Genomic DNA, 144,179 nt, shown 5'->3' with positions numbered 1-144,179 from the left:
GGATATGTGGAAGGTATTAACCGACAGTGTCAACTCCTTACATAAAAGGTTTGATGACATAACAGCTGTGGGACAGCCGGCTTCTCAGCCTGTGCCTGCCCAAGCGTCTCAAAGGCCATCAGGGGCTCAAAAACGCCCGCTACCTCAGATGGCAGACACAGATGTCGACACGGAGTCTGACTCCAGTGTCGACGACGACGAGACAAATGTACATTCCACTAAGGCTATCCGTTGCATGATTACGGCAATGAAAAATGTGTTGCACATTTCTGACATTAACCCAGGTACCACTAAAAAGGGTATTATGTTTGGGGAGAAAAAGTAACCAGTGGTTTTTCCCCCTTCAGATGAGTTAAATGAAGTGTGTGAAGAAGCGTGGGCATCCCCTGATAAAAAATTTGTGATTTCTAAAAAGTTACTAATGTCGTACCCTTTCCCGCCAGAGGACAGGGTACGTTGGGAGACATGCCTGAGGGTGGATAAAGCGCTCACACGCTTGTCAAAAAAGGTGGCACTACCGTCTCAGGATACGGCCGCCTTAAAGGAGCCTGCGGATAGAAAGCAGGAGGCTATCCTGAAGTCTGTATATACACACTCAGGTACTATACTGAGACCTGCTATTGCTTCAGCATGGATGTGCAATGCTGCAGCAGCGTGGTCTGATTCCCTGTCTGATAATATTAATTCCCTTGACAGGGACACTATATTGCTAACCATAGAGCATATTAAAGACGTAGTCTTATACATGAGAGATGCACAGAGGGATATTTGCCGGCTGGCATCTAGAATAAATGCAATGTCCATTTCTGCCAGGAGAGTATTATGGACTCGGCAGTGAACAGGTGATGCAGATTCTAAAAGGCATATGGAGGTTTTGCCTTACAAGGGTGAGGAATTGTTTGGGGATGGTCTCTCGGACCTCGTTTCCACAGCGACAGCTGGGAAGTCGACATTTTTACCCCAGGTTCCCTCACAGCCAAAGAAAGCACCGTATTATCAGGTACAGTCCTTTCGGCCCCAGAAAGGCAAGCGGGTTAAAGGCGCGTGCTTTCTGCCCAGAGGCAGGGGTAGAGGGAAAAAGCTGCACCATACAGCCAGTTCCCAAGAAAAGAAATCCTCCCCTGCTTCCACTAAATCCACCGCATGACGCTGGGGCTCCACTGGTGGAGCCAGGTGCGGTGGGGGCCCGTCTCCGGAACTTCAGCGACCGGTGGGTTCGCTCACAGGTGGATCCCTGGGTTCTACAAGTGGTATCTCAGGGATACAAGCTGGAATTCGAGACGTCTCCCCCTCGCCGTTACCTCAAATCAGCCTTGCCAGCTACTCCCCCGGACAGGGAGGTAGTGCTGGCGGCAATTCACAAGCTGTTCCTCCAGCAGGTGATAATAAAAGTTCCCCTCCTTCAACAGGGACGGGGTTACTATTCCACAATGTTTGTGGTACCGAAACCAGACGGTTCGGTGAGACCCATTCTAAATTTAAAATCCTTGAACACTTATATAAGAAGGTTCAAGTTCAAAATGGAATTGCTCAGGGCGGTTATTGTAAGCCTGGAAGAAGGGGATTACATGGTATCACTGGACATCAAGGATGCGTACCTGCATGTCCCCATTTACCCTCCTCACCAGGTGTACCTCCGTTTTGTGGTACAAGATTGCCATTACCAATTCCAGACGTTGCCGTTTGGTCTGTCCACGGCACCGAGGGTATTTACCAAGGTAATGGCCGACATGATATACTCCTTCGAAAGAAGGGAGTTATAATTATCCCATACTTGGACGATCTCCTTATAAAGGCGAGGTCCAGGGAGCAGTTGTTGGTCGGAGTAGCACTATCTCAGGAAGTGCTTCAACAGCACGGCTGGATTCTGAATATTCCAATGTCGCAGCTGGTTCCTACGACGCGTCTGCTGTTCCTGGGTATGGTTCTGGACACAGAACAGAAGAAGGTGTTTCTCCCGGAGGAGAAGGCCAAGGAGTTGTCATCTCTGGTCAGAGACCTCCTGAAACCAAAACAGGTGTCGGTGCATCACTGCACGCGAGTTCTGGGAAAGATGGTAGCTTCTTACGAGGCAATTCCATTCGGCAGGTTCCATGCAAGGATCTTTCAGTGGGATCTGTTAGACAAGTGGTCCGGATCGCATCTTCAGATGCATCGGCTGATCACCCTGTGCCCGAGGGCCAGGGTGTCTCTGCTGTGGTGGCTGCAGAGTGCTCATCTTCTAGAGGGCCGCAGATTCGGCATACAGGACTGGGTCCTGGTGACCACGGATGCAAGCCTCCGAGGTTGGGGGGCAGTCACTCAGGGAAGAAACTTCCAAGGACAATGGTCGAGTCAGGAGGCTTCCCTACACATAAATATTCTGGAACTAAGGGCCATTTACAATGCCCTAAGTCAGGCAAGACCCCTGCTTCAAAACCAGCCGTTGCTGATTCAGTCAGACAACATCACGGCGGTCGCCCATGTAAACCGACAGGGCGGCACAAGAAGCAGGATGGCGATGGCAGAAGCCACAAGGATTCTCCGATGGGCGGAAAATCACGTGATAGCACTGTCAGCAGTGTTCATTCCGGGAGTGGACAACTGGGAAGCAGACTTCCTCAGCAGGCACGACCTCCACCCGGGAGAGTGGGGACTTCATCCAGAAGTCTTTCAACTGATTGTAAACCGTTGGGAAAGGCCACAGGTGAACATGATGGCGTCCCGCCTAAACACAAAGCTAAAAAGATATTGCGCCAGGTCAAGGGACCCTCAGGCGATAGCTGTGGATGCTCTAGTGACACCGTGGGTGTACCAGTCGGTTTATGTGTTCCCTCCTCTTCCTCTCATACCAAAGGTGCTGAGGATAATAAGAAAGAGAGGGGTAAGAACTATACTCATCGTTCCGGATTGGCCAAGAAGGACTTGGTACCCGGAACTGCAAGAAATGATCTCAGAGGACCCTTGGCCTCTGCCTCTCAGACAGGACCTGCTACAGCAGGGGCCCTGTCTGTTCCAATACTTACCGCGGCTGCGTTTGACGGCATGGCGGTTGAACGCCGGCTCCTGATGGAAAAGGGCATTCCGGTTGAAGTCATTCCTACGCTGATAAAAGCTAGGAAAGATGTGACAGCAAAGCATTATCACCGCATATGGCGAAAATATGTTGCTTGGTGTGAGGCTATGAAGGCCCCCACAGAAGAATTTCAGCTGGGTCGTTTTCTGCACTTCCTACAGTCAGGAGTGACTATGGGCCTAAAATTAGGTTCCATTAAAGTCCAGATTTCGGCCCTGTCTATTTTCTTCAAAAAGAACTGGCTTCACTGCCTGAAGTTCAGACGTTTGTTAAGGGAGTGCTGCATATTCAGCCCCCTTTTGTGCCCCCAGTGGCACCTTGGGATCTCAACGTTGTGTTAGATTTCCTAAAATCACATTGGTTTGAGCCACTTCAGACCGGGGAGTTAAAATATCTCACGTGGAAAGTGGTCATACTTTTGGCCTTGGCTTCGGCTAGGCGGGTGTCAGAATTGGCGGCTTTGTCCTGTAAAAGCCCCTATCTGATCTTCCATATGGACAGAGCAGAATTGAGGACGCGTCCCCAATTCCTCCCTAAGGTGGTATCAGCGTTTCATTTGAACCAACCTATTGTGGTGCCTGCAGCTACTCGGGACTTGGAGGCCTCCAAGTTGCTGGACGTAGTCCGGGCCCTGAAAATCTATGTTTCCAGGACGGCTAGAGTCAGAAAAACTGACTCGCTGTTTATCCTGCATGCACCCAACAAGCTGGGTGCTCCTGCTTCTAAGCAGACTATTGCTCGCTGGATCTGCTCCATGATTCAACTTGCACATTCTGCGGCTGGACTGCCGCATCCTAAATCAGTAAAGGCCCATTCCACGAGGAAGGTGGGCTCTTCTTGGGCGGCTGCCCGAGGGGTCTCGGCTTCACAACTTTGCCGAGCTGCTACCTGGTCAGGATCAAACACGTTTGCAAAATTCTACAAGTTTGATACCCTGGCTGAGGAGGACCTTGAGTTTGTACATTCGGTGCTGCAGAGTCATCCGCACTCTCCCGCCCGTTTGGGAGCTTTGGTATAATCCCCATGGTCCTTACGGAGTTCCCAGCATCCACTAGGACGTCAGAGAAAATAAGAATTTACTCACCGGTAATTCTATTTCTCGTAGTCCGTAGTGGATGCTGGGCGCCCATCCCAAGTGCGGATTGTCTGCAATACTTGTATATAGTTATTGCCTAACTAAAGGGTTATTGTTATGAGCCATCTGTTCGTGAGGCTCAGTTGTTATTCATACTGTTAACTGGGTATAGTATCACAAGTTGTACGGTGTGATTGGTGTGGCTGGTATGAGTCTTACCCGGGATTCCAAATCCTTTCCTTATTGTGTCAGCTCTTCCGGGCACAGTTTCCCTAACTGAGGTCTGGAGGAGGGGCATAGAGGGAGGAGCCAGTGCACACCAGATAGTACCTAATCTTTCTTTTAGAGTGCCCAGTCTCCTGCGGAGCCCGTCTATTCCCCATGGTCCTTACGGAGTTCCCAGCATCCACTACGGACTACGAGAAATAGAATTACCGGTGAGTAAATTCTTATTTTTACACAGTACGCAGGCAGGTGCCCCCATTTTACACAGTGCGGCAGGCAGGTATCCCCATTTTACACAGCGCGGCAGGCACGTGCCCCCATTTTACACAGTGCGGCAGGCAGGTATCCCCATTTTACACAGTGCGGCAGGCAGATATCCCCATTTTACACAGTACGCAGGCAGGTGCCCCCATTTTACACAGTGCGGCAGGCAGGTATCCCCATTTTACACAGTACGGCAGGCAGATATCCCCATTTTACACAGTACGCAGGTAGGTGCCCCCATTTTACACAGTGCGGCAGGCAGGTGCCCCCATTTTACACAGTGCGGCAGACAGGTATCCCCATTTTACACAGTACGCAGGCAGGTGCCCCCATTTTACACAGTGCGGCAGGCAGATATCCCCATTTTACACAGTGCGGCAGGCAGGTGTCAAGTGGGGGGGGGGGAAGGAAGGGGGAGAGAGAGAGAGAGAGATAGATATAATACTTACATCTTCCCGCTCTTCGGGTCCCGCCGACTCACGTCCCTCGCGCTGGCCGCCTCCTCCTTCCAGGCTTATCTCCTCTCCTCCCTCTCCCCGAGCGCTCCTGCTCGGGGGGCGGGGCTTCGCGGAATGACGCGAAACTCCGCCCCCCGCTCGGGAGAGGGAGGAGAGGAGATAAGGAGTCGCAAAGTGCCGCGGCGGGCGCCCCGTGCGGTTGCACGGCTCGCCCGCCGCTAGAAACGGCACTGTTAACTAATAGCAGGTGTATTACAGGGATGTAGTTAATATACTGACTGTCGGGATCCCGGCGTTTTGGAATCCTGACACCTGGTAAAATGCCGGCGGTTGGAGTACCGACGCTCCCTGGTATTCTCACTCGGGTGAGCATGTTGAATTCCCCTGAATATTGATTGTATTTAACCAACAGCAGTAGTATTTATGTATCTTTCTCCTTCGTCCTAGAGGATGCTGGGGACTCCAAAAGGACCATGGGGTATAGACGAGATGCGCAGGAGACATGGGCACTTTAAGACTTTAAATGGGTGTGAACTGGCTCCTCCCTCTATGCCCCTCCTCCAGACCTCAGTTAGATTCTGTGCCCAGAGGAGACTGGTTGCACACTAGGGGACCTCTACTGAGTTTCTCTAAAAAAGTTAGGTTTATTATTTTCAGGGAGCACTGCTGGCAACAGGCTCCCTGCTTCGTGGGACTGAGGGGAGAGAAGCAGACCTACTTCTGTGAGTTCAAAGGCTCTGCTTCTTAGGCTACTGGACACCATTAGCTCCAGAGGGTCTGATCACTTGGTGCGCCTAGCTGCTCGTTCCCGGAGCCGCGCCGCCGTCCCCCTCACAGAGCCTGAAGAGAGAAGCCGGGTGAGTAGTAGAAGCAAGAAGACGTCAAAGGCGGCAGAAGACTTCAGATCTTCCTGAGGTACCGCGCCCTGGGCAGCAATAAAACCTCACTTTTGAGACTGGCATGACAGTATACATTGCATAGGCAATGTATACAGACCCCCGCCAGTATAAATAAAAGCGGGACCGAAGCACGCCATGTAGGGAGCAGGGCTTCCTCCTTCAGCTCTAACCAGCGCCATTTTCTCCACAGCTTGCTGCAGAGACGCTGCTCCTGGCCCTTCACTGCTGTACACAAGTAACAGGGTGCACGAAACGAGGGCACGGAAATTTGGTGTTGATTACTTGGTATAAAAGTGCTTACAGGTCTGGGGCATTATTTAATTCCTTCAGACCGGTGAAGCGCTGGGTGTGAGCTGGCAAACTCCCTTTCTGTCTCTCTGAAGGACCTTACTGTGGGTCTGTTCCCTATAGCCCAGTGTGTTTGGGGGTGTCGGTACGCGTGTGTCGAAATGTCTGAGGTTGAAGGCTCTTCCCAGGAGGAGGCTGGTATGGGAGCTGAACAGAATGTGGGAGTGACTCCGTCGGCACCGCCGACTGCTGATTGGGTAGATATGTGGAGTGTTTTAAATGCAAGTGTGGCTTTATTGCATAAGAGGTTAGACAAATCTGAGTCTCAGAACCAAGCATGGAGACAATCCATGGGAGATGTTTTGTCACAATCTCAGGCTCCCTCAGGGTCACAGAAACGTTAATTTACCCAGATAGCAGACACAGATACCGACACGGATTCCGACTCCAGTGTCGACTATGATGATGCCAAGTTACATCCTAAGGTGGCCAAGAGTATTCAGTACATGATTGTGGCAATTAAAGATGTGTTACATATCACAGAAGACCCCACTGTCCCTGACACAAGGGTCTGTATGTTTAAGGGAAAGAAACCTGAGGTAATGTTTCCTCCCTCTCATGAACTGAACGCTCTTTTTGAAAAAGCTTGGGAGTCTCCTGACAAGAGACTGCAGATTCCTAGGAGAATTGCTATGGCGTATCCTTTTCCCTTGCAGGATAGGTTACGGTGGGAATCCTCACCCACGGTGGACAAAGCTCTGGTGCGTTTGTCCAAGAAGGTGGCGCTACCGTCCCCTGACACGGCGGCCCTAAAGGTTCCTGCAGATCGTAAGAAGAAAACTACCTTAAAATCTATTTATGTTACTACGGGTACGCTGCTCAGGCCGGCCGTGACATCGACATGGGTGAGTAGCGCTATTGAAAGGTGGGCAGATAACTTGTCAACGGACATAGACACCCTGGATAGGGATAGCGTGCTTTTGACGCAGGGTCACATCAGGGACGCAGCGATATATCTAAGGGAGGCGGCGAGAGATATTGGCCTCTTGGGATCAAGGGCCAATGCCATGGCAATCTCGGCTAGGAGGGCGTTGTGGACTCATCAATGGAATGGTGATGCTGACTCTAAAAAGGCTATGGAGGCTCTGCCCTTCAAAAGTGAAGTTTTGTTTGGTGAGGGCCTCGCGGACCTGGTTTCTACAGCTACCGCGGGTAAGTCTTCTTTTTTGCCTTTTGTCCCTCCACAGCAAAAGAAAACGCCTCAATACCAGATGCAGTCCTTTTGGTCTCATAAATTCAGGAAAGGACGTGGATCTTCCTTCCTCGCGGCCAGAGGTAAGGGAAGAGGAAAAAGATCGCCGGCTGTGGCAAGCTCCCTGGAGCAGAAGTCCTCCCGGCTTCTGCCAAATCCACCGCATGTCGCTGGGGCTCCTCTGCGGGAGTCCGCACCAGTGGGGGCACGTCTTCAGCTCTTCGGTCAAGTCTGGGTTCGCTCGGGCCTGGATCCTTGGGTGCTGGAAATTGTGACCCAAGGATACAAACTGGAGTTCCAAGACGTGCCTCCACACTGATTTTTCAAATCGGCCTTACCAGTTTCTCACCCAGAGAGAGAGGTAGTGTGTGCTGCAATACAAAAGCTGTGTCAACAGCAAGTCATTGTCACGGTTCCCCCGTTACAACAGGGGAAAGGGTTTTACTCAACCCTGTTCGTGGTCCCGAAGCCGGATGGCTCGGTCAGACCGATTCTGAACTTAAAATCCCTCAACCTGTATTTGAAAAGATTCAAATTCAAAATGGAATCTCTCCGAGCTGTGATCTCCAGTCTGGAGGGGGGGATTTTATGGTGTCAGTCGACATAAAGGATGCATACCTACATGTCCCCATATATCCTCCTCATCAGGCGTTCCTGAGGTTCGCTGTTCAGGATTGTCACTACCAATTTCAGACGGCAAGGGGTCACAATTATCCCATACTTGGACGATCTCCTGATAAAGGCAAGATCAATGGAGCAGATACTAAAAAGCGTTGCGCTCTCCCTGAAGGTGCTGCAACAACATGGCTGGCTCCTAAATTTACAAAAGTCGCAGTTGATTCCAACAACTCGGCTGTCGGTTTTGGGCATGATTCTGGACACGGAACGGCAGAGGATCTTTCTCCCATTGGAAAAGGCTCAGGAACTCCAGAACATGGTCAAGGAACTTCTGAAACCGCCAAGAGTGTCGATTCATCACTGCACTCGAGTGCTGGGGAAAATGGTGGCGGCCTACGAGGCCATTCCGTTTGGCAGATTCCATGCAAGAACTATTCAGTGGGACCTGCTGGACAAGTGGTCCGGGTCCCATCTGCACATGCACCGGAAGATAAGCCTGTCCCCCAGGGCCAGGGTTTCTCTCCTGTGGTGGCTCCAAAGTTCTCACCTTCTAGAGGGTCGCAGGTTCGGGATCCAGGATTGGGTTCTGGTGACCACGGACGCGAGTCTCCGAGGTTGGGGAGCAGTCACACAGGGACAAAATTTCCAGGGAAGATGGTCAAGCCAGGAAGCTTGTCTGCACATAAACGTGCTGGAGTTAAGAGCCTTCTACAATGGTCTTCGGTAAGCAGAACATCTTCTTCGCGACCTGCCCGTCCTGATTCAGTCGGACAACATTACAGCCGTGGCACACGTAAACCGCCAGGGCGGAACAAATAGCAGAGCGTCGATGGCGGAGGCCACCAAGATTCTTCGCTGGACGGAAAAACATGCAAGCGCTCTGTCAGCGGTCTTCATTCCAGGAGTGGACAACTGGGAAGCAGACTTCCTCAGCAGACGCGATCTCCATCCAGGAGAGTGGGGTCTTCATCAAGAGATCTTTGCAGAAGTGACAAGTCGTTGGGGACTTCCTCAAATAGACATGATGGCGTCTCGCCTCAACAAGAAGCTTCAGACATATTGTTCCAGGTCGAGGGACCCTCAAGCAATTAGCAGTGGACGCACTGGTGACACCGTGGGTGTTTCAGTCGGTCTATGTGTTCCCTCCACTTCCACTCATCCCAAAGGTGATAAGGATCATAAGAAGAACAAGGGTTCAGGCGATACTCGTTGTTCCAGATTGGCCACGGAGGGCCTGGTATCCGGATCTTCAGGAATTACTCACAGGAGATCCCTGGCCTCTTCCTCTAAGAGAGGACCTGTTACAGCAGGGGCCGTCCGTGTTCCAGGACTTACCGCGGTTGCGTTTGACGGCATGGTGGTTGAACGCCAAATCCTAGCTAGAAAGGGTATTCCCGGGGAAGTCATTCCCACTCTACTAAAAGCTAGAAAGGAGATAACGGCGTAGCATTATCACCGTATTTGGAGAAAATATGTGTCTTGGGGGGTGATTCCGAGTTGTTCGCTCGTTATTTTTTTTCGCTACGGAGCGATTAGTCGCAAACTGCGCATGCGCAATGTACGCAGTGCGCCTGCGCCAAGTAAATTAGCACAAAAGTTTGGTAATTTACTCACAGCGTAACTACGTTTTTTCATCGCTCTGCTGATCGTAGTGTGATTGACAGGAAGTGGGTGTTTCTGGGCGGAAACTGGCCATTTTATGGGAGTGTGCGGAAAAACGTAGGCGTTCGAGTTGCAAAACGCAGGAGTGGCTGGAGAAACGGGGGAGTGTTTGGGCAAACGCTGGGTCTGTTTGTGACGTCAAACCAGGAACGAAAAGGACTGATCTGGTCGCAATGGCTGAGTAAGTCTGGAGCTACTCAGAAACTGCGGGGTAATCGTTACGAGAAAATTAGCGAACCCTTCGTTAGCAAATCTGCTAATCTAAGATACACTCCCAGTAGGCGTAGGCTTAGGTGTTCAATGCTGCTAAAAGCAGCTAACGAGTGAACAACTCGGAATCACCCCCTTGGTGTGAATCCAGGAAGGCTCCTACGGAAGAATTTCAGCTGGGTCGTTTTCTCCACTTTTTGCAAGCAGGTGTGTATGCGGGCCTGAAGTTAGGCTCCATTAAAGTGCAGGTTTCGGCCTTATCAATTTTCTTTCAGAGGGAATTGGCCTCCCTTCCAGAAGTACAGACTTTTGTGAAGGGTGTGCTTCACATCCAACCTCCCTTTGTGCCCCCAGTGGCACCGTGGGAGCTTAACGTGGTGTTACAGTTCCTTACGTCACATTGGTTTGAACCTTTACAAAAGATTGAGTTGAAATTTCTCACTTGGAAAGTGGTCATGCTATTGGCCTTGGTGTCCGCAAGGCGGGTGTCTGAATTGGCGGCTTTGTCTCACAAAAGCCCCTATCTGATTTTCCATGTGGATAGAGCGGACTTGAGAACTCGTCAACAATTTCTGCCTATGGTGGTTTTGTTGTTTCACATGAACCAACCTATTGTGGTGCCTGTGGCTACTGAAGCCTTGGCTGATTCCAAGTCTCTTGATGTGGTCAGAGCTTTGAAAATTTATGTAGCCAGAACGGCTCGTGTTAGGAAAACAGAGGCGCTGTTTGTCCTGTATGCGGCCAACAAGGTTGGCGCTCCTGCTTCTAAGCAGACTATTGCACGCTCAGGCTCATTCTACGGCTGGATTGCCGTTACCGAAATCTGTGAAAGCCCATTCCACTAGGAAGGTGGGCTCATCTTGGGCGGCTGCCCGAGGCGTCTCGGCATTACAGCTTTGCCGAGCAGCTACTTGGTCGGGTTCAAACACTTTTGCAAAATTCTACAAGTTTGATACCCTGGCTGATGAGGACCTCATGTTTGCTCAATCGGTGCTGCATAGTCATCCGCACTCTCCCGCCCGGTCTGGAGCTTTGGTATAAACCCCATGGTCCTTTTGGAGTCCCCAGCATCCTCTAGGACGAAGGAGAAAATAGGATTTTAATACCTACCGGTAAATCCTTTTCGCTTAGTCCGTAGAGGATGCTGGGCGCCCGTCCCAGTGCGTACTCTATCTGCAGTAATTGTAAATAGTTATTGCTTATGTTACACAAAGGATGTGTTTTGGTAAAGGTCAGCCTGTTGCTGATCTCTTTGGTTCACGCTGTTAACTGGTTTTAGTTAAATGCCATGTTGTACGGTGTGTTGTGGTGTGGGCTGGTATGTATCTCACCCTTAGTTTAACAAAATCCTTTTCCTTGAAATGTCCATCTCCTCTGGGCACAGTTCCTATAACCGAGGTCTGGAGGAGGGGCATAGAGGGAGGAGCCAGTTCACACCCATTTAAAGTCTTAAAGTGCCCATGTCTCCTGTGGATCCCGTCTATACCCCATGGTCCTTTTGGAGTCCCCAGCATCCTCTACGGACTAAGAGAAAAGGATTTACCGGTAGGTATTAAAATCCTATTTTCTACAGTACTGATTGTACAGTATGTCACCAATACCAGGAGTATAATATCTATATCGGCAGCATGGATGGTGTAATGGTTAGTACTACTTCCTTACAGCACTGAGGTCATGAGTTCAGTTCCCACATTGGCATACCTGCCAACTGTACCGATTTTCACGGGACAGTCCCTTTTTTTTAGGACTGTCCCACCCCCAGGCCACAGTGTCCCATGGTGGGGGGTTAGTTGGGAGGCTTCTGTCACTGCTGCTCTACCTAGCAACGCAGCAGTGAATAGACGCTATGCGCATGCGCACTGCGTCTATTCACAGGAGACAGAGGATCTGGGGGCTGAGCATGCCCTCTCAGTGATGGAAAACAGGGTCCTGTATCACGGCAACTCCCACAAAGCCACTTCCCCTTTCGGCCGCATCTAGGAGTCCCGCTTCCCCATCTCCCGATGTTGGGAGGGGGTGGTCTTCAGTATGCCGGCTGTCGGGATCCCGGTGCACAGTATACCGGCGCTGGAATCCCGACAGCCGGCATACCGACACTTATTCTCCCTCGTGGGGGTCCACAACCCCCCTGGAGGGAGAATAAAATAGCGTGGCGTGTGTAGCGCGCCACCGTGCCCGCAGCGTGGCGAGCGCAGCGAGCCCGCAAGTGGCTCATTTGCGCTTGCCACACTGTCGGTAAGCCGGCGGTCGGGCTCCCGGCGCCGGTATGCTGGTCGGCGGGAGCCTGACCGCCGGCATACCATACCACACCCGTTGGGAGGTGTTTATTGTACCTAACTGTGGAGTTTATATATTCTCCCCATGCCTGTGTGGGTTTCTTTCATCGATGATTCAAAATTAACTATGGCTGACGTAGAATAGTTTACCCATTGATGGGGGAGAACCAGAAGGTTCCCGGCCATCAATGATGCACAGCCACCGAATATTTAAAAAAAATGTTTTTCAAGGAGTCGGAACACAGAGCTTAGCTCCATCTCACACTCCTGTGAAGCTCCTCCCCAGGCTCTCATTGGCTCACGGCTTATTGAACAGTAAAGCATGGGTGACCATCGGTGGATAGATTGTTATGCCGGCCATACAGTAGGTCGATATCGTGTACGAATACACGATTTTGACGCCTCATAAGCTGCATCGTGTGCACATTGTGCATGTTTTGGGTACAATTACGATGCGATGCGCGTTCCCGCGGGTCGAACGTCGCATCCTCAGATCATACGTGCAGCCCATACAATGCATCATTCGACCAGAGTAATTTGAGTGTATGCTTTTTGTGAGGCATACGACGGATCGAGAGACAATCGTATGGGCGCGCACGATATGTTGTAAGATCCCATGTACATCGTATACACATTGGGGGTAATTCCAAGTTGATCGCAGCAGGATTTTTGATAGCAATTGGGCAAAACCATGTGCACTGCAGGGGGGACAGATATAACATGTGCAGAAAGAGTTAGATTTGGGTGGGTTATTTTATTTCTGTGCAGGGTAAATACTGGCTGCTTTATTTTTACACTGCAAATTAGATTGCAGATTGAACACACCACACCCAAATCTAACTCTCTCTGCACATGTTATATCTGCCTCCCCTGCAGTGCACATGGTTTTGCCCAATTGCTAACAAAAATCCTGCTGCGATCATCTCGGAATTACCCCCATTGTGTGTCCAAAAAAATCGTGTGTCCAGGAGCTCCCGGGGAGATCAAGGGAAATCATGAAACGACTCGCATCGGCTGAAGGTCGTCCTAATGTATGGCCAACATAACTTCCACTGGGGCAGGGTCTGATCTGTATGGCAAAATATTCTCTGTAAAGCGCTGCAGGATGTGTGCTGTATAAATAACTGGTAATAATCTACAGTAAGTACTGATTGTAGACAGTGCAGGAAATGTCTCAGCACAGGACAGTGCTTAATATGTGTTGTTCTTTATGTCCTTAGAAACCATATAAATTATAGTTATGCTGATTTAAAAAAAAAAAAAAAACATACATTTGTGCAGGTAACTTTGGAAAGCTATACGTACGCACACAATCTCACGTTTCATTATATTTCAGTCAAGTTTTAACTGTGCCGTATGCCAGGAAAATATATACTTGCATTAAGATAAACCAGTCTATCTATTCTGAGGACCCATGTTGAGATTCATAATGTCAACAGAGAACATGTCAACTCTATACCTAACCCTAATGATAATGGCCCTCATTCATCCAAGTTGATCGCTAGCTGCTTTCGGTCGCAGTGTGGCGATTAGGTGAAAAAGCTGCATTTCTGCGCATGCGTATGGGCCACAGTACGCACGCGCGAAATACTTTCACACAAAACTATGCAGTATTACACAAGGGCGAGCGACGCTTTTCTGTCGCTCTGTTGATCGGTGAGTGATTGACAGGAAGTGGGTGTTTCTGGGTGGTAACTGGCCGTTTTCCGGGAGTGTGCTAAAAATGCAGGCGTGTCAGGTAAAAACGCAGGCGTGCCTGGGGAAACGGGGGAGTGGCTGGCCAAACACAGGGCGTGTTTGTGACGTCAAAGCAGGAACTAAACTGACTGAAGTGATCGCAAGGAAGGAGTAGGTTTAGAGCTGCTCAGAAACTGCATGAAAGTTTTTACGAGCAGTTCTGCCAACCTTTCGTTCGCACTTCTGCTAAGCTAAGATACACTCCCAGAGGGCGGCCTAGCGTGTGCACTGCTGCTAAAAGCAGCTAGCGAGCGATCAACTCGGAATGAGGGCCTATGTTAAATTCTGTCCATGTCAACATGTTAGATTTAACATTCCAGCGTCAACATGATAAATGTCGATTTAGGGACTGAATACAGTGAGGTTATTATAATGCAGACCCCCAAAATAGTGACCTCTTAATTGTCGCTTTCAAATAACTGCAGAACATATTCTGATGACGAAAAATACATACGTAATCCTGGCGGGGCGGGATGCCGGCTGTCAGTATCCCAACAGCGGCATCCCGCCCGCCAGAATACTGGCAGCGGGGCGAGTAATACGAGTCCCCTTGCAATCTTGCTTAGCTCGCCACAGGATCTATTCCCACTCTATGGGTGTCGTGGACACCCACGGGTGGGAACAGCCCCTGTGACCCGGTATTCTGGCTGTCAGCATTGTCGGCTGTCAGGATTCCGGTGTCGGTATCCTGACCGCCGGCAAATTGATTGCCTCCCCTGATGACCCCAGTCCAGTGAAAATATTATTCTAATTAGGGATGGACATCAAAAGCGCAGGCTTCTGTCAGCAAATCATATGATGCGATGTCTATTTGCAATTGCATCCAAACCATTTAATGGTATAAAAATCGATAGTTAAACTACAAATGTGCAGTAGAAGCCAGAGCATCAGACATGCGCTAGGGCTGTGCTATGGGCACCACTTTCAGGTGCCCGCAGCTGAATACAAGCCAGCAGCCATCAGATGGACACTGGAAAGACATCAGAAAGACACTGGCTGGCAGGCATAGTTTCCTGGTATTCAGTGGAAAAGCATTTCTAATTGGGTAACTGAAGATACCCCCTGATTTTGTCTATGTAGTATAAAGCAGAGCTGCTTCAGTGTTCCCCCCATCCAGTACCCTGGTGACTCCACACTTCTCAGTATTAAGCATGCCATATTCCAGTGCTTGCTCTGGCTGGCCGCTGACCACCACTTCGCAGTACATACAATATAACGGGTGGTCTTCTGTATGCCGGCGGTCGGGCTCCCGGCGCTCAGTATACCGGCGCCGGGAGCCCGACAGCCGGCATACCGACACTTATTTTCCCTTGTGGGGGTCCACGACCCCCATAGAGGGAGAATAAAATAGTGTGGCGCGCGTAGCGCGCCACCGTGCCCGTAGCGTGGCGAGCGCAGCGAGCCCGCAAGGGGCTCATTTGCGCTCGCCACGCTGTCGGTAAGCCGGCGGTTGGGCTCCCGGCGCCGGGATGCTGGTCGCTGGGAGCCCCGACCGCCGGCCAGCCGTAGTGAACCCAATATAACACATGAGAAGACTTTTGTGCATGTTTTCCCCCTTTCACGTCTCCAATGCTGGATCCCACCCAGTAATTGGAAACGGGTCCTTCCCGGGTGGGATCCGGCATTGGAGCCTCAGTGCTGGCTTCCCGACCCGGCAATATGCCGGGCCGGTTGCCATAGCAGCAGGGGCGGAGCCAGCAGTGGGGTCGGGGATGGCGCTGGGAGATGAGCTCATCTCCACGCCGCCTCTCCCTATGTAGTAAACGGGTCCCGGGTCGCATCGACCCGGGAACCCGTTTACACTGCCACTGACCCAGTATTCAACCCGGGAATAACCCTTCTTATTACCTGGGTTGAATTACTGGGTCAGGCGACCCGGGAATTCTCCAAGGCCCCTTTCACACCGCACACTGACCCGCGTCGACCCGGCAATATGCCGGGTCGATACCGGATTATTTTTGCGATGTGAAAGGGGTATTACAGTGTGGAGTGGGTGTAGTATGGTATGCCGGCGGCCGGGATCCCGGCGACCAGCATACCGGCGCCGGAAGCCCGACCGCCGTCATACCCACAGCGTGGCGAGCGCAAATGAGCCCCTTGCGGGTTCACTGCGCTCGCCACGCTATTTATTCTCCCTCCAGGGGGGTCGTAGACCCCCATGAGGGAGAAAAAGTGTTGGTATGCCGGCTATCGGGATTCCGGCGCCGGTATACTGTGCGACGGGATCCCGACAGCCGGCAACCTCAAGACCACCCTGTGGAATGGTACGGTGAATCAAAATAAATAGGGAGTTTAACAATAACTACAAAGATAGAAAAGTACTGTAATGAATGTATCCCAGTTTATCAATTTTAGCCTCCTTATTTATTATGGCCGTGTTGTGCACTTGTAGGTTACAAATTACCAGGTCTGTATGGCTTCCTACTTCACTGGAACCCAATGAAGAGGCGACCAGTACAGGAAGACACCTCTCTATAGTGTCACTTTTGCTTACTTTGAGCTTGAGACAGTTATTATTAGTCTTACCAGTGACTTGCAAGTGTGATAGGTTACAGATACAATTTGAGCTGCTCTATTGACGGTGATTCTCCAAAAAGTGAACTAATTCAGACCTGATCGGTGCTGTGCGTTTTCGCACAGCAGCCGATCAGGACTGAACTGCGCATGCGCCGCAGTGTTCCGGCGCATGCCAGACAGCCGACGGCTGGCTCAGCCCTGCGATCGCCTCTGCTGCCGTTTAGGGGGCGCGGTCCGGGCAACGCAGGCGTGTCCAGACCGTTGGGGGTGGGCCGCGGCGGCTGCGTGATGTCACACGCAGCTGCTGCAACCCTCACAGCGATGAGTAGCTCCTGCCAGTACAAAAGTATCGCCACTGTGCGATGCTTTTGTACTTGTGCGGGGGGATCGGGTCTGACATGCGGGGCGGAGTAGCCCTGTGCTGGGCGTCCCCACCGCATGTCTGTGTGACTGATCGTAGATGTGCTAAATTTAGCACATCTACGATTAGGTCTGAATTAGGCCCAAAGTCCTGTGCATTACACCCATTTAATTTTCCTTTTAAACTGGTCTGTTAGGAAATTATTGTTATAAGAAAACGTAATTGCTTAGTAGTAATGCCTTACCCTATAATTTAAGACCCACTAAAATCTTGGTATTTTGGAGAAGTATGTAGTTTGAATTTGTGTAGCTGTCCCGTGCATCACGGAGAATCGCCCTTTAACACTTTGTACCGCTTTGCTGCAGTAATCCTATTTCAAACCCTACCACAGACTCTCCAGAAGAATAAACTAACAATTGTCGTCCAATCTGCAAAAACTGTAATTCCCATTAAATAACGTAAAAATACATTGTGGACTGGTAAAACAATGCAAAAATGTTAACACTATGGGGCCCATTCATCATTAATCGCATATTCAATGCAATCTGGGCATGACATTAGCAGCCAGGACCACACTGCCATAATGCGATTACTTCGGGTGAATGTATTAACATACACCTGCCCGTCTCTGCCATGTGCTGTAAGGGGTGCCAGGGGCTTCTGCGCATGCGCAATACCACTGACTGCACATGGACAGCGGCCATTTCTGGCAGAGTGTTCCATGGGAACCCTCCAGAACTATAGCTGCAGTGTGTAGTCCATAGGCTACAACGGGCTACCGCAGTGTTGGACTGGGGCATGATGGGCCCACCTGGGGGAATGCAGTGGTAGGGACCCATATTTAGGGGTGTGGCCAGACAACATAGGAGGTGTGTCCAGCCATCACATTGGTTTGCCTAGCCATTATATATTCAAGTGCACAGTCTGGAACCTGATCCCTATAGGAGGAGATGGGGCCCCGGACAGTGGGGCCCACTGGGGTTTTCCCTGTGCCCCTGTCCAATCCTAGGCTACTTCCATCTTCAGACGGCGGTAGCTGTGGGGGCCAATCTCGAGAATGCTTTGCATTCCGGAAATTAGTAAATCTGGCAGCATCGGATCCCCATAGAAACCTATGGGGCATTCGGCTGCCGTTGGGAATGGAGGGATCACAAGAGATATGGGAGATTTATTTTGAGGTCCCAAAGTGATACATTCAGGGGATACTTAAAATTTGTGGTTAACCCCCAAAAACGTGTGTTTTCTGGGATTAAGCTGCTAATATACAATGAAAAATGGGCCCCTACAACTTTGCACCTCTGAGAAGTTATGGTAAAATTTTTGTCTTACAAAACTGAACTTGAATTCTAGTCAGAATACAAGTGAAAAGCTACGTGAGCTTGTTCATTTTACCCTTTTCACACCAAAATTCCGGGTCCAACCCCAACACAACTACTTTTCATTTTAAAACCTTTAGTAAATCTACCCTTTGGATGTACCCTTGACCAGCTGTATACTGCAGTGGCAACTTGAATTAAAAAGCCGTTACATTAAAATGCTGATTTAAAAGCATACAAGGTCTTATTTGTAAAAACATGGCCACTGCTATAAGTACTTTATGTTTTTCCATATTGTGCATGTCCAGTAAATATTTATTCACAACATATCCTTCTTTTTGTAGTATACTATACAAAGCATTTTGATTTAAGGGCTGATGTAAAGTTGGGCGTGTTTTGTTTTCAATGCAAATTATGCTTTTTGTTCCACACATCGTACTATATTATGTGCAAATTGGGGACTGTGACATTTACTATTAACACTGTCAAGCCACATAGCCTGAAACCAGGTGCATATACTGCTGTTTTCTCCTGGTGTCAATTTGGAAACAATCAGGCACATATGCTAAATGCGCAGAACTGGATGCATCTTGAGATGCGAATAGATGGTACCTGGATTCTGGTGTTCAGAAGACCAACAGCGGCATCCCGATGGTCAGGATCTCAAAACCACTTAGGTACGTATGCCAATCCCCCCTTCCCTAGCAGCAGCCCAACCCTAACACTCCCTCCTCCTGGCAGTCTAATCCTACCCCTCCTACCCCCCCCCCCCCCCCCCGCAGTCTGATCCTAACCCTCCCTCCTAAATGGCAATCCCTCCCCCACCCCTCCATCGCATCTTAACCCTAACCTCCTCCCCACAGCTTAACCCTAAATCTAGTGCCTCAACCCCTCCCCCACCCCCCTCCCCGCAGCCTATCCCTAGCACTCCCCACCATACTTACGCCGGAATAGTTAGCGATGTCAGGATCCCGGTGTCTGCATTCTGTCAGCCATAATCCCGACCGGCCAGTATGCGAACCATCTTCCCATGAGACATATCCATCTCTGAAAACTGCACAAAATGCATAATTTACTGGAGTTCATACTGCGTCTGCTTTTTTTTTTTATATACAAATGTGTCCAACACTGCATCTAACTAAAGGGCCCAATCTTTTTCAAGATAATTTACTAAAAAGAAAAAAAAATTAAGTTTTTACATTGACTTAACAAAAGGAAAATATTACTTTATTTTAGCAATAAAGGGGGTCATTCCGAGTTGATCGCTCGCTAGCAGTTTTTAGCAGCCGTGCAAATGCTAAGCCGCCGCCCAATGGGAGTGTATTTTAGCTTAGCAGAAGTGTGAACGAAAGGATCGCAGAGCGGCTACAAAAAAAATGTGTGCAGTTTCAGAGTAGCTCCAGACCTACTCAGCGCTTGCGATCAGTTCAGGCCATTCAGTTCCGGATTTGACGTCACAAACACACCCTGCGTTTGGCCAGCCACGCCTGCGTTTTTCCTGGCAGGCCTGCGTTTTTTCCACCACTCCCTGAAAACGGTCAGTTGACACCCAGAAACGCCCCCTTCATGTCAATCACTCTGCGGCTGCCATTGCGACTAAAAAGCTTCACTAGACCTTGTGTAAAAATACATCAGCTGTTGTAAAAGTACGTTGAGCGTGTGCACTGCGCAGCATACGCATGCGCAGAACTGCCGCTTTTTCACTTAATCGCAGCGCAGCGAACATTTTCAGCTAGCGATCAACTCGGAATGACCCCCAAAGTGTTTTTTTTCCAGTACTGTCCCCACTGACTTGTTACCGCCATTATGAGATGGCGTTAGTGATTAGAGGACAGTGGCAATACTTGTAACACTGCTGTCCTTGATAAATAAGTGGCTGCTCGCTTCACAGTGCAAAACATGGAGCAGCTAGCTGTAGTAGAAGATGTCTACCACAAGTGATACTCGGTAATACTTTCTGCTGGTGGTACTGCTTGATAAATACAAAAAAAATCTTGTCTCTGGTTGTTTCTCTGACGTCCTAGTGGATGCTGGGGACTCCGAAAGGACCATGGGGAATAGCGGCTCCGCAGGAGACTGGGCACAAAAGTAAAAGCTTTAGGACTACCTGGTGTGCACTGGCTCCTCCCCCTATGACCCTCCTCCAAGCCTCAGTTAGATTTTTGTGCCCGAACGAGAAGGGTGCATACTAAGGGGCTCTCCTGAGCTGCTTAGAGTAAAAGTTTAAAGTAGGTTTTTTATTTTCAGTGAGACCTGCTGGCAACAGGCTCACTGCACCGAGGGACTAAGGGGAGAAGAAGCGAACTCACCTGCGTGCAGAGTGGATTGGGCTTCTTAGGCTACTGGACATTAGCTCCAGAGGGACGATCACAGGCCCAGCCATGGATGGGTCCCAGAGCCGCGCCGCCGGCCCCCTTACAGAGCCAGAAGACTGAAGAGGTCCGGAAAATCGGCGGCAGAAGACGTCCTGTCTTCAATAAGGTAGCGCACAGCACCGCAGCTGTGCGCCATTGCTCTCAGCACACTTCACACTCCGGTCACTGAGGGTGCAGGGCGCTGGGGGGGGGCGCCCTGAGACGCAATAAAAACACCTTTTTTGGCAAAAAATACATCACATATAGCTCCTGGGCTATATGGATGCATTTAACCCCTGCCAATTTTTCCTTAAAAAAGCGGGAGAAAGGCCGCCGAGAAGGGGGCGGAGCCTATCTCCTCAGCACACTGGCGCCATTTTTTCCTCACAGCTCCGTTGGAGGAAGGCTCCCTGACTCTCCCCTGCAATCCTGCACTACAGAAACAGGGTAAAACAAGAGAGGGGGGGCAATAATTTGGCAGATAAATATATACAGCAGCTATATCAGGGAAAAACACTTATATAAGGTTATCCCTATATATATATAGCGCTCTGGTGTGTGCTGGCAAACTCTCCCTCTGTCTCCCCAAAGGGCTAGTGGGGTCCTGTCCTCTATCAGAGCATTCCCTGTGTGTGTGCTGTGTGTCGGTACGTTGTGTCGACATGTATGAGGAGGAAAATGGTGTGGAGGCGGAGCAATTGCCTGTGTTAGTGATGTCACCCCCTAGGGAGTCGACACCTGACTGGATGGTCTTATGAAAGAATTACGTGATAGTGTCAGCACTTTACAAAAGACTGTTGACGACATGAGACAGCCGGCAAATCAGTTAATACCTGTACAGGCGTCTCAAACACCGTCAGGGGCTCTAAAGCGCCCGTTACCTCAGGTGGTCGACACAGACACGGACACTGACTCCAGTGTCGACGGTGAGGAAACAAACGTATTTTCCAGTAGGGCCACACGTTACATGATCACGGCAATGAAGGAGGTTTTGAACATTTCTGATACTACAAGTACCACAAAAAAGGGTATTATGTGGGGTGTGAAAAAACTACCCGTAGTTTTTCCTGAATCAGATGAATTAAATGAGGTGTGTGATGAAGCGTGGGTTTCCCCCGATAAAAAACTGCTAATTTCTAAAAAATTATTGGCATTATACCCTTTCCCGCCAGAGGTTAGGGCGCGTTGGGAAACACCCCCTAGGGTAGATAAGGCGCTCACACGCTTATCAAAACAAGTGGCGTTACCGTCTCCTGATACGGCCGCCCTCAAGGAACCAGCTGATAGGAAGCTGGAAAATATCCTAAAAAGTATATACACACATACTGGTATTATACTGCGACCAGCAATCGCCTCAGCCTGGATGTGCAGTGCTGGGGTGGCTTGGTCGGATTCCCTGACTGAAAATATTGATACCCTGTACAGGGACAATATATTATTGACTATAGAGCATTTAAAGGATGCATTTCTATATATGCGAGATGCACAGAGGGATATTTGCACTCTGGCATCAAGAGTAAGTGCGATGTCCATTTCTGCCAGAAGAGGGTTATGGACGCGACAGTGGTCAGGTGATGCGGATTCCAAACGGCATATGGAAGTATTGCCGTATAAAGGGGAGGAGTTATTTGGGGTCGGTCTATCGGACCTGGTGGCCACGGCAACGGCTGGGAAATCCACCTTTTTACCCCAGGTCACCTCTCAGCAGAAAAAGATACCGTCTTTTCAGGCTCAGTCCTTTCGTCCCCATAAGGGCAAGCGGGCAAAAGGCCACTCATATCTGCCCCGGGGCAGAGGAAGGGGAAAAAGACTGCAGCAGACAGCCTCTTCCCACGAACAGAAGCCCTCCCCCGCTTCTGCCAAGTCCTCAGCATGACGCTGGGGCCTTACAAGCGGACTCAGGCACGGTGGGGGCCCGTCTCAAGAATTTCAGCGCGCAGTGGGCTCACTCGCAAGTGGACCCCTGGATCCTGCAGGTAGTATCTCAGGGGTACAGATTGGAATTCGAGACGTCTCCCCCTCGCCGGTTCCTGAAGTCTGCTTTACCAACGTCTCCCCCCGACAGGGAGGCGGTATTGGAAGCCATTCACAAGCTGTATTCCCAGCAGGTGATAATCAAGGTACCCCTCCTACAACAGGGAAAGGGGTATTATTCCACGCTGTTTGTGGTACCGAAGCCGGACGGCTCGGTGAGACCTATTTTAAATCTGAAATCCTTGAACACTTACATAAAAAGGTTCAAGTTCAAGATGGAGTCACTCAGAGCAGTGATAGCGAACCTGGAAGAAGGGGACTATATGGTGTCTCTGGACATCAAGGATGCTTACCTCCATGTCCCAATTTGCCCTTCTCACCAAGGGTACCTCAGGTTTGTGGTACAGAACTGTCACTATCAGTTTCAGACGCTGCCGTTTGGATTGTCCACGGCACCCCGGGTCTTTACCAAGGTAATGGCCGAAATGATGATTCTTCTTCGAAGAAAAGGCGTCTTAATTATCCCTTACTTGGACGATCTCCTGATAAGGGCAAGGTCCAGAGAACAGTTAGAGGTCGGAGTAGCACTATCTCAAGTAGTACTACGACAGCACGGTTGGATTCTAAATATTCCAAAATCGCAGCTGATTCCGACGACACGTCTGCTGTTCCTAGGGATGATTCTGGACACAGTACAGAAAAAGGTGTTTCTCCCGGAGGAGAAAGCCAGGGAGTTATCCAACCTAGTCAGGAACCTCCTAAGACCAGGCCAAGTGTCAGTGCATCAATGCACAAGGGTCCTGGGAAAGATGGTGGCTTCTTACGAAGCGATTCCATTCGGCAGATTCCACGCAAGAACTTTTCAGTGGGATCTGCTGGACAAATGGTCCGGATCGCATCTTCAAATGCATCAGCGGATAACCCTGTCTCCAAGGACAAGGGTGTCTCTCCTGTGGTGGTTACAGAGTGCTCATCTCCTAGAGGGACGCAGATTCGGCATTCAGGATTGGGTCCTGGTGACCACGGATGCCAGCCTGAGAGGCTGGGGAGCAGTCACACAGGGAAAAAATTTCCAGGGCTTGTGGTCAAGCATGGAAACGTCACTTCACATAAATATCCTGGAACTAAGGGCCATTTACAATGCCCTAAGTCAGGCAAGGCCTCTGCTTCAGGGTCAGCCGGTGTTGATCCAGTCGGACAACATCACGGCAGTCGCCCACGTAAACAGACAGGGCGGCACAAGAAGCAGGAGGGCAATGACGGAAGTTGCAAGGATTCTTCGCTGGGCGGAAAATCATGTGATGGCACTGTCAGCAGTGTTCATTCCGGGAGTGGACAACTGGGAAGCAGACTTCCTCAGCAGACACGATCTCCACCCGGGGGAGTGGGGACTTCACCCAGAAGTCTTCCACATGATTGTGAACCGTTGGGAAAAACCAAAGGTAGACATGATGGCGTCCCGCCTCAACAAAAAACTGGACAGATATTGCGCCAGGTCAAGGGATCCTCAGGCAATAGCTGTGGACGCTCTGGTAACACCGTGGGTGTACCAGTCAGTGTATGTGTTCCCTCCTCTGCCTCTCATACCCAAGGTACTGAGAATCATAAGAAGGAGAGGAGTAAAGACTATACTCGTGGCTCCGGATTGGCCAAGAAGGACTTGGTACCCGGAACTTTAAGAGATGCTCACGGAAGACCCGTGGCCTCTACCTCTAAGAAAGGACCTGCTCCAGCAGGGACCATGTCTGTTCCAAGACTTACCGCGGCTGCGTTTGACGGCATGGCGGTTGAATGCCGGATCCTGAAGGAAAAAGGCATTCCGGATGAAGTCATCCCTACCCTGATCAAAGCCAATATGTTGCGTGGTGTGAGGCCAGGAAGGCCCCTACAGAGGAATTTCAACTGGGTCGTTTCCTGCATTTCCTGCAAACAGGACTGTCTATGGGCCTAAAATTAGGGTCCATTAAGGTTCAAATTTCGGCCCTGTCAATATTCTTCCAAAAAGAACTAGCTTCAGTTCCTGAAGTTCAGACGTTTGTCAAGGGGGTACTGCATATACAGCCTCCTTTTGTGCCTCCAGTGGCACCTTGGGATCTCAATGTAGTTTTGGGATTCCTAAAATCACATTGGTTTGAACCACTCACCACTGTGGACTTAAAATATCTCACATGGAAAGTGGTAATGCTGTTAGCCCTGGCTTCAGCCAGGCGTGTATCAGAATTGGCGGCTTTATCCTATAAAAGCCCTTACCTAATTTTTCATACGGATAGGGCAGAATTGAGGACTCGTCCTCAAATTCTCCCTAAGGTGGTTTCAGCATTTCACTTAAACCAGCCTATTGTGGTGCCTGCGGCTACTAGGGACTTGGAGGATTCCAAGTTGCTGGACGTAGTCAGGGCCCTGAAAATATATGTTTCCAGGACGGCTGGAGTCAGAAAATCTGACTCGCTGTTTATTCTGTATGCACCCAACAAGCTGGGTGCTCCTGCTTCTAAGCAGACGATTGCTCGTTGGATTTGTAGTACAATTCAGCTTGCACATTCTGTGGCAGGCCTGCCACAGCCAAAATCTGTAAAAGCCCATTCCACACGGAAAGTGGGCTCATCTTGGGCGGCTGCCCGAGGGGTCTCGGCTTTACAACTTTGCCGAGCAGCTACTTGGTCAGGGGCAAACACGTTTGCTAAATTCTACAAATTTGATACCCTGGCTGAGGAGGACCTGGAGTTCTCTCATTCGGTGCTGCAGAGTCATCCGCACTCTCCCGCCCGTTTGGGAGCTTTGGTATAATCCCCATGGTCCTTTCGGAGTCCCCAACATCCACTAGGACGTCAGAGAAAATAAGAATTTACTTACCGATAATTCTATTTCTCATAGTCCGTAGTGGATGCTGGGCGCCCATCCCAAGTGCGGATTGTCTGCAATACTTGTACATAGTTATTGTTACAAAAATCGGGTTATTATTGTTGTGAGCCATCTTTTCAGAGGCTCCTCTGTTATCATGCTGTTAAATGGGTTCAAATCACAAGTTGTACGGTGTGATTGGTGTGGCTGGTATGAGTCTTACCCGGGATTCAAAATCCTTCCTTATTGTGTACGCTCGTCCGGGCACAGTATCCTAACTGAGGCTTGGAGGAGGGTCATAGGGGGAGGAGCCAGTGCACACCAGGTAGTCCTAAAGCTTTTACTTTTGTGCCCAGTCTCCTGCGGAGCCGCTATTCCCCATGGTCCTTTCGGAGTCCCCAGCATACACTACGGACTATGAGAAATAGAATTATCGGTAAGTAAATTCTTATTTTTTCCTAAAGATCTCTGTAGAGCTTGGTAAATATGTCCCTTAATCTGATTTTTAAAATTTTGCAGCAAACAGTGACCCTTACTTGAATATAAAGTGAAGCCTATTTTCTTGTTGGCAGGTCAGCCTCTGAGATAAATATACACAAGGTGGTAAGTTATCAGGGACGTGCAGTCAGGGGAGGCAGTGCCTCCCCTGTCAGTTATGATTAAAATAATATAAAAGATACTTAAGTATCTGCTTTTGATTTTATATTATTTAAGTCATTTGTAGCATGAAAAAAAAAGAATTCACTATGCCTGGAGGCACTGCTCTTGGTGCCTCCGGCTGCCTATACGGGATGGCCGGAAATGGGGGGTGGGGCCAAACATCGGGCAGGAAAAGCCCATTGAAAAAAGGACCATATGCGGCACCTAATAGCAGTGCCTCTGTGACAGGGGCCTGCATTAAGCCCATACGAAAGCACGCCCCTGTCACTATGGCTGGTGTGATTGGGCAGTGGGTAGGGCAACAAAGCACCTATCTCCCGGGGCTGGCTGAAGCGAGCATTAGCTGGCCGGGCGGCGCCGCCCCCCCCCCCCTCCGCGAGCTTATACCAGCCGACAATGCATACCCTCTGCTGGAGTCTACAGCCGCAGACACGGTGGGCACATCATACGGCGGGAGGAAAGTCATGTAGCAGAGGTCCCCCCTCTGCTACCCTGTGCTGCTGGATCCACCAATGTTACTGCCGCTGCACTTGTCAAACTGACAGGCAGCGGCGCGGGCAATGTGAACAGCGGCGGGTTTCAGCACCGGGGTATGTCATGTGGTGTTTAGCAAGCTGCAGCTGCAGGGTTTCCAGAGGCAGATCCCCGAGCAGCATTAAAGAAGACTGGGATGGGTGAGGAGACTTGCAGTCCGCCGGCTGCGGAGACTCTGTTGCGGGATGTTGTAACTGCCATGGCCTGGAGGGACTCTGCTGGAGCTTATGCTGCATGTGACAGAGGATGAACTAAAGTACCCGGGCTTCAGGCTGAAGGTGGACTCCAGATAGCAGCAGCCAGAAGGTAATGTAGTGTAACTCTAATCCTACCCCCCACCTAGCCTAACCCCAACTCCCCCGAAGGCCTAACCCAACCAGCCCCGCAGCCTAACCCTCCCATTCTGCAGCCAGACCCTAACCCTCCCCTCCCGCGGCCAGACCCTAACCCTCCCCTACTGCAGCCAGACCCTAACCTTCCCCTCCCGCAGACTGACCCTAACCTCCCCCTCCCGCAGCCTGACCCTAACCTTCCCCTCCCGCAGACTGACCCTAACCTCCCCCTCCCGCAGCCTGACCCTTACCCTCCCCTCCCGCAGCCTGACCCTAAAGGTCCATACACACTTAATGATAAAATGAGCGACGTCGCTCATTTTCCCCCTCCTTGAGCGACGTCGCTCATTTTATCGTCAAGTGTGTATGCCGCCAGCGACGACCGATGCGCGGCCCCGCGGGTCGGCAACGATCGTCGCTGTCGGTAGGGCATGCATGAAGAATGTGGACTGTCGTCCATGACCTTCATGCAGGGCTGGCGGGGGCGTTACATCACTGAGCGTTATGAGCGGTCATATCGCTCAGTGCGTACAGGCGGCCGCCGACCGGCCGGACCGGGAGGGGGAAACGTTATACGATGTCGCTCACAGAGCGACATCGTCTAATGTGTATGGGCCTTAACCCTCCCCTTCCGCAGCCTGACCCTAACCTCCCCTCCCACAACCTGACCCTAACCTCCCCCTACCCTCGCGCAGCCTGACCCTAAGCTCCCCTCCTGCAGCCTGACCCTACCCACACCCTCCCGCAGCCTGACCCTACCCTCGCCCACCCGCAGCCTGACCCTACCCTCGCCCTCCCGCAGCCTAACACTAACCTCCCCCTCCCGCAGCCTAACCCTAACCTCCCCCTCCCACAGCCTAACCCTTCCCCTCTCCCCCTTCCCCCCAACAGCCTAACCCTCCTCAGCATACTTACGTTCAGGATTCCGGCGCCGGCATTCTGACAGGTGTCAGGATTCCGGCGTTGGTCTCCTGATGGCTAGCATTCATACGTTGGGATGCCAACTACATCCCATTGATATGATGTTTGTCCTTACTACTACCCCGAACCAGTACCTACCGCTACTATGATTATATATAGATTATTTCTGTTGAAGTGTTGGTAGGGGCAGCGGCAGTAACGGGGATTAAGTAGGCGGTAGTAGGAGTCATTGTCGGTACTCAAATGACATTTTGACTGCAATGCCTCACCAGCCACTGAACTCACCGCACGCCACTGATAATGATGGAGCTCTTTCACTAAGCAGAGAACTATTACATACAGTCGGTGCCACATTTGCCTTTACAACAACAGTTGGAAATAAAGGGCTTGATTCTAAGTCAGAAGCCCAGCGCCTGTGTGTGCGTCATTTACCTGGCGCACGTCTGTTGCGACTTTATGCTCATACAGCTGTAAGGGGTGTGGTATGGAGGGTCAACAAGAGTTAGGTCGACAGTAAGTAGGTCGACAGTAAGTAGTACAGACAGTATTGGTCGACAGTAAGTAGGTCGACATGGGTTCTAGGTCGACAGGGACTCTAGGTCAACATGACATAAGGTCGACATGAGTTTTTTCACTTTTTTTAGTGTTTTGTTATTCGTAAAGTGACCAGGAACACCAATTAGTGCACCCTGTCCCCTCGCTCGCCATGCTTCTGGCAAGATTACCGTTCCCAATTGTTGTTCACGTGGATCATAAAGTATGAAAAAGTTCCATAATTGCATTTTGGGGGGGGAACTCATGTGGACCTTTTGTCATGTCGACCTAGAACATGTTAACCTAAAGTCCCTGTCGACCTCCTTACTGTCAACCAATAGTGGTCGACCTAGACACTGTCGAACTAGAGACCGTATACCAGCTACAAGTCCTTCCCTGGTGTACACCCGTGAGTATAAATGTCCTACGGAGGCCTCTCTTTCACCCACACAGTCAGACCTGATGACCGACAGGGTGGAGGCGTGGGCATCCTTCTCTTCCCTAACTGCATCTTTCGTGTCATCCCACCTGAGTGCTCCCTCACCTTCTCCACCTTTGAGGTCCACACTATCCGCCTCTTCTACCCCATTCACCTCCTTGTGGCAGTGATATACCGCTCCCCTGGCCACTAATCACCTTTCCTTGACAACTTTGCTGCCTGGCTTCCCCACTTTCACTCCTCCGATCTCCCCTCTGTCATCCTCGGTGACTTTAACATCCCTATTGACATCACTAATGCTGCTTCCACTAATATTCTCACCCTTTCCAGCTCCTTTGGACTTTCTCAATGGACCTCCACTCCTACTCACAATCTCGGCCACTCCCTCGACCTTGTCTTCACCCACCGATGTGATTTCTCTGATTTCTCAAACTCTCCCTTCCCTCTCTCTGACCACCATTTGCTTTCTTTCACCCTCTCATCCTCCTTTCTCCTCTCTACGCCCAGACCCACCATCACCAGATGCAATCTCGGGTCTCTCAACCCCACATTCATGTCCTCCCTTGAGACTTTCTTCTCTCCTCTTTCCACCATGACCTGTCCCAACCAGGCAGCTTCCTTCTATAACTCTTCCCTAACCACTGCTCTTGACTCCGTGGCCCCCCTATCCTCTGTCCCCCTCCGCCGCTCCAGACCCCAACCCTGGCACACCAAACTAACACGCTTCTTAGAAAAATGCTCACGCTCCGCTGAACGCTCCTGGAGGAAGTCTCACTCTCTTCCGGACTTCCTCTATTTCAAGTTTATTCTCTCCTCCTACAGCTCTGCTCTTTCCCTCGCCAAGCAATCCTTTCACCAAGTACTCATCTCTTCTCAGTTATCCTGTCCACACCGTCTCTTTGAAATTTTCAACACTCTCCTTCGCCCCCCTCCTCCTCCCCTCCCATCTTCCCTCACTGCCATTGACTTTCCCTCCTTCATCTCCAAAATTGAGGATATCCAACACGACATCTCCCCCCGTCACCCCTCTGCTGCCCTCCTGCCCCCATCATCCTGTCCTCCTTCCATCCCACAAAAGTCCACTCCCTCATCTTATCCCCCCCCACCATCCACCTGCCCCCTGGACCCCCTTCCCTCCCTTCTTCTCCGCTCCATCTCCCCTACTGCCTTCTCCCACCTTGCTCACCTCTTTAACCTATTGCTCTCTACTGGCATCTTCCCCCCACCTTTCAAACATGCTCTGGTCTCACCTATTCTTTAAAAAAAAACAACCTCGCCCCTTCATCACCCACTAACTACCGCCCCATCTCTCTTCTCCCTTTCGCCTCCAAACTACTTGAACGACTGGTCTACCACCGTCTCACAAGCTACCTCTCTGACATTTCCATCCTCGATCCACTGCAATTTGGCTTTCACCCACTCCACTCCACTGAGACTGCCCTGGTGAAAGTCACCAATTACCTGCTTTCGACCAAATCCAGGGGCCACTACTCTCTGCTCATCCTTCTGGACCTCTCTGCTGCCTTTGACACTGTGGATCATCCTCTCCTCTCCTCCTCCTAAATGCTGGCCTCTCTAGCACTATCCTTGACTGGTTTTCTACTTACCTCACTAACCGCTCCTTCTCTGTGTCTGTCTCTGGCACCACCTCACACCCTTCCTTCCTGTTGGTGTCCCTCAGGGTTTTGTCCTTGGCCCCCTTCTGTTCTCCTTGTATACCTCTTCCCTGGGTACGCTCATTAACTCCTTTGGCCTTCAATACCACCTCTATGCTGATGACACACAACTCTACCTCTCCTCTCCTGATCTGTCCCCCTCTGTCCTCTCTCAGGTTTCCAGCTGCCTCTCTGCTATCTCCTCCTGGATGTCTGAGTGCTCTCTGAAGCTCATGTTAAAGAAAGAAGAGAATGGGGTTGTACTGGTAAGGTGCACAAAGAAGAATTATAATTAAAATATAACTTTTATTATATCATTAAGAGCCGTGAATCGGTCAGCAAGGCGAAATATATGGTTAAAATGACAGATAGAATTTAGAAAGATCAAGTGCTCTAAGATAGAAAAGTGATAAGATTTAAAATGTGTCCACTCCGGTGAATACAGAAACTACCAATGAAATTTAATTAAAATACCATTGACAAATGAATCTGTTGTATGTACCTATAAATAGATAGTAGAGCCCCAGTTATTGGCTAACTGCTAACTTTCAGCTCCCAGTGTCCTCTATAATATAGATGTTATTATGAGATTCTTATTCTGAGTCAAATACTCAACCATATGCTAACTTTCAGCTCCCAGTGTCCTCTATGCTCAGTGGCGCACACAGGGGGGGTTTCCGAGTACCTGGAAACCCCCCCTGATAACCCCAAAAAATGTTTTGAGACGGAGACACAGCTGTCTCCGTCTCAACAAAAGCAAAAGCCGCGATCGCGGACGGAGCTGCAGCAAGAGCAGAGAGCTATGCAGCTCTCTGCTTAGAGAATGTCCCGGGTGCCGGGGGAGCTGCTGGCTGCGCATGCTCAGCCACAGCAGCTCCCTCCCCCTCACTCTGCCTCACGCTGCCGTGGCCGCCCCTCTGTAAGTAGTTTGAAATCATTGTTTAAGTGTGTTTTTGTATGATATGAATGCATGTATGTATGTATGTGGGTTTGTGTGTGTGCTTGTATGTACAGTATGTATGTATGTGTGTTTACATGTGTGAGACGAGTGTATGTATGTGTGTTTACATGTGTGAGTTTGTGAATATATATATATATATATATATATATATAAATGTGAGATATATATATATATATATATATATATATATATATATAAAACCGGTAATCCTCATTAGGTCCTGTGATAAGACCTCTATTGAAGAAAAATAGGCGGCACTCCAGGGACTTAAATAAAATCAAACTGTATTCAAAAAATAAATTTCATGGTGCAAAAAACAACGTTTCAAGGCTCTTTGGCCTTTTCATCTGGTTATGCATTATAGGTGAGATCAATAAACAAAATACCTCTGTTTTTTTTCACCTCACCTATAATGCATAACCTGATGGAAAGGCTGTAGAGCCTTGAAACGTTGTTTTTTGATCCATGAAATTATTTTTTCTTAATACAGTTTGACTTTATTTAAGTCCTTGGAGTGCCACCTATTTTTCTTCCAATAGAGGTCCTATCACAGGACCCAAGGAGGATTACCAGATATATTAATTTCAGGAGGCCACCCTGGCATCTTTGCTTTTTATCATCCAGAGTGCCAGACGACCACACAAATATATATATATATATATATATATATATATATATATATATATATATATATGCAAATGATGAATGGCACGTCAGAATCAGATAAAATGTACGGAAGCAGGATGGCACTCATAGAGACTAGTAAACCATAGAAAATCAGCACAGAACGCTGTAGCTGTACGTCAACGTTTCAGAGTTAAACTCTTTTAAAGGAGTCTAACTGTGAAACGTTGACAAACAGCTTCAGCATCCTGTGCTGATTTTCTATGGTTTACCAGTCTCAATGAGTGCCGTCCTGCCTCCGTACATATATATATATGTATGTATGTATGTTTGTGTGTGTGTGTGTGTGTATATATCTATATATATATTTATTACACATACCTGCGCATATACATACACACCCACCCACCCACCCACGGAAACCCCCCTCGCTAAATCCTGCGTTTGCCACTGATGCTGTAGATGTTGTTATAGAATTCTTATTCTGAGTCAAATACTCTAACGTACACATCTTACATGTGTCCAAAAGAACATTTAGAGTACAAATTTAAGTGTCCTGAATCAACTATCTAATTTACCTGGGTATTCACTCCCAGTGTCTAACCAGCTATGTCAACAGCCACATAGAATCACCTAAAACATTTTAATCAATTAGTAATATTTTATTAATTTATTTTTATTTTATTTATTTATTGTAACAGTCTCCTAAATTATAGGAACCAAATTTGCAGGGGATATCTTTAATGCATATTTGTCACTTGTTTCAAAAATACTGTGTATACAGCTATTGCTGCCGCTACCCCACCTTATCAGAAATGGATTGTATCTGGATGGGGTTGATTAAGCCTATCTACTGATATTACAATATGCAAGCAAGAATGGGCACCTTCATTTGTGTCAAAAAATGGGATAATCTTTATTCCCTGACACAGATTATCGGTGATTCTGGAATAATGTCTAGTGTGCCTCACTTTGAAAATATAATACATTCACATATCACACTTGCTATTTGTAACAATAGTGTATCCACTGGAATTCATTGATAGACTCTGGTCAAATAGTATCCTATGTTCTTGGGATTGAATATAACTGTCGATGGAGGGAGTGTTTGGTGTAGGTAGGCTTATTGTGCAGTTCTATTGAACATCATATTTTTGCTATCTAATACAGTACCCTCAATGTAACAGCCTCCCATGAACACCAATCAATGGATGGATGGAAACAGAGGACCCCTCAAGCTCTTATAGCAGCATGTGTTGATGTGATCTTGATCTAATTTTCAAGTATATTATCACTTGATGGTATAATCTCATTTGCTGTTATGGGTACATAAATAGTTAAGTGATTCTAAAGGCATTAATGGCTTCTGAAATATAAAGTTAATGGCACACATTCAATTTGCATTTATGTGTTTGTTGAAAAATGTGGGGCTGTGAGACACAAAGGTAAGTGTGCTATGCCGGCATATATCAGCATCAATTCGGGTATTCCCGTGTTTACCGTATAGCAAGATATCAACCTTCTGTGTATGTACTGGCAAGAAAATAATTCGGACACCAGAGACTATGAGAGTGAATATACTGCAGCGGCACCTAGTGAATCAGCATTTGTCCGATTAACGGGCATTCCCGTTTGCCGTGCAGTATTCCAACCCCCATACTCACTGAGAGGAAACGGGCTATGAAACACAGAGGTACATATGCTGCCACGGTATATGTTCAATTTGCATACATCAAGTCAGGCATTCCCGTATTGCCGTGTAGTAAGGTATCAACCTTCTGTGCATATGCTAAGAGAGAGAATAGTTCAGACACTGGAGACTATGAAGGTGAACATGCTGCAGCGGCACCTAGTGAATCGGCATTTGTCCGATTAACGGGCATTCCCATTTGCCGTGCAGCAGTCCAACCCCCGTGCCAATATCAAATAGGTAGTTAATGTAAGAGCATCAGAGCGGAGAAGAAAGCCGATGCGCGCATTTCGCGTATAGCTTTGTCGAGGCTTAACCCGACTGTGACTTCTGACAGGATATTTATTCATTCATTCCTATACAGTAAACCAATCACATGTGGTTCTAAGATCACATGGCCGTCTTGTCCAATGCTAGTCCGTAATTCCCAGGTGATATCCCAGATCGCGTTAACTATCCTTAATTACATAATACTACACGATCGTGTGAGGCATTGATGACCACAAGGCATGTGTTCTGTGATTACTTCAATATGCTGTCATTTATCCTATTAGCACAATGCTTTGCCTGCACATGAAATCTGCTATTTCTCTGATATATTCCCGATGTTTGTAAGATAGCTCCAGATCTAATTGTTAATTTTTAATTTATGATTAATGTTTAAATTAAATTAAAAATTCCTAATTTTATCATTAATATCCAGCTCCAGTTATAAGGATAAAATATAAACCAAATGTCCCCGTCGATTAATTTTCTGAACAGTGTAAACTCCTATACCTCAGCGGACCCGCAAATATATAAAGATCAATTTAATAGTGACCACCAATCCGCTGAGCATTATTGTAGTGACCGGGGATATGTGAAAGGGATCTGAGGTATAGTAAGTCTAGATTATAGTTATACATAATCAATTCTGATTACCTCAACCCTAATAAGGTCCGCTGAGGTATAGGAGTTTACACTGTTCAGAAAATTAATTGACGGGGACATTTGGTTTATATTTTATCCTTATAACTGGAGCTGGATATTAATGATAAAATTAGGAATTTTTAATTAAATTTAAACATTAATCATAAATTAAAAATTAACAATTAGATCTGGAGCTATCTTACAAACATCGGGAATATATCAGAGAAATAGCAGATTTCATGTGCAGGCAAAGCATTGTGCTAATAGGATAAATGACAGCATATTGAAGTAATCACAGAACACATGCCTTGTGGTCATCAATGCCTCACACAAATCGTGTAGTATTATGTAATTAAGGATAGTTAACACGATCTGGGATATCACCTGGGAATTACGGACTAGCATTGGACAAGACGGCCATGTGATCTTAGAACCACATGTGATTGGTTTACTCTATAGGAATGAATGAATAAATATCCTGTCAGAAGTCACAGTCGGGTTAAGCCTCGACAAAGCTATACGCGAAATGCGCGCATCGGCTTTCTTCTCCGCTCTGATGCTCTTACATTAACTACCTATTTGATATTGGCACGGGGGTTGGACTGCTGCACGGCAAATGGGAATGCCCGTTAATCGGACAAATGCCGATTCACTAGGTGCCGCTGCAGCATGTTCACCTTCATAGTCTCCAGTGTCTGAACTATTCTCTCTCTTAGCATATGCACAGAAGGTTGATACCTTACTACACGGCAATACGGGAATGCCTGACTTGATGTATGCAAATTGAACATATACCGTGGCAGCATATGTACCTCTGTGTTTCATAGCCCGTTTCCTCTCAGTGAGTATGGGGGTTGGAATACTGCACGGCAAACGGGAATGCCCGTTAATCGGACAAATGCTGATTCACTAGGTGCCGCTGCAGTATATTCACTCTCATAGTCTCTGGTGTCCGAATTATTTTCTTGCCAGTACATACACAGAAGGTTGATATCTTGCTATACGGCAAACACGGGAATACCCGAATTGATGCTAATATATGCCGGCATAGCACACTTACCTTTGTGTCTCACAGACCCACATTTTTCAACAAACACATAAATGCAAATTGAATGTGTGCCCTTAACTTTATATTTCAGAAGCCATTAATGCCTTTAGAATCACTTAACTATTTATGTACCCATAACAGCAAATGAGATTATACCATCAAGTGATAATATACTTGAAAATTAGATCAAGATCACATCAACACATGCTGCTATAAGAGCTTGAGGGGTCCTCTGTTTCCATCCATCCATTGATTGGTGTTCATGGGAGGCTGTTACATTGAGGGTACTGTATTAGATAGCAAAAATATGATGTTCAATAGAACTGCACAATAAGCCTACCTACACCAAACACTCCCTCCATCGACAGTTATATTCAATCCCAAGAACGTAGGATACTATTTGACCAGAGTCTATCAATGAATTCCAGTGGATACACTATTGTTACAAATAGCAAGTGTGATATGTGAATTTATTATATTTCAAAGTGAGGCACACTAGACATTGTTCCAGAATCACCGATAATCTGTGTCAGGGAATAAAGATTATCCCATTTTTTGACACAAATGAAGGTGCCCATTCTTGCTTGCATATTGTAATATCAGTAGATAGGCTTAATCAACCCCATCCAGATACAATCCATTTCTGATAAGGTGGGGTAGCGGCAGCAATAGCTGTATACACAGTATTTTTGAAACAAGTGACAAATATGCATTAAAGATATCCCCTGCAAATTTGGTTCCTATAATATAGGAGACTGTTACAATAAATAAATAAAATAAAAATAAATTAATAAAATATTACTAATTGATTAAAATGTTTTAGGTGATTCTATGTGGCTGTTGACATAGCTGGTTAGACACTGGGAGTGAATACCCAGGTAAATTAGATAGTTGATTCAGGACACTTAAATTTGTACTCTAAATGTTCTTTTGGACACATGTAAGCTGTGTACGTTAGAGTATTTGACTCAGAATAAGAATTCTATAACAACATCTACAGCATAGAGGACACTGGGAGCTGAAAGTTAGCACATGGTTGAGTATTTGACTCAGAATAAGAATCTCATAATAACATCAATATTATAGAGGACACTGGGAGCTGAAAGTTAGCAGTTAGCCACTAACTGGGGCTCTACTATCTATTTATAGGTACATACAACAGATTAATCTGTCAATGGTATTTTAATTAAATTTCATTGGTAGTTTCTGTATTCATCGGAGTGGACACATTTTAAATCTTATCACTTTTCTATCTTAGAGCACTTAATCTTTCTAAATTCTACCTGTCATTTTAACCATATATTTCGCCTTGCTGACCGATTCACGGCTCTTAATGATATAATAAAAGTTATATTTTATTTATAATTCTCCTTTGTGCACCTTACCAGTACAACCCCATTCTCTTCTTTCTTTAACATGTGTTACTAATTGGTTGTCTTAGGTAGCACCCCAATAATTTATGTATATTAAATCAAAATGATATTGGGGTCTATGTGAGTGATTTATTTCACTTGATTAGTCTATAAATTAGAGAGTGCAGATTTTTTCCCCCAATTCTTGTTGCCGGCTCTCTGAAGCTCAACAAGGACAATACTGAACTCATCATCTTTCCCCCATCCAGAGCAACACCCCCTACCAATATCTCTATCTGTCACACACCAGAGGCGGCGTTCACCGCGCTTACCCCTGCGTGTCTGCTGGTCGCTATTGCGGCCTCTGCCTTCGGTGGGCCACGGGCTCCGGCGTCTGGTTGGCGTGGCTACCGGCGGCTCTCCGGGGCATGGGCGCCGCCATGACACCCGGCATCGCGTGGACGGGGGGCGGGTGACGTCATCAGACTGTTCTGCCAATCCAGGGCTGGCGGGAGATTCAAAGTCAGACGCCAGACAGAGCTTCAGTGCCTGAGTATCGTCTTCCCTGACGTAGATGCCAGTGCTCCTGTTTCCGGCAAGGATTCCTGCAGTCGTACTCCAGTGCCTCCGGCGTTTCCAGCTGCCAGTTCACTGCTCCAGCTTCGGTGTATTCAGCGGCCGGAAACCTTCCTGCGTTCCAGTCATCCGTGCTCCTAGGAATCAGCGTCTCAAGTCTCCGTTCACAAGTTCCATAGTCTCACAGCGTCTCAAACCCCTGCACTTCAATTCCTCACTTCATCAGCGTCTCAGTCTCCGTTCTCAAGTTCTACAGATCCACAGCGTCAGAAACCCCTGCACTTCAGTTCCTCACTTCATCAGCGTCTCAGTCTCCGTTCTCAAGTGCTACAGATCCACAGCGTCAGAAACCCCTGCACTTCAATTCCTCACTTCATCAGCGTCTCAGTCTCCGTTCCCAAGTTCTACAGATCCACAGCGTCAGAAACCCCTGCACTTCAATTCCTCACTTCATCAGCGTCTCAGTCTCCGTTCCCAAGTTCTACAGATCCACAGCGTCTAAAACCCCTGAACTCCAATTCCTCACATCCACAGCGTCTCAGTCTCCATTCACAAGGTCTACAAATTCAAAGCGTCTAAAACCCCTGCACTTCAGTTTCTCACATCATCAGCGTCTCTGTCACCATTTACACGTACTTCAACCATCCGTGCTAATAATCACTCATAAGGTCCACAGGTTATCAGTGACTTTCAACATCACCCACAGTTCTTCAATTACCAGCATCCCCATTACTGCTCACTTAACCCTCCATTGGGTCTGGACTTTCCCTTCATTTATTTCGTTGACATTTGACTTTAAGTTGTTCTCTTTCGCAATAAAGCTCTTTCTTATTTCATCAAATTCCACTGTCAGCGTCCTGTATGAGGAGATCCTATATCAGGCCCTCCCTTCTCCAACTCAGTCGTGGTTCCTCTTTCCAACCATCGGAAGAATCCCCGAGTTCACAACACCCTCAGTCTAGGCCAGTGACAGTATACTCAGGCCACATGGACCCGGGGAATCGGAACCCAGAGGCAAGCGCCATGCAGGACCTAGTTTCCCGAGTGCAGAGTCAGGAGGCAGCACAGAATCAGGTGATGCATTATCTCCAGGAGTTGTCTGGTCGGCTGGATCAAATTCAGACTTCACTAGCTTCAGTGGTTCCAGCTCCAGTTCCAGTATCCGCTCCAGTAGTTGTCTCTGGCAATGTCTCCTCCTTGTCTGGAACCAGGTCACGCCTTCAGCTTCCCACTCCTCCTCGTTATAACGGGAATCCAAAGAATTGACGTGGATTCCTTAATCAGTGTGAGGTACATTTCGAACGCCTCTCACACAACTTCCCTACTGATCGGTCTACAGTGGCATATATTATCTCATTACTTGAAGGTTCAGTATTGGCGTGGGTGTCACCGTTGTGGGAGCGTTCTGATCCATTAGTTTCCAGTTATACCAACTTCCTGGCCTCGTTCCGAAGGATCTTTGACGAGCCTGGCAGGACGACTGCTGCCTCAGCTGACTTGCTCCGAGTTCGACAAGGCTCTCGTACTGTGGGACAGTATGTAATTCACTTTCAAACTATAGCTTCTGAACTGAGCTGGAATAATGATGCCCTTCGGGCTGCTTTTTGGAACGGGCTCTCGGATCGTTTAAAAGACGAATTGATTACTAGAGATTTGCCAGATTCCTTGGAACAGTTGATCTCACTCTGTGTAAAGGTGGATCTTCATATGCAGGTACGAGCTGGTGAACGTAGTCGGTCTGACCGGTCGAGGCTCCGATCTCTTCCTTCTAAGCAGACAGTTAATTCCAGTCCAGACGAACCCATGCAGATTAATCGGTCTCGGCTATCCCCAGAAGAGCGTCAACGTCGGCGTGAGGGTAGACTTTGCCTCTACTGTGGAGCCGCGGATCATTTCCTCAAGTCTTGCAAGTCTTGCCCGGGAAACGGGCAGTCCTAGCCTGTTCCAGAGAAGTCAAGCTAGGAGTGGTTTCTCAATCTTCTCCGGCAGTGGATTGTTTACTTACAGTGTCTTTGTTTTCTGAATCAGAAGTCAAAACCGTTAAGGCTCTGTTGGACTCAGGAGCTGCGGGGAATTTTATTTCCCTTTCCTGCGCCCAGAGTTTGGGCTTGAAGTTACAGTCGGTCGAACGACCTATTACGATAACTGCTATTAATGGTGTCCAAATTCCTAATGCTTTGATTACAAGTCAGACTATGCCAATTAGGCTGCAAGTGGGAGCTTTGCACCAAGAACAACTGGAGTTCGTTGTGATTCAGGAGATGTCTCACGATCTCGTCCTTGGTCTTCCCTGGCTCAAGCTTCACAACCCTCATGTCGACTGGAGGTCGACTCAGATCATTTATTGGAGTCCTTTCTGTCATTCGAATTGTCTTACTCCTGTCTTCCCACTTCGTGCATCAGCTAAATCGGACGTGGAGTCTATTCCAGAGGCTTACCGAGAATTTACAGATGTCTTCTCGGAACAGGCGGCCGATAAATTACCTCCGCATAGACCCTGGGACTGTCCTATTGAGCTTATTCTGGGGAAAATGCCACTTCAAGGTCGTACCTATCCTTTGTCAGTTCCTGAGACACAAGCCATATCAGAATATATCAAGTCTAATCTGCAGAAGGGATTCATCCGTCCCTCCACTTCCCCAGCGGGAGCAGGCTTCTTCTTCGTGAAAAAAAAGATGGAGGCCTGAGGCTATGTATCGATTATCGTGGTCTAAATGAAGTCACCATAAAGAACAAGTATCCTCTGCCGCTCATCACTGAGCTTTTTGATAGAGTTCGTGGAGCTCGAGTCTTTACTAAACTCGACTTAAGAGGAGCATATAATCTAATACGTATCCGACAAGGGGACGAATGGAAGACGGCCTTCAATACTAGAGGCGGGCATTATGAGTACCTGGTAATGCCGTTTGGCCTCAGCAATGCCCCCGCCGTCTTCCAGGGATTCATTAATGAAGTTTTCCGGGACATGTTGTACCTAAATGTGGTGGTATATTTGGACGACATCCTGATATTTTCGAAGAATCTCTCTGAGCACAGATTACAAGTTAAGGAAGTACTCCTTCGGTTGCGAGAGAACCATCTTTATGCCAAAATTTCCAAGTGCACCTTTGAGGTCCCTTCTATTCCATTTTTGGGCTACATTATTTCAGGAACAGAGTTGCGTATGGATCCGGAGAAACTTTCTGCCATTCGGGACTGGACTCTGTCACAACTGAGGGTTTTAGCTGACAGGAGGAAGCCTCAGTTGTAGGGGCTGAGAGGAACTTAAACCGGGGAGGGTTAAAAAATGTAAAAAAAAAATGCGTGAGGTCCCCCCTCCTAAGCATAACCAGCCTCGGGCTCTTTGAGCCGGTCCAGGTTGTTTAAATACTGGGAAAAAATTGAACAGGGGTTCCCCGTATTTTTAAAACCAGCACCGGGAACCACTAGCCAGGAACATAATGCCACAGCCGGCGGACACATTTATGTAGGTCCCTGTGGCCGTGGCATTACCCCCCCAATTAGTCACCCCTGGCCGGGGTTCCCTGGAGGAGTGGGGACCCCTTAAATCAAGGGGTCTCCCCCCTCCAGGCACCCAAGGGCCAGGGGTGAAGCCCGAGGCTGTCCTCAGCACCCCTGGGCGGTGGGTGCCGGGCTGATAGCCATAAGTGTGTAAAAAAAATATATTTTTTGTTGTGGAGCTACAAGGCCCAGCAAGCCTCCCCCGCTTGCTGGTACTTGGAGAACCTCAAGTACCAGCATGTGGGGAAATAACGGGCCCGCTGGAACCTGTAGTTCTACAACAACAAAAAATACCCAAATAAAAACACAACACACACCCCGTGAAAGTAAAAATTTATTAAAACACACTTACACACTCACACACTTACCTACATCCCACGCCGGTCACGTCCACTTGTCCATGTAGAATCCAATAGGTGGTTCCTGTAAAAATGATAGAGAGATTACTTACCTACATCCCACGCCGGTCACGTCCACTTGTCCAGTAGAATCCAATAGGGCCGGTACTTGTAAAAATGAAAATTATACTTACAAACGAAGTAATCCACAGGAGGAGAGAGAGAGAGAGAGAGAGAGAGAGAGAGAGAGAGAAATGAATGAATATTATGCCCTCACTGACGCGGGAAGACGTTAGCACAGACAGGGGAGAGTGCTGCTGCTGGCTGGGACGATGGAGCAGGCGCCCCCAATAGTTATGAGACCAGTAGCTGTGCCCCCCAGTAGTTGTGAACCCTCTAGCTGTGCCCCCAGTAGCAGCGCCCCCTGTAGCAGTGCCCTGAGTAGTTGTAATCCCTGTAGTTGTGCCCCCAGTCGCTGGGCCCCTTGTAGCTGTGCCCCCTGTAGCTTTGCCCCCAGTAGTTGTGACCTCTGTAGCTGTGCCCCCTGTAGCAGTGCCCTGGGTAGTTGTGCCCCCAGTAGCTGTGCCCCCAGTAGCTGTGACCCCTGTAGCTATGCCCCCTGTAATTGTGCCCCTTGTAGCTGTGCCCCCAGTTGCTGTGCCCCCTGTAGCTGAGTCCCTTGTAGTTGTGCCCCCAGTCGCTGTGTCCCCTGTAGCTGTGCCCCTTGTAGTTGTGCCCCCAGTTGCTGTGCCCCTTGTAGTTGTGCCCCCAGTTGCGGTGCCCCCTGTAGCTGTGCCCCTTGTAGTTGTGCCCCCTGGTGCTGCGCCCCTTGTAATTGTGCCCCCTGTAGCTGCGCCCCTTGTAGTTGTGCCCCTGTAGCTGCGCCCCTTGTAGTTGTGCCCCTGTAGCTGTGCCCCTTGTTGTTGTGCCCCTGTAGCTGCGCCCCTTGTAGCCTTGTAGTTGTGCCCCTGTAGCTGCGCTCCTTGTAGTTGTGCCCCTGTAGCTGCGCCCCTTGTAGTTGTGCCCCTGTAGCTGTGCCCCTTGTTGTGCCCCTGTAGCTGTGCCCCTTGTAGTTGTGCCCCTGTAGCTGCGCCCCTTGTAGTTGTGCCCCTGTAGCTGTGCCCCTTGTAGTTGTGCCCTGTAGCTGTGCCTCAAACACACACACACATAAAAAAAAAAATACACACACATACATACTTACCGCTTCTGCTGCGCTGTCCTCCGTCTCCGGCCGCCGGCTCCTCACTACTATGGGAGAGACGTCATGACTCATGACGTCTCTCCCATAGCAGCGCCTCTCAGACACTAGGATCAATTATGACCTCTAGTGTCAGTCAGCGGCGCCGGCTGCAGCGGGCTCCCACACAGCCCACAGCGCCTGCTGCAGCCGGGAAGGGGGATTGCTAGTGATTGGACAGCGGATCCAGAACTGGATCCGCTGGGCCAATCACATTTGGGGGAATGACAGGGGTGTGCATTCATCGGGGCTGAATGCACGCCCCTGTCATTGAGGCATCAGTAAAGGTGCCGCTTCCCTGTACTTTTTCAATGGGCTTTCAAAGCCCATTGCTGCGCCCCGCCCCCTGCCGACCCCGCTGCCCGGACTTTAATGTTAGGCGCGGGAGGCACCTCTCCCGCTGCCTCCCAGCCCAACATTTTCACGGGGGGGAGATTATTAAAATAATAAAAGAATATATTTATCACAGACTCTGTTATAAATATCTTCTTTTTATTATTTTAATCATTATGACATGGATGGTACTGCCTCCCCTGACTGCACGTCCCTGGTACACACGCCCACACAGTTCAGCTGTCAATCACTGCCAGCCGCCGCAGCATGTGTACGGGCGGCCGGCTGGTCGCCCGTACACACACAGCGATACGCCAATATATTGGTAGATATATTGCCCGTTGGCTGTGCTACGGGGCCAACGCGATATGTCTGTGAACGACGGAGTTCACAGACATATCGCCCATACACACTGGCCGACGGAGCTGTGATATATCGGCCAGTGTGTACCCACCTTTAGAGTCGGTATACACAAACACTTCATCGACATTCTCGCAATACACCAGTAAGACAAACCATATGTATGCGCCAGAATAACCACCTTCCAGTCACCGCCCAGGAAATCCCTAGTTTATTTACCATATGCGTCTGCGTGCGTATGTCTGAAATCGCAGCCACAACTCTGTACAAACACTGGGCCTTATTCAGGTTTGTTAGCGAACCAAAAAAGCACACTAATGGGAAAAACCATGTTGCGTTTCAGCCAAATCTAAATCTCTCTACCGCACCTGCAGTGTAACATGGTTTTGCCCATTAGTGTGCTTTTTTCGGTTTGCTAACAAACCTGAATAACCCTCGCTATCGGGACGCACACGCCTAGTAAATAAAAATAACTCACTTACGTCCGACTTCGACATAGCGTGCGACTCAGAATCTAACCCCAAAATTCTTTATTATGATACATGGTAGCGCAAAGGTACCTACAGTATACTAAAGGGCCCCCATACACTAGAACGATTATGCCCGATTTCAGCCCAATTCGGGCCGATATATTGGGTGAAATCGGGCATTTTGCCTGTGTATCCGTTCGATCTTGTGCGCGGCTCCGTGAGCCTCGGAACAGATCCTCCAGATTGAACGTGCTGCACTCGTGATATGTCGTACCCCGCAGGCATGGCTGGGATCGCCCAAGATATAGCGTAAGGGTGTGTACTCATGGTGAGATATATAGTCAAATCGCAAGAAAAGTTAGTGCAGATCGCAAGGTGAAAGTCACCTTGCGATCCCGATGCGCGGTCCCGCCAGGTCGGCATCGCAAGAAAAGATAGACCGTGCAGGCAAGTCAATCCTTGCTAGATCGGTGTACTATCTATTTCATCTCACATGTCAATGACATCTCACATAAGCTAAAATCTCACATAAGCCAAAATCGTAAGCACACATAGTCCATATCTCAAGAAAAGTTAGTCAAAATCTGTGCTATCTGGGCTCCGGGGAGTTCAAGGGAAATCGCAAAGTGAAAATCGGGCATAGCAAGGATCTCACCGTGTGTACACACCCTATGCAAACGGACAGCATACGACGTATCTTGGGCGAACGGCTGCTGGGGTGAACGGATGGACATGTCGTACGGGGCCACACGGACTACTGGTCCCTGAGACATGAAATTGACTGAACTAGGCAGTGTTGCCAACTATTAAATGAAAAACAAGCAACTGATGACTAAAAAATAAGCCCAAAACAAGCCCAAACCATTCCTAAAAAGCCGCCAAAAAAGCCCAACTTAAGTTTTTGGTTTCCTAATTAAAATACATATAATTATTAGAGCTATGTCTGGCTTCTGGATGGACTGAAGATACAGTAAGTTGTGGAACTTGAAGTCAAGTGAATAGCTTTCAGTTTCTTGAACTTTTTCTTCTGGTATCTGGTTCTCCAGTCGGGATGGTAATGATATCCCGGCAGACGGGGTGCCAGCTGTCAGTATACCAACAGCGGCATCCCGGCCACCAGAATACCGGCAGCGGGGCAAGCGCAAAGAGTGCGATCGCCACGGCACAGTGGCTCACTGCACTCACCACAGGTTTTATTGTCACTCTATGGGTGTTGTGGACACACACAAGTAAGAAAACCCATGGCGAGTACTGTCGGCATTCCCGTCTGTCAGGATTTCGGCATCAGGATCCTTAATGCCGGAATCGCGACAGTCAGGTTAACTACATCCCCTCCAGTCAGTGGTAGACATTATGGGCCTTATTCAGACCCTGACACAGACTGATTTTCAGCCACCTGCGCATGCTATCATGATGGGATCGCATCCCGGAAGGATGCATTTGCATCATAATTGACAGGCGACGGGTGTCTATGGGCAGTGTTGTGACATTGGGGGAGGGGGGGGGGGGGGGTGTCACAGTAAACATAGACGTGTCATGGCTGTTTTCCGGGCCGGCCAATGATGTTGCCTGCGTTTACTGCGATTGGAAACATAGCGGCGGTGCCCCTGCTTATGCAGCTATGCTGCATAGGCAGGGGTCAATCGCTATTTGAATTGCAATCACATTGCGGGGCAGCACCACACAAGCTGGGTGGCCTTGCCCTGTTCTGGGCGGCCCCCAGCGAGCGATTTTGGTGGTCGCAGATTTTGCTAAAATAGCAAAATCTGCAACAATCTCTGAATAATCTCCTTAGTTTGCAGAAAAGCACTTGCTTACTAGAATTTTTTCACTGTCACTGCACAGCCATTTGACACAATTTAAGACCCTCCAATTAATCTATTCATCCACAGCTTCTCACCTATGTCTTTGTGGGTATCTGTGTTGAATGACTGTATGAATGACTACCTCTGATGGTCGGTGCCAGTGGTACCTTTAAAAAAAATAAAATGAAAAAAAAAAAAGCCCAAAAACAAGCAGCAAAAAAAATTATAGGCCCAAAAAGAAGCAACAAGCAGCCATCAAAAAAAAAAAAGTAACTTGAAAAAAACAAAAAACAAGCCCAATTTGGCTTGTTATAAGCTGAATTGGCAACTATGGAACTAGGTAATCACTGGTTTATTTAACACTGCCTGCTAGTTTGGTTGTAGAGAATGCTTCGTTCTAACTTGTTTATTCGACCGTACAGCCTCTCATTGGATAGTTTAGAGCGACTAGCTTTCTGATTGGCTGACTGGCACTGAACGCATTGTGAATGGTCCGGCTCCCTAGCGCGTAGTTTGAAACGTACAGTTAGTAACAGTCCCGGTGTGACGAGCATAGAGGTGAGGAAGCTGCTGTTGCCTGCGGTCCCTGTCCCGTCGGGAGGAGGTGAGTGCGGACACCGACCGGGGGCCAGCGACACATTACCCTGATAACGTTGTTGTGGTTTGTAATAGACGCGTTCGGGCGCCGGAAGGTTCACATCGAGCTCCCCGGTGCTGGTTGCCCAGTGATCTACATGTGTAGCCTGTGCATGCCCTGTACCGGCCGGCGGTGTGTGCCTACTATGCTCTCCCTCTGCCTGGAAAACGTGCTCCCTCCATACATGTGCCTCCAAAGATGATCTTGTGTAATGTAGTGGCCCCATTGCTGTGTGGTATCCACGGGAGGCGGTATGCCTGTCAGGCTCCCGGCATTCCACTGATTGTATCTATTTGTGCAGGGGCTCCACAGTACTAAGTAGTCGCTGGCAACACCCATATTGTTTTGCTGGGAAATAGCAGGGTCACTAAACCATAGCAGCCTGTACAGCGTTTTTATTCATTGTACATGCAGTTATTATAATTCTTAATAATTAATATACTGTGAGCTAAAGTTCAGAACGTGGGGTACTTTAATATGTCTTTACCTATGCTCTTTACATTCCCGAGTTGTAACTTATTTCTAAATGTTTCAACTGCACAGATTGAGTCTCCCAAATCTGAAACAATGAAATCCCCAATGTTTGTGTGTGACTGAGAGTAGTGACACCTTTGCTTTCTGATGGTACAGTGTACACATGCTTTGTTTCAGGCACAACATTATTTCAAATATATTGTATAAATTTACCTTCAAGCTTATGTGTATGAGGCAGTGGTTCTCAAAGTTTTTGAATCATTGTACCCTAGAGTATCAGAATTTTTTTCACGGCACCCCTAGACCTAAAGTTTCTTATTGAGAAATGTAGAAACAAATATATTAAGTACATTGTTTTTATAGATCATCCTTAGGTTTAGTTGTGTGGTGAGGGACAAGATTTGTTTCTGTTTGTCCACGTATTTTGATTGACCGCCTCCAGCACTGGTACTGTACATTGATCATAAAAAATTTGAGTTGGTTCTAGACCACCAATACTAGGCACCCCTGCTCGTCTCCCAAGGAACCCCTGGGTGCCATGGCACACAGTTTGAGAACCATTGGTATAAGGTATATATGAGCCATAAATGTGTTCTGTGCTTAGACTTTAGTCCCATCCCCAAGATACAGTATCTCATTGTGGTATGCAAATATTTAAAAATGAACCGAAAACGAACTGAAAATTCCAAAATACTTCTGGTCCCAAACATTTCTGATAAGGTAGAGTCATCCTGTACAGTATGTTGACATTTGGCAATACTTGTATGCCTTTGGCCTGTGACAATATGGCATTTTGTGCTATTATGATTGCCATCTATCCCAAAACACACTGCTGCCACTTTTTTTCTCATACCAAGGGGGGAATTAAAATGTTACTGCAGTCCCCGATCTCCCATCTAAAGTGATGGTAGATCGAGGGGTGATATTCAAATGCCCTCCCCCCTGTTATCACGCCCATTACACCCGGGTTTAAGTGCGCAAAGTACATTTACCAGACTAAAGTAATGGGTGCGAGCATGAAAAGACCCAAATGGGTCTCGTTATGTGCATTTCAGATTGCTAACCCAGGGGGTAGCGAGCCTGACGTGAACTTGTTGCGCATGACGGCAGCAACATTAGAATAGCAGCCGGTAGGTGCGATTGTGGCGGGAGGGGGGTGGGACATTTGAATCCGGCCCCAAGATAAGCCATTCTTGTCTTCCATTCAGTTCATGTCAGCTCAGAGATGATGATGTGCCCCATTTGTCAGACAGTATAGCAGAGTGAAATTGGAAAGAACAAATGAGAGAGCGCTAATGAAATGTTCACATACAAATGTCAATAATATTGTGACCAGGAGTTGGCCAAATTACTGGATTGCAATCTGTGTATGAACATATTCTAGACTTGGCATGTAAAATCTGATTATACATTAACTTGCAGACCTGCATTTTGGAGTGTTAATCATATAAAAATACCTGCTGTCTGTTTTGTTGTTGTGCTATAAAGAAATGCCTCAAATTCAGCATGTGTCTGTGGACTAACACACCTATTCCTTCCTTTTGTGGTGGTTTCCTTTTTAGCAACAATCCAGGAGCTTCCTAAACTGCCATTACAATACAGGTTGTAAGGATAGCCATGATTGAGACCAGATGGTCAAATTGATGGAGGTACTGATTAAGACACCTGTGCTCAAGCATGGATATCCTTAAAACCTGGAATGCAATGATGGAGTTTGGAACCCTAGTCTTTTGACCTTGCCAACCTTTTTAATGTCTATCTTCAGTATCACACCCTAAATTTCCGTGTAAAGGGGGTACACACAAGAGATTTCTCCTGGAGATGTGTGCTGAGCGATCTATCACAGGCCACTTAGCACACATCTCTACCCCCTGCTCAGCACAGTGCGATGTGTGCTGAGCGAGGAAGGTGACGGGGACCACTCATTTCACCCAGCGGTGAAATGAGCGAGCTCACTAGATTGGGCATGCATGCCCAATCTATAGCCGACGATAGCGATGCACGGGACCGCGCATCGCTATCGCCGGCACCCCTACACACGGAGCGATGTGTTCTTAATTTATAAGCAATCTAGTCAGATTGCTTAAAAATTAAGTGAACATCACTCCATGTGTACCCCCCTTAAGAATTACATTTCCTCTTCAGAGCTTATCGATGTCTCTCGTATATAATTAAGCAATGCTTCAAAGACTAGTGTTTAATATCACTTTTGAGATGTCTACATTTTCTGAAGGATGTGACGCTTGTAGCAACTGTTCCAAAGCCTAGATATTGCTCAGACATGTACATACAGTATGAACCACACAAGCTGTCTGACCTTAATTCTGCCCAGATGCATTTTAGCTTCATAAATGTCGCTAGCTTATGAAGATGGAGCACTATACATGAAAGTTTGTCCTTTTTCGATAAAATTAGTTTCAGTCTCGCATAATAATACAAGCTCAGACAGCTGATTCAAAAACTGTAGGTGGCAGCACTTGTTAAGTTGTCAAACCTTCGATCCAAACTATACACGAGTTCCAGCAATTCTATTATTGTCGCATTCCAAACAGAATGCATAGACAAGTGCTGCTGCAAGCATAAGTAGCATTGGGGCAGATGTATTAAACCTGGATAAGTGGAAGGTGGTAACGCACCAGCCAATCACTACAGGTTTGAAAAATTTCCGTTATTGATTGGCTGGTGCGTTATCACCTTGTAATTATCACTTCTCCGGGCTTAATACATCTGCCCCATTGTCCCCTATCGCCTTAGTGCATGTTCTAGCAATACAGCATAATTTCAAGAAATCTCTAATACCCTATCCTATTCCCTAACTTCACGTACACCGTATTAAGTAGAGCTTCATTGTGACAGGTGCACAGTGTTGCTGAGGTTTTAACTGTTTGCTGAAAACATTTGAGCTGTTTTGTGTTCTCGTATTTCTTCTTCAACCTCCACAAATTTTCTTTTCTTTGTCACTTTAGGAAATAATAAATTGAGCCCCCAAAATGGCTTTCAGTGTAATTTCCCCTGATCTTCGTGTGCTTTCTGAGGATGAGGAGTCCCCCGTTTTTGAATCCACGTCTCATGATTGTGGGACAGGGATCCGCAAAGATCTTCTCAGTGATTTCTCTGTCATCTCACCAGGAATAGGACAACCTTCCCTGGTATGTACAGATGTTCTCTCGACACATGTCCTTAGATCAGAATATTAAACAATCTCACGTTTGCAATCTTCTTCATTCCTGTGTATTTATCTCTCCAGCTTATAACTGGCAGGATTGTGTGGCAATCTATTTTTGGCTTAACACAGCTTTCACCATAATTTGAAGTGAACTAATTAATGCTCATGTAAAAATGCCTCATATTGTCTCTAATTGCTGATTGGTGGATTTTGAAAGTTAATGAGCACTTGCTGTTTACAGAAAGCTGCGCAGTAAACTAATTCTTATGTATTGTATGTTCACATGTATGGGTTCTTCTAGATTTACCACTTTGCTCAGCTATGGCTATTTTAGTATTAGTGAGTATGAGCATCCCATGAACTGGCAGTACTCACTATTAGTGTGTGCAGTGTATTGTCTTTGGTTGGTGTTATGGGCTCAGAAACTTACTTGTCAACAGCTAACATAAGGCATTTATGAAACATACTGGTTTTTTTTAGTGTATATAAGTGTATGTTGCAATCCAGGATTTTACTTGGCTAGTTCTGTTAGTGTTGGGAGTTTTAATCTGCATGAAGAGTACACTTTAATAAAGATTTCTCTATCGTCCTAAGTGGATGCTGGGGTTCCTGAAAGGACCATGGGGAATAGCGGCTCCGCAGGAGACAGGGCACAAAAGTAAAGCTTTTACAGGTCAGGTGGTGTGTACTGGCTCCTCCCCCTATGACCCTCCTCCAGACTCCAGTTAGATTTTTGTGCCCGGCCGAGAAGGGTGCAATTCTAGGTGGCTCTCATAAAGAGCTGCTTAGAGAGTTTAGCTTAGGTTTTTTATTTTACAGTGATTCCTGCTGGCAACAGGATCACTGCAACGAGGGACAGAGGGGAGAAGAAGTGAACTCACCTGCGTGCAGGATGGATTGGCTACTGGACATGAAGCTCCAGAGGGACGATCACAGGTACAGCCTGGATGGTCACCGGAGCCACGCCGCCGGCCCCCTCACAGATGCTGAAGCAAGAAGAGGTCCAGAATCGGCGGCTGAAGACTCCTGCAGTCTTCTTAAGGTAGCGCACAGCACTGCAGCTGTGCGCCATTTTCCTCTCAGCACACTTCACACGGCAGTCACTGAGGGTGCAGGGCGCTGGGGGGGGGGGGCGCCCTGGGAGGCAAATGAAAACCTTTAAAAAGGCTAAAAATACCTCACATATAGCCCCAGAGGCTATATGGAGATATTTACCCCTGCCTAAATGTACTAAATAGCGGGAGACGAGCCCGCCGGAAAAGGGGCGGGGCCTATCTCCTCAGCACACGGCGCCATTTTCTGTCACAGCTCCGCTGGTCAGGAAGGCTCCCAGGTCTCTCCCCTGCACTGCACTACAGAAACAGGGTATAACAGAGAGGGGGGGCAAAATAAATGGCAATATATTAATATAAAAGCAGCTATAAGGGAGCACTTAATCATAAGGCTATCCCTGTCATATATAGCGCTTTTTGGTGTGTGCTGGCAGACTCTCCCTCTGTCTCCCCAAAGGGCTAGTGGGTCCTGTCTTCGTATAGAGCATTCCCTGTGTGTCTGCTGTGTGTCGGTACGTGTGTGTCGACATGTATGAGGACGTTATTGGTGTGGAGGCGGAGCAATTGCCAAATATGAGGATGTCACCTTCTAGGGGGTCGACACCAGAATGGATGCCTTTATTTGTGGAATTACGGGATAGCGTCAACTCGCTTAAGCAGTCGTTTGCCGACATGAGGCGGCCGGACACTCAATTAGTGCCTGTCCAGGCGCCTCAAACACCGTCAGGGGCTGTAAAACGCCCCTTGCCTCAGTCGGTCGACACAGACCCAGACACAGGCACTGATTCCGGTGGTGAAGGTGACGAATCAACCGTATTTTCCAGTAGGGCCACACGTTATATGATTTTGGCAATAAAGGAGATGTTACATTTAGCTGATACTACAGGTACCACTAAACAGGGTATTATGTGGGGTGTGAAAAAACTACCAGTAGTTTTTACCGAATCAGAAGAATTAAATGACGTGTGTGATGAAGCGTGGGGTGCCCCGATAAAAAACTGCTAATTTCAAAGAAGTTATTGGCTTTATACCCTTTCCCGCCAGAGGTTAGGGAGCGCTGGGAAACACCTCCTAGGGTGGACAAAGCGCTAACACGCTCATCAAAACAAGTGGCGTTACCCTCTCCTGAGACGGCCGCACTTAAAGATCCATCAGATAGGAGGATGGAAAATATCCAAAAAGGTATATACACACATGCAGGTGTTATACTACGACCAGCTATTGCGACTGCCTGGATGTGCAGTGCTGGGGTAGTTTGGTCAGAGTCCCTGATCGAAAATATTGATACCCTGGACAGGGACAATATTTTACTGTCGTTAGAACAAATAAAGGATGCATTTCTTTATATGCGTGATGCACAGAGAGATATCTGCACACTGGCATCACGGGTAAGTGCTATGTCCATTTCGGCCAGAAGAGCTTTATGGACACGACAGTGGACAGGCGATGCGTAGAGGAGTTATTTGGGGTCGGTCTATCGGATTTGGTGGCCACGGCTACGGCCGGGAAATCCACCTTTCTACCTCAAGTCACTCCCCAACTGAAAAAGGCACCGACCTTTCAACCGCAGCCCTTTCGTTCCTTTAAAAATAAGCGAGCAAAGGGCTATTCATATCTGCCACGAGGCAGAGGACGAGGGAAGAGACAGCAACAGGCAGCTCCTTCCCAGGAACAGAAGCCCTCCCCGGCTTCTACAAAAGCCTCAGCATGACGCTGGGGCTTCGCAAGCGGACTCGGGGGCGGTAGGCGGTCGTCTCAAGAATTACAGCGCGCAGTGGGCTCACTCGCAGGTAAATCCCTGGATCCTGCAGATAATATCTCAGGGGTACAGGTTGAAATTAGAGACAGAGCCACCTCGCCGTTTCCTGAAGTCTGCTTTACCAACGTCCCCCTCAGAAAGGGAGACGGTTTTGGAAGCCATTCACAAGCTGTATTCTCAGCAGGTGATAGTCAAGGTACCTCTTCTACAACAAGGGAAGGGGTATTATTCCACTCTTTTTGTGGTACCGAAGCCGGATGGCTCGGTAAGGCCTATTCTAAATCTGAAGTCCTTGAACCTGTACATAAAGAAGTTCAAGTTCAAGATGGAGTCACTCAGAGCAGTGATAGCGAACCTGGAAGAAGGGGACTTTATGGTATCCTTGGACATCAAGGATGCGTATCTCCACGTTCCAATTACCCCTCACACCAGGGGTACCTCAGGTTCGTTGTACAAAACTGTCACTATCAGTTTCAGACGCTGCCGTTTGGTTTGTCCACGGCACCTCGGGTCTTTACAAAGGTAATGGCCGAGATAATATTTCTTCTTCGAAGAAAAGGCGTATTAATTATCCCATACTTGGACGATCTCCTAATAAGGGCAAGGTCCAGAGAACAGCTAGAGATGGGTTTAGCACTATCTCAAGAGGTGCTAAAGCAGCACGGATGGATTCTGAATATTCCAAAATCCCAATTAATGCCGACAACTCGTCTGCTGTTCCTGGGGATGATTCTGGACACAGTTCAGAAAAAGGTTTTTCTTCCCGAAGAAAAAGCCAAGGAGTTATCTGACCTGGTCAGGAACCTCCTAAAACCAGGAAAGGTGTCTGTACATCAATGCACAAGAGTCCTGGGAAAAAATGGTAGCTTCTTACGAAGCAATCCCTTTCGGCAGATTCCATGCAAAGGGATCTGTTGGACAAATGGTCAGGGTCGCATCTTCAGATGCACCTGCGGATAACCCTGTCGCCGAGGACAAGGGTATCCCTTCTGTGGTGGTTGCAGGAGGCTCATCTATTGGAGGGCCGCAGATTCGGCATGCAGGATTGGATCCTGGTGACCACGGAGGCCAGCCTGAGAGGCTGGGGAGCAGTCACACAGGGAAGAAATTTCCAGGGAGTGTGGTCGAGCCTGAAAAAGTCTCTTCACATAAGCATTCTGGAACTAAGAGCAATCTACAATGCTCTAAGCCAGGCGGAACCTCTGCTTCAAGGAAGACCGGTGTTGATCCAGTCGGACAACATCACGGCAGTCGCCCATGTAAACAGACAGGGCGGCACAAGAAGCAGGAGGGCAATGGCAGAAGCTGCCAGGATCCTTCGCTGGGCGGAGAATCACGTGATAGCACTGTCAGCAGTATTCATCCCGGGCGTGGACAACTGGGAAGCAGACTTCCTCAGCAGACACGACCTTCACCCGGGAGAGTGGGGACTTCATCCAGAAGTTTTCCACATGCTATTAAACCGTTGGGTAAAACCAATGGTGGACATGATGGCGTCTCGCCTCAACAAAACACTGGACAGGTATTGCGCCAGGTCAAGAGATCCGCAGGCAATAGCTGTGGACGCGCTGGTAACACCTTGGGTGTACCAGTCGGTGTATGTGTTTCCTCCTCTGCCTCTCATACCAAAGGTATTGAGGATTATACGGCAAAGAGGAGTAAGACTAGTGGCTCCGGATTGGCCAAGAAGGACTTGGTACCCGGAACTTCAAGAGATGGTCACGGACGATCCGTGGCCTCTACTTCTGAGAAGGGACCTGCTTCAGCAGGGTACTTGTCTTTTTCAAGACTTACCGCGGCTGCGTTTGACGGCATGGCGTTTGAATGCCAGATCCTAAAAGGAAAAGGCATTCCAGAAGAAGTCATTCCTACCTTGATAAAGGCAAGGAAGGAAGTCACCGCGAAGCATTATCGCCGTATTTGGCGAAAATATGTTGCGTGGTGCGAGCAGCGGAGTGCTCCGATGGAGGAATTTCAACTGGGTCGTTTTCCTACATTTCCTGCAATCAGGATTGTCTATGGGTCTCAAATTGGGATCTATTAAGGTTCAAATTTCGGCCCTATCAATATTCTTCCAAAAAGAATTGGCCTCAGTCCCTGAGGTCCAGATTTTTATCAAAGGAGTACTGCATATACAGCCTCCTGTGGTGCCTAAGGTGGCACCGTGGGATCTAAATGTAGTTTTAGATTTCCTCAAATCCAATTGGTTTGAACCACTAAAGAATGTGGATTTGAAATATCTCACATGGAAAGTGACTATGTTACTGGCCCTGGCTTCGGCCGGGAGAGTATCTGAACTGGCGGCTTTGTTTTATAAAAGCCCTTATTTAATTTTCCATTCGACATAGGGCAGAGCTGCGGACGCGTCCGCATTTTCTCCCTAAGGTGGTATCAGCGTTTCACCTGAACCAGCCTATTGTAGTGCCTGCGGCTACAGACGACTTGAAGGACTCCAAGTTGTTGGACGTTGTCAGAGCCTTAAAATATACATTTAAAGGACGGCTGGAGTCAGAAAATCTGACTCGCTGTTTATACTGTATGCACCCAACAAGTTGGGTGCACCTGCTTCTAAGCAGTCGATTGCTCGTTGGATTTGTAACAAAATTCAACTTGTACATTCTGTGGCAGGCCTGCCACAGCCTAAATCTGTTAAGGCCCATCCCGCTTGAAGGTGGGCTCATCTTGGGCGGCTGCCCGAGGGGTCTCGGCATTACAACTCTGCCGAGCAGCTACGTGGTCAGGGGAGAACACGTTTGTAAATTTTTACAAATTTGATACCCTGGCAAAGGAGGACCTGGAGTTCTCTCATTCGGTGCTGCAGAGTCATCCGCACTCTCCCGCCCGTTTGGGAGCTTTGGTATAATCCCCATGGTCCTTTCAGGAACCCCAGCATCCACTTAGGACGATAGAGAAAATAAGAATTTACTTACCGATAATTCTATTTCTCGGAGTCCGTAGTGGATGCTGGGCGCCCATCCCAAGTGCGGATTATCTGCAATACTTGTACATAGTTATTGTTAACTAATTCGGGTTATTGTTTAGGAAGCCATCTTTCAGAGGCTCCTCTGTTATCATACTGTTAACTGGGTTTAGATCACAAGTTGTACGGTGTGATTGGTGTGGCTGGTATGAGTCTTACCCGGGATTCAAAATCCTCCCTTATTGTGTACGCTCGTCCGGGCACAGTACCTAACTGGAGTCTGGAGGAGGGTCATAGGGGGAGGAGCCAGTACACACCACCTGACCTGTAAAAGCTTTACTTTTGTGCCCTGTCTCCTGCGGAGCCGCTATTCCCCATGGTCCTTTCAGGAACCCCAGCATCCACTACGGACTCCGAGAAATAGAATTATCGGTAAGTAAATTCTTATTTAAAAGAAGGAAACAAAAGTGCATGATTGGTTCTCCAAGTTTTCCAATATAGATGACAGGAAAGGTAGGGTAGGGTGGAGTGGATTGTAGGACCAAACACATTTTGTTCTTTTGACTAATAATGCATATCTTCTTTTTAGCCGTTACCTGATGAAGTCAATGATAAAGTTATGGTATATGTTAGGATCAGACCTTTTGTCGAGGATGAGCTGGAGAAAAAGGAAGACCAGGTAAGAGAGAAAGCTGAATGTTTGTCTAGTGCGTTTCTCTATATCTGTTGTGTAACTCCATGTGTTCCCCTTTGCAGGGCTGTGTTGTGGTGGAGAATCAGGAGACTCTGATCTTGCAAGCTCCTAAAGACTCTTTTGCTATGAAGAACACCGAGCGTGGTCTTGGGCAAAGTATGCACAAATTCACATTCTCGCAGGTAATAAACTACACGTGAGGTATGAAAAACAGGACAGGTTTATGTCTGCAAACTTTCACACGACTATGCTTCTCTTATATTTCAGATTTTTGGGGATGAGGTTGGCCAGAAGCAGTTTTTTGATGGCACTGTGAGGCAAGTGGTTAAAGATGCACTAAATGGGCAAAACTGGCTTGTTTATACATATGGAGTCACCAACTCAGGCAAGACGTACACAATTCAAGGTATGTTTACTTATGGAAGGGGGGTGAAGTTTATAGATGTTTTGCATTTAGTATATAGGTTGTGTTTTATTCTAACCAGCAACTAATTTCTCCTAGGGACTAGCAAGGATGGTGGTATTCTTCCTCGGTCCATTGCCCTCATCTTCAACAGTGCTCAAGAACGTCTGTACAAAAGCTCTGACCTGAAACCTCTCTCTAATGAAGTGATCTGGCTGGACAGCAAGCAAGTGCGCCAGGAGGAGATAAAGAAGATCTCCTTGCTTACTACTATGCGTGAGGTTAGTGGCTGCCTGGATACCTTTGTATAATGTAAAACTGTTACATACGTCAGTTTAGGATTATTTCACCATTAACCTTCGGTACACTAGATGCGGTGTGACATACCCCAGCAAGAGCTAAACTCCTATGATATGTCCTTTCTCTTACGTCCTGAGTGTCTGGAGTTGCCGTGTGTGCCTGCTACTGCAGCTGTAAGCAGAGGAAAGAGCCAAAATGCCGCTGGTCCCGCTCTGAGGAACCTCAGCACCCTGTAATGGCGCCGGAGCTTCATAGATATTTATATTGGCAAAGTCTCCATATAAGTGTAAAAACATCACAGAAGTGTCAGTTTCCACTACAGCTGACAGTCTACACAGGGGGGCTACAGCGGGTACCATATGCCGCCCCTGCGTTTGTGCCGCACCAAGAACCGTGCCCCGTTTGTACTCACTACTCTTGTCACCTTCAGGCAATGTTAGGGGTGTGCTACGATTGTAACCGCTAAGGTGCAGTGCTTCGCTGTACAACAACCTCTCAGGACGGTGGTCCTACAGCGGGGAAGCGGCTCTGACGCCTTAAGAGACCGGTAACCACCCTCCAACTCCCACGGTGCAGGTGTGCTGTTGCCTAAACAGCATACCGAAAAAAAAGAAAAACCCTCTGGAGCTTCAGAGTGTGCATCCTCTCCTGAGGGCACTTTTTTCTAAACTGCCTGTGGGAGGGGGCATAGAGGGGAGGAGCCAGCGCACCCAGGTGAAGAAATTTAAAGTGCATCGGCTCCTTGGGACCTCGTCTATACCCCATCGTACCAATTCCCCAATATACCTTATGGATGCTAGAGAAATAAGATTTTAAACCTACCGGTAAATCTTTTTCTCCTAGTCCGTAGAGGATGCTGGGGACTCCGTAAGGACCATGGGGTATAGACGGGCTCCGCAGGAGACATGGGCACTCTATGACCTTTTAATGGGCGTGAGCTGGCTCCTCCCTCTATGCCCCTCCTCCAGACCTCAGTTAGTTTCTGTGCCTAGAGGAGCTCTACTGAGTTTCTCTAGAAAAGACTTTTGTTAGTTTTTTTTTTTTTTAGGAGGGAGGGGGGGGGAGGGGAGGCACTGTATATATGTAAAAACCCCCGCCATTTTTTTACACAGAAAGCGGGACAGAAGCCCGCCACTGAGGGGGCGGGGCCTTCTTTCTCAGCACACCAGCGCCATTTTCTCTTCACAGCTCCGCTGGAAGCAGCTCCCCAGGCTCTCCCCTGCAGTATCCAGGTACAAGACGGGTTAAAAAAAGAGGGGGGGGCACATAAATTTAGGCGCAAATAAGACCTATAAAGCAGCTATTGGGTAAATCACTTATTATCAGTGAAAATCCCTGTGTTGTATAGCGCTGTGGTGTGTGCTGGCATACTCTCTCTCTGTCTCCCCAAAGGACTTTATGGGGTCCTGTCCTCAGTCTGAGCATTCCCTGTGTGTGTGTGTGGTGTGTCGGTACGGCTGTGTCAACATGTTTGATGAAGAAGGTTACGTGGAGGCGGAGCAAGGGCAGATAAGTGTGGTGTCGCCCCCGTCGGGGCCGACACCTGATTGGATGGATATGTGGAAGGTCTTAAATGACCATGTAAACTCCTTACATAAAAGGTTTGACGCTGCAGCCTTGGGACAGCCGGGGTCTCAGCCCGCGCCTGCCCAGGCGACTCAGTGGGTTCGCTCACAGGTGGATCTCTGGGCTATACAAATTGTATCTCAGGGATACAAGCTGGAATTCGAAGCGACTCCCCCCCGCCGTTACCTCAAATCAGCCTTGCCAGCTTCCCTCATGGAAAGGGAGGTAGTACTGGCGGCAATTCACAAGCTGTACCTCCAGCAAGTGATTATCAGGGTCCCCATCCTTCAACAGGGAAGGGGTTACTATTCCACAATGTTTGTGGTACCGAAACCGGACGGTTCGGTGAGACCCATTCTGAATTTAAAATCCTTGAACACTTATATAAAGAAATTCAAGTTCAAAATGGAATCGCTCAGAGCGGTTATTGCAAGCCTGGAAGAGGGGGATTTTATGGTGTCACTGGACATCAAGGATGCTTACTTGCATGTCCCCATTTACCCACCTCACCAGGAGTACCTCAGGTTTGTGGTACAGTACTGTCATTACCAGTTCCAGACGTTGCCGTTTGGCCTGTCCACGGCACAGAGGATATTTACTAAGGTAATGGCCGAAATGATGATACTCCTTCGGAAGAAGGGAGTTATAATTATCCCGTACTTGGACGATCTCCTCATAAAGGCGAGGTCCAGGGAGCAGTTGTTGATCAGCGTAGCACTCTCTCAGGAAGTGTTGAAACAGCACGGCTGGATTCTGAATGTTCCAAAGTCGCAGCTGATTCCTACGACGCGTCTGCTTTTCCTGGGCTTGCTTCTGGACACAGAACAGAAGAAGGTGTTTCTCCCGGTGGAGAAGGCCCAGGAATTAGCATCTCTGGTCAGGGACCTCCTGAAACCAAAACGGGTATCGGTGCATCACTGCACGCGAGTCCTGGGAAAAATGGTGGCCTCATACGAAGCCATTCCCTTCGGCAGGTTCCATGCAACGATCTTTCAGTGGGATCTATTGGACAAGTGGTCTGGATCGCATCTTCAGATGCATCGGCTGATCACCCTGTCCCCAAGGGCCAGGGTGTCTCTTCTGTGGTGGCTGCAGAGTGCTCACCTTCTCGAGGGCCGCAGGTTCGGCATACAGGACTGGGTCCTGGTGACCACGAATGCAAGCCTCCGAGGATGGGGGGTAGTCATTCAGGGAAGAAACTTCCAAGGGCTGTGGTCAAGTCTGGAGACTTCTCTACACATAAATATACTGGAATTAAGGGCCATTTACAACGCCCTGAGTCAAGCAGAGCCGCTGATTCAGTCAGACAACATCACGGCGGTCGCCCATGTAAACCGCTAGGGCGGCACAAGAAGCAGGATGGCAATGGCGGAAGCCACAAGGATTCTTCGATGGGCGGAGAATCACGTGCAAGCACTGTCAGCAGTGTTCATTCCGGGAGTGGACAACTGGGAAGCAGACTTCCTCAGCAGACACGACCTCCACCCGGGAGAGTGGGGGGGACTTCATCAAGAAGTCTTCCAACTGATTGCAAACCGATGGGAACTGCCACAGGTGGACATGATGGCGTCCCGCCTCAACAAAAAGCTAAAAAGATATTGCGCCAGGTCAAGGGACCCTCAGGCGATAGCTGTGGGCGCCCTAGTGACACCGTGGGTGTACCAGTCGGTATGTGTTTCCTCCTCTTCCTCTCATACCCAAGGTACTGAGACTAGTAAGACAGAGAGGATTAAGAACAATACTCATTGTTCCTGATTGGCCAAGAAGGACTTGGTACCCGGAATTGCAAGAAATGCGTACAGAGGACCCATGGCCTCTGCCTCTCAGACAGGACTTGCTGCATCAAGGGCCTTGTCTGTTCCAAGACTTACCGCGGCTGCGTTTGACGGCATGGCGGTTGAACGCCGGATCCTAGCGGAAAAAGGCATTCTGGATGAAGTTATTCCTACGCTGATAAAGGCTAGGAAAGACGTGACAGCAAAACACTATCACCGTATATGGCGAAAATATGTTGCTTGGTGTGAGGCCAGGAAGGCCCCTACAGAGGAATTCCAGCTGGGTCGTTTCCTGCACTTCCTACAGTCAGGGGTGACCATGGGCCTAAAATTGAGGTCCATAAAGGTCCAGATTTCGTCCCTCTCCATTTTCTTTCAAAAAGAACTGGCTTCACTGCCTGAGGTTCAGACGTTTGTTAAGGGAGTGCTGCATATTCAGCCCCCTTTTGTGGCACCCTGGGATCTTAACGTTGTGTTGGATTTCCTGAAATCCCACTGGTTTGAGCCACTTAAGACCGTGGAACTAAAGTATCTCACGTGGAAAGTGGTCCTGCTGTTGGCCTTAGCATCGGCTAGGCGTGTGTCGGAATTGGCGGCTTTGTCATGTAAAAGCCCATATCTGATCTTCCATATGGACAGGGCAGAATTAAGGACTCGTCCCCAATTTCTCCCAAAGGTTGTATCATCGTTTCATTTGAACCAACTGAAAGGATTGCCCCTCTATTCTTTAACCCTCGATGTGATTGTCTCATAGACGTCCGTGAGTGTAAACCTTTATGCTACGAGTAACATGCAAAACACAAGCAGTAAAGATTCACACTGTTTATTGTTCGTTTAACAAAAGTATAAAAGACAACGTATATGGGTGTAACTGACATGTTACACTCTTATTGGCTCGTTAGTAGTTACCAGGCAGAATGTATAAGGCGGATGTCCATATATGGGTTTTCTACAAGTTTCTCAAAACATTTATCAAAGTCTGTAACACAGGATATTTGGTAACACACAGAAGTAGAAATAACAGGTTTGATCTGGTATGGAACTGCCCTTGAAAACCAGGCTCACACAAGCCTGGTATTTGTATGAGCAGACAAAGGTACCCGGCACAGGGTAGTACGTATCTATGCAAACACATAACAGTTCATATAGCATGTTTTAACCCTTCATTAGGGAAGTAGAAATATTCACTTTTGCACTGTAACTATTATAAGGAAATTGATCATATAAAAAGTAATATTTACAAAGCACAGAAGAGTTAACCCTTCAATCCCCTCTTAGAATCATGATTGTTATATAACATGATTCTTGGGTGAGGCTCCTTTCTTGTTCCTCCAGTTCTTAAGATATTGGACATAATCGTCGGGTCCCTTACTATCAGAGGAGGTGACAGGACTGGTGGTTATATCATAGTACATCAGGGCCTTATCAATGCCTTTGGAGGTAAGTTTCTTTCCACAGGGAATTACACAATAAACTATAATGCCTACAAGAATTAAAGTTACAAGTATGAATATGCTTATTTGCACAATACCCTGGTGGGAAGGTTTTTAAATTTCTCCCTGTGGTGGTGTTAGATGTATAACAGGTATAGTTTCCAGGATATATGGTTATGGTGCTTCCTGGGTTGGGATTTTTTGACAATATGGGATATTCCCTTTTCCACATTTCGCACTGACTGTCATTTGTTTTGGTGTCATTAAAAAGGCTGAAAAAACAATTTTCCTGTTCTAGGGGTATATTAAGGGGCACTGTACCTAGGTGGGGCCTAGATTTGCCACAGACATAACAGTTGCTTTTATTGTGTTTGTTAGCACTATACTTCATCCATTCCAACCAAAAATTAATGTCAGAGAAACCAGTTTCAATAGCTAGGGTGTCTTCAAAGGTAGGGTTAGTAATAGCCACCATATCTTTAGAAGTGGCAATATGGGGCTTTAAAGGTTTGTTTTGGGGAGCAATTTTAGGCTGGTATTTTGGGTTTTTATACATGTCCCACAAATAAAACATTTGCCTTGCACTATAGTACCCTGCTTGCCACCATATACCAAGTACATAAGTCTCATTGTCGCTTCTGCTAGGGTTCACTATGTTTAGTCTAAACCTGTATGAATTTGGGCCTTCATCCATCTTATGAATGGATAGTCTAGAAAGTAGGGGTACTCCATATTTGCTCCATCTATTTTTTGCAAATGATGGGCCATATTTCCAATCTGCTCCTGTATTCCACCCCACAGATTCCCAGTAATCACAGTTGGATCCATGATAGGATATTTCCATCCACCATTCATCAGTGACACAAATGTACATTGTCTCAGACATCCCTGATTTTCTTTTCTACTGTATGAAATGTTTGTTGTCAGCAAGTTTAGGGAACATGAAATAATCAAGGATGTATGTGGCTACGTGTGTATTGGAGGAATTGTACCACAAGGTGGGGACCCCATCTTTTTGTGTGATGTCGACTTCACATATTGTGAGGTGAATGAGGGCCAGTAGGGCTATCGAGATAGTCCCCAGGATAGAGATAGGGGGCAGGTTCTTCATCGTTTTCTGTTCTTCTGTCTTCGCTAGGTGGGAGGTCAGGGCTGTCTGCCCCGGTTCGTACCTCACTGGAATCACTTGCTTCCCTCTCTAGGTCTGGTCTAGGAACCTTTTTTACTCGGGATGCATGGATCCAGGTAGGACTTTCCTCTGTCAGGACTGCTGTTCGGGTAACTGCTACGACCTCTGTCTCTGGACCATAGGTGAAGTCTCCTGGGCTCTTGTTCCTGGGGAGCACCTTCACCACGACTCTGTCTCTGACTTTAAAGGGGTGTGTAGGTTCCTGTGGATTCAAAGGGTTTTTACAAACAACCTCATGTTCAATTTCATTCAGTTTTGTTATCAGGGACCTGACATACTCTTCTCTGATGAGTTCTAGATCTCCTTCCTGTATTACTAGTGGTTTCTTAGCCCAGGGTGTAGGAAAAGGGTCTACCCATTAGTATTTCAAAGGGTGAGTATCCTAGAGTTTTCTGTGGGGTATTCAAGATGCTGGTGTTTAGCTTTATTAGGGTTGTTCCTGAGGCAAGTGATGCATCTGCTAACATACTGGTCCACAAGTGATTTGGCATTAGTAACATAAAAATCATTGGTTAGTAGGAGGAGTGTTGTGGCTTCACCACGGTGACCAACACCACGGCACTGGGCAACGAGCAAAGGGGCACTGGACTGGGGTATACAGGGTTTCCCCTCTTTGCAGATTAATCCTGATTTAGGATTTTTTCTGCAGAATTGGGTAAGTCCAGTCGGAGAGATCAGTATTAGTCGCAGCAGCTTGAAGTTGAGTGAGCAGATGGACGTTGTCAAGGGAGGGACATGCTCTAGTGAGTGCAATGAGTTCTGCAGCTTGCGCGGACTGATAAGGTGTTGGTAGGGCTTCCAACACAGTGTCAGGGAGGGTGACAATGGCATAGCCAGCCTGGTATGTATTGTCATTGGGCCTACTACAGGAGCCGTCAACAAAAACTATGTCTGCGCCTGGTATGGGAACGGGAGACATGTCAAGTCTGGGAGAAGTTTCAGCTTCAATGGAAGCAGCACAGTCATGTAGGTCGGGTGGTTCATCCTCGGGACCTTTCAAGCCTAAAAGGGCATTGAGAATGGGTGCAGGGCCAGAAGAACTAGCAGTGTACTTAATGGTAAGGGTAGGGTTACTCAAAAGGAGTACTTCATATCCACTAAGGCGTTGTGCTGACATGTGCTGTGTGTGTAAGCCTTTAAGTATTGCCAGGACATCATGTGTGGTGTGGAGTACTGTGATGTGGCCTAAAGTGAGGGTAGTGGCCATTTCTGCAACCATTGCACAGGCTGCCAAAGCCCTGAGGCAGGCAGGCATACCTTGCACAGACACTGGCATGACTTTGGAAAAAAAATGCCACGGGGCGCAACTTCCCTCCATGAAACTGTGTGAGCACCCCCGCCATGGTTTTACAATTGTCCCTTGCATATAGATGGAAAGGTAGTACATAATTGGGGAGGCCAAGTGCCGGACTTTTCATCAACATACATTTTAAACTTTCATATGCAGTTAACATTTCTTGTGACCATTGTACAGTTTTAGGTTTGTCCTTCAGTGTGGCTTGTCTCAAAATGTTATCATAATAAGAGCAATCAGAAATCCACTGTCTGCAGTAATTTACCATACCCAGGAAGGACAGTAGTTCCTTCTGGGTAGTTGGGGTGACCAGGCCCAATACAGACTGTATGCGTTGTGGACTGACTTTCCTCTCTCCCTGAGTGAGCACAAAACCTAAGTAATCAACATGCTTTTTACACCATTGCATTTTTGTTTTGGACACCTTGTGTCCACATTCACAAAGCCAGTTTAGTAATGAAACACCATCCTCTCGGCAGGCCTCCCCAGTTTGACTACAGAGCAGCAGATCATCTGCATACTGTAGCAGGACTGAACCATGGTGAGGTTGCCAGGGCCCCAATGTGGCCTGGAGACAACAGGTGCGTCAATAATCTGCACCAGGTAAGTTGTTTACCCTCAAAAGAAAAGGCAAAAAGTAATTGTGTCTGTGAATCTACAGGTATGCTGAAAAAGGCATTCTTCAAATCAATTACAGAGAAGAACGCAGCATCTGCAGGGATTGCAGAAATGAGTGAGTTTACATCTGGAACAATTGGTGCAATCGGGACAATTAACTGATTGATCGCTCTGAGATCCTGTACAAATCTTATACTGCCATCAGCTTTGGCAACAGGGTTCACAGGAGTACAGTATGGTGATACAATAGACTATGTCTGAGAATACCCTGTTGTAAGAATTGCTGTATCATGGGGCGGAGACCTTCTATCTTTTCTGGTGAGAGGGGATACTGCTTTTGATAAACGGGTTGTGAGTCGGGTTTGAGATTGGCCTTATGTGGTGTGCATGAGATTAGGCCAGTGTCATATGGACCTTCCGACCAAAGAGCGGGGTTTACTTGAGCTAAGTCAGGCATTTGTGGGTATCCCATTGACTCCCATTGAAGGAGCAGTCTTTTCCAAATCACCATCATATAGGTCAAAACACAAAACACTGGTTGTTGCACCGCTGTCCACAAAAAAGGGAACTTTACTTCCATTTATAATAAGTGGCAGCAGAGGTGAATCTTTCCCTGACTGCGGGGTTGGTTCTGTCTGTCAAAGCGTCTGGAGTTCTGATAGTTATGAGTGAGTGCAGGTTTCTTTACATCAAAACACCCTGCAGCCTCTTTCTCATATAAATGTTTTTTTTTTTTTTTTTTTTATCGTACTATCAGAAGTCCAGGAAGAGACGTTTTGCTTAACAGAGACTATGACAGAAGGTAGAAGGTTGTTAATGAAGGTGGAAATGAGTAAGCTTTCTGAGTTAAGCAAAGGTAAGCTTTCTGAGTTAAGCAAAGGTAAGCCAGCGTCATCTGTCCAGCAGTCCTTAAACCTTTTCCAAAACTCAGTAACAGACTCCGAAGGTTTCTGTTTACAAGCTACAGCGACAGGCAAAAAAGCACAGGCAAAGGAGCACGGGTTTTAAAGACTTCCTTCATATGTGTATAGCTGCGTCCTTTGCAAGCTTTGCGCAAATAAGATATACAGCCATCGAGGGTAATAGTGGGCTTGGGACAGTGTTTTACTATTATCTAAACTCTGGGTTACTGGTGCGTTAGGGATAGAGCTAGTGGACGCACCCTCCAGCAGTGGAGTTGGAGGCGATCCCATCTGGTGTGAAAGGGTTACTGCTGCCAAGAGATCTGTGTCCTCAAGCGCAGGATACATTGGAATGCAAGGGGGAGGCGAGAGGGATTTCAAAGATTTACAGTTTCTCACTTCTTCGCTTCTGTGCTGTTGGGAACTGATTTTTTTTTAATCCTCCATATAGAAAGGGTAATTACTGCCTTCCCGTAGGAATGGGTCCTGTCCTGCTTTCTCTGTCAACCCTGCTAAATTATCCACCCAGGGATCAATCAAATAATAATCAGAGGTAGAACTACGGGCCACGTATTCTTTACATGTCTCGGAGGGGGGTATACAGTTTTCTTACGCTGACCAGAGCCCATAGTAAAAACACAATTTCCAACAACTTTCTATGCATGCATCAGCTAACAAGTTAATTAGTTATTGACAATATCACAATATCATATGCATAGTACTTTAACAAGCAATCGATAGTAATAATCTGTACGTTTACTCACCACTCGTACAGGGACTTGGAAATGCAGCGTATTGTGATAGGAAGCAAGAAAGTTATAAGGGTATTCAACAGACGTATACTTACCACCCGTCAAGCTGAATACATGAAACTTATACTCTAATATCTGTTATGGCCATTACATAATAGACAATCAAATCGAGGTAAAATCTACGTTACGTATAGACTCCCAGGTCTATTTTAAGTATCCCAGATACTAACGTCACGTTATGTATAGACTCCCAGGTCTATTTTAAGTATCCCAGATACTAACGTCTTTGGAGAGTTGCGCTTGGACCCCCGGTCCCTTCTCAGACGTATCTTTAAGTCCCAGACATTAAAGATGTTTGGTCACGTGTTCCCAGAACACTGACACGGATTCAGCTTCAGTGTATGACCGCAATCCCGTATGGCAAAGACAGACAATAAATTCTCTATCTTACCATCCGGGGACGACCAACTGAATCGCGGACGGAGCCCCCACTTGAAAGGATTGCCCCTCTATTCTTTAACCCTCGATGTGATTGTCTCATAGACGTCCGTGAGTGTAAACCTTTATGCTACGAGTAACATGCAAAACACAAGCAGTAAAGATTCACACTGTTTATTGTTCGTTTAACAAAAGTATAAAAGACAACGTATATGGGTGTAACTGACATGTTGTTACACTCTTATTGGCTCGTTAGTAGTTACCAGGCAGAATGTATAAGGCGGATGTCCATATATGGGTTTTCTACAAGTTTCTCAAAACATTTATCAAAGTCTGTAACACAGGATATTTGGTAACACACAGAAGTAGAAATAACAGGTTTGATCTGGTATGGAACTGCCCTTGAAAACCAGGCTCACACAAGCCTGGTATTTGTATGAGCAGACAAAGGTACCCGGCACAGGGTAGTACGTATCTATGCAAACACATAACAGTTCATATAGCATGTTTTAACCCTTCATTAGGGAAGTAGAAATATTCACTTTTGCACTGTAACTATTATAAGGAAATTGATCATATAAAAAGTAATATTTACAAAGCACAGAAGAGTTAACCCTTCACCAACCTATTGTGGTGCCTGCGGCTACTCGGGACTTGGAGGACTCCAAGTTACTGGACGTAGTCAGGGCTTTGAAAATATGTTTCCAGAACGGCTGGAGTCAGGAAGACTGACTCGCTGTTTATCCAGCATGCACCCAACAAGCTGGGTGCTCCTGCTTCAAAGCAAACTATTGTGCGCTGGATCTGTAGCACGATTCAGCTGGCTCATTCTGCGGCTGGATTGCCGCATCCAAAATCAGGAAAAGCCCATTCCACAAGGAAGGTGGGCTCTTCTTGGGCGGCTGCCCGAGGGGTCTCGGCTTTACAGCTTTGCCGAGCGGCTACTTGGTCGGGTTCAAACACATTTGCAAAGTTCTACAAGTTTGATACCCTGGCTGAGGAGGACCTTGTGTTTGCTCATTCGGTGCTGCAGAGTCATCCGCACTTTCCCGCCCGTTTGGGAGCTTTGGTATAATCCCCAAGGTCCTTACGGAGTTCCCAGCATCCACTAGGACGTCAGAGAAAATAAGAATTTACTCACCGGTAATTCTATTTCTCGTAGTCCATAGTGGATGCTGGGTGCCCGTCCCAAGTGCGGACTTTCTGCAATACGTGTATATAGTTATTGCTTAACTAAGGGTTATTGTTATGAGCCATCCGTTGAGTGAGGCTCAGTTGTTGTTCATACTGTTAACTGGGTAAGGTTATCACAAGTTGTACGGTGTGGCTGGTATGAATCTTACCCTGGATTCAAATTTCCTTTCCTTGTAATGTCTGCTCTTCCGGGCACAGTTTCCCTAACTGAGGTCTGGAGGAGGGGCATAGAGGGAGGAGCCAGTGCACACCAGATAGTACCTAATCTTTTCTTTAGAGTGCCCAGTCTCCTGCAGAGCCCGTCTATTCCCCATGGTCCTTACGGAGTTCCCAGCATCCACTACGGACTACGAGAAATAGAATTACCGGTGAGTAAATTCTTATTTTCTCCCTCTCCCTCTACCTCTCCCTCTCCTCTCCCCTCCCCCCCTTGAACAACACGGCTGGCTTCTAAATTTGCCAAAGTCACAGCTGGTCCCGATGACTCGGCTGTCGTTTTTGGCCATGATTCTGGACACTGAACGGCAGAGGGGTTTTTCTCCCAGTGGAAAAAGCTCTGGAACTCCAGAACATGGTCAGGGTTCTGCTGAAACCAAAAAGTGTTGATTCATCAATGCACTCGAGTGTTGGGAAAGATGGTGGCGGCCTACGAGGCCATTCCGTTTGGCAGGTTCCATGCAAGAACTTTTCAGTGGGACCTACTGAGCAAGTGGTCAGGGTCCCATCTCCAAATGCGTCGGATGATAAGCCTGTCCCCCAGGGCCAGGATTTCTCTCCTGTGGTGGCTCCAGAGTGCTCACCTTCTAGTGGGTCGCAGGTTTGGAATTCAAGATTGGGTTCTTGTGACCACGGACGCGAGCCTCCGGGGTTGGGGAGCAGTCACACAGGGAAAAAAAAACTTTCAGGGAATATGGTCAAGCCAGGAGGCTTGTCTGCACATAAACGTGCTGGAATTAAGGGCCATATACAACGGCCTGAGACAGGCGGAGCATCTCCTTCGCAACCTACCTGTTCTGATCCAGTCAGACAATATCACAGCCGTGGCGCGTGTAAACCGCCAGGGCGGAACAAGGAGCAGAGCAGCAATGGCGGAGGCCACCAGGATTCTTCGCTGGGCGGAAAATCATGTAAGCGCTCTGTCCGCGGTATTCATTCCGGGAATGGACAACTGGGAAGCAGACTTCCTCAGCAGACACTATCTCCATCCAGGAGAGTGGGGACTTCATCAAGAGGACTTTGCAAAAGTGACAAGTTGTTGGGGACTCCCTCAAATAGACATGATGGCGTCACGCCTCAACAAGAAGCTCGGACATATTGTTCCAGGGCAAGGGACCCTCGTGCAATAGCAGTGGACGCGCTAGTAACACCGTGGGTGTATCAAGCGGTCTATGTGTTCCCTCCGCTTCCGCTCATCTCACAAATATTGAGAATCATAAGAAGAACAAAAGTTCAGACGTTACTCATTGTCCCAGATTGGCCTCGAAGGGCCTGGTATCCAGATCTTCAGGAAATGATCACAGAAGATCCTTGGCCGCTTCCTCTCAGAAAGGACCTGTTACAACAGGGGCCGTGTGTGTTCCAAGACTTACCGCGATTACGTTTGACGGCATGGCGGTTGAACACCAGATCCTAGCTAGGAAAGGTATTCCAGGGGAAGTCATCCCTACTCTACTTAAAGCTAGGAAGGAAGGAACGGCGAAGCACTGTCACTGTATCTGGAGGAAGTATGCGTCTTGGTGTGAATCCAAGAATGCTCCTACGGAAGAATTCCAGCTGGGTCGTTTTCTCCATTTTTCTACAGACAGGAGTGGATATGGGCCTAAAGTTAGGTTCCATTAAGGTGCAGATTTCGGCCTTATCAATTTTCTTTCAGAAGGAATTGGCCTCTCTTCCAGAAGTACAGACTTTTGTGAAAGGAGTATTGCACATCCAACCTCCTTTTGTGCCCCCTGTGGGACCTGAATGTGGTGTTGCAGTTCCTTAAATCACATTGGTTTGAACCACTTTTAACTGTTGAGTTAAAATTTCTCACGTGGAAAGTGGTCATGTTGTTGGCCTTGGCATCTGCAAGGCGGGTGTCAGAATTGTCGGCCTTGTCCCACAAGAGCCCCTATCTGATTTTCCATGTGGATAGAGCGGAATTGAGAACTCGTCCACAATTTCTACCTAAGGTGGTTTCATCGTTTCACATGAACCAACCTATTGTAGTGCCGGTGGCTACGGATGTCTTGGAGGAGTCCAAGTCCCTTAATGTAGTCAGGGCTTTAAAAATCTATGTAGCCAGAACGGCTTGTATTGGGAAAACAGAGGCTCTGTTTGTCCTATATGCGGCTAACAAGGTTGGACCTCCTGCTTCCAAGCAGACTATTGCACGCTGGATCTGTAACACGATTCAGCAGGCTCATTCTACGGCAGGATTGCTGTTAACAAAATCGGTGAAAGCCCATTCCACTAGAAAGGTGGGCTCTTCTTGGGCGGCTGCCCGAGGGGTCTCGGCATTACAGCTTTGCCGAATAGCTACCTGGTCGGGTTCAAACACTTTTGCAAAATTCTATAAGTTTGATACCCTGGCTGATGAGGACCTCCTGTTTGCTCAATCGGTGCTGCAGAGTCATCCGCACTCTCCCACCCGGTCTGGAGCTTTGGTGTAAACACCATGGTCCTTACGGAGTCCCCAGCATCCACTAGGACGTAAGAGAAAATAAGATTTTAAACCTACCGGTAAATCTTTTTCTCCTAGTCCGTAGAGGATGCTGGGCGCCCGTCCCAGTGCGGAATAAATCTGTAGTACTTGTACATAGTTACTGATGTAGTTACACGAGAGTTGTGTACGGTTGAGATCAGACTGTTACTGATTTCTGTTGTTCATGCTGTTAACTGGTTTAGTTATATACCATGTTATACAGTGTGTTTGTGGTGTGGGCTGGTATGTATCTCGCCATTAATTAACAAAATACTTTTCCTCGAAATGTCCGTCTCCTCTGGGCACAGTTCTATAACTGAGGTCTGGAGGAGGGGCATAGAGGGAGGAGCCAGCTCACGCCCATTAAAAGGTCATAGTGCCCATGTCTCCTGCGGAGCCTGTCTATACCCCATGGTCCTTACGGAGTCCCCAGCATCCTCTATGGACTAGGAGAAAAAGATTCACCGGTAGGTTTAAAATCTTATTTTCTCTAGCATCCATAAGGTATATTGGGGAATTAGTACGATGGGGCATAGACGAGGTCCTAAGGAGCCGGTGCACTTTAAATTTCTTCACCTGGGTGCGCTGGCTCCTCCCCTCTATGCCCCTCTATTGGATCTTGATCTGAGGCACCAACAGGCTAAAGCTTTGACTATTCCCAGGATGCATTGCTTGGCCTCCTCTATAACCCTGTCTCCGGACACTGGAGCTCAGTTTGTAAGGTCACTTAACGGGGGGGGGGCTGCGCTAGGCAGCCCTGAAAAGAGCTTTTCTTAGAAGATACTTCAAGGGCTGCAGCACTTTTATGTCCTAGTGACCTACTGTGCTGCAGCTCCAACACCTCCCCAGCAGCGCGCATACTGCCGCTAGCTGGGTCCCCAGGTACTTGCGTCTGAGACTCTCCAGTTTCCAGGCACACGCTGCTGGCGCTCTCCGGGATTGCATTGCTGCTTCTTTGGGGGGAGGTGGGACCTGCCGAAATAGCGGTCTTAGGAGATGGACCGCGACGCTGGCATGGACATTGTTAGAGCAGGGACCCCACTATATCCACCAGGACAGAAAGCACAGGTCAGATTTCACAAAAATTCTTAAGTCTCCGCAGTACCCAGTAGTGAAGACCAGCATAGGGGATAAGGCGCTTGACCTGTAGCCCCACCCCCAGCTCCAGGCGCCATCTACTGCTGGTGTTCCCACCCTGGATCTGCTCCTTACTCTCCCTGACAGATTTGGGCGCCATCTTTTCACAAGTAGCTGCGGCTGATCTCCGGGACTGCAGGGCAATATCTCCTCTGTAAATCTGCCTGTTTACTCTGCGCTGTGCATTTACAGTCACTTAAGTATTCTTCATGTCATTTTAGACAGTGTTCGTTAAGAACAAGTGTACTTCTACCTGAATATTTAATACAAGTTTTCTGAGATATACATCCAGTATCTGACTGTGCATGTAGTTTTACTAGTCCAGTGCAGTTTTATTGTTTATCTGTAATAACTTCTCCATTGTACCTGTGACTGAGTGTGCCTGTAGCTGCTGTGTGGATTTCACTCCTCGTGTATCACACCTATTGCTATCACTGTATTCTGTACCCTGGGGGGCAAGGTGCGTCAGGGTCTCGTATATAGTGCTACACCGTATATACTGTTTAGTGTGTTTTACTGTGTATTTCAGTCACCTCATACCGCTTTAAATCTGTTTTTGTGTCCTGCATTTACTGTCACATAAATCAGGGGGTTATTTGCAGGCATTGTATTTGTCTTGCTATATTGTACTGTTACGGTTACATACACTAATGTCTGCCACATATAGCGGGAAATCCACGGACGCTTCTACATCATGCAGTGCTTGCACCAAGAATTTACCTGTGGGGGAAGTTTTAACTGATGGTTTGTGTACTGGGTGTCATACATCTCCCAGTCTGCCTGCAGCCTCTTTAGCCAATCAGGAGCTACCTTGGGCAGCATCCTCAAGTTTGCTGAATGCGTTTGTGACGCGTCTTTCGCCCCCTTTGGGACCTCCTGTGCTATTGCAGCCACATTTTGTCCCTGTAGTTAGTTTGCCCTGGGCGGACACTGTCTACCCAGATACAACAATTAAATCAATCTTTGGTGAGACAAGTCTACCCTACGTCCCTCTGGGGTGAAGGAGTCATGTAAGCGTGCCGCTTCCTCCTCACAATTCACTAATATTTCAGATAATTCTGATGATGGAATATACTGATCCGTCAGACACTGATACAGTTGCTAATGACGAGGAACCTACAACTCAGGTAGATGTTCCTGACCTAGTGGAGGCTATTAAGCTGATTCTACAAATTGATGATGAGGTAGATCCCAGTACGGCGTCTAAGAAACCTGATAAGTTTAAACGTCAGATGGTTGCTAAAGTAGTTTTGCCACATTCTGACCATTTAATCTACATATGTCATGAATCCTGGGCTTCTCCAGGAAATAAATTCCCCCGGTCTAAAAAGATGCTAGCTCGTTATCCTATCCCTGCGGAATTGAGTAACAAGTGGGAAAATCCACCGCCGGTGGACTCGTGTCGCACGTCTTGTGGGTGTCCTCTACTCTGCCTATTACCACTGTCACCTCACTGAAGGAACCGACGGATAAGCGTGTGGAGAGATGCCTGAAGTCTATCTACTCCCTTACCGGTGCTGTACATAGACCCACTATGGCAGCCTCCTGGGCCGCAAAAGGAATTGAAGCATGGGTTCAGGCATTAGAAGAAGAGCTACCTCAGGATATTTCTGACACTGCCAGACAACATCTGTCTCGTATTACCACAGCTTCCCACTATATTCAGGAGGCGTCATCTGAGGCAGGTGTAATGGCGGCCAAGGCGTCTACTACATCTATACTGGCTTGCCGAATTCTGTGGTTGAGGTCCTGGAAGGTGGACCTGGACTCCAAAAAGACCTTGGAGGTGCTCCCTTTTAAGGGAGACCTCCTTTTTGGGGAAGATCTGTACAAGTTTGTAACTGACTTGGCGACTGCCACCATGGCCCTAAATGTGCGGAGTTAGTATATTCTCCAGCTACTTGCGTGGGTTTCTTCTGGGTATTAAGGTTTCCTCCCACAATCCAAAAATATACTGGTAGGTTAATTGGCTTCCAACAAAAATTAACCTTAGTGTGAATGTGTGTGTACATGTGATAGGGAATATAGATTGTAAGCTCCACTGGGGCAGGGACTGATGTGAATGGCTATGTATTCTCTGTAAAGTGCTGTGGAATATGTGTGCGCTATATAAATGGTAATTAATAAATAAATACCCGAGACAGGTTCGTGCTTCCAAAACCACTAAGCCCAAACCTAAACAATCCTGGGCTGCCTGTCGACCTGCTTCCAAACAAGACAAGCCTGCTACATGACTGGCCGGGCCTCCCCTTGAGGAATCCCAGGGTGGGAGGCCGGCTTCTGCAATTCGCCCATGTCTGAGGACCACTTCAGACGCCTGGGTGTGGGAAGTTGTCTCTCACGGGTACACTGTCTTATTCCTTCGGATCCGTTGAAAGCGAAAACTCTACACCTGGTTGTGCGATCCCTACTGGACACAGGAGTGCTAGTGCCGGTACCTGTCCCAGAGAGGCAGGGGATACTGTTCGACCCTGTTTCTAGTCCCGAACCAAATGGGTCCTTCCGGCCTATACTCCACCTCAAGTCATTGAACAACTTTGTGAGTGTCCAAATTCTTTATGGAAACTCTGTGCTCTATTCTACTGGCCATGGAACCTGAAGACTATATGGTATCCCTGGACATACAGGATGCATACCTCCATATCCCTATTGCCATATCGCATCAGCAATATCTGCAGTTTGCTATTGGCAACCTACATTATCAATTCCAGGCACTGCCATTTGGACTGGCCACGGCCCCTCGGATCTTCACCAAGGTCATGGCCATGATGATGGCCCTTCGACGCCATCGGGGAATCATGATCCTGCCGTATCTGGACGACTTGCTGATCCTGGCAAACTCCCAAGATGTTCTCCTCAGTCATCTGGAACTGACGGTCCAAATCCTACAAGTCCACGGGTGGCTCATCAACTGGAAAAAGTCCTCGCTGGTCCCTGCTCGGAGCATGGTGCACCTGGGGGCTCTGCTGGACACACACAGCCAAAGATTGTTTCTGTCTCAATAGAAAGTCCTGAAGCTTCAGGACAGGATCAGTTACTTTCTCTCTCGCCCAAGAGTGTCAATACACTCGGCGATGCAAGTACTAGGCCTCATGGTGTCGGCTTTCGACATGGAAGAGTATGCTCAATTTAATTCCCGCCCTCTGCAGAGGTTAATCCTTTCCAAGTGGGACTGTCTGCCTTATCGGATCAGGTCTCAAATGATCTCCATGACTCCGGAGGTTCGTCTGTCACTGAGCTGGTGGCTACAGGACCAGCAGTTGAGCAGGGGCCGTCTCTTCTGGATCCCCAACTGGGTCCTACTGACTACGGATGCCAGTCTGCGGGTTTGAGGCACGGTGCTGGAGCAATGCTCTCTCCAGGGTCGGTGGACCAAGGAGGAATATCTCCTCCCGCTAAACATTCTAGAATTGCGGGCAGTGTTCAATCCTCTGACGCTTGCCCTGCCTCTGATACAGAACAGGCCGGTTCAAGTACAATCGGACAACGCCACCACGGTGGCATACATAAATCTTCAAGACTGCACTCGAAGCCGCATGGCAATGATGGAAGTATCAAAAATCCTTTGTTGGGTGGAATGCCATCTACCAGCAAAATCGGCAGTGTTCATTCCCGGAGTCCTTAACTGGGAAGCGGATTTCCACACTGGCAATTCCATAGAACTTTCGGCTGCCGTATGTGTTCCCTCCAGTGTCACTCCTGCCCAGGGTACTACAGAAGTTCAAGCAAGAAGGAGGATTACTACTTCTAGTCGCTCCAGCGTGGCCCAGACGGCATTGGTTCTCGGACCTGCAGGGTCTATCGATCGTCCACTTTTACTTCCTCAACGACCAGACCACCTCGTTCAGGGCCCTTGTGTCTACCCGGACCTGGCCAGACTGGCTTTGATGGCGTGGCTCTTGAAGCTTCACTCCTGAGGGCCAAAGGAATCTCCGTGGCGGTTATCCAAACTATATTTAAGGCCCGCAAACCGGCTTCTGCACTGATTTATTATAGGGTCTGGAATTCTTACTTCACCTGGTGTGCTGTTAAGAATTACGATGCATCCACATTCAGAACTTCCAGACTTCTGGCTTTTCTGCAACAAGGCCTAGACTTAGGCCTTCGTCTGGCCTCCCTCAAGGTTCATATTTCTGCCTTGTTGGTATGGTTGCAGAGAAAGATTGCGTCTCTTCCTGACGTTCATACTTTCACTCAGGGAGTTTTACGGATTCAGTCTCCTTGTGTCCCTCCTGTGGCTCCATGGGATCTGTCTGTTGTCTTGAATGCCATGCAAGAGTCTCCATTTGAACTTCTTGAGTCTGTGGACCTTAAATGTCTTACACTTAAGGTCGTGTTTCTGCTGGCTATTGCCTCTGCTAGGAGGGTGTCTGACTTAGGCGCTTTGTCCTTTCGTCCACCCTTTCTGATTTTTCACCGTGACCGGGCAGTTCTTAGAACTCGTCCCGGTTATCTCCCTAAGGTGGTGTCACCTTTCCATCCTAACCAAGAGATTGTGGTTTCCGGCTTTTATCTCTTCTGGTTTGTCTTCCAAAGAATGGTCTTTGGCTGTGGTACAGGCTCTCCGTATTTACGTGGAGAGTACTGTCTCTATCAGGAGGTCACATTCCCTTTTTGACCTTTTTGGTTTTCACAAATGTGGCTGGCCTGCGAATAAGCAAACCTTGGCTAGATGGGTTAGACAGGTGATTGCACATGCTGGTCTTCCAGCTCCTGCTGCTGTCAAAGCCCATTCTACTCGGGCTGTTGGACCTTCTTGGGCGGCCCACCGAGGCGCGTCCGCTGAACAATTGTGCAAGGCGGCTGCGTGGTCCTCGGTGAACACGTTCATTAGGTTTTATGCTTTTGATACTCCTGCCTCCCCAGGATGCTTCCTTTGGACGCTAAGTTCTTGTGCCTGCTACGGTGCGTCCCCTCCCGTGAGGAACTGCTTTAGGACATCCCCAATGTATTCCCTGTGGAACACAGTGTACCCCGCTGCAGAAAAGCAGATTTATGGTAGACTTACCATAGTTAAATCTTTTTCTGCGTGGTACACTGGGTTCCACAGGGCGCCCACCCTGACGCACTTAGCTTCTTTGGGTTTGTATGGCATTAGCCGCTGGCCCCTTCTCCTGTCGTGAGAATATGGTTCTGTGTGACTAACATCTGCCTCCTCTCTTACCTGCTGCTGCATTGGACTGATTAGCAAAACTGAGCTCCAGTGTCCGGAGGCGGGGTTATAGAGGCGGCCATGCAATGCGTCCTGGGAACAGTCAAAGCTTTAGCCTGTTGGTGCCTCTGGATCAAGATCCAACTCTACACCCTGATGTATTCCCTGTGGAACCCAGTGTACCTCGCAGAAAGAGATTTAACTATGGTAAGTCTACCATAAAGCTCCTTTTTTTTTTTTTTTTTTTCTTTCTTAACACAGAACAAACTCAGTGTCACTTTCCCTGATTCTGCAGAGCTGGATGACCTATTTAAGTTCGCCTGGAAAAATCCAGACAAGAAACCCCAAGTGACAAAACCGTTTTTTGCAGGCTTTCCCTTTTGCTCCTGAAGGTAGGAAACTCTGGGTAGAACTCCCGGCTGTAGACGTATCCGTCTCTCGCCTATCTAAAAAGGCGATACTGCCAGCTCCGGGCTTCTTTACCATATAGGACCTTGGGGACAGAAAAACAGAGACTACACTGAAGTCTATCTACACAACGGCTGGTATATCACAAATATCTGTCATAGTGGGTTGCTGGATGACTCGTGCCATGCATACGTGGGCTACTCAAATTCAAGAGGGCCTCTCGGGGGGGATCTGTTTTTGGTCACTACGGTGACTCTCCTAAAACACATTCAAGACACTGCACGCGTCCTGTGTGACTCCCTCAAGGAGATAGGCAATATTAATGCTAGGACAACTGCTCTGGCAGTGTCGATGCGCAGGGCTATGTGGCTGCGTCAGTGGATAGTGGACGCAGAGTCCAAGCACAGTGTAGAGTCTCTTCCTTTTTCAAGGGATTGGCTCTTCGGGGTGGAATTCGATACGTGAATTTCTAAAGTTGTTGCAGGGAAATTCACATTTCTCCCCTCTGGGACCCCGCCAGCTAGACGTTCCTACCCGGCCCCGTCTGCACAGTCCTTTTGGTCTAAAAGATTTAGATCTAGGGCCAGTGGTGCCTCCAATGTGGCTAGAGGCACCAGAGGCAAGTCAAGAAAACCAGCAACCGCAGGTTCTCGGGAACAGAGCATCAGTTCAGCTTCCACTAAGGCCTCAGTATGACGGTGCCCACCCACCCTGAGGAAACTCTAGGTGGGAGCTCGGCTGCGTCACTTCAGACGCATCTGGGAAAGCTCCTGCCAGGATACCTGGGTAATGGACCTCATTTCTTAGGGCTACAAGCTGGAGTTCGACTGTGCTCCTCCCCAATGATTTTAAAAATTAAGCTTACCAGCTTTGGAGGAGAATCGTGTTACGCTGCAACAGGCCATCCTAAAATTGGTCCAGTCCCAAGTCATTGTTCCAGTGCCACTGCAACAGGGAAAGGGTTACTACTCCAAACTGTTCGTGGTACCAAATCCGGACGGTTTGGTAAGGCCCATTTTGAATCTAAAATCCTTGAACCCTTACCTAAAGGATTTCAAGTTCAAGATGGAATAATTGCAGGCCTGGGAGAACGGGAGTTCATGGTCTCACTGGATATAAAGGACGCCTATCTCCATAACCTGATTTGACCACCTCACCAAGCTTACCTTCGGTTTTCCCTACTTGAACGATCACTACCAGTTCCAGGCGCTACCCTTCGGCCTGTCAACAGGTCCAAGGGTGTCCGGAGATGATGTCCCGGGTCCAGGGGTCAATGTTGTCCCTTATCTGGACGATCTCTTGATAAAAGCGAGATCCAGGGAGCTTTTATTGCGCCGTATAGACCACACTATCCAACGTCTGCCACACCATGAGTGGATCCTCAAATTACAGAAGTTTCACTTGGAGCCTACTCAGCGGCTCCTGTTCCTTGGAATGTTGCTGGATACTGTGGCCCAAAAAATGTTCCTCCCAGAGGACAAAGCGAGAACACTCCAGGAAATGGTCCGAATGGTTCTACAGCCTACTCGAATATCCATCCATCTTTGCATAAGATTGTTGGGGGAAAATGGTAGCCTCATACGAGGTGATCCAGTGTGGAAGGTTTCATGCCAAAACATTTCAATTGGATCTCCTGAGCAAGTGGTCTGGATCACATTTTCGGATGCATCGGATAATACGGCGGTCACCTCATTCCAGGATTTCCCTCCTGTGGTGGCTGCAGTCCTCCAACCTACTTGAAGGTCGAAGTTCCGGGATTCAGGATTAGATCCTCTTCATGACAGATGCGAGTCTGAGAGGATGGGGAGTTGTCACCCGGGGGCTCAGTTCCTGGGTAGGTGATCAGCCCAAGAAGCCCTAATTCCGATCAACATCCTGGAACTTCGGGCGATCTACAATGCTCTGCTTCAGGCCTGTCCTCTACTCAAGGATCACGTGATCCAAGTTCAGTTGGGTAACGCCACGGTAGTGGCTCACATAAATCAACAAGGAGGGACAAAAAGCAGAGCCTGCATGCGAGACGTTTCAAAGATACTCCTCTGGGCAGAAAGAAATGCAAGAGCAATGTCCGCAATCTTCATTCCAGGAGTGGCAACTGGGAAGCAGACTTCCTGAATCGTCACGATCCCCACCCGGGGGAGTTGGGGCTCCACCATCAGGTCTTTCAGCAGATCATCGACCGGTGGGTTTGCCCACAAATAGACGTGATAGCTTCTCGACTCAACAAGAAGCTTCACCGGTATTTCTCACGAACCAGGGACCCTCGGGCGAGGACAGTGGATGCGCCGACGTCGCCTTGGCCTTATCGGCTGGTCTACCTGTTTCATCCTATTTCCATTGATCCCAAGGGTGCTAAAGCGAATCAGTAATCAGAGTCCAGGCAATTCTGATTGCCCTGGATTGGCCTCGGTGGGTGTGGTACGCGGTTCTTCTGGACATGTCTGTCGAAGGCCCTTGGCCTATCCCACTGAGAAGAGATATTCAATAAGTGCCGTTCGTCTACCCGGACTTACGGCGGCTTTGTTTGATGGCATGGAGGTTGAGCGGAACATCCTAGCTCACAAAGACCTTTCCAAAAAGGTTATTGCTACCATGGTACAAGCCAGGAAGCCTCTGACGTCAAAACACTATCTTCTTATCTGGAAAAGATATGTTTCTTGGTGCGAGGAACACGCGTATCCGCCTGCAGAGTTCCACTTGGGATGTTTCTTACGTTTCCTGCAGGCTGGTGTGGATAGGGGCTTTCGTCTGGGTTCCATTAAAGTCCAGATTTTAGCGCTGTCCATTTTCTTCCAGAAGAAATTGGCAGTGTTGTCAGAAGTTCAGACCTTCTTGCCAGGGGTACTCCACATACAACCTCCTTTTGTGCCGCCCACGGCACCCTGGGTTTGAATGTAGTGTTGGAATTTCTACAGTCCTCCTCCAGGTTTGAACCTCTGATGTCAGTAGAAGACAAGTACCTCACGTGGAAGACTGTAATGTTACTGGCCCTGGCTTCTGCTAGGCGTGTCTAGGAATTGGGGCCTTATCGTGTAAAAGTACCTACTTGGTCTTTTACGAGGACAGAGCGGAGCTCAGGACTAGGCAGCAGTTCCTGTTGAAGGTTGTCTCTGCTTTCCACTTAAATCAACCTCCAACCTATATTTCTGCCATTTTTGCTCCTCCAGAGACATTGGATGCTGTGTGAGCCTTGAAGATCTATCTCAAGAGAACGGCTCGCATCAGAAAGACTGATTCCTTCTGCTCTGATGTGCAGAAAAAAGGTTGCCCTGCTTCTAAGCAGTCCATTGCTCATTGTCTTTGGCTTACTGTCCAACAGGCCTATGTGTCGGCGGCTTTACCTGTTCCACAGTCTCTGAAGGCCCACTCTACTAGATTGGTGAGGTCTTCCTGGGCGGCTGCCAGTGGAGTCTCGGCCTTTCAACTATGCTGAGCTGCTACCTGGTCGGGGAAGAAAACCTTTGTGAAGTTCTGCAGGTTTGATACCCTGGCCAAAGAGGATACCCAGTTTGGGCAAGGCGGTGCTGCAGACGTCTTCGCACATTCCTGCCCGTTCTGGAAGCTTTGGGATGTCCCTATTGTACTAATTCCCTAATATCCCTTATAGATACTAGAGAAAATAGGATTTTAATTACCTACCGGTAAATACTTTTCTCGTAGTCCATAAGGGATATTGGGCGCCCGCCACAGTGCGTTGACTTTTCTGCAGGTTTTCTCTTGCTGTTGCTGTTTTGTTACCAGCAGTTGCTGGTAATTTTCTGTTGCTGGTGTGTGAATCTCACCAATCATTGGTATGTTCCTACTCTCAGTAAGTCCTTTCTCCTTTTGGCACTGTTTTACCTATAACTGCCTGTGGGAGGGGGCATAGAGGGGAGGAGCCAGCACACCCAGTTGAAGAAATTTGAAGTACACTGGCTCCTTTGGACCCCATCGTACTAGTTCCCCCAATATCCCTTATGGACTGCGAGATAAGGAGTTACCAGTATGTAATTCAAATCCTATTTATGTTTTTTTTATTTCTCTGACGTCCTAGTGGATGCTGGGAACTCCGTAAGGACCATGGGGAATAGCGGGCTCCGAAGGAGGCTGGGCACTCTAGAAAGATTTCAGACTACCTGGTGTGCACTGGCTCCTCCCACTATGACCCTCCTCCAAGCCTCAGTTAGAATTCGTGCCCGGCCGAGGTTGGATGCACACTAGGGGCTCTCCTGAGCTCTTAGAAAGAATAGACTTAGGTTTTTTATTTTCAGTGAGACCTGCTGGCAACAGGCTCACTGCAGCGAGGGACTAAGGGGAGAAGAAGCGAACTCGCCTGCTTGCAGCCGGATTGGGCTTCTTAGGCTACTGGACACTATTAGCTCCAGAGGGATCGACCGCAGGCCTAGTCCTTGGTGTTCGGTCCCGGAGCCGCGCCGCCGTCCCCCTTACAGAGCCAGAAGCAAGAAGATGGTCCGGAAAATCGGCGGCATGAAGACTGTCTTCACCAAGGTAGCGCACAGCACTGCAGCTGTGCGCCATTGCTCCTCTCACACTTCACACTCCGGTCACTGAGGGTGCAGGGCGCTGGGGGGGGGGGGGGGGGTGCCCTGAGGCAGCAATAATAACACCTTGGCTGGCTAAAATACCTCAATATATAACCCCAGAGGCTATATATGAGGTAAATACCCCTGCCAGAATTCCATAAAAAGCGGGAGAATAGGCTGCGAAAAAGGGGCGGAGCCTATCTCCTCAGCACACTGGCGCCATTTTTCCCTCACAGCTCGGCTGGAAGGAAGCTCCCTGGCTCTTCCCTGCAATATACAGTAACAGGGAAAAGAGAGGGGGGGGGGGGGGGCATTAAATTTGGCAGTATATATACATATATTATATGAAAAGCAGCTATTAGGGACATAACTCAGTTAGTCCCTGTATATATATATATATAGCGCTCTGGTGTGTGCTGGCATACTCTCACTCTGTCCCCCCAAAGGGCTTTTTGTGGGTCCTGTCCTCTGTTGAGCATTCCCTGTGTGTGTGGGGTGTATCGGTACGGCTGTGTCGACATGTTTAATGAGGTGGAGGCGGAGCAGATGCATTTTGAAGGGACGTCACCCCCTGCGGGGCAGACACCCGAGTGGATGAACTTATGGAAAGAAATGAGTGCACGTATAGATTCTTTACATAAGAAATTTGACGACATGCCAAATGTGGGACAGGATAGGTCACGTTGGTAAACACAACCTAGGGTGGATAAAGCGCTCACACGTTTGTCAAAAAAGGTGGCACTACCCTCTCAGGATACGGCCGCCCTTAAGGAGCCTGCTGATAGAAAGCAGGAGGCAATCCTGAAGTCTGTATACACACACTCAGGCATTATACTTAGACCAGCTATTGCGTCAGCTTGGATGTGCAGTGCTGCCGCTGCATGGTCAGAAAAACTGTCAGAAAATATTGACACACTAGACAGAGACACTATTCTGCTAACAATTGACCATATAAAAGATTCAGTCTTATATATGAGAGATGCACAGAGGGAAATTTGCCGGCTGGCATCTAAAGTAAGTGCATTGTCTATCTCTGCTAGGAGATGCTTATGGACTCGTCAGTGGACGGGAGATGCAGATTCCAAGAGGCACATGGAAGTTTTGCCTTATAAAGGGGAGGAATTATTTGGGGATGGTCTCTCCGACCTAGTTTCCACAGCAACGTCTGGGAAGTCAGCATTTTTACCCCATGTTCCCTCACAGCCTAAGAAGGCGCCATTTTATCAGGTTCAGTCCTTTCGGACCCAGAAAAGCAAGCGTGGAAAAGGAGGGTCTTTTCTGTCTAGAGGCAGAGGTAGGGGAAAAAGGCTGCAACAGACAGCAGGTTCCCAGGAACCAAAGTCCTCCCCCGCTTCCTCTTCCAAGTCCGCCGCATGACGGTGGGGCTCCACAGGTGGAGCCAGGTACGGTGGGGGCCCGCCTCAGAAATTTCAGCGATCAGTGGGCTCGCTCACAGGTGGATCCCCTGGATCCTTCAAGTAGTATCTCAGGGATACATGCTGGAATTCGAGGCGGCTCCACCCCACCGGTTCCTAAAATCTGCCTTGCCGATTGCTCCCTCAGACAGGGAGGCGGTGCTAGCGGCAATTCACAAGCTGTATTCCCAGCAGGTGATAATCAAGGTACCCCTACTTCAACAAGGCCGGGGTTACTATTCCACACTATTTGTGGTACCGAAGCCGGACGGTTCGGTGAGACCCATTTTAAATTTGAAATCCTTGAACATGTACATAAAAAAATTCAAGTTCAAGATGGAATCGCTCAGGGCGGTTATTGCAAGCCTGGACGAGGGGGATTACATGGTTTCCCTGGACATCAAGGATGCTTACCTGCATGTCCCCATTTACCATCCTCACCAGGAGTACCTCAGATTTGTGGTACAGGATTGCCATTACCAATTCCAGACGCTGCCGTTTGGACTCTCCACGGCACCAAGGGTATTTACCAAGGTTATGGCGGAAATGATGATACTCCTTCGAAGAAAGGGAGTTTTAATTATCCCGTACTTGGACGATCTCCTAATAAAGGCACGGTCCAAAGAACAGTTGTTGGTGGGAGTAGCACTATCTCAGGAAGTGCTGAACCAGCACGGCTGGATTCTGAATATCCCAAAGTCACAGCTGGTCCCGACGACACGTCTACTGTTCCTGGGGATGATTCTGGACACAGTCCAGAAAAAAGTGTTTCTCCCGGAGGAGAAAGCCAGGGAGTTGTCTTCTCTAGTCAGAGACCTCCTGAAACCAAAACAGGTATCAGTGCATCACTGCACGCGGGTCTTGGGAAAGATGGTAGCTTCTTACGAAGCAATTCCATTCGGCAGGTTCCATGCCAGAATCTTTCAGTGGGACCTGTTGGACAAGTGGTCCGGATCGCATCTTCAGATGCATCGCTTGATGACCCTGTCTGCAAGAACCAGGGTGTCTCTTCTGTGGTGGCTGCAGAGTGCTCATCTTCTGGAGGGTCGCAGATTCGGCATTTAGGACTGGGTCCTGGTGACCACGGATGCCAGCCTGCGAGGCTGGGGGGCAGTCACAAAGGGAAGAAACTTCCAAGGACTATGGACAAGTCAGGAGACTTCCCTTCACATAAATATTCTGGAACGAAGGGCCATCTACAATGACCTAAGTCAAGCAAAATCCCTGCTCCTACACCAGCCGGTGCTGATCCAGTCAGACAACATCACGGCAGTCGCCCATGTGAATCGACAGGGCGGCACAAGAAGCAGGATGGCAATGACAGAAGCCACAAGAATTCTCCGATGGGCGGAAAATCATGTACTAGCACTGTCGGCAGTGTTCATTCCGGGAGTGGACAACTGGGAAGCAGACTTCCTCAGCAGACACGACCTCCACCCGGGAGAGTGGGGACTTTATCCAGAAGTCTTCCAAATGATTGTACATCAGTGGGGTCGTCCACAGGTGGACATGATGGCGTCCCGCCTAAACAAAAAACTAGAGAGGTATTGCGCCAGGTCAAGAGACCCTCAAGCGATAGCTGTGGACGCACTGGTGACACCGTGGGTGTACCAGTCAGTTTGTGTTCCCTCCACTGCCTCTCATACCAAAGGTATTGAGAATAATAAGAAAGCGAGGAGTAAGCACAATTCTCGTGGTTCCGGATTGGCCAAGAAGAACATGGTACCCGGAACTTCAAGAGATGATCTCAGAGGACCCGTGGCCTCTGCCGCTAAGACAAGACCTGCTACAGCAGGGGCCCTGTCTGTTCCAAGACTTACCGCGGCTGCGTTTGACGGCATGGCGGTTGAACGCCGGATCCTGAAAGAAAAGGGCATTCCGGAGGAAGTCATTCCTACGCTTATTAAAGCCAGGAAAGAGGTTACAGCAAATCATTATCACCGCATATGGCGGAAATATGTTGCATGGTGTGAGGCCGAAAAGGCCCCAACTGAGGAATTTCAACTAGGTCGATTTCTGCATTTCCTGCAAGCAGGAGTGAATATGGGCCTAAAACTGGGTTCCATTAAGGTACAGATCTCGGCTCTATCGATTTTCTTTCAGAAAGAACTAGCTTCAGTACCTGAAGTTCAGACATTTGTAAAGGGAGTGCTGCATATTCAGCCCCCATATGTGCCTCCTGTGGCACCTTGGGATCTCAACGTGGTGTTGAGTTTCTTAAAATCACATTGGTTTGAACCACTAAAAACCGTGGATCTGAAATATCTCACGTGGAAGGTGGTCATGTTATAGGCCTTGGCTTCTGCCAGGCGAGTATCAGAATTGGCGGCTTTGTCTTATAAAAGCCCTTATCTGATTTTCCATATGGATAGGGCAGAATTGAGGACTCGTCCCCAGTTTCTCCCTAAGGTGGTGTCAGCGTTTCATTTGAACCAGCCTATTGTGGTGCCTGCGGCCACTAGGGACTTGGAGGACTCCAAGTTGTTAGATGTTGTCAGGGCCCTGAAAATATATGTTTCCAGGACGGCTGGAGTCAGAAAATCTGACTCGCTGTTTATCCTGTATGCACCCAACAAGCTGGGTGCTCCTGCTTCTAAGCAGACTATTGCTCGTTGGATTTGTAGTACAATTCAACTTGCACATTCTGTGGCAGGCCTGCCACAGCCAAAATCTGTCAATGCCCATTCCACAAGGAAGGTGGGCTCATCTTGGGCGGCTGCCCGAGGGGTCTCGGCTTTACAACTTTGCCGAGCTGCTACTTGGTCAGGGGCAAACACGTTTGCAAAATTCTATAAATTTGATACCCTGGCTGAGGAGGACCTGGAGTTCTCTCATTCGGTGTTGCAGAGTCATCCGCACTCTCCCGCCCGTTTGGGAGCTTTGGTATAATCCCCATGGTCCTTACGGAGTTCCCAGCATCCACTAGGACGTCAGAGAAAATAAGAATTTACTCACCGGTAATTCTATTTCTCGTAGTCCGTAGTGGATGCTGGGCGCCCATCCCAAGTGCGGTTTATCTGCAATACTTGTACATAGTTATTGTTAACTAAATCGGGTTATTGTTGAGCCATCTGTTGAGAGGCTTAGTTGTTTCATACTGTTAACTGGGTTTCATATCACGAGTTGTACGGTGTGATTGGTGTGGCTGGTATGAGTCTTACCCGGGATTCAAAATCCTTCCTTATTGTGTACGCTCGTCCGGGCACAGTATCCTAACTGAGGCTTGGAGGAGGGTCATAGTGGGAGGAGCCAGTGCACACCAGGTAGTCTGAAATCTTTCTAGAGTGCCCAGCCTCCTTCGGAGCCCGCTATTCCCCATGGTCCTTACGGAGTTCCCAGCATCCACTACGGACTACGAGAAATAGAATTACCGGTGAGTAAATTCTTATTTCTTTTTAACTTGGTTCACAGAAGGTTATTAGAAGCTGCACACCCTTTTAGTTCAAATAAGTTGCTTAAATTATGTTTTTGGTTTGTCTGCAGGAAGAATTTCAGATACTGTTGAAAAGAAGTGGTGGCAGTGACTCACAGCTTCAGGCTGGCACAAGTATCAGCTTTGACAGTGGAATTGGTGGACTCTCTTGTACAACTCATACCAATCAGACCAGCCTTCAATTGGAAGGTATTTAACACGCAGCTTTGTAGCTATTCATAGTGTCTGAAATAGTACCTTTTTAATACGTTTCTTATCCACATGCCAGACACCTGCTCTCGCTGGGGTGATCAAGATGCTGTTTCAATTCAGGAACCTGCTGATGTGCAGCTCTCCATTTGGGTGTCTTACTTTGAAATTTATAATGAGTTTATATATGACTTACTGGAGCCCATGCCGTCTGGCCCAAACCGCAAAAGAACCACATTGAGATTGTGTGAGGACAGAAATGGAAATCCCTTTGTGAAAGGTAAGGCAACTTAAGGCATTAAGTCAGAGCAGTGTTCTGCCTTGGATTCACACTGCTAAACAGTATGTATGGTTTTTATTTGATGGTGTTTTTGTTTTTTCAACAGATCTGAACTGGATTAATGTTCATAGTGCTGAGGAAGCTTGGAAGGTGCTGAGAGTCGGAAGGAAAAATCAGAGCTTTGCTAGCACCCACCTAAACCAGAATTCCAGCCGGAGGTGAGACGAAACTTGTAAACGTTTAATGCTGTTGTTTATACTTGACTTGACAAGTCACAGGTGTGGAGAGAACAATTTGATATAGTTTTCTCTAGCATCCATAAGGGATATTGGGGGAATCTAGTACGATGGGGTATAGACGGGGTCCAAAGGAGCCGGTGCACTTTAAATTTCTTCAACTGGGTGTGCGGACTCCTCCCCTCTATGCCCCCTCCCACAGGCAGTTTAGAAAAAAAAATGCCTTCAGGAGAGGATGCACACTCCGGGGCTCCAGAGAGTTTTCTTCAGTTTCTTTTAAATCTTTGTTATTTTCGGTAAGCTGTTTAGGCAACAGTATACCTGTACTGTGGGAGTTAGGCGGGGTGCCGCTTCCCCGCTGCAGGACCACCGTCCGGAGAGGTGGTTGTACAGTGGGGCACTGTGCCTTAGCGGTCACAATCGCAGCACGCCGCACACACCTAACAGTAGCCTGAAGCTGACGACAATAGTGAGTACAAACCGGGAGCCCTAGTTCATGGTGCGCCAATCACGCAGGGGAGGCATACTGGGCCCTCCTTGGGGGGGACCCGCTATAGACCCCTGTGTACACTGGCAGCAGTAGTTTAAACTAGCACTTGTGTAATGTTTTTACACTCCTAGGGAGACTTTGCCATTGTAAATATAACTGAAACTCTGACACCATTACAGGGGGCGGGGCTTCCTCAGAGCGGGACCAGCAGCGTTTTGGCGCCTTCCTCTGCTTATACCTGCAGCAGCAGGCACACACAGCTCCTCCAGACACTCAGGATACGCAGGAAAACTGGTACAGGGGTGTAGCAAAGGGGGAGAGCTGCTATTGTACACTCTGTGTCCTGAAAAGGACAAAAACGCCAGTGTTTCACTGTGATATAACAGCTTGCAGCCTCACTGGGGCTGTTTAGCTTTGGTGTACTGTAACTTCTCTCTGTCTCCCTCTCACATACAGTAAAGGCAAGCTTGCTATTGTATTACTTCTGTGTGTATGTAAGTGTTTACTGTAAACATGGTAAAACACCAATTAAGCCGTGTCTGTCACACTAGATTCTCTGCCTCTACATCTGGTTCCATGTTGTGAACAATGTAGTCGGTCCTCACAGCACAGTGAGGGGACTGGGGGGAGGGTCAAGAGCCTTCCTGGCTAGGTACCATAGATTCCATGATGTTCGATATGTTATCTCAGCTCACTGCTAATGCTCAAAAGACTCAACAACTGCAGCAGGCTGTTGCAGACCTAGCAGCAAGGGCAGATGTTCCACAACCCCCTCCTGTCTAACTCAGGACCACTTTAAATGTGGGTTACCTGCCTTATTCTCAGACTCTGATGAGGAGATACAGGAGGAGTGGAGGAATTAGATCCCCTTACTGGGTATGCCCCCTTCTGCACAGGGTATTGAACCCCTCATTTTAGCTATACAGGACATGTTAAAACTCCCTCTAGAGGACGCTGCGGTACAGCAGTCATTTTTCTTCACACACAACAAGCTCGGTGTCACTTTCCCAGATTTTGCGGAGTTAAGTAACCTATTTAAGTTAGCCTGGAAAAATCCAGATAAAAAATACCAAGTGTCAAGACGGATTTCTCTTATGTCCTAGAGGATGCTGGGGACACCGTAAGGACCATTGGGTATAGACGGGCTCCGCAGGAGACATGGGCACTCTAAAGACTTTAGGATAGAATGGGTGTGCACTGGCTCCTCCCTCTATGCCCCTACTCCAGACCTCAGTTAGACCCTGTGCCCAGAGGCGACTGGATGCACTGCAGGGGAGCTCTCCTGAGTTTCTCTGAAAGACTTTTGTTAGGTTTTTTATTTTAAGGGAGCACTGCTGGCAACAGGCTCCCTGCATCGTGGGACTGAGGGGAGAGAAGCAGACCTACTTAAATGATGGGCTCTGCTTCTTAGGCTACTGGACACCATTAGCTCCAGAGGGAGTCTGCGCGCAGGTCTCACCCTTGTCGTTCGTCCCGGAGCTGCGCCGCCGTCCTCCTCACAGAGCTGGAAGATAGAAGGCGGGTGAGTATGAGAAGAAAGAAGACTTCATGATCTTCACTGAGGTAACGCTGCGCGCCATTGCTCCCACACAGATCACACACAACAGGCACTGTATGGGCAGCATTATTAACCTCAAGAGACACTGGCATATACAATAGATACTGTAGAGGCAGTATATTAATAAACCCCCGCCAGTATAAATAATTAAAGGGGGCCTGAAGCCAGCCGGTGAGGGGGCGGGGCTTGATCCTTCCAGCACTAACCAACGCCATTTTCTCTGACGTCCTAGTGGATGCTGGGAACTCCGTAAGGACCATGGAGAATAGCGGCTCCGCAGGAGACTGGGCACAAAAGTAAAGCTTTAGGACTACCTGGTGTGCACTGGCTCCTCCCCCTATGACCCTCCTCCAAGCCTCAGTTAGATTTTTGTGCCCGGCCGAGAAGGGTGCATTCTAGGACTCTCCTGAGTTTCTAAGAAAAAGTTTAGTTTTAGGTTTTTTATTTTCAGTGAGACCTGCTGGCAACAGGCTCACTGCATCGAGGGACTAAGGGGAGAAGATGCGAACCTGCCTGCTTGCAGCCAGCTTGGGCTTCTTGGCTACTGGACACCATTAGCTCCAGAGGGACCGAACACAGGCCCAGCCTCGGAGTCCGGTCCCAGAGCCGCGCCGCCGGCCCCCTTACAGAGCCAGAAGCAAGAAGAGGTCCGGAAAATCGGCGGCAGAAGACATCAGTCTTCACCAAGGTAGCGCACAGCACTGCAGCTGTGCGCCATTGCTCCTCAGGCACACTTCACACTCCGGTCACTGAGGGTGCAGGGCGCTGGGGGGGCGCCCTGAGCAGCAATAAAAACACCTTGGCTGGCGAAAATACCTCACATATAGCCCCCAGGGCTATATGGATGTATTTTAACTCCTGCCAGAATACAGCAAAAAGCGGGAGAAAAGTCCGCCGAGAAGGGGGTGGAGCCTGTCTCCTCAGCACACAGGCGCCATTTTCCCTCACAGCTCCGCTGGAAGGACGTCTCCCTGACTCTCCCCTGCAGTCCTGCACTACAGAAAAGGGCAAAACAAGAGAGGGGGGGCACTAATTGGGCGCAGTATTAACATAACAGCAGCTATAAGGGGAAAAACACTTATATAAGGATATATATATATATATATATATATATATATATATATATATATATATATAGCGCTCTGGTGTGTGCTGGCAAACTCTCCCTCTGTCTCCCCAAAGGGCTAGTGGGGTCCTGTCCTCTATCAGAGCATTCCCTGTGTGTGGGCTGTGTGTCTGTACGATTGTGTCGACATGTATGAGGAGGAAAATGATGTGGAGGCGGAGCAATTGCCGGTAATGGTGATGTCACCCCCTAGGGAGTCGACACCTGAGTGGATGAACTTATGGAAGCACTTACGTGATAGTGTCAGCTCTTTACAAAAGACAGTTGATGACATGAGACAGCCGGCTACTCGGCTTGTGCCTGTCCAGGCGTCTCAAAGACCATCGGGCTCTAAAACGCCCGTTACCTCAGATGGCAGATACAGACGCCGACACGGATACTGACTCCAGTGTCGACGGTGAAGAGACAAATGTGACTTCCAGTAGGGCCACACGTTACATGATTGAGGCAATGAAAGATGTTTTACACATTTCTGATAGTACAAGTACCACTAAAAAGGGTATTATGTTTGGTGAGAAAACTACCCGTAGTTTTTCCTGCATCTGATGAATTAAATGAAGTGTGTGATGAAGCGTGGGTTTCCCCCGATAAAAAACTGATAATTCCTAAAAAGTTATTGGCATCATACCTTTTCCCGCCAGAGGATAGGGCACGTTGGGAAACACCCCCTAGGGTGGATAAAGCGCTCACACGCTTGTCAAAACAAGTGGCACTACCGTCTCCTGATACGGCCGCCCTTAAGGAACCTGCTGACAGAAAGCAGGAGAATATCCTAAAATGTATATACACACATACTGGTGTTATACTGCGACCAACAATCGCCTCAGCCTGGATGTGCAGTGCTGGGGTGGCTTGGTCGGATTCCCTGACTGACAATATTGATACCCTGGATAGGGATAGTATATTACTGACTATAGAGCATTTAAAAGATGCATTTTTATATATGCGTGATGCACAGAGGGATATTTGCCGACTGGCATCAAGAGTAAGTGCGCTGTCCATTTCTGCCAGAAGGGGGTTATGGACGCGGCAGTGGTCAGGTGATGCGGATTCCAAAAGGCATATGGAAGTATTACCTTATAAAGGGGAGGAGTTATTTGGGGTAGGTCTATCAGACCTGGTGGCCACGGCGACTGCTGGGAAATCCACATTTTTACCCCAGGTAGCCTCTCAACATAAGAAGACGCCGTATTATTAGGCGCAGTCCTTTCGGCCCCATAAGGGTAAGAGGGCAAAAGGCTCCTCTTTTCTGCCCCGTGGCAGAGGAAGAGGAAAAAGGCTGCAGCAGACAGCCAGTTCCCAGGAACAGAAGCCCTCTCCCGCTTCTGCCAAGTCCTCAGCATGACGCTGGGGCTTTACAAGCGGACTCTGGTACGGTAGGGGCCTGTCTCAAGAATTTCAGCGCGCAGTGGGCTCACTCACAAGTGGACCCCTGGATCCTTCAGGTGGTATCTCAGGGGTACAAATTGGAATTCGAGACGTCTCCCCCTCGCCGTTTCCTAAAGTCTGCTTTACCGACGTCTCCCTCCGACAGGGAGGCGGTATTGGAAGCCATTCACAAGCTGTATTCCCAGCGGGTGATAATCAAGGTACCCCTCCTGCAACAAGGAAAGGGGTATTATTCCACACTGTTTGTGGTACCGAAGCCGGACGGCTCGGTGAGACCTATTTTAAATCTAAAATCTTTGAACACTTACATACAGAGGTTCAAATTCAAGATGGAGTCACTCAGAGCAGTGATCGCGAACCTGGAAGAAGGGGATTTTATGGTGTCTCTGGACATCAAGGATGCTTACCTCCATGTCCCAATTTACCCTTCTCATCAAGGGTACCTCAGGTTTGTGGTACAGAACTACCACTATCAGTTTCAGACGCTGCCGTTTGGATTGTCCACGGCGCCCCGGGTCTTTACCAAAGTAATGGCCGAAATGATGATACTCCTTCGAAAGAAAGGAGTTTTGATTATCCCTTACTTGGACGATCTCCTGATAAGGGCAAGATCCAGGGAACAGTTGGTAGTCGGAGTAGCACTATCTCAAGTAGTGCTGCGGCAGCACGGTTGGATTTTCAATATCCCAAAATCGCAGCTGATCCCGACGACACGTCTTCTATTCCTTGGAATGATCCTGGACACAGTCCAGAAAAAGGTGTTTCTCCCGGAGGAGAAAGCCAGGGAGTTATCCGAGCTAGTCAGAAACCTACTAAAACCAGGCCAAGTATCAGTGCATCAATGCACAAGGGTCCTGGGAAAAATGGTGGCTTCCTACGAAGCAATCCCATTCGGCAGATTCCACGCAAGAACATTCCAGTGGGACCTGCTGGACAAATGGTCCGGATCGCATCTTCAGATGCATCAGCGGATAACCCTGTCTCCAAGGACAAGGGTGTGTCTCCTGTGGTGGTTGCAGAGTGCTCATCTTCTCGAGGGCCGCAGATTCGGCATTCAGGACTGGGTCCTGGTGACCACAGATGCCAGCCTGCGAGGCTGGGGAGCAGTCACACAGGGAAGAAATTTCCAGGGCTTGTGGTCAAGCCTGGAGACATCACTTCACATAAATATTCTGGAGTTGAGGGCCATTTACAATGCTCTAAGCCAAGCAAGACCTCTGCTTCAAGGTCTGCCGATACTGATCCAGTCGGACAACATCACGGCAGTCGCCCACGTAAACAGACAGGGCGGCACAAGAAGCAGGAGAGCAATGACAGAAGTTGCAAGGATTCTTCGCTGGGCGGAAAATCATGTGATAGCACTGTCAGCAGTGTTCATTCCGGGAGTGGACAACTGGGAAGCAGACTTCCTCAGTAGGCACGACCTCCACCCGGGAGAGTGGGGACTTCACCCAGAAGTCTTCCACATGATTGTAAACCGTTGGGAAAAACCAAAGGTGGACATGATGGCGTCCCGCCTCAACAAAAAACTGGACAGGTATTGCGCCAGGTCAAGGGACCCTCAGGCAATAGCTGTGGACGCTCTGGTAACACCGTGGGTGTACCAGTCAGTGTATGTGTTCCCTCCTCTGCCTCTCATACCCAAGGTACTGAGAATCATAAGAAGGAGAGGAGTGAGAACTATACTCGTGGCTCCGGATTGGCCAAGAAGGACTTGGTACCCGGAACTTCAAGAGATGCTCACAGAGGACCCATGGCCTCTACCTCTAAGAAGGGACCTGCTCCAGCAAGGACCCTGTCTGTTCCAAGACTTACCGCGGCTGCGTTTGACGGCATGGCGGTTGAACGCCGGATCCTGAAAGAGAAAGGCATTCCGGAGGAAGTCATCCCTACCCTGATCAAAGCCAGGAAGGATGTAACCATAAAGCATTATCACCGCATTTGGCGGAAATACGTTGCTTGGTGCGAGGCCAGGAAGGCCCCTACGGAGGAATTTCAACTGGGTCGATTCCTACATTTCCTGCAAACAGGAGTGTCTATGGGCCTCAAATTGGGATCCATAAAGGTTCAGATTTCGGCCCTGTCGATTTTCTTCCAGAAAGAACTGGCTTCAGTGCCTGAAGTTCAGACGTTTGTCAAGGGGGTGCTGCATATACAGCCTCCTTTTGTGCCTCCAGTGGCACCTTGGGATCTCAATGTAGTTTTGGGGTTCCTAAAATCACATTGGTTTGAACCGCTTAAATCTGTGGATTTAAAATATCTCACGTGGAAAGTGGTCATGTTGTTGGCCTTGGCTTCGGCCAGGCGCGTGTCAGAATTGGCGGCTTTATCCTGTAAAAGCCCTTACCTGATTTTTCATACGGACAGGGCAGAATTGAGGACTCGTCCTCAATTTCTCCCTAAGGTGGTTTCAGCGTTTCACCTGAACCAGCCTATTGTGGTACCTGCGGCTACTAGGGACTTGGAGGACTCCAAGTTGCTGGACGTAGTCAGGGCCCTGAAAATATGTTTCCAGGACGGCTGGAGTCAGAAAATCTGACTCGCTGTTTATTCTGTATGCACCCAACAAGCTGGGTGCTCCTGCTTCTAAGCAGACTATTGCTCGTTGGATTTGTAGTACAATTCAGCTTGCACATTCTGTGGCAGGCCTGCCACAGCCAAAATCTGTAAAAGCCCATTCCACACGGAAGGTGGGCTCTTCTTGGGCGGCTGCCCGAGGGGTCTCGGCTCTACAACTTTGCCGAGCAGCTACTTGGTCAGGGGCAAATACGTTTGCTAAATTCTACAAATTTGATACCCTGGCTGAGGAGGACCTGGAGTTCTCTCATTCGGTGCTGCAGAGTCATCCGCACTCTCCCGCCCGTTTGGGAGCTTTGGTATAATCCCCATGGTCCTTACGGAGTTCCCAGCATCCACTAGGACGTCAGAGAAAATAAGAATTTACTTACCGATAATTCTATTTCTCGTAGTCCGTAGTGGATGCTGGGCGCCCATCCCAAGTGCGGATTGTCTGCAATACTTGTACATAGTTATTGTTAACTAATTCGGGTTATTGTTGTGAGCCATCTTTCCAGAGGCTCCTCTGTTATCATGCTGTTAACTGGGTTCATATCACAAGTTGTACGGTGTGATTGGTGTGGCTGGTATGAGTCTTACCCGGGATTCATGAATCCTTCCTTATTGTGTACGCTCGTCCGGGCACGGTATCCTAACTGAGGCTTGGAGGAGGGTCATAGGGGGAGGAGCCAGTGCACACCAGGTAGTCCTAAAGCTTTACTTTTGTGCGCAGTCTCCTGCGGAGCCGCTATTCCCCATGGTCCTTACGGAGTTCCCAGCATCCACTACGGACTACGAGAAATAGAATTATCGGTAAGTAAATTCTTATTATTTGTATTATATGGAGTATTACCTGCATTCCTTTGTTAGTGGTTAAATATTGCACAATGAAAGGGCGTGCAATGGTGAAGGGAGTCGCAGCCCCTTGCGACGGCGTGAACAGCACCTGCAGGGCACGATTTACAGAATGAGCGGGTGCGGGGGGGGGACTGCGGATGGGGGAGGGTGTCTGTAGATGCTGCAGGTGGAGGGGGGGCAGATGCGGGGGGGCCCGGATGGGGAAGGGTTGGGAGGTGCTGCGGGTGGGGGAGAGACAGAAGAGTGGGGCTGTAGATGGGGGAGGGGTCCGGAGGCACTGCAGGTGGCGGAGGGGCAGGGGTGCCACGGGGGAGGGGCAGGTGCAGGGATGTTGCGGATGGGTGAAGGGTTCCGGAGGTGCTGTGGGATGGGAAGGGGCGGGGGTGCCAGGGGTGGGGTAGGGGGTCCGGAGGCACTGTGGTGGGGGGGGAGGCAGGTGCGGCGGACGGGGAAGGGGGTCCGGAGGCACTGCAGGTGGTGGAGGGGCAGGTGCCGTGGGGGGGTAAGGGCGGGACCACGAATGTAGGAGGGTGTCTGCAGATGCTGTGGGTGGAGGGGGGCAGGTGTGGGGGGAGACATATATGGGGGGTGGATAGTGGAGGGGGTCTGGAGGTGCTGTGGGTGGTGGGGGAGTGGGAGCCGCTGGTGGTGTAGGGGGTCTGGAGGCACAGCGTGTGGGGGAGGGATGGAGTGTCGCATGTGGTGGAGGGGAAGGTGTGGTGCATTGGGGAGGGGTCTGGAGGCGTTGCGGGTACTGTACCTGCCAAAAAGGTAGTTGGAGGGTATGCAGTAACGGGGCCAGGACAGGGGTGACGGGGCCAGGACAGGGGTGACGGGGACATGACAGAACACAGGGCACGGGAGAGATTGGTATTAGGGACAAAACAGTGGTGACAGACAGATGTGTCTTATCGGAGTCACTGCTGCTGGCTGCTGCTGTTCCACTCCAACCTGTTTGGATCTGCTGCTGGTGGAGACTTAGCATGGTTGACTCTCTGAGGCTGGAGTCCTGCTTCCTCTGCCCGTCCGCATCCCTCCCCCCCACTCCTCAGTCACACACCGCGGACCTCGCGCGGCTTCCGGGCACTGTGGTAAGGGGAGACTGGGAGTGGTTGGTTAGCCCCCAGGAGACGCTGCGGCTGGAGGGAGGAGGGGGTCATAGCATGTACGCGGTGCGGACCTCGCGGCTGCCGGGCACTGTGGTAAGGGGAGACTGGGAGTGACTGGTTAGCCCCCAGGAGACGCTGCGGCTGGAGGGAGGAGGGGGTCGGAGCCTGGAAGTAGCGCGGACTTCTGCAGCGCTGCCCGCCGGCTAAAGTGTGTGAAGGAGCTGGGCGCACCTCACTGCGGGCGGCAGCGCTGCAGCTAGCGGTGGGGTTGCCGGGGCTGGAGATAACAGAGGCAGTACGGAACCTGCACAGCGGCAGGTGCCCCACAAAACTGCAGCTAAGAAGCGTGGAGTGTGCCAGAAAGTGACGCTCCTCCGTGCCAGAGAGACCCTGCTGAGTTTGCTGATGTGGGGGGGTCAAGCACACAGTGAGCCGGTGCCCGTCTGTCTGCACGGCATACCTCCTCACACACCCCCATACCTCCCAACTGTCCCGATTTTCGCGGGACAGTCCCATTTTTTGGGGTCTGTCCCACTCTCCCACCCGCGGGCCGCAGTGTCCCGCGGTGGGGGGGGGGGGTAGTTGGGAAGCTCCTGAGCTCGCTGTTCTGCTTAGTATGCACACAGCATCTATTTAGTGGAGACAGAGGGAGAGGGGGTATCAGGGGGTATGGATTAAGGGTGGGCCCAGGGGGTACGTACCCCGGGCCTCACAGTTTTAGGGGCCCCCACGGCTGGAGTAGCTTTGTCCCAGCTCTGAAGCTCCCCTGTCCTGCCAGCAACAGCAGCAGCATTGTGTTAGTCAGCACACGCTGCTGCGTGTTGGCAGGTCTGTGGTGTTGCAGGGAGTCAGCAGCCTCCCTGCTGTCTTCTGCCTGTGCGGGTGTGTAGGGGGGAGCGACCACCAACTCTGGATTTACCCCTAGCTGAGGGGCCAAAAATCCCCCCCCCCAACCCCCCCCCCCCCCCCCCCCCCCGGAATTTGCATGAAGGGGCGCGGTCACGAGGGGCACAATTAGGCCACGCCCCAAAACCCACAGCAATGAGATGGGGTTCCTGTCTCAAGTGCCCTGGGCCCCCCGGACTCGTAATCCGCCACTGGGGGCATGCCAGCAGCTCACAGAGCGCTGGGCATGCCCCCTCACTGATGAAAACGGGCGTGGCTCGCGATTGCGGGTCCACCCATGAAGCCACGCCCCCTTTCCCGTTGGCCATGCCCCCTTTTTGCTGTGCGTGTGTCCCTCCTGCCTGAAGAAAGTTGGGAGGTATGCACCCCTGCCTGTGCCATGCCCATACCATCTGCTCCAAGTCTCCTATAGATTTGCCCAGATCTGTGACTCATTTGACTAACTCCGCCCAGTGTTGTGACTCCACCCAGCGTTCGCAAATGAAGCACACAGTCACAGATCTGGGCTATTATATAGGATATATATATATATATATATATATATATATATATATATATATATATATATATATATATATATATATATATATATATAATATATATATATATATCTATATATATATATATATCTTTTTTCTGCCACTACTATTGAATATTTGATCTGCTGTTTCACCGGTCTTGAGAAAAGCCTGTCATCAGGCCGAAACGTCGACATTAAAAAACTACGGTGACGTGACTGATTTGATTGATTGGTTGCTACAGCGAGCGTGCATCCCCACTTTGTGGACATTTTCTCTAAATAGTGGACCTCATGGTCTATTGGAAGCACAAGTGTCTATGTCTTACCTTCAAGATGTGAGTGCAGGAGCACCTTTGGATAGATATATCTCTATCTATCTATCTATCTATCTCTGTAAGGACAATAACAATCAAAATCACAAGCCTCACCGGTCCCTGGGAAACCACACACCACATTATTAAAACAATATAAAAATTGTCACCAATAAAAATGGGTGTACACTATATTAGATTGTCACCCATGTGCATATCCTCCACCTAATAAATTGCTGATAACCCATACCTGTCACACATCATCTAACCTCATACAATATCAACTTCATATGATATCGCATAGGGGCGTCTCGGACAAACGACACAGAACTCACTGTCCATACCGCTGGGGTACAAAAGGGGCATAAAACCGTATAAGAATAACCACTCTAACAGCACCAGCTGATGTATTATCAACCTTATATGTAAATAAGGGAAGAGGAAGATTACCTAATAAACAGTCATCCTCACACTTGGATGCAGCCAAAGCTGTAAATATTCACAGTGCTGCAAGAAAATCAAAGTCAATCTCAGACAAATATGTGCAATCAGGATTAAACATAAAGACAAGTTAAGTAATAATCACCTACTTACTCAGGACTGGAGACGTCATGTATGTGACTGAATGACTCTCCTAACTCCTGAGTGTGCTTAAATACCGCGCCGACCGGAAGTGACGCGGTACCGTGAACTTATTAACAAATCTTCAAACAAGTCCTCCAGGGCACACAGGACCACCATCCACAGTCACAGTGCCATTCAGCTGGACCCAATTCACAGCCAGCATGGGTCTTGCAGTCCCCATACACCAACTACAGCCGTGGATAACAAACCCGCGGATCAGGAACAGGAAGTCGCGTCATCGTGCGTTCCACCAAGGCGGAAGTAGTACTCCGGTGCGTTCCACAGCGACGGAAGCGCCGTCAAACGGTCATTTCTCCAACTAAGGGCAAATCAACAAAGTACCAGCACAACATGAATCAAAGACAATATTGGAGGGTTATCATAGGTGGGCAACATTACAACCTAACCATTGTGTATCCTTCATGGAGATTTTATCCGTATAATTTAATCCACATGTACTATCTATAAAGGTACCAAATTATCCTCTGATGAGTGACCATAAAATCCAAAATATGCCATCACAAAAACATAGTAGTGCCTACCATTCACCAAAAGAGGCCAGCCATACAGCCGACCCTATATTGGCGAATAATTACTCAAAGAAACTCGTAAGGGTCATCGAGTAGACCTGACCCCTACTGGTATAGATTTTAAAATTTTCATGGAAGATAATAATTTAAACTAAGTGTGTGATGAGCGTGTAGTAAACCAAGGATCGGTAAGTTCACAGAAAGAGCGAACCACATATTCACACCATCCCATTACACTGATGACAAAAAATTAGATGAATAAAAAAATAAATAAAAAAAAATGAACAAAAAATTAAATAATAATGGTCCATAAATCATAACATAAACAAAAAAACAAAAAAATACTAATAGTAAATAAACAGATACTGGAAAGATGTCCCAAACCAACATGTACTCTAGGTGTTATACATAAATCCACATGGGAATCAGGTGGACATACACCCAGAGATATGACATTCGCATATAATAATACACCAACATAACCGTAACATAGATGTACAGGTCACCCAGTAGTTGTAATCACTAGTAGTTGAAGCATAACACCTATGAACCACCCTCAACCGAGAGAGACCCCGTACCAGAGCCTATAGGAATATATTGAGGGGATTCCCCTCATTAAGACCTCTCGGGGTCACAGTATCCAATACATGGATCCAATAGCTTTCTCGACGTTTGAGGGCCATTGTTCTATCGCCCCCAGTGGATCTTGGTGGAATCCAATCTATGAGCCTACATTTCAGGCTTGCCACCTGATGCCGTGCCTGCAAAAAATGTCGAGCCACCGGTTTATCGGTCTGTAATGCTGTATGGATGGAGGACCTGTGGTTCGCCATACGATCCCGAAAGTTCCGTGTGGTTAGCCCCACATAGCATAATCCACACGGACATTTGAGTCACACGGACATCTTCAAATTCATCAGAAAATAAGCCTGTCCCCCAGGGCCAGGGTGTCTTTCCTGTGGTGGCTGCAGAGTGCTCACCTTCTAGAGGGTTGCAGGTTCGGCATTCAGGACTGGGTTCTGGTGACCACGGACGCAAGCCTCCGAGGATGGGGAGCAGTCACACAAGGAAGGAATTTTCAGGGACTGTGGTCAAGCCAGGAGGCTTGTCTACGCATCAATATACTGGAATTAAGGGCCATATACAACGGCCTACGACAAGCGGAGAATATTCTTCGCGACCTACCGGTTCTGATTCAGTCAGACAACGTCACAGCCGTGGCTCATGTAAACTGCCAAGGCGGGACAAGGAGCAGAGTGGCAATGGCGGAAGCCACCAGGATTTTGCGCTGGGCAGAAAATCACGTAAGCGCTCTCTCAGCAGTATTCATTCCGGGAGTGGACAACTGGGAAGCAGACTTCCTCAGCAGACACGATCTCCATCCAGGAGGTGGGGACTTCATCAAGAAGTTTTTGCAGAAATAACAAGTAATTGGGGACTTCCTCAAATAGACATGATGGCGTCACGCCTCAACAAGAAGCTTCAGAGGTATTGTGCCAGGTCAAGGGACCCTCAGGCAGTAGCGGTGGACACCTTGGGTGTTTCAGTCGGTCTGTGTTCCCCCCTCTTCCTCTCATCTCAAAAATATTGAGAATCATAAGACAAAAAAAAGGTGAAAACAATACTCATTGTTCCAGATTGGCCTCGAAGGGCCTGGTATTCAGATCTTCAGGAGATGCTCACAGAAGATCCATGGCCTCTTCCTCTCAGGGAGGACCTGTTACAACAAGGGCCCTGCGTGTTCCAAGACTTACCGCGGTTACGTTTGTCGGCATGGCGGTTGAATGCCGAATCCTAGCTGTGCTAGGAAGGAGGTGACGGCAAAACATTATCACTGTATCTGGAGGAAGTATGTTTCTTGGTGTGAAGCCAAGAATACTCCTACGGAAGATTTCCATCTGGGCCGTTTTCTCCACTTTCTACAGACAGGAGTGGATATGGGCCTAAAATTAGGCTCCATTAAGGTGCAGATTTTGGCCCTATCTATATTCTTTCAGAAGGAATTGGCTTCTCTCCCAGAAGTCCAGACTTTTGTAAAGGGAGTGCTGCACATCCAGCCTCCTTTTGTGCCCCCAGTGGCACCTTGGGACCTTTAACGTGGTGTTACGGTTCCTGAAGTCTCACTGGTTTGAACCTCTTCAAACGGTTGAATTGAAATTTCTCTTTCATCCACTAGGGGACACTGGAGTCCTATACAGTAGGGGTGTGAAGCCTTTAACCGGAGGTGTGGCACAATCTAAAATTAGCATTGTCTGCACAGCCGGCTCCTCCCCCTTCACATCCCTCCTCCCTCAGTTTGAAAAATTGTGCTGGAGGTACAGCACGTGGGAGCACTGAGCTCCTGACTAAAAAACTGAAAAGAGCTGCGTCCACCTAATAAAAGGGAGACAAAGCTACTTAATATTGGAGAGACAAAGATCCCTATTGAAGGGACCTGCATCTCTCCAGAGGAGATCCTCCAACACCTAATAGTGAGTACTGGTTGAAAAGGAAAACCGAAACTGTTTCAGATAACTTATCCCCTACCTAAGGGTGTAATGGACAAGTGGGAGAATCCGCCGGAGTGGATGCTTCCCTAGGAAGGTTGTCAAAGAAGACAATCTTACCAATTCCTAACGTAACTACTTTAAAAGATGCGTCAGACCGTAAGGTTGACACAGCGTTAAAGTCAATTTTCGTAGCAGCTGGTGCAGCGCAGAGGCCTGCAATCGTCTGTGCTTGGGTTAACAAGGCCATGGGTGCATGGTCTGGACGTATTGTACAAGCTATTGAGGAGGAAAATAGCTTAGAGGAGATTACCCAACTGGCGGAACACATTCGAGAATCTGCTTCATACTTGTGTCAGGCTTCTAAGGATATTAGCAGAATAGCATTGCGCATATCTGCATCGGCCATATCGGCTAGAAGGATTTTATGGCTCAGAGAATGGCAAGGAGACTGACACCAAGAAGGCAGTAGAATCCATCCCCTTTGGGGGTGAAATGCTGTTCGGACCAGAGTTGGACAAGTGGATTTCGCAGGCTACAGTGCAGAAGTCCACTTTTCTGCCTACTCCTTATACGAGAACCGCTCCACAAACTAGGAGAGGTTATTCGGGACCAGCATTTACTTCATTTAGATCTCAGTCCTTTCGAGCCCGAGGAAGGGGTTTCAGTACACAGGCACGTGGTGGCAGGGGTGTAGTACGGGTGACCGGCGGTCTCCTGACCGCCGGTCACCTTACCGACGCCGGTATCCCGGCAGTATACAGACGCCGGGATCCCGGCGGGGAGGGGCGAGTGCAGCAAACCCCTTGCGGGCTCGCCACGCTGCGGGCTCGGTGGCGACCTGCGGTCGCCACGGGTTCTATTCCCACTCTATGGGTGTCGTGGACACCCACGAGTGGAAATAGTCCCTGTTGGTCGGCATGCCGACCATCGGGATAGTGAGCCGTCGGGCTCACAGAGGAGGTCATGTGACTGTCGGTCAGCCGACCGGCGGTCACATGACTACCACCCGGTGGCAGAGGTAGAGGCCGCTCACAAGCAGCAACCAGAAAGCAGGATAAACCTGCTGACAAGACCGTGGCATGACGGCCTCCCAGCTCATCTGGGGTCCCTCTTGGTGGGTGGCCGACTGGAAGGTTTTCAGGACATCTGGGCCAAAACCTCACCAGAACTTTGGGTGAACAATTTAATCTCTCAGGGATACAAACTGGAATTTCAACAGAGGCCTCACAGTCAGTTCTTTACAACAGGATTGCCTCAGTACCCTCAAAAAGCAAGGGCACTACGGGCAGCAATTCTAAAATTGCTACAGTCAGAGGTCATTATTCCGGTTCCCGCTTCTCAGAGAGGAACGGGGTTCTATTCCAATCTTTTTGTCGTGCCAAAGCCAGACGGGACGGTCAGACCAATATTCAATTTAAAAGTTTTCAACCAGTTTTTAAGGGTCTACAAATTCAAGATGGAATCAATCCAATCAGTCATTGCAGGCTTAGAACAGGGCGAGTTCATGGTGTCCATGGACATAAAGGAAGCAAATCTGCATATTCCAATCTGGACTCCTCACCAGGCTTACTTAAGGTTCGCACTGGTGGCGGATCACTACTAATTCCGGGCCTTGCCGTTCGGTCTATCATCGGCCCCAAGAATCTTCACAAAGATCATGGCGGTCATGGTTGCAGGACTGAGACTGTTGGGGGTCACGATTATACCTTATCTGGACGATTTACTGATCAAGGCACCATCTCAGAATCGACTACTCAAGGATGTTCAGACATCCCATCAATTTCTGATTCAACATGGATGGATTGTCAATTTCAAAAAGTCCAACCTCATACCGACTCAACGGATTCAATTCCTCGGTCTTCTCTTGGACACGGTCCTATTACGTGTGTTCCTACCAGAGACCAAGGTCCAGGACCTGCAGAGATTAGTGGCTCAGGTACTGAGGACGCAAACCGTTTCTCTACACCTCTGTGTGCAACTTCTCTGGAAGATGGTGGCGTCGTTCGAAGCTCTCCAGTACAGCAGACTTCATTCCCGACCATTCCAAATAAACCTCATTGCTCAGGGCGTAGGCTCGCACTGGCTTCTCCATCGGAGAATCCGACTTCAACCACAAGTACGGGTCTCCTTGATATGGTGGTCGTTACACAAGATCCTTGCAGCTGGCAAGAAATGCGGCATTTGGGATTGGAGGATCCTGACGACTGACGCCAGTCTCAGAGGTTGGGTAGCCGTCCTAGAGGACCATCCGTTTCAAGGACGGTGGACGCTACAGGAGAGCAAACTGCCCATAAATATCCTCGAACTAAGAGCAGTTTACAATGCACTTCTCTTAGCAGAAGACCTAGTCATGAATCAACACATCAGGGTTCAGTCAGACAATGTCACGATGACGGCTTACATAAACCGTCAAGGAGGAACAAAGAGCAGGATGGCGTTAAAGGAAGCCACAAGGATCTTGTTGTGGGCAGAAAGACGAGACCTCATTCTCTCGGCAGTGTTCATTCCAGGTGTGGAGAACTGGGAAGCAGATTACCTCAGTCGCCAGGACATGCATCCGGGAGAGTGGTGCCTACATCCACGGATTTTCGATTACATATTTCCACCATTCCCACTCATACCCAGGGTTCCGAAACGGGTGAAGCGGGAACGAGTGTGGACAATTCTGATCGCACCAGATTGGCCCCGCGGGAGTTGGTACTCAGACCTGCAAGGGTTACTTGCGGAAGAGGTTACCTCAGAGAGTGGACCTGCTATCTCAGGGACTGTTTCTACACCCCGACCTGAACAGACTGCGTTTGACGGCGTGGCTATTGAAACCCGGATCTTAAGGAACAGAGGGATTCCACGAACGGCCATTCCTACAATGATTGCTGCTAGGAAACCAGTCGCAGCCAGGGATGATACATGGCTTGGTGTCAGGAACGGGGATGGAATACAACGAACTTCCACTTATCTCGACAACCATCAGCTGCCCAGATGTGTCAGGGCTCAGACTGGGCTCTCTGAAGGTTCAGATTTCGGCTCTCTCCATCCTTTTTCACCAGCGGTTAGCATCCTTGCCAGAGATTCAAACCTTTTTACAAGGGGTTCTGAGGATTCAACCCCCTTTTCGTTCTCCCACGGCACCATGGGACTTAAATTTGGTGTTAGAATATTTGAAGTCACCGACTTTTGAGCCGTTGACAAGAACAGACCTGAAATATCTCTCTTGGAAGGTCACGTTATTACTTGCCTTGGCTTCGGCTAGGCGGCTTTCTGAGTTGGGAGCCTTATCCTGTAAGAGTCCATTCTTAGTGTTTCATGAGGATAGGGTGGAACTCCGTACAAGAGCAGGCTTCCTTCCGAAGGTGGTTTCGGGTTTTCACATAAACCAGCCAATAGTGGTCCCATCTTTCCAGGGTCTCACAGATGAGGACGTGTCATTGGATGTTGTCCGAGCTTTACGGGTATACGTACAGGTTACGTCGTCTTTCAGAAAGTCGGACTATTTGTTTGTTCTATATGATGGGCCAAAGAAGGGTTGGCCAGCATCTAAGCAGTCTTTGTCTAGATGGATTAGACTTGCCATTCGGCAAGCTTATATTTCCTGTGGCAAACAGGTTCCGGTTCAGACGGGTGCTCATACTACCTGATCAGTGGGTGCCTCGTGGGCTGCTGCCAGGGGTGCTTCCACTACTCAACTTTGCAGAGCGACGACGTGGTCTTCAGTCCACACGTTCGCGAAATTTTACAAGTTTGATACTTTTGCGTCCGGAGAATCTAAGTTCGGACGTTTAGTTTTGCAGGCCACCGACAGCACTCCCTCCCTGGGGGAAAACTTTGGGACGTCCCCTACTGTATAGGACTCCAGTGTCCCCTAGTGGATGAAAGAGAAAAGAGGATTTTGGTACTTACCGATAAATTAATTTCTCTGAATCCTCTAGGGGACACTGGACGCCCGCCTCGGTGCTGTCAACCTGCTGTGTTCAAAGTTCTTGTTTTAAACAGTTCGTACAAACAGCGTTACTTATTCGGTTAAGAGTTCTTGGCCGCTGTTTGATATGTTGTACGGTTCGGTTCCTCGCCATGTGTTAGTGTCCTGTCCTATTCTCTCAGTCAAATTTTTCAAACTGAGGGATGTGAAGGGGGAGGAGCCGGCTGTGCAGACAATGCTAATTTTAGATTATGCCACACCTCCGGTTCAAGGCTTCACACCCCTACTGTATAGGACTCCAGTGTCCCCTAGAGGATTCAGAGAAATGGATTTATCGGTAAGTACCAAAATCCTCTTTTCTCACTTGGAAGGTGGTCATGTTGTTGGCCTTGGCATCTGCAAGGCGGGTGTCCGAATTGGCGGCCTTGTCTCACAAGAGCCCCTATTTGACCTTCCATGTGGATAGAGCAGAGTTGAAGACTCGTCCTCAATTTTTGCCTAAGGTGGTTTTTTCATTTCATCTGAACCAACCTATTGTGGTGCCTGTGGCTACGAGTGACTTGGAGGATTCCAAGTCCCTGGATGTAGTCGGGGCCTTAAAAATCTATGTAGCCAGGATGGCTCGAGTTAGGAAAACGGAAGCACTGTTTGTCCTGTATGCAGCCAACAAAGTTGGCGCTCCTGCTTCGAAGCAGACTATTGCTCGCTGTAACACGATTCAGCAGGCTCATTCTACGGCAGGATTGCCGTTACCAAATTCGGTAAAGGCCCATTCCACTAGGAAGGTGGGCTCTTCTTGGGCGGCTGCCCGAGGCGTCTCGGCTTTACAGCTTTGCCGAGCAGCTACTTGGTCGGGTTCAAACACTTTTGCAAAGTTCTATAAGTTTGATACCCTGGCTGATGAGGACCTTGCGTTTGCTCAGTCGGTGCTGCAGAGTCGTCCGCACTCTCTCGCCCGGTCTGGATTTTTGGTATAAACCCCATGGTCCTTACGGAGTCCCCAGCATCCTCTAGGACGTAAGAGAAAATAAGATTTTAAACCTACCGGTAAATCTTTTTCTCCTAGTCCGTAGAGGATGCTGGGCGCCCGTCCCAGTGCGGACAAAATCTGCAAGGCTTGTATATAGTTGTTGCTTGCATAAGGGTTATGTTACAGTTGAGATCAGTTTTTAGCTGATACTGTTTTTTGTTTCATACTGTTAACTGGTTGCGTATATTCCAGTTTATACGGTGTGGATGGTGTGGGCTGGTATGAATCTTGCCCTTAGATTAACAAAATCCTTTCCTCGTATTGTCCATCTCCTCTGGGCACAGTTTCTCTAACTGAGGTCTGGAGGAGGGGCATAGAGGGGGGAGCCAGTGCACACCCATTCTAAAGTTCTTTATAGTGCCCATGTCTCCTGCGGAGCCCGTCTATACCCCATGGTCCTCACGGAGTCCCCAGCATCCTCTACGGACTAGGAGAAAAAGATTTACCGGTAGGTTTAAAATCTTATTTTCTGCAGGTTCTCTTTTATGTGGTTACCTGTTCAGCTGTTGCTGTTGTTCCTAGCCATTGCTGGTCGTTTTTATGTTATTGGTGTGTAAATCTCGCCACTCATTATGTTCCTTCTCTCAAGTATGTCCTTTCTCCTTCGGACATGTTTTTACCTATAACTGCCTGTGGGAGGGGGTAATTGAGGGGAGGAGCCAGCACACCCTGTTGAAGAAATGTTAAAGTGCACCGGCTCCTTTGGACCCCGTCTATACCCCATCGTAGTAGATTCCCCCAGTATCACTTATGGACTATGAGAAAAGGATTTACCGGTAGGTAACTTAAAATCCTATTTAAAAAAAAATATATATTTATTTTTGGAGTGGGGTAACTGATAGGACTGGCAAGGGAGACCACAATTCAAACCACTCCTCACCTGTACTTCGTTTCATGCAGTATAGCAATAAATGTAAATGGTGTACTGTAGCTGTCATGGTCTGCCTTCCTCAATCTGATATCCCTATTCATATCTTGCTTTAAGGTGGTGTGATTATTTTAGCTTTCATTTTTATATAATGTAATTTATTTTCTTTGTAAACCATTCTATTAACATTGGCTCTGCAAGTATAGCAGGTTAAACTATAGCACTCTGCTCTTGTTTTAGGGTAATATTCATACTCTGATCTGCAGGATAATTAATTTTAGTGCAAGGCCAGCACAAAACTAGAATTAGATGTAAGGATAGAGATTCTAGTTTAACTTATTTACTTTTTGATTGAAAGATGAAGGTTTGCTTTATTTGTTGCTTAACTGATTACTAAAATGTCTTAATTGTAACTATTTTTTTTTCAACACTATTGGAATGTAACTGCATTAAAGTGTGTTTTTGTTTTTTAATTTATTTATTTTATTTTTTATTTTTTTAATGTTCCAGTCACAGCATCTTCTCTGTTCGGATCCTCCACTTGCAGGGCAAAAATGACATGACCCCAAAGATTAGCGAGTAAGTAAAAATGTGTATATTTGCAGGTGTTTATGTAAAGTTTGTATCCTCCACAGTAGCCTATCTTATTTATATTACTCCAGAAATTTAATTTTGAGCTTATTAATTGATTTCCTTTAAAGACTGACTTTCTGTGATTTGGCTGGATCCGAACGATGCAAGGACCAAAAAAGTGGTGATCGCCTCAAAGAGGCGACCAATATCAATACATCTCTTCATACTCTGGGCCGCTGCATCGCTGCACTTAGACAGAACCAACAAAGCAAGTAAGTGGCCTTCACCCCCCCTCAAAATCCTAATTTTACAGGATTTAACATCTTCTATCTTTTGCAATACATATTCCAATTGCTATGTTCTGATAGAGGTAATGCTTTCACACATTGCTTTCTTTTTGTAGGCTGCGGCAGAATATGGTTCCATTCAGGGACAGCAAACTAACACGTGTATTCCAAACCTTCTTCACGGGTCGTGGAAAGTCATGCATGATTGTGAATATAAACCAGTGTGCGTCTACATATGATGAGACACTTCATGCCATGAAATTCTCAGCAATTGCTAGCCAGGTATAGAGGCTTCATGCATTTGGGAATGTGTTTTGCTCTTTTGGCATTCATGCCATTGGGACTAATTCCTGATGTGGGCTTTTCCTTATTTTGTGTTACAGCTGGTTCAAGTGCAGCCAGTGAAACTAAACCTTCCAACTATTCAGTCTCTCATCAAGGAGAGCAGCATATTGGCCAATCGTAGCTATACTGATGAAGAGGATGCTGATGAGGGCTCTGATGAGGAAAGCGACAATGAGGCGGATATCACTATGTTTAACAGAGAGGTTGGTTCAGATCTTTGATTTTACTTGTCCTAGGTTTTACAGCATTCTATAGATATGTACTGACCGTTGTGCCCTTTTCTCTGACGTCCTAGTGGATGCTGGGGACTCCGTAAGGACCATGGGGAATAGCGGCTCCGCAGGAGACTGGGCACAGCTAAGAAAGATTTAGGACTACCTGGTGTGCACTGGCTCCTCCCACTATGACCCTCCTCCAGACTTCAGTTAGAATCCTGTGCCCGGCTGAGCTGAATGCACACTAGGGGCTCTCCTGAGCTCCTAGAGAGAAAGTATATTTTAGGTTTTTTATTTTACAGTGAGATCTGCTGGCAACAGACTCACTGCAGCGAGGGACTAAGGGGAGAAGAAGCGAACCTACCTAACTGGTGGTAGCTTGGGCTTCTTAGGCTACTGGACACCATTAGCTCCAGAGGGATCGACCGCATGGAACCGGCCATTGGTGTTCGGTCCCGGAGCCGCGCCGCCGGCCCCCTTACAGAGCCAGAAGCAAGAAGAATCCGGAAAATTAGCGGCAGAAGACATCAGTCTTCACCAAGGTAGCGCACAGCACTGCAGCTGTGCGCCATTGCTCCTCATACACACTTCACACTCCGGTCACTGAGGGTGCAGGGCGCTGGGGGGGGGCGCCCTGAGAAGCAATAAATACACCTTGGCTGGCAAATATATCACAATATATAGCCCTAGAGGCTATATATGTGATAAATACCCCTGCCAGAATCCATAAAAAAGCGGGAGAAAAGTCAGCCGAAAAAGGGGCGGAGCTATCTCCCTCAGCACACTGGCGCCATTTCTCCCTCACAGCTCCGCTGGAAGGAAGCTCCCTGGCTCTCCCCTGCAGTCTACACTACAGAAAAGGGTAAAAAAGAGAGAGGGGCACTAAATTTAGGCGCAATATACATATAGCAGCTATAAGGGGATTTCTCTATCGTCCTAAGTGGATGCTGGGGTTCCTGAAAGGACCATGGGGAATAGCGGCTCCGCAGGAGACAGGGCACAAAAAAGTAAAGCTTTTACCAGATCAGGTGGTGTGCACTGGCTCCTCCCCCTATGACCCTCCTCCAGACTCCAGTTAGATTTTGTGCCCGAACGAGAAGGGTGCAATCTAGGTGGCTCTCCTAAAGAGCTGCTTAGAGAAAGTTTAGCTTAGGTTTTTTACTTTACAGTGAGTCCTGCTGGCAACAGGATCACTGCAACGAGGGACTTAGGGGAGAAGTAGTGAACTCACCTGCGTGCAGAGTGGATTTGCTGCTTGGCTACTGGACACTAGCTCCAGAGGGACGATCACAGGTACAGCCTGGATGGTCACCGGAGCCGCGCCGCCGGCCCCCTTGCAGACGCTGAAGAGAGAAGAGGTCCAAAATCGGCGGCTGAAGACTCCTGAGTCTTCATAAAGGTAGCGCACAGCACTGCAGCTGTGCGCCATTTTCCTCTCAGCACACTTCACACAACAGTCACTGAGGGTGCAGAGCGCTGGGGGGGGGCGCTCTGAGAGGCAAATAAAAACCTTATTAGAGACAAAAAATACCTCACATATAGCCCACAGAGGCTATATGGAGATATTTAACCCCTGCCTAACTTCATAAATAGCGGGAGACGAGCCCGCCGAAAAAGGGGCGGGGCCTATCTCCTCAGCACACAGCGCCATTTTCTCTCACAGAAAAGCTGGAGAGAAGGCTCCCAGGCTCTCCCCTGCACTGCACTACAGAAACAGGGTTAAAACAGAGAGGGGGGGCACTGATTTTGGCGATATTGTATATATATAAAAGATGCTATAAGGGAGAAACACTTATATAAGGTTGTCCCTATATAATTATAGCGTTTTTGGTGTGTGCTGGCAGACTCTCCCTCTGTCTCCCCAAAGGGCTAGTGGGTCCTGTCCTCTGTCAGAGCATTCCCGGTGTGTGTGCTGTGTGTCGGTACGTGTGTGTCGACATGTATGAGGACGATGTTGGTGAGGAGGCGGAGAAATTGCCTGTAATGGTGATGTCACTCTCTAGGGAGTCGACACCGGAATGGATGGCTTATTTAGAGAATTACGTGAGAATGTCAACACGCTGCAAGGTCGGTTGACGACATGAGACGGCCGACAATCTATTAGGACCGGTCCAGGCGTCTCAGAAACACCGTCAGGGGTTTTAAAAACGCCCATTTACCTCAGTCGGTCGACACAGACACAGACACGGACACTGAATACAGTGTCGACGGTGAATAAACAAACGTATTTCTCATTAGGGCCACACGTTAAGGGCAATGAAGGAGGTGTTACGTGTTTCTGATACTACAAGTACCACAAGAAAGGGTATTATGTGGGAGTGAAAAAACTACCTGTAGTTTTTCCTGAATCAGATAAAATAAAATGAAGTGTGTGATGATGCGTAGGGTTACCCCGATAGCAAATATTGGCGTTATACCCTTTCCCGCCAGAAATTAGGGTACGTTGGGAAACACCCCTTAGGGTGATAAGGCGCTCACACGCTTATCAAGTGGCGTTACCGTCTCCAGATACGGCCGCCCTCAAGGAGCCAGCTGATAGGAAGCTGGAAAAATATCCTAAAAAGTATATACACACATACGGTGGTTATACTGCGACCAGCGATCGCCATCAGCCTGGAGATGCAGTGCTGGGTTGGCTTGGTCGGATTCCCTGACTGAAAATATTTTATTCATGTAGAGCATTTAATAGGATGCATTCTATATATATGTATGTGAGATGCACAGAGGGATATTTGCTCTCTGGCATCAAGATAAGTGCGTTGTCCATATCTCCCAGAAGATGTCAGGGACACGACAGTGGTCAGGTGATACAGATCCCATACGGCAGATGGAAGTATTGCTGTATAAAGGGAAGGAGTTATTTGGGGGTCGGTCCATCGGACCTGGGGACCACAGCAACAGCTGGGAAATCCAACCTTTTTTACCCCAAGTTACATCTCAGCTAAAAAAGACACCGTCTTTTCAGCCTCAATCTTTCCTTTCCCATGAGGGCATGCAGGCAAAAGGCCAGTCATATCTGCCCAGACATAGAGGTAAGGGAAGTAGACTGCAGCAGGCAGCCCTTTCCCAGGAAAAGAAGCCCTCCACCGCGTCTGCCAAGTCCTCAGCATGACGCTGGGGCCGTGCAAGCGGACTCAAGGTGGGGGGGTAGTCTCAAGAGTCTCAGGGCGCAGTGGGATCACTCGCAAGTTGACCCCTAGATCGTACGAGTATTATCCCAGGGGTAAAGATTGGAGAGTCGAGACATCTTCTCCTCGCAGGTTCCTGAAGTCTGCTTTACCAACGGCTCCCTCCGACAGGGAGGCAGCATTGGAAACAATTCACAAGCTGTATATCCAGCAGGTGATAATCAAAGTACCCCTCCTACGACAAGGAAAAGGGTATTATTTTTCCACACTATATTGTGGTACTGAAGCCAGACGGCTTGGTGACACATAGTCTAAATCTAAAATGTTTTGAACACTTACATAAAAGGTTCAAATCGAGATAAAGTCACTCAGAGCAGTGATAGCGAACCGGAAAAAAGGGGACTATATGGTGTCCCTGGACATCAAGGATTACCTCCATGTCCAAATTTTGTCCTTCTCATCAAGGGTACCTCTGGTTCGTGGTACAGAACTGTCAATATCAGTTTCGGACGATGCCGTTTGAATTATCCACGGCACCCCGGGCCTTTTTACCAAGGTAATGGCCGAAAAGATGTTTCTTCAAAGAAAAAAGGCATCTAAATTATCCCTTACTTGCACGACCTAAAAAGGGCAAGTTCCAGAGAACAGTTGGAGGTCGGAAGAGCACTATCTAAAGTAGTTCTTCGACGGCACGACTGGATTCTAAATATTCCAAGAATCGCAGCTGTTTTCCGACGATACGTCTGCTGTTCCTAGGGATGATTCTGGACACGGTTCAGAAAAAGGTTTTTCTTCCCGAGGAAAAAGCCAAGGAGTTATCCGACCTGTCAGGAACCTCCTAAAACCAGGAAAGGTGTCTGTACATCAATGCACAAGAGTCCTGGGAAAAATGGTGGCTTTTTACGAAGCAATTCCATTCGGCAGATTCCATGCAAGAATTTTCCAAAGGGATCTGTTGGACAAATGGTCAGGGTCGCATCCTCAGATGCACCTGCGAATAACCCTGTCGCCAAGGACAAGGGTATATCTTCTGTGGTGGTTGCAAAAGGCTCATCTATTGGAGGGCCGCAGATTCGGCATACAGGATTTGATCCTGGTGACCACGGACGCCAGCCTGAGAGGTTGGGGAGCAGTCACACAAGGAAGAAACTTCCAGGGGGTATGGACGAACCTGGAAAAGTCTCTTCACATAAACATTCTGGTACTAAGAGCAATCTAAAATGCTCTAAGCCAGGCGGAACCACTCCTGCAAGGAAAACCGGTGTTGATTCAGTCGGACAACATCACGGCGGTCGCCCATGTAAACAGACAGGGCGGCACAAGAAGCAGGAGTGCAATGGCAGAAGCTACCAAGATTCTTCGCTGGGCGGAGAATCACGTAATAGCACTGTCAGCAGTGTTCTTCCCGGGCGTGGACAACTGGGAAGCAGACTTCCTCAGCAGACACGATATTCACCCGGGAGAGGGGGGTCTTCATCCAGAAGTCTTCCACATGCTAGTAAACTGTTGGGAAAGACCAATGGTAGACATGATGGCGTCTCGCCTCAACAAGAAACTGGACAAGTATTGCGCCAGGTCAAGAGATCCACAGGCAATAGCTGTGGACGCACTGGTAACACCTTGGGTGTACAAATCAGTATATGTGTTTCCTCCTCTGCCTCTCATACCAAAGGTATTGAAGATTATACGGTGAGGAGGAGTAAGAACAATACTAGTGGCTCCGGATTGGCCAAGAAGGACTTGGTACCCGGAACTTCAAGAGTTGGTCACGGACGACCCGTGCCCTCTACTTCTGAGAAGGGACCTGCTACAACAGGGTCCCTGTCTCTTTCAAGACTTACCGCGGCTGCGTTTGACGGCATGGCGGTTGAACGCCAGATCCTAAAAGGGAAAGGCATTCCAGAAGAAGTCATTCCTACCTTGATTAAGGCAAGGAAGGAAGTCACCGCGAAACATTATCACCGCATTTGGCGAAAATATGTCGCGTGGTGCGAGGATCGGAGTGTTCCGACGGAGGAATTTCAACTGGGTCGTTTCCTACTTTTCCTACAATCAGGATTGTCTATGGGTCTCAAATTGAGATCTATTAAGGTTCAAATTTCGGCCCTGTCAATATTCTTCCAAAAAGAATTGGCCTCAGTTCCTGAGGTACAGACTTTTGTTAAAGGAGTACTGCATATACAGCCTCCTGTGGTGCCTCCGGTGGCACCGTGGGATCTAAATGTAGTTTTAGATTTCCTCAAATCCCATTGGTTTGAACCATTGAAAAAGGTGGATTTTAAATATCTCACATGGAAAGTGACTATGTTACTGGCCCTGGCTTCCGCCAGGAGAGTATCTGAATTGGCGGCTTTATCTTATAAAAGCCCTTATCTAATCTTCCATTCGGATAGGGCAGAACTGAGGACTCGTCCGCATTTTCTCCCTAAGGTGGTATCAGCGTTTCACCTGAACCAACCTATTGTGGTGCCTGCGGCCACTGGCGACTTGGAGGACTCCAAGTTGTTGGACGTTGTCAGAGCCTTAAAAATATACATTTCAAGGACGGCTGAAGTCAGAAAATCTGACTCGCTGTTGATACTATATGCACCCAACAAGTTGGGTGCCCCTGCTTCTAAGCAGACGATTGCTCGTTGGATTTGTAACACAATTCAACTTGCTCATTCTGTGGCAGGCCTGCCACAGCCTAAATCTGTTAAGGCCCATTCCACAAGGAAGGTGGGCTCATCTTGGGCGGCTGCCCGAGGGGTCTCGGCATTACAATTCTGCCGAGCAGCTACGTGGTCGGGGGAAAACACGTTTGTAAAATTCTACAAATTTGATACCCTGGCAAAAGAGGACTTGGAATTCTCTCATTCGGTGCTGCAGAGTCATCCGCACTCTCCCGCCCGTTTGGGAGCTTTGGTATAATCCCCATGGTCCTTTCAGGAACCCCAGCATCCACTTAGGACGATAGAGAAAATAAGAATTTACTTACCGATAATTCTATTTCTCGGAGTCCGTAGTGGATGCTGGGCGCCCATCCCAAGTGCGGATTATCTGCAATACTGTACATAGTTATTGTTAACAAATTCGGGTTATATTGTTAAGGAGCCATCTTTAAGAGGCTCTTTCTGTTCTCATACTGTTAACTGGGTTTAGATCACAAGTTGTACGGTGTGATTGGTGTGGCTGGTATGAGTCTTACCCGGGATTCAAATTGCCTCCCTTATTGTGTACGCTCGTCCGGGCACAGTACCTAACTGGAGTCTGGAGGAGGGTCATAGGGGGAGGAGCCAGTGCACACCACCTGATCTGGTAAAAGCTTTACTTTTTTGTGCCCTGTCTCCTGCGGAGCCGCTATTCCCCATGGTCCTTTCAGGAACCCCAGCATCCACTACGGACTCCGAGAAATAGAATTATCGGTAAGTAAATTCTTATTATAATTTAGTTAATCCCTGATTTATATAGCGCTCTGGTGTGTGCTGGCATACTCTCTCTCCCCAAAGGGCTTTGTGGGGTCCTGTCTTCTGTCAGAGCATTCCCTGTGTGTGTGCGGTGTGTCGGTACGGCTGTGTCAACATGTTTGATGAGGAGACTTATGTGGAGGAGGAGCAGGTGCCTATAAATGTGTTGTCACCCCCTGCGGGGCAGACACCGGAGTGGATGGACTTGTGGAAGGAATTACGCGAAAGTGTCGACTCCTTACATAAAAAATTTGACGACATGCCAAATGCGGGGCAGCCGGCTTCTCAGCCCGTGCCTGCCCAGACGTCTCAAAAGTCATCAGGGGCTCTAAAACGCCCGCTACCTCAGATGGCAGACACAGATGTCGACACGGATACTGATACCAGTGTCGACGACGAAGAGACTAATGTAATGTCCAATAGGGCCACTCGTTATATGATTGAGGCAATGAAAAATGTTTTACACATTTCTGAGGTGACCCCAGGTACCACAAAAAAGGGTATTATGTTTGGGGAGAAAAAACTACCAGTAGTTTTTCCCCTTTCTGAAGAATTGAATGAAGTGTGTGAACTAGCGTGGGCTTCCCCCGATAAAAAAAATTACTAATGGCGTACCCTTTCCCGCCAGAGGATAGGTCACGTTGGGAAACACCCCCTAGGGTGGATAAAGCACTTACGCGCTTATCAAAAAAGGTGGCACTGCCGTCTCAGGATACGGCCGCCCTAAAGGAACCTGCTGACAGAATGCAGGAGGCTCTCCAGAAAGCTATATATACACACACTGGTATTATACTGAGACCAGCTATTGCCTCAGCATGGATGTGCAGTGCTGCAGCTGCATGGTCCGACTCCCTGTCAGAAAACATTGACACCCTAGACAGGGACACTATTTTGCTAAACGTAGAGCATATTAAGACGCTGTCTTTTACATAAGAGATGCACAGAGGGATATTTGCCGGCTGGCATCAAAAATAAGTGCACTGTCCATTTGTGCCAGGAGAGGGTTATGGACCCGGCAGTGGACAGGTGATGCAGATTCTAAAAGGCACATGGAAGTTTTGCCTTATAAGGGTGAGGAGTTGTTCGGGGATGGTCTTTCAGACTTGGTGTCCACAGCAACAGCTGGGAAGTCAGCATTTTTGCCACATGTCCCCTCACAACCAAAGAGAGCACCGTATTATCAGGTGCAGTCCTTTCGCCCCCAAAAGAGCAGACGGGGTAGAGGCGCGTCCTTTCTGCCCAGAGGCAGAGGTAGGGGAAAAAAGCTGCAGCATACAGCCACTTCCCAGGAACAAAAGTCCTCCCCCGCTTCTTCTGCCAAGTCCGCCGCATGACGCTGGGGCTCAGCAGGCGGAGCCAGGTACGGTGGGGGGCCGTCTCAAAAACGTCAGCAATCAGTGGGCTCGCTCACAGGTAGATCCCTGGATCCTTCAAGTGGTATCTCAGGGGTACAGGCTGGAATTCGAGACATCCCTCCCCCTCGCCGTTTCCTCAAATCTGCCTTACCAACGACTCCTTCAGAAAGGGAGGCTGTGTTAGAGGCAATTCACAAGCTGTATTCCCAGCAGGTGATAGTCAAGGTGCCCCTACTTCAACAAGGACGGGGTTACTATTCCACAATGTTTGTGGTACTGAAACCGGACGGTTCGGTGAGACCCATCTTAAATTTTAAATCCTTGAACACATATTTAAGAAAATTCAAGTTCAAGATGGAATCGCTCAGGGCAGTTATTGCAAGCCTGGAAGAGGGAGATTACATGGTATCTCTGGACATCAAGGATGCTTACCTGCATGTCCCCATTTACCATCCTCACCAGGAGTACCTCAGATTTGTGGTACAGGATTGTCATTACCAATTCCAGACGTTGCCGTTCGGCCTGTCCACGGCACCGAGGGTATTTACCAAGGTAATGGCCGAAATGATGATACTCCTTCGGAAAAAGGGAGTTTTAATTATCCCATACTTGGACGATCTCCTGATAAGGGCGAGGTCCAGAGAGCAGTTGTTGGTCGGCGTAGCATTATCTCAGGAGGTGCTACACCAGCACGGTTGGATTCTGAATATTCCAAAGTCTCAGCTGGTTCCGGCGACACGTCTACTGTTCCTGGGGATGATTCTGGACACAGTCCAGAAAAAAGTGTTTCTCCCAGAGGAGAAAGCCAAGGAGCTGTCATCTCTAGTGAGAGGCCTCCTGAAACCAAAACAGGTGTCGGTGCATCATTGCACGCGAGTCCTGGGAAAGATGGTAGCTTCCTACGAAGCGATTCCATTCGGCAGGTTCCATGCCAGAACCTTTCAGTGGGACCTGTTGGACCAATGGTCCGGATCGCATCTTCAAATGCATCGGTTGATAACCCTGTCTCCAAGGACTAGGGGGTGTCTGCTGTGGTGGCTGCAGAGTGCTCATCTCAGAGAGGGCCGCAGATTCGGCATACAGGACTGGGTCCTGGTGACCACGGATGTCAGCCTTCGGGGCTGGGGTGCAGTCACACGGGGAAGGAACTTCCAAGGACTTTGGTCAAGTCAGGAGACTTCCCTACACATAAATGTTCTGGAACTGACGGCCATTTACAATGCCCTAAGTCAAGCAAAGCCCCTGCTTCAAAACCAGCCGGTTCTGATCCAGTCAGACAACATCACGGCAGTCGCCCATGTAAATCGACATGGCGGCACAAGAAGCAGGACGGCGATGGCAGAAGCCACAAGGATTCTCCGATGGGCGGAAAATCACGTGTTAGCACTGTCAGCAGTGTTCATTCCGGGAGTGGACAACTGGGAAGCAGACTTCCTCAGCAGGCACGACCTCCACCCGGGAGAGTGGGGACTTCATCCAGAAGTCTTCCAACTGATTGTAAACCGTTGGGAAAAGCCACAGGTGGACATGATGGCGTCCCGCTTAAACAAAAAGCTAGAAAAATATTGCACCAGGTCAAGAGACCCTCAGGCGATAGCTGTGGACGCTCTAGTGACACCGTGGGTGTACCGGTCGGTTTATGTGTTCCCTCCTCTTCCTCTCATACCCAAGGTACTGAGGATAATAAAGAAAAGAGGAGTAAGAACTATTCTCATTGTTCCAGATTGGCCAAGAAGGTCTTGGTACCCGGAACTTCAAGAATTAATCTCAGAGGACCCATGGCCTCTGCCGCTCAGACAGGACCTGCTGCTGCAGGGGCCCTGTCTGTTCCAAGACTTACCGCGGCTGCGTTTGACGGCATGGCGGTTGAACACCGGATCCTAAAAGAAAAGGGTATTCCGGAGGAAGTCATTCCTACGCTTATTAAAGCTAGAAAAGATGTAACCGTACAACATTATCACCGCATATGGCGAAAATATGTTGCGTGGTGTGAGGCCAGGAAGGCCCCAACGGAGGAATTCCAGCTAGGTCGATTTCTGCACTTCCTACACTCAGGGGTGACTATGGGCCTAAAACTGGGTTCCATTAAGGTCCAGATTTCGGCTCTGTCGATTTTTCTTCCAAAAAGAACTGGCTTCACTGCCTGAAGTTCAGACATTTGTCAAGGGAGTGCTGCATATTCAGCCTCCTTTTGTGCCTCCAGTGGCACCGTGGGACCTCAACGTGGTGTTGGGTTTCCTAAAGTCACATTGGTTTGAGCCACTCAAAACCGTGGATTTAAAATCTCACGTGGAAAGTGGTCATGCTTTTGGCCTTGGCTTCGGCTAGGCGGGTGTCAGAATTGGCGGCTTTGTCATGTAAAAGCCCCTATTTGATTTTCCATATGGATAGGGCAGAATTGAGGACTCGTCCCCAGTTTCTTCCTAAGGTGGTATCAGCTTTTCACTTGAACCAACCTATCGTGGTGCCTGCGGCTACTAGGGACTTGGAGGACTCCAAGTTACTGGACGTAGTCAGGGCCTTGAAAATGTATGTTTCCAGGACGGCTGGAGTCAGGAAGACTGACTCGCTATTTATCCTGTATGCACCAAACAAGATGGGTGCTCCTGCTTCAAAGCAGACTATTGCTCGCTGGATTTGTAGCACAATTCAGCTTGCGCATTCTGTGGCTGGCCTGCCGCAGCCTAAATCTGTAAAAGCCCATTCCACGGGGAAAGTGGGCTCTTCTTGGGCGGCTGCCCGAGGGGTCTCGGCTTTACAACTTTGCCGAGCTGCTACTTGGTCAGGGGCAAACACGTTTGCAAAATTCTACAAATTTGATACCCTGGCTGAGGAGGACCTGGAGTTCTCTCATTCGGTGCTGCAGAGTCATCCGCACTCTCCCGCCCGTTTGGGAGCTTTGGTATAATCCCCATGGTCCTTACGGAGTCCCCAGCATCCACTAGGACGTCAGAGAAAATAAGATTTTACTCACCGGTAAATCTATTTCTCGTAGTCCGTAGTGGATGCTGGGCGCCCGTCCCAAGTGCGGATTGTCTGCAATACTTGTATATAGTTATTAACTACAAGGGTTATTGTTGAGCCATCTTTTGAGAGGCTCTGTTGTGTTCATACTGTTAACTGGGTATATTATCACGAGTTATTTGGTGTGGCTGGTATGAGTCTTACCCGAGATTCAAAATCCTTCCTTATTGTGTCAGCTCTTCCGGGCACAGTATCCTTACTGAAGTCTGGAGGAGGGTCATAGTGGGAGGAGCCAGTGCACACCAGGTAGTCCTAAATCTTTCTTAGTTGTGCCCAGTCTCCTGCGGAGCCGCTATTCGCCATGGTCCTTACGGAGTCCCCAGCATCCACTACGGACTACGAGAAATAGATTTACCGGTGAGTAAAATCTTTTTTTTGTCTCTTCTCCTAGGAACTGCTGCAAGTTATAGAGAATTTGAAACAACTTGTGGTTAAGGAACGTCAGGAAAAACTGACAATGGAGATGACAATCCGTAAAGATGTATGCAATGAGATGATGGAGATGATGCAACAACAGAAGATTCAATCCAGGTGAGCTATTCTCTTGTTCTCTTTTAATGTATGTTGTGTTAATACACTTAAGAGTATGGTTGGGTTCTATAGCTAAAAAATAAAACAGCTGCATTATATATCTGAGACTACCTAAAGGATAATAAAAGGGGTAGACTAAGATGGACCAAGTGGTTCTTATCTGCCGTCAAATTCTGTTTACTGCAGATAGTTGAGTGCCGTGGATTAAAGTCTATGGTGGGAATTCATCAGTGATAAAATGATCTTATTTCCTCTTGCAACCAATTTTCCAGCTTTTAAGCTAATTCTTGTGTAAATTCTCCAAGTGACCATGAACTTTCTATTTTTTATGTGCTCGTTCTTGTGCAGTGAGATGATGGAGGATGAGCGAGACCTGCTGGAAGAGATGCATGAGAGTAGACTAGAAAACCTGAAAGAATCTCTTACAAATTATTACAAACGTGAGGTGGAGGTGAGTTCACAAAGGAGTCGGTCTCATTTTTATTTATTTTTGTACACCAGTGGTTTTAGTGTCTGTATGCTGTAGTTTTAAATAATTGTAACTGACCACATTATATTATATAAGGCACATACATATATGGGATCTATGTTTTGGAGTGGTTGATTGGTACCTGGCCTAATCTATATAAGATTCTTCCATAAACTTGAGCACCAGGCAGCCACCTGGCATTCTCCCAAACAGTAATGTGTGTGTTGTTTTTGTTTTTTCTCCCTTCATACATTTTGGTGATCATTAGTGTGTATGGTATTTATCAGAGTAGTCACTATCCTTTTGAATGAATTTTCATGCAATTTCTTCTAATAATGCTACAGGTAGTACCGAGGGCATGTGGAAAGAACACCTCTTAATATATAATACACAGTCTACTTCAATATAACTAAAAGCATACATCATTCATAGTAGCCACAATTCTCTTTATAAATTTTGATGATATAAATCAGGGCTTCACAATGTCGATGGACATAAAAGATGCATACCTCCATGTCCCAATTTGGACCCCACACCAAGCCTATTTACGGTTTGCAGTGAGCAAGACTCATTACCAATTCAGAGCCCTACTGTTCGGCCTATCATCAGCCCCGAGAATCTTCACAAACATCATGACAGTCATGGTAGAGAAATTGAGATTATTAGGGGTAACAATAAATCCTAAAAATCATACTAACTAAATCGTACTAACGTTTCGGGGCCCGTAGCCCCTTTGTCAAGGTGTGTACACACTTTGACAAAGGGGCTACGGGTCCCGAAATGTTGGTATGATTTTGTGACTTATTTAATACAAGTTTTCTGGATAAAAGTCCTGGAGTGCTGCTGTTTCTTGCTGTTTATCCTTCTACATTACGGAAGGCACCTGGGCAGTAACCATACCGTTTAGAGGAGTGCCGGACCACCCAAAGACGTGTGTGTGTGTGTGTATGTATGAATGTGTATTTATTTATGTGTATTTATTTATTTCTGACGTCCTAGTGGATACTGGGGACTCCGTAAGGACCATGGGGAATAGCGGCTCCGCAGGAGACTGGGCACAACTAAGAAAGATTTAGGACTACCTGGTGTGCAGTGGCTCCTCCCTCTATGCCCCTCCTCCAGACCTCAGTTAGAATTTTGTGCCCGGCCGAGCTGGTTGCACACTAGGGGCTCTCCTGAGCTCTTAGAAAAGAAAGTATAATTTAGGTTTTTTATTTTCAGTGAGATCTGCTGGCAACAGACTCACTGCTACGAGGGACTGAGGGGAGAAGAAGCAAACCTACCTGCTTGCAGCTAGCTTGGGCTTCTTAGGCTACTGGACACCATTAGCTCCAGAGGGATCGAACACAGGCCCAGCCTCGGTCGTCCGGAGCCGCACCGCCATCCCCCTTGCAGAGCCAGAAGCAAGAAGAACGTCCAGGAAATCGGCGGCTGAAGACTCCGGTCTTCATTAAGGTAGCGCACAGCACTGCAGCTGTGCGCCATTGCTCCCCATGCACGCCACACACTCCGGTCACTGATGGGTGCAGGGCGCTGGGGGGGGGGGCGCCCTGGGCTGCAATAAGAGTACCTTAGCTTGGCAAAAAACACATAATATAGTCAGTAAGACTATATATGTGTAAAATCCCCTGCCAAAAATATCCTGAAAAAAGCGGGAGAAGTCCGCCGGAAAGAGGGCGGGGCTATCTCCCTCAGCACACTGGCGCCATTTCCTCTCACAGCTCCGCTGGAAGGACGCTCCCAAGGCTCTCCCCTGCAGTTTCCAGGCTCAATAGGGTAAAAAAGAGATGGGGGGCACTAAATTTAGGCGCAAACTGTGTATTATAGCAGCTATAGGGGAAAAATCACTGTGTGTAGTGTGTATACCTGCATTATATAGCGCTCTGGTGTGTGCTGGCATACTCTCTCTCTGTCTCCCCAAAGGACTTTGTGGGGTCCTGTCCTCAGTCAGAGCATTCCCTGTGTGTGTGCGGTGTCGGTACGGCTGTGTCGACATGTTTGATGTGGAGGCTTATGTGGAGGCGGAGCAGGTGCCGATAAATGTGATGTCACCCCCTGCGGGGTCGACACCTGAATGGATGGACATGTGGAAGGAATTACGCGACAGTGTCAACTCCTTACATAAAAGGTTTGACGACATAGCAGATGTGGGACAGCCGGCTGCTCAGCCCGTGCCTGCCCAGGCGTCTCAAAAGCCATCAGGGGCTCTAAAACGCCCACTACCTCAGATGGCAGACACAGATGTCGACACGGATACTGACTCCAGTGTCGACGACGATGAGACTAGTGTACATTCCAATAGAGCCACTCGTTATATGATTACGGCAATGAAAAATGTGTTACACATTTCTGATATTACCCCAGGTACCGCAAAAAAGGGTATTATGTTTGGGGAGAAAAAGCTACCAGTGGTTTTTCCCCCATCTGATGAATTAAATGAAGTGTGTGAAGAAGCGTGGGCTTCCCCCCCGATAAACTGGTAATTTCTAAAAAGTTACTAATGGCGTACCCTTTCCCGCTAGAGGACAGGTCACGTTGGGAGACATCCCCTAGGGTGGATAAAGCGCTCACACGTCTCTCAAAAAAGGTGGCACTACCGTCTCCGGACACGGCCGCCCTAAAGGAGCCTGCGGATAGAAAGCAGGAGGCTATCCTGAAGTCTGTATATACACACTCAGGAATTATACTGAGACCGGCTATTGCTTCAGCATGGATGTGCAGTGCTGCAGCTGCGTGGTCAGATTCCCTGTCTGGAAACATTGATACCCTAGACAGGGACACTATATTGCTAACCGTAGAGCATATTAAAGACGCTGTCTTATACATGAGAGATGCACAGAGGGATATTTGCCGGCTGGCATCTAGAATAAATGCAATGTCCATTTCTGCCAGGAGAGGATTGTGGACTCGGCAGTGGACAGGAGATACAGATTCTAAAAGGCACATGGAAGTTTTGCCTTACAAGGGTGAGGAGTTGTTTGGGGATGGTCTCTCGGACCTAGTTTCCGCAGCGACAGCTGGGAAGTCAGCATTTTTACCCCATGTTCCCTCACAGCCAAAGAAAGCACCATATTATCAGGTACAGTCCTTTCGGCCCCAGAAAGGCAAGCGGGTTAGAGGCGCGTCCTTTCTGCCCAGAGGTAGAGGGAAAAAGCTGCAACATACAGCCAGTTCCCAGGAACAAAAGTCCTCCCCCGCTTCCTCTAAGTCCACCGCATGACGCTGGGGCTCCACAGGCGGAGCCAGGTACAGTGAGGGCCCGTCTCAAGAACTTCAGCGACCAGTGGGCTCGCTCACGGGTGGATCCCTGGATTCTACAAGTAGTATCTCAGGGGTACAGGCTGGAATTCGAGATGTCTCCCCCTCGCCGTTTCCTCAAATCTGTCTTGCCGACAGCTCCCCCGGACAGGGAGGCGGTGCTGGAGGCGATTCACAAGCTGTATTCTCAGCAGGTGATAATCAAGGTACCCCTCCTTCAACAAGGACGGGGTTACTATTCCACAATGTTTGTGGTACCGAAACCGGACGGTTCGGTGAGACCCATTTTAAATTTAAAATCCTTGAACACTTATATAAGAAGGTTCAAGTTCAAGATGGAATCGCTCAGGGCGGTGATTGCAAGCCTGGACGAGGGGGATTACATGGTATCACTGGACATCAAGGATGCTTACCTGCATGTCCCCATTTACCCTCCTCACCAGGAGTACCTCAGATTTGTGGTACAGGACTGTCATTACCAATTCCAGACGTTGCCGTTTGGTCTGTACACGGCACCGAGGGTATTTACCAAGGTAATGGCCGAAATGATGATACTCCTTCGGAAAAAGGGAGTTTTAATTATCCCGTACTTGGACGATCTCCTTATAAAGGCGAGGTCCAGGGAACAGTTGTTGATCGGAGTAGCACTAGCTCGGGAAGTGCTACAACAGCACGGCTGGATCCTGAATATTCCAAAGTCGCAGCTGGTTCCTTCAACGAGTCTACTGTTCCTGGGGATGGTTCTGGACACAGAACAGAAAAAAGTGTTTCTCCCGGAGGAGAAGGCCAAGGAGTTGTCATCTCTAGTCGGAGACCTCCTAAAACCAAAACAGGTGTCGGTGCACCACTGCACGCGAGTCCTGGGAAAGATGGTGGCTTCTTACGAAGCAATTCCATTCGGAAGGTTCCATGCAAGGATCTTTCAGTGGGATCTGTTGGACAAGTGGTCCGGATCGCATCTTCAGATGCATCGGCTGATAACCCTGTCTCCAAGGGCCAGGGTGTCGTTGCTGTGGTGGCTGCAGAGGGCTCATCTTCTAGAGGGCCGCAGATTCGGCATACAGGACTGGATCCTGGTGACCACGGATGCCAGCCTTCGAGGTTGGGGAGCAGTCACACAGGGAAGAAACTTCCAGGGACAATGGTCGAGTCAGGAGACTTCCCTACACATAAATATTCTGGAACTAAGGGCCATTTACAATGCCCTAAGTCAGGCAAGACCCCTGCTTCAACATCAGCCTGTGCTGATCCAGTCAGACAACATCACGGCGGTCGCCCATGTAAACCGACAGGGCGGCACAAGAAGCAGGATGGCAATGGCAGAAGCCACAAGGATTCTTTGATGGGCGGAAAATCATGTGTTAGCACTGTCAGCAGTGTTCATTCCCAGCAGACACGACCTCCCCCCGGGAGAGTGGGGACTTCATCCAGAAGTCTTCCAAATGATTGTACACCAGTGGGAAAGGCCACAGGTGGACATGATGGCGTCCCGCCTCAACAAAAAGCTAAAAAGATATTGCGCCAGGTCAAGGGACCCTCAGGCGATAGCTGTGGACGCTTTAGTGACACCGTGGGTGTACCAGTCGGTTTATGTGTTCCCTCCTCTTCCTCTCATACCCAAGGTACTGAGGATAATAAGGAGAGGAGTAAGAACTATAATCATTGTTCCGGATTGGCCAAGAAGAGCTTGGTACCCAGAACTTCAAGAAATGATATCAGAGGAACCATGGCCTCTGCCGCTCAGACAGGACCTGCTGCAGCAGGGACCCTGTCTGTTCCAAGACTTACCGCGGCTGCGTTTGACGGCATGGCGGTTGAACGCCGGATCCTGAAGGAAAAGGGCATTCCGGAGGAAGTCATCCCTACGCTGATTAAAGCTAGGAAGGAGGTGACCGCAAACCATTATCACCGCATATGGCGATAATATGTTGCGTGGTGTGAGGCCAGAAGGGTCCCAACGGAGGAATTTCAGCTGGGTCGATTTCTGCACTTCCTACAGTCAGGGGTGACTATGGGCCTCAAATTAGGTTCCATTAAGGTCCAGATTTCGGCTGTCGATTTTCTTCCAAAAAGAACTGGCTTCACTGTCTGAAGTTCAGACGTTTGTTAAAGGAGTGCTGCATATTCAGCCCCCTTTTGTGCCTCCAGTGGCACCTTGGGATCTCAACGTGGTGTTGGATTTCCTTAAGTCACATTGGTTTGAGCCACTTAAAACCGTGGAACTAAAATATCTCACGTGGAAAGTGGTCATGCTATTGGCCTTGGCTTCGGCCAGGCGTGTGTCAGAATTGTCGGCTTTGTCATGTAAAAGCCCTTATCTGATTTTCCATATGGATAGGGTGGAATTGAGGACTTGTTCCCACTTTCTTCCTAAGGTGGTATCAGCTTTTCCTTTGAACCAACCTATTGTGGTGCCTGCGGCTACTAAGGACTTGGAGGATTCCAAGTTGCTGGACGTAGTCAGGGCCCTGAAAATCTATGTTTCCAGGACGGCTGGAGTCAGGAAAACTGACTCGCTATTTATCCTGTATGCGCCCAACAAGCTGGGTGCTCCTGCTTCAAAGCAGTCTATTGCTCGCTGGATCTGTAGTACGATTCAACTTGCACATTCTGCGGCTGGACTGCCGCATCCTAAATCTGTAAAAGCCCATTCCACGAGGAAAGTGGGCTCTTCTTGGGCGGCTGCCCGAGGGGTCTCTGCTTTACAACTTTGCCGAGCTGCTACTTGGTTGGGTTCAAACACATTTGCTAAATACTACAAGTTTGATACCCTGGCTGAGGAGTGTTGGCATAGTGCGATGGATTGATACCATAGGTGTGCAGCAGGAGGTCTTATAGATAAAGGATCACCTCAGGAGTTACCTTGTATTCAGACAGAACGAGACTTTAGATGTATATCTTCTTTATATAGTACTGAGTACCAGGATCAATATAACAGGTTTCAGTAACAGCTTCTTAACTTAAACATGTCAGTAACATGAGCTGCTCAGCTCACCTCCTTTCCTCAGAGACTTTTCTAGAACACACATGTGAGGAGGAAGAACAAACAAGTACATGCATATACAGCAGACAAACAATACACCTCTGTAAGTATACAGCGCCATCTGCTGCCCCTGTACGGTAACTACATGCATATAAACAAACCCATAGTCTGTTGTACATATTTCAACAAGGAGGACCTTGAGTTTGCTCATTCGGTGCTGCAGAGTCATCTGCACTCTCCCGCCCGTTTGGGAGCTTTGGTATAATCCCCATGGTCCTTACGGAGTCCCCAGCATCCACTAGGACGTCAGAGAAAATAAGAATTTACTCACCGGTAATTCTATTTCTCGTAGTCCGTAGTGGATGCTGGGCGCCCATCCCAAGTGCGGATTGTCTGCAATACTTGTATATAGTTATTGCCTAACTAAAGGGTATTGTTTGGAGCCATCTGTTGAGAGGCTCAGTTGTTGTTCATACTGTTCACTGGGTATAGTATCACGAGTTGTACGGTGTGATTGGTGTGGCTGGTATGAGTCTTACCCGGGATTCCAAATCCTTTCCATATTGTGTCAGCTCTTCCGGGCACAGTTTCCTAACTGAGGTCTGGAGGAGGGGCATAGAGGGAGGAGCCAGTGCACACCAGGTAGTCCTAAATCTTTCTTAGTTGTGCCCAGTCTCCTGCGGAGCCGCTATTCCCCATGGTCCTTACGGAGTCCCCAGCATCCACTACGGACTACGAGAAATAGAATTACCGGTGAGTAAATTCTTATTTTATATATATATATATATATATATATATATATATATATATATATATATATATATATATATATATATATATATATATATATATATATAATCTGTATGTATGTATGTGTGTTTTTCACAGAAAGGTTGAGCTTCTGTTTCTATAGCCCCCCCCCCCCTCCTTTACCCGATTTAAATTATTTTCTTTGAGTACATCGGGGGCACAGGGACACTGGCTATAACCAGGAGTACCATCACTGCTTTCTAAATAGAAATGCAGGTTTATTTTTATTTTTTTACTTGCACAGTGTCTGTACGATCTATGCATTCTCACCCCATTATTCTTGTATATCTAGGAAAGGGATGAACGGATTGAAGAACTGGAAGCTGCTCTAGAGGAGGCCAAAAATATAACTTTTAATTCGTTGGACACCAGTAAATGCACACAGGACAGTGCTCCTCTTCGCAGATCCAAGCGGTTAGCCACAACTGATGTGTCTGATTTGAATAGACTCAAACAAGAAATTGTAGATCTGAAAGCTGAGCTGCGTTCAAAGAATGAAGGTAAGGACTGATGGGTAAACGTATTATACCGGCACTTATAGTGCGGGTAGATCGGTTCCTGCTTTACCTAGGTGAAACAGCAGCGCTGAGATGTAGGAGTGGAAACCCCCCTTCAGGCAATCGCTGCTAAAGCACCCAGCACATCAGCCTAATGCTGATGCACTGTCTCCCCCCAACCAGCTTCAGTGCGCATGCGCAGGATCTCCCTACCCTCTTCGAGATCTCACATGTAGCCCAGAGCCGGCAGCATCCTCTGCCAGGGACAGCGCTGTCCTTGGCTGTGGTGTATGGGCAACGACACCTGCAGCTGTCAAAATCGATAGCTACAGGTGTCGGAATGGTCGGTGCTACTGACCATTCTTACATGGCATATTGGCGTGCTATCTAACAGCAGCACCGATAACGACAGGTGCGCATAACGCCCCGTCACCTTGCACTAATATATTGGGGGCAAGCGGTAAGAGTCCACATAATATGCACAGATGCCAAACCCTCCCCATATAACACACTTTCATACAACTACCCCACAGTAACTATTTGTGTGCAGTAGTTATTGTGGGTTTGTAGTTCATAATATAATTATTGATCTTGCAGAAATAGAAAGTCTGAAGCAAATACAAGAGCCACCTGCATCTGCCAAAACTTGCACAGCGGATGTAGATAGGAAGATTCAAGAGGGACAAAAGGTAAGGCTTACATTCTCTCAAGTGTGCCTTCTAATGTTTGAGCTGCAGTGCTACTGAAATGTTTTGTCTGTGTTTTGTTGATTATTGAATGTTTAGGGGCTGCTTTTACTGAGAGTCCAATAAAGATAGTTTGTTCTTTCTTAAATCAAGAAAATACTAATAGGATTTTAATTACCTACCGGTAAATCCTTTTCTCGTAGTCCCATAAGGGATATTGGGGAGACTTAGTACGATGGGGAATAACCGGGGTCCAAAGGAGCCGGTGCACTTTAAATTTCTTCACTGGGTGTGCTGGCTCCTCCCCTCTGTGCCCCCTCCCACAGGCAGTTATAGGTAAAACAGTGCCCGAAGGAGAGAGGACCTATATGAGAGAAGGAACATAACAATGAGTGGTGAGATTTGCACACCACTAAGCTACAACAACCAGCAACGGCTGGTAACAGCAACAGCTGAACAGGTAACCATATAAAAGAGAACCTGCAGAAAAGTCAACGCACTGACGCGGGTGCCCAATATCCCTTATGGACTACGAGAAAAGGATTTACTGGTAGGTAATTTAAAATCCTATTTTCTCTAGCATCCATAAGGGATATTGGGGAGACTTAGTACGATGGGGACGTCCCAAAGCTTCCAGAACGGGCAGGAACGTGCGGAGACTGCTGCAGCACAGCCTGCCCAAACTGGGTATCCTCTTTGGTCAGGGTATCAAACTTGTAGAACTTCACAATTGTGTTCTTCCCCGAACAGGTAGCAGCCCGGCATGGTTGCAAGGCTGAGACTCCACGGGCAGCTGCCCAGGAAGAGCCCACTGATCTTGTAGAGTTGGGCTTCAGAGACCAGTAACAGGTAAGGCTGCCGACACACAGGCCTGTTGCTTAGTAAGCCTAAGCCAACAATCAATGGACTGCTTTGAAGCAGGGCAACCCTTTTTCTACGCATCATAGAGCACGAACAAGGAATCGGTCTATCTGATCCGAGCCGTTCGCTTGACATAGATCTTTAAGGCTCACACAGTATCTAATGCCTCCAGAGGAGCAGAAGTGCCAGAACTGGACTGAACCACAATAGGCTGATTCAAGTGAAATACGGAGATGACCTTCGGCAGGAACTGCTGCCTAGTCCTGAGCTCCACTCTGTCCTTGTAAAAGACCAAGTAGGGACTTTTACACGATAAGGCCCCAATTCTGAGACACATCTAGCAGAAGCCAGGGCCAGTAACATCACCGTCCTCCACGTGTGGTACTTGTCTTCTACCATCATCAGAGGTTCAAGCCAGGAGTACTGTAGAAATTTCAACACCACATTCAAATTCCAGGGAGCCGTAGGCGGCAACAAAAGGAGGTTGTGCGTGGAGCACCCCTTGCAAGAAAGTCTGAACTTCTGGCAACACTGACAATTTCTTGTGAAAGAAAATTGAGAGCTGAAATCTGGACCTTAACGGCACTCAGACGCAAGCCCTTATCCACACCAGCCTGCAGGAAACATAAGAAACGTCCCAAATGGAACTCTACAGGCGGATACGTTCGTTCCTCGCACCAAGAGACGTATCTTCTCCAGATGTGATGATGTGTGTTGACGTCACAGGTTTCCTGGCCTGAACCATGGTAGCAATAACCTTCATGGAAAAGCCCTTGTGAGCTAGGATGTTCCGCTCAACCTCCATGCTGTCAAGTGAAGTCGTCGTAAGTCCGGGTAGACGAATGGCCCATCTTCCCCAACAATCTTATGTAAAGAAGGATGGATACTTGTGCAGGTCATAGCACCATGCGGACCATCTCCATAAGTGTTCTTGCGTTGTCCTCCGGGAGGACCACCACCTGGGCCACAGTATCCAGTAACATCCCCAGGAACAGGAGCCGCTGAGTCGGCTCCAGGTGGGACTTATGTAAATTGAGAATCCACTCATGGTCTGACAGAAGCTGAATAGTGCGATCCCTGGATCTCGCTTTTATCAAGAGATCGTCCAGATAAGGGATAACATTGACCCCCTGGACCAGGAGTTGGAACATCATCTCCCCCATCACCTTTGTGAATACTCTGTGAGCTGTGGACAGGCCAAAGGGCAGTGCCTGGAACTGGTAGTGATCGTCCAGTAGGGCAAACCTCAGATAAGCCTGATGAGGTGGCCAAATTGGAATATGAAGGTAAGCCTCCTAGATATCCAAGGAAACCACGAATTCCTGTTCTTCCAGGCCCGCAATCACTGCTCTCAAGGATTCCATTTTGAACTTGAAAACCTTCAGGTAAGGGTTCAAGGACTCAAAATGGGTCTTACTGAACTGTCCGGTTTCGGTACCACAAACAGGTTTGAGTAATAACCCTTTCCATGTTGTGGTATTGGTTCTGGAACAATGACGTGGGACTGGACCAACTTTTGGATGGCCTGTTGCAACGTAACTTGCGTATCCTCCAAAGCTGGTAAGCTTGATTTGAAAAATCGTTGGGGAGGAGCACTGTCGAAATCCAGCTTGTAGCCCTGAAAAATGAGGTCCTTCACCCAGGTATCCTGACAGGAAAACTCCCAGACGCGGTCGAAGTGACGCAGTCGAGCTCCAACCTCGAGATCCCCTCGGGGTGGGCGGGCACCGTCATGCTGAGGACTTAGTGGAAGCAGAACTGGTGCTCTGTTTCTGAGAACCGGTGTTCTCAGGTCTTCTTCTCTTACCTCTGGTGCCTCTAGCCGCATTGGATACACCACTGGCCCTAGATCGAAACATGTTAGACTGAAAGGACTGAACAGACGGCCCCGGGTAGGAACGCATAGCCGGCGGGGCACCAGAGGGGAGTAACGTTTATTTCCCTGCAGTGACTTTGGAAATCCACGTATCCAACTCAACCCCAAAGAGCCATTCCCCAGAAAAGGGGAGAGATTCCACACTGCGCTTGGGTTCTGCATCAGTTATCCACTGACGCAACCACAAGGCCCTGCGCGCCGACACTGCCATGGTAGAATTCCTAGCAGTAATATTGCCCATCTCCTTGAGCGAGTCACACAGGATGCGTGCAGGAATGTGCTTCAGGAGAGTCACCGTAGTGACCAGAGGCATATCCCTAGAGAGGCCCTCCTGAATTTGAGAAGCCCACGTGTGAATGGCATGGGTCATCCAGCAACCCGCTTTGACCGGCCTTTGCGATACACCTGCTGCTGATGGATTTTAGTGTAGTTGCTCTCTTTCTGTCCCCAGGGTCCTTAATGGTAAAGGAGCCTGGGACAGGCAGCACCGCCTGTTTTGACCATCGAGAGACTGGTAACGTCAACTCCCGGGGGTTCTTCCCAGAATTTCCTACCTTCAGGAGCAAATAGGAAAGTGTGCAAAAACCTTTTTGACACTTGGTATTTTTTGATTTTTCCAGGCTAACTTAAATAGGTCATCTAACTCTGCAGAATCAGGGAAAGTGTGACGTTAGGCTTGTTTTTTGTAAAGAAAAACAACTGCTGTGACGCAGCGTTCTCTAGAGGGAGCTTTAACACGTCCCGTATAGCCAAAATGAGGGATTCAATACCTTGAGCAGAAGCTGAATCCAAATCATCCACATCCTCCTGTATATCCTCATCTGAATCAGATAGTAAGGCAGGAAAACCACGCTTTTGTGGGCCATGTAACATCTGCCCTAGCAGCTAAGTCTGCAACAGCCTGTTGTAGTAGCTGAGTTTTCTGAACATTAGCAGTGAGTTGTGATGCTGTATCAGACATCCTATTCTTAAGGGCCCCTGCCAGGAGGGCTCTTGACCCTCTCCCAGCCCTCTCACTGAGTTTTGAAGATTGGCTGCATTGTTCACATGAAACCGAATCGGATGATAAGGGAGAGAATCTGGTGTGGCACACACTGCATAGTTTGTGTTTACCCATGTTCACAGTAAATCACAATGACATAAACATACACACAGACAGTAAAACTTATCAAGCCTGCCACTACTGTATGTGAGAGGGAGACATAGAGAGAGAAGACCAGCACACCCCAGCTACACAGCCCCAGTGAGGCTGTCTGCTTATTATATCAGTAAAACACTAATGTTTTCTGTCCTGTATAGGACACCGATTGTGTACAATAGCGGCTCTCCCCCTTTGCTACACCCTGTACCGGTTTTCCAGCGTGTCTTGAGTGTCAGGAGGAGCTGTGTGCCTGCTGCTACAGTAAGCAGAGGAAGGTGCCAAAATGCAGCTGGTTCCGCTCTGAGGTAGCTCCGCCCCCCAATGGCGCCAGAGCTACAGAGTTTTTTTTACACTGGCAATGTCTCCTAAAGTGCTTAAAAACATCACACAAATGCTAGTTTAAGCCACCGCTAGCCAGTGTACACAGGGGGCTCTAGCGGGTCCCCCCCCAGGAGGGTCCCGTATACCGCACCATGAACTTGCCATTGTCACCTACAGGCATCTGTTAGGGGCGTGCTGCGATTACGACAGCTAAGGCGCAGTGCCCCGCTAAACAACCTCTCAGGATGGTGGTCCTGCAGTGGGGAAGCAGCTCTGACACCTCGCAAGCCAGGTGACCCCCCTCCTAATTCCCACAGTGCAGGTATGCTGTTGCCCAAACAGCATACCGAAAATAATAAAAGTTTAAAAGAAATTGAAGAAAACTCTCTGGAGCTGCAGAGATGTGCATCCTCTCCTGAGGGCACTTTTTTCTAAACTGCCTGTGGGAGGGAGCATAGAGGGGAGGAGCCAGCACCCAGTGAAGAAATTTAAAGTGCAGCGGCTTCTTTGGACCCAGTCTATACCCCATCGTACTAATTCTCCCCAATATCCCTTATGGATGCTAGAGAAATTTCATTTGTGAACGTTCACTAATTTTGGATCGAGGGTCAGTTTGTCATGAGCAGAATTTAGCCACATTAATGGGAACCGTATGTAAAATGACTGACAAGTTTTAGCATGAATGGGAGACGTTTCTCTTTGATCTTTATTTTTTTTGCCCATTTTCTCTGACGTCCTAGTGGATGCTGGGGACTCCGTAAGGACCATGGGGAATAGCGGCTCCGCAGGAGACTGGGCACAGCTAAGAAAGATTTAGGACTACCTGGTGTGCACTGGCTCCTCCCACTATGACCCTCCTCCAGACTTCAGTTAGAATCCTGTGCCCAGCTGAGCTGGATGCACACTAGGGGGTCTCCTGAGCTCCTAGAGAGAGAGTATATTTTAGGTTTTTTATTTTACGGTGAGATCTGCTGGCAGCAGACTCACTGCAGCGAGGGACTAAGGGGAGAAGAAGCGAACCTACCGAACTCGTGGTAGCTTGGGCTTCTTAGGCTACTGGACACCATTAGCTCCAGAGGGATCGACCGCATGGAACCGGCCATTGGTGTTCGGTCCCGGAGCCGCGCCGCCGGCCTCCTTACAGAGCCAGAAGGAAAATCGGCGGCAGAAGACATCAGTCTTCACCAAGGTAGCGCACAGCACTGCAGCTGTGCGCCATTGCTCCTCATACACACTTCAGACTCCAGTCGCTGGGGGGGGCGCCCTGAGAAGCCATAAATACACCTTGGCTGGCAAATATATCCCGAAATATAGCCCCAGAGGCTATATATGTGATAAATGGGTGGTCTTCTGTTTGCCGGCGGTCGGGCTCCCGGCGCTCAGTATACCGGCGCCGGGAGCCCGACAGCCGGCATACCGACACTTATTTTCCCTCGTGGGGGTCCACGACCCCCATAGAGGGAGAATAAAATAGTGTGGCGCGCGTAGCACGCCCGCAAGGGGCTCATTTGCGCTCGCCAAGCTGTCGGTAAGCCGGCGGTCGGGCTCCCGGCGCCGGGATGCTGGTCGCCGGGAGCCCGACCGCCGGCCAGCCGTAGTGAACCCGTGATAAATACCCCTGCCAGAATCCATAAAAAAGCGGGAGAAAAGTCAGCCGAAAAAGGGGCGGAACTATCTCCCTCAGCACACTGGCGCCATTTCTCCCTCACAGCTCCGCTGGAAGGAAGCTCCCTGGCTCTCCCCTGCAGTCTACACTACAGAAAAGGGTAAAAAAGAGAGGGGGGGGCACTAAATTTAGGCGCAATATACATATAGCAGCTATAAGGGGATATAATTTAGTTAATCCCTGATTTATATAGCGCTCTGGTGTGTGCTGGCATACTCTCTCTCTCTGTCTCCCCAAAGGGCTTTGTGGGGTCCTGTCTTCTGTCAGAGCATTCCCTGTGTGTGTGCGGTGTGTCGGTACGGCTGTGTCGACATGTTTGATGAGGAGACTTATGTGGAGGAGGAGCAGGGGCCTATAAATGTGTTGTCACCCCCTGCGGGGCAGACACCGGAGTGGATGGACTTGTGGAAGGAATTACGCGAAAGTGTCGACTCCTTACATAAAAAATTTGACGACATGCCAAATGCGGGGCAGCCGGCTTCTCAGCCCGTGCCTGCCCAGACGTCTCAAAAGTCATCAGGGGCTCTAAAACGCCCGCTACCTCAGATGGCAGACACAGATGTCGACACGGATACTGATACCAGTGTCGACGACGAAGAGACTAATGTAATGTCCAATAGGGCCACTCGTTATATGATTGAGGCAATGAAAAATGTTTTACACATTTCTGAGGTGACCCCAGGTACCACAAAAAAGGGTATTGTGTTTGGGGAGAAAAAACTTCCAGTAGTTTTTCCCCCTTCTGAAGAATTGAATGAAGTGTGTGAACTAGCGTGGGCTTCCCCCGATAAAAAATTGGTAATTTCAAAAAAATTACTAATGGCGTACCCTTTCCCGCCAGAGGATAGGTCACGTTGGGAAACACCCCCTAGGGTGGATAAAGCACTTACGCGCTTATCAAAAAAGGTGGCACTGCCGTCCCAGGATACGGCCGCCCTAAAGGAACCTGCTGACAGAAAGCAGGAGGCTCTCCAGAAAGCCATATATACACACACTGGTATTATACTGAGACCAGCTATTGCCTCAGCATGGATGTGCAGTGCTGCAGCTGCATGGTCCGACTCCCTGTCAGAAAACATTGACACCCTAGACAGGGACACTATTTTGCTAAACGTAGAGCATATTAAGACGCTGTCTTTTACATAAGAGATGCACAGAGGGATATTTGCCGGCTGGCATCAAAAATAAGTGCACTGTCCATTTGTGCCAGGAGAGGGTTATGGACCCGGCAGTGGACAGGTGATGCAGATTCTAAAAGGCACATGGAAGTTTTGCCTTATAAGGGTGAGGAGTTGTTCGGGGATGGTCTTTCAGACTTAGTGTCCACAGCAACAGCTGGGAAGTCAGCATTTTTGCCACATGTCCCCTCACAACCAAATAGAGGACCGTATTATCAGGTGCAGTCCTTTCGCCCCCAAAAGAGCAGACTGGGTAGAGGCGTGTCCTTTCTGCCCAGAGGCAGAGGTAGGGGAAAAAAGCTGCAGCATACAGCCACTTCCCAGGAACAAAAGTCCTCCCCCCGCTTCTTCTGCTAAGTCCGCCGCGTGACGCTGGGGCTCAGCAGGCGGAGCCAGGTACGGTGGGGGGCCGTCTCAAAAACTTCAGCAATCAGTGGGCTCGCTCACAGGTAGATCCCTGGATCCTTCAGGTGGTATCTCAGGGGTACAGGCTGGAATTCGAGACATCCCCCCCCCCCCCCTGCCGTTTCCTCAAATCTGCCTTACCAACGACTCCTTCAGAAAGGGAGGCTGTGTTAGAGGCAATTCACAAGCTGTATTCCCAGCAGGTGATAGTCAAGGTGCCCCTACTTCAACAAGGACGGGGTTACTATTCCACAATGTTTGTGGTACCGAAACCGGACGGTTCGGTGAGACCCATTTTAAATTTGAAATCCTTGAACACATATTTAAGAAAATTCAAGTTCAAGATGGAATCGCTCAGGGCAGTTATTGCAAGCCTGGAAGAGGGAGATTACATGGTATCTCTGGACATCAAGGATGCTTACCTGCATGTCCCCATTTACCATCCTCACCAGGAGTACCTCAGATTTGTGGTACAGGATTGTCATTACCAATTCCAGACGTTGCCGTTCGGCCTGTCCACGGCACCGAGGGTATTTACCAAGGTAATGGCCGAAATGATGATACTCCTTCGGAAAAAGGGAGTTTTAATTATCCCATACTTGGACGATCTCCTGATAAGGGCGAGGTCCAGAGAGCAGTTGTTGGTCGGCGTAGCATTATCTCAGGAGGTGCTACACCAGCACGGTTGGATTCTGAATATTCCAAAGTCTCAGCTGGTTCCGGCGACACGTCTACTGTTCCTGGGGATGATTCTGGACACAGTCCAGAAAAAAGTTTCTCCCAGAGGAGAAAGCCAAGGAGCTGTCCTCTCTAGTGAGAGGCCTCCTAAAACCAAAACAGGTGTCGGTGCATCATTGCACGCGAGTCCTGGGAAAGATGGTAGCTTCCTACGAAGCGATTCCATTCGGCAGGTTCCATGCCAGAACCTTTCAGTGGGACCTGTTGGACCAATGGTCCGGATCGCATCTTCAAATGCATCGGTTGATAACCCTGTCTCCAAGGACCAGGGTGTCTCTGCTGTGGTGGCTGCAGAGTGCTCATCTCAGAGAGGGCCGCAGATTCGGCATACCGGACTGGGTCCTGGTGACCACGGATGCCAGCCTTCGGGGCTGGGGGGCAGTCACACGGGGAAGAAACTTCCAAGGACTTTGGTCAAGTCAGGAGACTTCCCTACACATAAATGTTCTGGAACTGAGGGCCATTTACAATGCCCTAAGTCAAGCAAAGCCCCTGCTTCAAAACCAGCCGGTTCTGATCCAGTCAGACAACATCACGGCAGTTGCCCATGTAAATCGACAGGGCGGCACAAGAAGCAGGACTGCGATGGCAGAAGCCACAAGGATTCTCTGATGGGCGGAAAATCACGTGTTAGCACTGTCAGCAGTGTTCATTCCGGGAGTGGACAACTGGGAAGCAGACTTCCTCAGCAGGCACGACCTCCACCCGGGAGAGTGGGGACTTCATCCAGAAGTCTTCCAACTGATTGTAAACCGTTGGGAAAAGCCACAGGTGGACATGATGGCGTCCCGCTTAAACAAAAAGCTAAAAAAAATATTGCGCCAGGTCAAGAGACCCTCAGGCGATAGCTGTGGACGCTCTAGTGACACCGTGGGTGTACCGGTCGGTTTATGTGTTCCCTCCTCTTCCTCTCATACCCAAGGTACTGAGGATAATAAAGAAAAGAGGAGTAAGAACTATTCTCATTGTTCCAGATTGGCCAAGAAGGTCTTGGTACCCGGAACTTCAAGAATTAATCTCAGAGGACCCATGGCCTCTGCCGCTCAGACAGGACCTGCTGCTGCAGGGGCCCTGTCTGTTCCAAGACTTACCGCGGCTGCGTTTAACTGGCTTCACTGCCTGAAGTTCAGACATTTGTCAAGGGAGTGCTGCATATTCAGCCTTTTTTTGTGCCTCCAGTGGCACCGTGGGACCTCAACGTGGTGTTGGGTTTCCTAAAGTCACATTGGTTTGAGCCACTCAAAACCGTGGATTTAAAATATCTCACGTGGAAAGTGGTCATGCTTTTGGCCTTGGCTTCGGCAAGGCGTGTGTCAGAATTGGCGGATTTGTCATGTAAAAGCCCCTATTTGATTTTCCATATGGATAGGGCAGAATTGAGGACTTGTCCCCAGTTTCTTCCTAAGGTGGTATCAGCTTTTCACTTGAACCAACCTATCGTGGTGCCTGCGGCTACTAGGGACTTGGAGGACTCCAAGTTACTGGACGTAGTCAGGGCCTTGAAAATGTATGTTTCCAGGACGGCTGGAGTCAGGAAGACTGACTCGCTATTTATCCTGTATGCACCAAACAAGATGGGTGCTCCTGCTTCAAAGCAGACTATTGCTCGCTGGATTTGTAGCACAATTCAGTTTGCGCATTCTGTGGCTGGCCTGCCGCAACCTAAATCTGTAAAAGCCCATTCCACGAGGAAAGTGGGCTCTTCTTGGGCGGCTGCCCGAGGGGTCTCGGCTTTACAACTTTGCCGAGCTGCTACTTGGTCAGGGGCAAACACGTTTGCAAAATTCTACAAATTTGATACCCTGGCTGAGGAGGACCTTGAGTTCTCTCATTTGGTGCTGCAGAGTCATCCGCACTCTCCCGCCCGTTTGGGAGCTTTGGTATAATCCCCATGGTCCTTACGGAGTCCCCAGCATCCACTAGGACGTCAGAGAAAATAAGATTTTACTCACCGGTAAATCTATTTCTCGTAGTCCGTAGTGGATGCTAGGCGCCCGTCCCAAGTGCGGACTGTCTGCAATACTTGTATATAGTTATTGTTAACTACAAGGGTTATTGTTGAGCCATCTTTTGAGAGGCTCTGTTGTGTTCATACTGTAAACTGGGTATATTATCACGAGTTATACGGTGTGATTGGTGTGGCTGGTATGAGTCTTACCCGGGATTCAAAATCCTTCTATTTGTGTCAGCTCTTCCGGGCACAGTATCCTTACTGAAGTCTGGAGGAGGGTCATAGTGGGAGGAGCCAGTGCACACCAGGTAGTCCTAAATCTTTCTTAGCTGTGCCCAGTCTCCTGCGGAGCCGCTATTCCCCATGGTCCTTACGGAGTCCCCAGCATCCACTACGGACTACGAGAAATAGATTTACCGGTGAGTAAAATCTTATTTTATTCATTACTGGGATGTAATGACCTGCAAATCGTTCCATCTGCTTTTATCTACAGCTCAAAAGAACACTTCTCCTGCTCATTGATTTTAAAGAACTAAAATTATTAGTTCAGCATCTCTATCTGCTCATTCCACATCCATGAATGTAGGTTATAACCATGTAGAAATGATTTATAGGAGGTATTTAATGTTATCAAATAGCAAAATCTCAACACAGATTTGTGCTTCTAGTCAGGAAAATGTGTGTATACAGTCTTCTTGCATGTGGCTATGTTTGGCTTGGTAAAGCTAAATGATTTTATTGTCCATATACAGTATGGTGATGCTATCACCTGGTTACTCTGCAATATGCGGTCTGTGTTGTATGGAGAAAATAGCATTACATTTCCATTGTTTCATTTGGGTTTCCCTCCTTTTTGTTGCTTTGCATGGCCGTCCACTGAGGGATGTTCTCACAATAGGAGAGTAATGAGATTATTACCATTTGGCCTGTGCTCCCACCACATTTACCTGCAGTTAAAATACATAGCTTGCTCAGATTTAAATGGAGTTTTGCTCCCAAAAAAAGCACATATGATGTTCATAAAATGCTAAGTAGACTAGCAGTTTTCACTATGGAAGTGTGGGGATTGAAGCAGATCCTTATTTGCGTGTGTAAATGTTTCCTGTTTTCCAACAGTATTTTCTGGGCTCTCGTCACACGTGCACAGATTATCGGCACACAAGAGCTCTTTGGGTAACCATCTTAATTGTCTGTCTTCACCCTTCCTCCACCACAACATTCTGGGGAGCAGCTGTTATTCCATTGATTTGCAGTCCTTTTCTGTTCTTGTTTTACCCGCATTACTTGTGATTAATCAGCCCCTTGCTTCCTTTCTATTTCACCCATATCTTTATACTGTAGAACATTTTGGTACCATCTCTGGAATGATTACATTTATTAACCATCTTGCTATTTACAATACATGTAGCATATTATATAAAAAATAAATATATCTATCTATCTATCTATCTATCTATCTATATATATATATATATATATATATATATATATCTATCCGTATTATAAAAATTGCTATTATAATGTTGCCTCCTGCGCCAGAGAAAATGAGACTTGATGAGTAATGCATAATACAATTACTATATGATAGACTTTAACGTTAAACAGACTGCATGCTCCCCAGAATCTGATGTAGCATCCCTGCTTCCTTGCACATAAACCTGCTTACCTCCTTTCTTAATGGGTGACGAATCATGAGGTAGATTTAAGTGTGGTGTTTTATAGTGGTGGATAATGTTGGTTACAATGTTCTTTTGACTTGAAACTTTCTTTCCGCAGAACATCAGATTGTTACGCACAGCAATTCAGAAGTTCGGTGACTCTCTGCACCAGGTAGATAGATTATGCTGCCATACAACTGGAGCTGAGAAACTGAAACAAACATTGTCTACCTGTGATGACATCCTGACTAAACAGGTACATTTTTTACGTTCTGTGTTTAATCTAGGGTTTGAGCTTTCCTGAATGTTTAGACTTCATAAATAAAAGGATTTGGCTATTTCCTGTTAAATCTTGTAGTGCGTCGGGGAACACACTCTGTCCTCAAGGCATCCTAACTGTTGGCTTAATTAGTACCTCAGTCAGATTGATTATACCATCTGTGCGCAAGCATGGATATCCTTAAAACCTAGATTGTTATGCTGGGTACACACCTGAGCGTTGAATTGGCCGATGTGCCAAATGATCCAACGATTTGGCAAGTACTATACACAAATTATATTGTGCATACAAACGTGCCAATATGACACCCGACATGTCTGGCCACAGGAACTGGTAGTGACGTCATTGTAGGAGGTACTTGGGCAGACACATAGGGCAATTGGTTGTCTGCCAAACAGACAGCCAGATGTACCAATATATCTGCATCAGCTGTGTTACAGGGCCAATGTGTTAGGTCTGTAGTCTGTACGCAAGTTGTTCAAACATATCTTCTGTACAATTCGCTTTTGAGTCGTTTGTCGGCTGATTGAACAACAAACAAACATATCGCATAGAGCACAGGTTCTCAAACTCTGGGGTAGATGTATTAACCTAGAGAAGGCATAAGGAAGTGATAAACCAGTGATAAATGAAAGGTAATAAATGCACCAGCCAATCGGCTCCTCGGGACAACACACAGTTCACGTTTTCCAGGTCACCTGTGGATTTTTTTTTAAAGTGACAGTTGGTGATATACAGTGCAGCTGCTGGGTGACCTGTGTGGAGTGCTGAGGACTTAGGGGTCTATTTACTAAGCCTTGGGTGGAAATAAAGTACCAACCAATCAGCTCCTAACTGTTATTTTTCAAACACAGCTTGTGACATGGCAGTTAGGAGCTGATTGGCTGGTACTTTATCTCTGTCCACTTTATCAACATCCAGGGCTTAATAAATAGACCCCCGAGTTTGAGAACCACTGACATTGTATAGCCAGCATTAGGGTGCCTTGAGGACTGAGTTTAGGAAACCCAGGGGGGCAGATGTATTAAGCCTGGAGAAATGATAAAGCAGTGCTAAGTGGAAGGTGATGACGCAGCAACCAATCAGTTCCTAACTGTAAATTTACATATTGGAGCCAATTAGCTGGTGCTTTATCACATTGCACTTATCACTGCTTTATCACTTCTCCAAGCTTAATACATCTGCCCCCCTTGAGATAAATAATAGAACATATGGCTGTATCTAGTAGAAGGGTATCCTTTTATTTTGTCTTGTTACCACACTAGTCCATTACTGGTGCTAAACTGTAATACTAAAACACTTTAAACATCCAAAATAAAGGTCTATATACATAGATATCTCTAAAAATACAAAATATTTAATTGTTTATAACGTTGATATCCTATAATGTTTGATGTAATATAAAAAATTAATAAAGGTCCCAGAGACTAACTTCAAAGGATGTCCTCTGTCAGTGTTCTTTTTTTTGCAATAGCTATACTTATATATAGAAAGAAAACCATGGTCTAAATATCATTGTTTTCTTCTCTGTAGGAAAAGACTTTGTCAGAGCTGCAAAACAATATGGTCCTGGTTAAGATGGACTTGAGGAAGAAAGCGGTTTGTATCGCTGAGCAATATCATACTGTGAGAAGACTACAAGGAGTACCTACTGGCCTCAAACACGTGTACAATAATGAGAATATACAGCCAAACCAAACCTCTGAGAAGAGGCCTTTTCTTCGCAACCTCCTGTCCAGAACCCCTGGGACAAAAGCACTAATGGAGAACAGCCCGTACAGCCGTGTTCTGCGGGCACGCCGATCCCCTGTACTAAAGACAATTGCGTTTGGTACCAAATATTGATTTTTGGCTGCTTTGGAATGCTTGGACTCTTAAGAGCAGTGTTCTGCTATCCGATAGCAGTAGCTGTACAGTTCTTATGTCTTCATCCTCAACTCAAAAAACTGGTGTGAGAATGCATGCTATTATTTTTTTTAAACCTACAGTCAATACAAAATTGTGTGGTTGATGCCATTTTTTTACTTGTGGAAAGGGACTTTGTCTATAATTTTTGTTTTTATTACAAGTTAAAATGGTTCCTCTATTCTTTCATATGTGCAATATTTATCATGTATGGTTTCAGCTGCTGCAAATAAATCACTTTGTACAGTGCAATATTTTGCTGTTTAGGTAATGCTCCTTTCACATCCTAAATACTATTAGTGGGGGAGGGTTAATTGAAGGGGTTTACAAATTATGTTTATCTCATACTTAAGACTTTAACATTTTGACTTCTTCTGCTGCTTGAATAGAAACATTTGACCTTGGACTACAGCAAGTGTGTTTTGCAGCTTCCCAGAGTGCTCCCATTTCTTTGCAGACTACGGCTGTAGAAAGAGAACCTATGGCCACCTCTGCTGAATCGCATGTTGTACCATACTGGTCATTGCAGAACAGTGGGCATAAATGTATTTCCTTGTGCCTTTTGCAACTACCTGTTTACATTTGGCCAGTGGGTAGCTTTATAAGGGCGACACCATCCACTTGTAATT

The 144,179-nt window shown here is 48.2% G+C and overlaps 1 protein-coding gene across 3 annotated transcripts; it reads left to right on the top strand.

The window, feature by feature from the left end:
• Nucleotides 1–46,159: 46,159 nt before the first annotated feature.
• KIF20A (kinesin family member 20A) lies at nucleotides 46,160–143,802 on the top strand. 3 transcript variants are annotated; one of them, XM_063927883.1, is made up of 20 exons: nucleotides 46,160–46,265; nucleotides 49,739–49,921; nucleotides 56,259–56,348; nucleotides 56,426–56,545; nucleotides 56,631–56,769; nucleotides 56,866–57,047; nucleotides 87,029–87,167; nucleotides 87,247–87,447; nucleotides 87,554–87,665; nucleotides 108,474–108,542; nucleotides 108,665–108,808; nucleotides 108,940–109,105; nucleotides 109,207–109,371; nucleotides 120,728–120,867; nucleotides 121,216–121,318; nucleotides 128,680–128,887; nucleotides 129,482–129,573; nucleotides 140,824–140,880; nucleotides 141,484–141,621; nucleotides 143,179–143,802. In XM_063927883.1, exons 2-20 carry the CDS (start codon nucleotides 49,763–49,765, stop codon nucleotides 143,488–143,490), a joined length of 2,736 nt encoding a protein of 911 aa, XP_063783953.1. In that variant the 5' UTR covers nucleotides 46,160–46,265; nucleotides 49,739–49,762; the 3' UTR covers nucleotides 143,491–143,802. The 3 variants fall into 3 exon arrangements, with proteins under 3 accessions (XP_063783953.1, XP_063783955.1, XP_063783954.1); XM_063927884.1 differs by having other exon boundaries at nucleotides 46,198–46,219; XM_063927885.1 differs by lacking the exon at nucleotides 140,824–140,880.
• Nucleotides 143,803–144,179: the final 377 nt, after the last annotated feature.

Source organism: Pseudophryne corroboree, chromosome 6 (assembly GCF_028390025.1).
Source record: "Pseudophryne corroboree isolate aPseCor3 chromosome 6, aPseCor3.hap2, whole genome shotgun sequence".
In the NCBI taxonomy this organism is placed as follows: domain Eukaryota; kingdom Metazoa; phylum Chordata; class Amphibia; order Anura; family Myobatrachidae; genus Pseudophryne; species Pseudophryne corroboree.
The sequence above is the reverse complement of the archived record's forward strand: the minus strand, read 5'-3'. Positions and strand labels throughout refer to the sequence as shown.

What these genes read in the sequence shown, in the direction of transcription:
- KIF20A (XM_063927883.1), top strand. Translation starts at nt 49,763, where the DNA reads ATGGCTTTCAGTGTAATTTCCCCTGATCTTCGTGTGCTTTCTGAGGAT. An exon ending in CAAGACGTACACAATTCAAG is followed by an intron (nt 56,770 to 56,865) that starts GTATGTTTACTT and finishes AATTTCTCCTAG; the next exon opens with GGACTAGCAAGGATGGTGGT. An exon ending in AGACAGAACCAACAAAGCAA is followed by an intron (nt 108,809 to 108,939) that starts GTAAGTGGCCTT and finishes TTCTTTTTGTAG; the next exon opens with GCTGCGGCAGAATATGGTTC.